At 35.8% G+C, this 142,217-nt stretch overlaps 16 protein-coding genes, 2 non-coding genes and 1 pseudogene across 26 annotated transcripts; 7 read left to right on the forward strand and 12 right to left on the reverse strand.

Annotated features, from left to right (window-relative positions):
• Positions 1-6,474: 6,474 nt before the first annotated feature.
• LOC148932374 (U6 spliceosomal RNA) lies at positions 6,475-6,575 on the forward strand. Its single transcript, XR_016136132.1, has one exon. It is a non-coding gene; the product is annotated as a U6 spliceosomal RNA (small nuclear RNA).
• Positions 6,576-12,085: 5,510 nt separating this feature from the next.
• LOC125186195 (uncharacterized) lies at positions 12,086-14,043 on the reverse strand. Its single transcript, XM_048082570.2, has 3 exons — positions 13,847-14,043; positions 12,557-13,416; positions 12,086-12,426 (listed from the first exon to the last, which is right to left on the reverse strand). Exons 2-3 carry the CDS (start codon positions 13,406-13,408, stop codon positions 12,406-12,408), a joined length of 873 nt encoding a protein of 290 aa, XP_047938527.1. The 5' UTR covers positions 13,409-13,416; positions 13,847-14,043; the 3' UTR covers positions 12,086-12,405.
• Positions 14,044-16,886: 2,843 nt separating this feature from the next.
• LOC148932375 (putative protein phosphatase 2C 28) lies at positions 16,887-19,245 on the reverse strand (annotated as a pseudogene). The gene is made up of 3 exons (XR_016135638.1): positions 18,818-19,245; positions 17,781-18,017; positions 16,887-17,515 (listed from the first exon to the last, which is right to left on the reverse strand). The product of XR_016135638.1 is annotated as a putative protein phosphatase 2C 28 (transcript).
• A 48-nt stretch (positions 19,246-19,293) lies between these two features.
• On the reverse strand, positions 19,294-19,638 carry LOC148932376 (pre-mRNA-splicing factor cwf23-like). Its single transcript, XM_089065080.1, has one exon. The coding sequence runs from the start codon at positions 19,636-19,638 to the stop codon at positions 19,294-19,296; it is 345 nt and encodes a 114-aa protein (XP_088921206.1).
• On the reverse strand, positions 19,507-22,830 carry LOC148932377 (uncharacterized). Of its 3 annotated transcripts, XR_016135639.1 has the most exons (4): positions 22,454-22,830; positions 21,381-22,240; positions 21,133-21,250; positions 19,507-19,646 (listed from the first exon to the last, which is right to left on the reverse strand). XR_016135639.1 is itself a non-coding variant. In XM_089065393.1 (3 exons), exons 2-3 carry the CDS (start codon positions 22,230-22,232, stop codon positions 21,230-21,232), a joined length of 873 nt encoding a protein of 290 aa, XP_088921519.1. In that variant the 5' UTR covers positions 22,233-22,240; positions 22,668-22,829; the 3' UTR covers positions 20,910-21,229. The 3 variants fall into 3 exon arrangements, 2 of the variants coding, with proteins under 2 accessions (XP_088921519.1, XP_088921518.1); XM_089065393.1 differs by lacking the exon at positions 19,507-19,646 and having other exon boundaries at positions 20,910-21,250; positions 22,668-22,829; XM_089065392.1 differs by lacking the exon at positions 19,507-19,646 and having other exon boundaries at positions 20,910-21,250; positions 22,454-22,829.
• Positions 22,831-23,183: 353 nt separating this feature from the next.
• On the reverse strand, positions 23,184-24,237 carry LOC125196559 (uncharacterized). Its single transcript, XM_048095158.2, has 2 exons — positions 23,946-24,237; positions 23,184-23,877 (listed from the first exon to the last, which is right to left on the reverse strand). The coding sequence occupies exons 1-2, from the start codon at positions 24,105-24,107 to the stop codon at positions 23,281-23,283; spliced, it is 759 nt and encodes a 252-aa protein (XP_047951115.2). The 5' UTR covers positions 24,108-24,237; the 3' UTR covers positions 23,184-23,280.
• A 5,720-nt stretch (positions 24,238-29,957) lies between these two features.
• LOC125221760 (putative protein phosphatase 2C 46) lies at positions 29,958-33,894 on the reverse strand. Of its 5 annotated transcripts, none has more exons than XM_048124020.2 (6): positions 33,483-33,894; positions 33,294-33,351; positions 32,621-33,072; positions 31,889-32,256; positions 30,852-31,088; positions 29,958-30,586 (listed from the first exon to the last, which is right to left on the reverse strand). In XM_048124020.2, the coding sequence occupies exons 3-6, from the start codon at positions 32,937-32,939 to the stop codon at positions 30,317-30,319; spliced, it is 1,194 nt and encodes a 397-aa protein (XP_047979977.1). In that variant the 5' UTR covers positions 32,940-33,072; positions 33,294-33,351; positions 33,483-33,894; the 3' UTR covers positions 29,958-30,316. The 5 variants fall into 5 exon arrangements, with proteins under 5 accessions (XP_047979977.1, XP_047979961.1, XP_047979952.1 ...); XM_048124004.2 differs by having other exon boundaries at positions 32,621-33,068; positions 33,290-33,351; XM_048123995.2 differs by having other exon boundaries at positions 33,290-33,351.
• A 7,298-nt stretch (positions 33,895-41,192) lies between these two features.
• On the forward strand, positions 41,193-43,256 carry LOC125201843 (monooxygenase 2-like). Its single transcript, XM_048100107.2, has 6 exons — positions 41,193-41,377; positions 41,451-41,597; positions 41,702-41,770; positions 41,904-42,072; positions 42,150-42,378; positions 42,471-43,256. Exons 1-6 carry the CDS (start codon positions 41,313-41,315, stop codon positions 42,995-42,997), a joined length of 1,206 nt encoding a protein of 401 aa, XP_047956064.2. The 5' UTR covers positions 41,193-41,312; the 3' UTR covers positions 42,998-43,256.
• Positions 43,257-45,170: 1,914 nt separating this feature from the next.
• Positions 45,171-45,860, reverse strand: LOC125214653 (uncharacterized). Its single transcript, XM_048115773.2, has one exon. The coding sequence runs from the start codon at positions 45,761-45,763 to the stop codon at positions 45,344-45,346; it is 420 nt and encodes a 139-aa protein (XP_047971730.1). The 5' UTR covers positions 45,764-45,860; the 3' UTR covers positions 45,171-45,343.
• A 4,351-nt stretch (positions 45,861-50,211) lies between these two features.
• On the reverse strand, positions 50,212-51,530 carry LOC125201468 (aquaporin PIP2-7). The gene is made up of 4 exons (XM_048099591.2): positions 51,106-51,530; positions 50,744-51,039; positions 50,531-50,671; positions 50,212-50,447 (listed from the first exon to the last, which is right to left on the reverse strand). The coding sequence occupies exons 1-4, from the start codon at positions 51,398-51,400 to the stop codon at positions 50,328-50,330; spliced, it is 852 nt and encodes a 283-aa protein (XP_047955548.1). The 5' UTR covers positions 51,401-51,530; the 3' UTR covers positions 50,212-50,327.
• Positions 51,531-62,246: 10,716 nt separating this feature from the next.
• LOC125200568 (chloroplast protein FOR GROWTH AND FERTILITY 2-like) lies at positions 62,247-64,681 on the forward strand. Its single transcript, XM_048098221.2, has 2 exons — positions 62,247-62,676; positions 63,677-64,681. The coding sequence occupies exons 1-2, from the start codon at positions 62,374-62,376 to the stop codon at positions 64,514-64,516; spliced, it is 1,143 nt and encodes a 380-aa protein (XP_047954178.1). The 5' UTR covers positions 62,247-62,373; the 3' UTR covers positions 64,517-64,681.
• A 133-nt stretch (positions 64,682-64,814) lies between these two features.
• On the reverse strand, positions 64,815-67,173 carry LOC125200569 (putative CDP-diacylglycerol--inositol 3-phosphatidyltransferase 2). The gene is made up of 10 exons (XM_048098222.2): positions 66,908-67,173; positions 66,730-66,814; positions 66,596-66,645; positions 66,374-66,413; positions 66,203-66,247; positions 66,054-66,119; positions 65,857-65,971; positions 65,722-65,778; positions 65,537-65,635; positions 64,815-65,185 (listed from the first exon to the last, which is right to left on the reverse strand). The coding sequence occupies exons 1-10, from the start codon at positions 66,966-66,968 to the stop codon at positions 65,132-65,134; spliced, it is 672 nt and encodes a 223-aa protein (XP_047954179.1). The 5' UTR covers positions 66,969-67,173; the 3' UTR covers positions 64,815-65,131.
• Positions 67,174-75,984: 8,811 nt separating this feature from the next.
• LOC125215906 (putative BOI-related E3 ubiquitin-protein ligase 3) lies at positions 75,985-77,275 on the reverse strand. The gene is made up of 2 exons (XM_048117492.2): positions 76,901-77,275; positions 75,985-76,823 (listed from the first exon to the last, which is right to left on the reverse strand). The coding sequence occupies exons 1-2, from the start codon at positions 77,171-77,173 to the stop codon at positions 76,338-76,340; spliced, it is 759 nt and encodes a 252-aa protein (XP_047973449.1). The 5' UTR covers positions 77,174-77,275; the 3' UTR covers positions 75,985-76,337.
• An 18,509-nt stretch (positions 77,276-95,784) lies between these two features.
• Positions 95,785-97,561, forward strand: LOC125200756 (heavy metal-associated isoprenylated plant protein 26-like). Its single transcript, XM_048098510.2, has 2 exons — positions 95,785-95,964; positions 97,052-97,561. Exons 1-2 carry the CDS (start codon positions 95,884-95,886, stop codon positions 97,433-97,435), a joined length of 465 nt encoding a protein of 154 aa, XP_047954467.2. The 5' UTR covers positions 95,785-95,883; the 3' UTR covers positions 97,436-97,561.
• Positions 97,014-99,748, reverse strand: LOC125200755 (squalene monooxygenase SE1-like). Its single transcript, XM_048098509.2, has 6 exons — positions 99,451-99,748; positions 99,243-99,354; positions 98,980-99,154; positions 98,225-98,894; positions 97,864-98,142; positions 97,014-97,769 (listed from the first exon to the last, which is right to left on the reverse strand). Exons 1-6 carry the CDS (start codon positions 99,688-99,690, stop codon positions 97,635-97,637), a joined length of 1,611 nt encoding a protein of 536 aa, XP_047954466.2. The 5' UTR covers positions 99,691-99,748; the 3' UTR covers positions 97,014-97,634.
• A 1,754-nt stretch (positions 99,749-101,502) lies between these two features.
• On the reverse strand, positions 101,503-105,223 carry LOC125200677 (rac-like GTP-binding protein ARAC3). 2 transcript variants are annotated; one of them, XM_048098404.2, is made up of 8 exons: positions 105,079-105,223; positions 104,690-104,894; positions 103,675-103,762; positions 103,479-103,588; positions 103,096-103,159; positions 102,424-102,488; positions 102,232-102,297; positions 101,503-102,143 (listed from the first exon to the last, which is right to left on the reverse strand). In XM_048098404.2, exons 2-8 carry the CDS (start codon positions 104,786-104,788, stop codon positions 102,039-102,041), a joined length of 597 nt encoding a protein of 198 aa, XP_047954361.1. In that variant the 5' UTR covers positions 104,789-104,894; positions 105,079-105,223; the 3' UTR covers positions 101,503-102,038. The 2 variants fall into 2 exon arrangements, with proteins under 2 accessions (XP_047954361.1, XP_047954362.1); XM_048098405.2 differs by lacking the exon at positions 105,079-105,223 and adding an exon at positions 104,992-105,016.
• A 1,291-nt stretch (positions 105,224-106,514) lies between these two features.
• LOC125194845 (beta-galactosidase 13-like) lies at positions 106,515-110,748 on the forward strand. The gene is made up of 19 exons (XM_089063806.1): positions 106,515-106,769; positions 106,851-106,946; positions 107,011-107,123; positions 107,208-107,274; positions 107,357-107,449; positions 107,560-107,703; positions 107,788-107,882; positions 107,993-108,098; positions 108,173-108,257; positions 108,344-108,462; positions 108,538-108,705; positions 108,781-108,959; positions 109,038-109,147; positions 109,236-109,345; positions 109,422-109,529; positions 109,606-109,710; positions 109,794-109,939; positions 110,017-110,359; positions 110,429-110,748. Exons 1-19 carry the CDS (start codon positions 106,596-106,598, stop codon positions 110,546-110,548), a joined length of 2,481 nt encoding a protein of 826 aa, XP_088919932.1. The 5' UTR covers positions 106,515-106,595; the 3' UTR covers positions 110,549-110,748.
• Positions 110,749-126,450: 15,702 nt separating this feature from the next.
• LOC125202961 (small nucleolar RNA R71) lies at positions 126,451-126,557 on the forward strand. The gene has a single exon (XR_007173285.2). It is a non-coding gene; the product is annotated as a small nucleolar RNA R71 (small nucleolar RNA).
• A 12,811-nt stretch (positions 126,558-139,368) lies between these two features.
• Positions 139,369-140,441, forward strand: LOC125201884 (myb-related protein 308-like). Its single transcript, XM_048100174.2, has 2 exons — positions 139,369-139,858; positions 139,934-140,441. Exons 1-2 carry the CDS (start codon positions 139,596-139,598, stop codon positions 140,316-140,318), a joined length of 648 nt encoding a protein of 215 aa, XP_047956131.2. The 5' UTR covers positions 139,369-139,595; the 3' UTR covers positions 140,319-140,441.
• Positions 140,442-142,217: the final 1,776 nt, after the last annotated feature.

Raw genomic sequence — 142,217 nt, forward strand, 5'->3', positions numbered from 1 at the left:
AGTTCTCCACACCATATTTGTGTTCAAGAAATTGAGAGAGAGAGGAAAACAATTTCGAAGTTCCTATCAAGTTTATAGAGAACTGCCACAGCCGGATAATTCTAACCAAGAAAGAAGACTGCGCGTCGTCGATAGAAGAAAAGCAATCAGGCACCGGTCCGACAACAACAACATTGATTTGAGAGGACTCCTTCGGTCGGATACTTCCTCTCCCCCTCGGTCGGACGATCCTTGAATACATAGTCTTCTCCAAGTCCAGGGCTCACTGCCATCTACTTATCGGTCTTCGCCATTGTCCAATCATCACGTTGCTGTTGTCGGACCGGTGCCTGATTGCTTTTCTTCTATCGACGATGCGCAGTCTTCTTTCTTGGTTGGAATCATCCAGCTGTGGCAGTTATCTCCCCTCGGCTGGATGATTCCTTATTCTTTCTCAAGGATCAGCGTTGGATTTTCCCATGGTAGTTCATCCAACATCATCATTTGGCGACGTTCTTCCCACCATCTCTTCACAACGGCTGTGGGCGACGCTATCTCTCTCCCCCTCGCCTAGCAGACGTTGGCCGCTCCGCCTTCGTCCTCAGAATTTCTCTCCTTGATTCGGAGATTGAATCGTTTAGCAAGTGGCTGATATCTCCCCCTCGGCCAACGCTTCATCCATAATAACGTGAGTTCGCAGCCTCTCCCGTCTGCCCCATCTTTGACAGTAGCTTCTCCTCTCTCGGTGCTGCTCAGAATGCATCACTACTTTATCGGCTCCCTTTGCATCTCCGAGATTCATTCCAGCCTCCAGGTATTGGTGTGTGGATTCGTCATCTGTAGGTTTCTCGCCCTCTCATAAGATCTTTGGCCTTCTTGGTTAACATAGATTTGAGAGGACTCCTTCGGTCGGATACGTCCTCTCCCCCTCGGCCGGACGTTCCTTGAATACATAGTTTTCTCCAGGACTAGGGCTGGCTGCCATCCCCCACTGATGTCCAATCATCATGTTGTTGTCGGGGTCGCCGTTGCTTGCGGTGTTCGCCGTCGACGGAGTTTCCAGCGCTGGAGTCGCGAGGACGTCCAGCCGCTGCTAGAGCTCGCCCAGGTCACCCCGTTGCAGCTGTCCGCTGGAGCTGCTCTCTGGATCAGTTCGGGCAGCCATTGCCCGACTTTCTTCGTCTTGGTAGTCCCGTTTCTTCCAAAACATGATAGGAACTTAGGAATTGTTTTCCTCTCTCTCTCTCTCTCTCTCTCTCTCTCTCTCTCTCTCTCTCTTTCTTGAACAAAAACCTACAGATGACGAATCCACGCGCCAATGCCTGGAGGCTGGAATGAATCTCGGAGATGCAAAGGGAGCCGATAAAGCAGCGATGCATTCTAAGCAGCACCGAGAGAGGAGAAGCTATTGTCGAATATGGGGCAGCCGGGAGAGGCTGTGAACTCACGTTATAATGGAGATATAAGCCACTTGCCAAACGATTCAATCTCCAAATCAAGGAAAGAAATTCTGTGGCGTGAGGCGGCGGCTGTGGGGGAAATGGTCGGCAGAGATTCGTGATCCGGCGCGGCGGAGGAGGCGTTGATGGCGTACGACAAGGCAACGATCGAAATACGCGGCCACAACGCCGTCATGAATTTCATGAGAGCGTCGCTGGAGCAGGCGTCGCCGAAGAGCACGGAATATTCCGACAATGTGGAAATAATCAGCGGCAGTAGCGGCTCACCAATTTCAGTGCTGGGATTGTACGGAAATGATGTGAAGAATGAATAACAGGTTTCGATGGAAGAATGCCTGCCGTTGGATGATGATTATGATTCATTCTCGGAGCATTTCGATTTCGATGATTTTCCATTGATATGCGACGATATTAGGGTATCTAAACTAGAAATCATCGATTTCGGATCCTTAGCTTGAGATTTTGGCTCCTTAATTTAAATAAAAATGTGAATGGGAAAAAAATATGGAGTATGGGATGTATTCAGATTAATGTGAAAAAAATTGTTGAAAAGGAAAACTAATTACATCCATTGATTAGGTATGATCTGATGGTTGAAATGGAAGCCACTTGGAATTAAATAAATTAATTAAAATTCAAAAAGGGTATGAATGGTATAGCAAAAAAATATCAGTTATTCACAGCCCATGATTCACATTCTTTTATTATTCTGGGAGATTTGTTTTCCTTAAATATTAGACAATCACCGTGAAAACTCTTCTTTGCATCGTTTTTGAAGAAGAGAATTACCGTATTATTGCTTCCAAAAATTCGAACAACTGTAGTTCTTCATCTCCTTCACTATTGTCAGTTTTATCATCTGGGGTTATCAACGATGGAAGAAGGTAATTTATTTTTTGAAGTATGAATTGTGAATAGTAATTATGTTCCTTGAATTGTCCGCATCTTTTCTAGATTTCATCAACCGAACGTTTGGAGACGACAAGAATTTGTTTGGCTTTGACTAAATTTCTTAGTTTATGTTTTTACTTTTGTGTTTTTGGTGTCACACATAAATTGATGTACGAATATGGTTTGTTAATGTATGAATCCAACACATTAATGTATGGAACTGACTGAATGATGGAATTAAACATAATGTATAGGTATAGCAACTGAATGTATATGCCCTTGTTAGTAATGTACGAAGGTAGTATTTTAATGTAATGCAATTTTTTTTTTCATAAATTAAATTGAATCCTTACCCTTTGGGTTTAGCAATCTATTGAGTTAGGTTGTAGTACCCACTGTTCGAAGAAAAATTCACTAAGGGCAGGGAGATAAATCCATTCCCCTAAGGTTTAGGCATCCATTTGGCTAGGGCATATTACCAACACTTTTCTGTAATTTATGTTTCTATTTTTCTGTTTTTGGTTTCATACAGATATGGATGTACGAAAACTGGGTGTTAATGTATGAATCCAACACATTAATGTAAGAAACTGATTGAATAATGTTATAAAACATGATGTAGAGATATTGCTTCTTCATATAACAGTGAAAGATGGTATGCAGTTGGATTTAATGTACATGCATGATGTACATTAAATCATCACCAATGGCAGGGAGTTTAAATCATTCTCCTAGGGTGATACGCTCGGATTTTGCACTGTTTTAAGGGCATTATTTGGTCCGTTTTTAATGTCAAAGTCACTCTACACGTCCATTATTTGCATATTTTGTCTATTTTGGTATTTTGACGTGTTTTGTGAGAAATGTGCATAATTGAGCCGAAAAAAGGAGCCAAAACGCCAGGTTTGGAAATCTGGAGTCAGACGGCGACCGCCGCGGATGTGTGTGGCGACCGCCGGCGCCCGGCGGGCAGATCAATGCAGCGGTCCGCCTCGAAAAAATGTGCTTGGAAGAGAAGTCTCGTCCGACAACCGCCGGAAGACGTGCGGCGGTCCGCCGCCGAGGGAACAGACTCTCTGGACTCCGACGCGGTGACCGCCGGCCAAGGTTCGGCGGCCCGCCGGAGTAAGGCGGCGAATTCGAGAAGCCCTAGATTTGCGCCCAAATTTACCATATTTTGGAGATCTTTTCCTTCTACAACAAGGAATGACTTTCCCTTATAAATAAGACCTCAAGCTTCATCAAAAGGAGAGAACTTCTACTTGCAAAATACTTCATAGAGATCAAGACCTAGAGTACTTCATTGGTGCAAGGAGTTGGAGAAGGATTTCAAGAACATCAAGAACGACAAGGATTCAACCTACGGGTTTCATTTGCTTTAGTTTTATGTTCAAATTGTCTTCCCTTCAGTCTATGTTTTTAGCTTATTCATTTATGTGTAACTAAACTCATAGGATTCTAGGGATGTGTTAGTAACGACTTTGGTTATACAAATTCCTTTTTCTATTTAATATTCGTTTTGTTTTTACTTTGTTTCTTCCCTAAGTAATTTTGATGTTGCATGATTGAGTGACACAATTGTGTATGATTTAATATAACTTGCTTCATAACTGTGACAGAGTTCTAGCGAGTTAGATCCACTTAGTAGACACCACAGTTAGCTTCCCTTAAAACGGCACTGTTAATTGAGAGTGAGGACTTTTCAAGGGTCTTAGGAGCTTTTTGGAGTTACGTGTTAGGATTGACAACCCTAATCTTGTAATCAACGTTTGTATCGCATGAGCATAAGCTAGGTGACTCGTTCTATCAAAGTAATAACTATGCTAGGGTATTATAGTTGGAATTTTGTATAACCATAACTGTGAAGACACATCCATGGGATTCCCTTATCTCTATCGTCTTTCTCCGTGTTTTATTCGCTTTTAGTTGGTCTATGCTTTCTATTGTTTTTAGTTTTCCAAAAGTTTTCAAAACCCACTTGTTTTTCCAGATAGTATTTGAGTATTAGTAGAGGATAGACACTTTTGTGTTCGTCTTCCCCGTGTTCGATATCCGGTACTAACATTTAGCTATACTATATATACTATGTATACTTGCGTCTTGCAGGTTTATTTAGTGCTAATAAAAAGTGCATCATAGGGGTTTAGCAATCCACGGGGCTAGAGTATAGTACCACCACATGAATTGAATTTAAACTTTTTTATGTGTGTTTTGGATTTCATCCAGTAAATAATGTACAAAAATTGGCTTTTAATGTAAATGCATAATAGGAGGGGTTCAAACTCCCTACCAATGGTGATGGTGTTGTTTGGTGAATGGATACTACAACCTAGCCCCATGGATTGCGAAAACCCAAAGGGAATGGATTCAACTCCCACCAAACATTAAATCCTTACGTAGGTGCATCATTTAGCATTACACATATACATTATTTACAGTATGAAATCCAAAATACACATAAAAAAATGAAATCATATAAAAATAGAACATATAAAAATAATAAATAATGTACAATATCAGACAGAAATAATGTACGAATTTGATTTAAAAATGTAACAAAATTTGAATCAATGATGAAACACAAACAAACAAAGAAAGTATTCTAGCTACACGATGTACAAATCTAGCTACATGATGTATCAGGACATAATACATAAATCCAGAATTGATTAACGCACTAGCCTCTTCACCATGCTGTCAATTTCAATCAGATATAAGATGCTACTGTAAGTGACATTGAATTTATCAAGATACAATTTTGAGTAAAAAAGGGTAATCAATAACAACTGATGAACTAATGCTGATGAAAAGCTTGACAATAATGTTAATACACAATAAAAATCGAGTTCCCTAGTGTAGACAAGACGACTTTTAACCGACGATTACCTTATTTCAGCCGAAGGAGCCCTCAATTTCGAGATGAGCGATGAGCTTTACAGATTATTCGTACCGAAGACACAAAAAATACCAAAGACGATCAGATATACAGAGACGATGGACTGATGTCGGTTCAACTGCATCTTTACTGCGAGAAACGACGGAGGAAGATGTTTCTCGTTGTGAATGTGGGGCGGCTAGGATTTTTGGTTGAGTGAAAAGTTGAGGGAGACGTAGTTGATGAGAGAGAGTGGAATGATGAAGTGATTATTGGTGCAGTTCTAAAACTGATGATATAATTCGAATTTTTACAATTATACCCTTATAATGTACTCCCTCCGTCCCATAAAAGTTGAGTCGTATTCCTTTTTAGTTCGTCCCAACAAAGTTGAGTCATTTCCTTTTTTACAAAAGACAAAACATCTATTCGCTCTTACTTTGTTCCATCATTTTCTTTACTCTCTCTTATTTTTCCTACTTTTTCCATCTCTCCTATTTATTTAATATAAATTCTTAATCTCCGTGCCCAAAAGTTTTATCTCAACTTTTATGGGACGGAGGGAGTACATTATACCCCTAATGATGTAACATGGTCCATCACATTCCATGACATCTCATCCGTCCAAAATCATAATCCAAGAGCTTTTACTTAGTGATCGAGGTCCGCTTATATTGAGGCCCAGCCTGGCCCAGGCCCATGTCTAAGGCGGGCTGGGCTGGGCCGGTATTTTTCTAATTTTGCTAAGCTCGGCCTGGCCCAGGCCCACTTGCCATGTGGGTCTGGGTTGGGCTGGGCTTTGTTTAAATTTTTTGTTTAAGTATTTTAAAAATATCCAGAATGTATTATATGCAAAAATATAACATATAACTTGTATTTTTATATCTCATTAACTAAATCTAAATTTAATAAGTGTTTAAGTTCATTTATTGACTTTGTGTCAACAATATTTTTCATGTTCTTTATTCTATTTAAAAGTAAGTCTATAACTAAATGAATAGCCAATATTGTTAGTTTTGTTTGTAGATGATGACATATGGGTTGATGTTGTATTTTTAAAGGTACAAGTATATGAACTAACTAACAATGTTAAAGAATTCTATAATTATCATCATATATTAAGGTTTGAATACGTAATATTCTTAAAGTTAAACTTCAGAGTCATCTTTATTACATCTTGGATAAAAAACATTAGATGTAATCAAGATTGAATGTTTCATTCATGATTTAGTTGGAAACTTATGTTGATATTAAACTATTATTGTTTGGGTCCATTCGGAGACATCCAAAATATTAGAATGATATAGACAAAATTAACATGTCTCGTGTACAAGATGACGTGCATAAATAGAGAAATATACTATTATTAGTGATTAATCACCTAATTACATTAAAAAAAAAAAAACTAATTATAGAAGGTGGGCCTCTGATGGGCCCGGGCCTGGGTTGGTCTTGGGCCTGGACTGGGCTTCGGATAGTCTTGGGCCTGGGCCGGGCATGGGTTTACAAAATGGCCCAATTGGAGCCCATCTCAACTGATGAGCCCAGCCCAGGCCCGCTTCGTTTTACTGGTGGGTCGGGCCTAGGCCGACAACTCTACTTATATTAGTCCTATGTTTTATACTAGGGGGTGATAAGGAGGGTAATGCACCCCTATGGAGTATAGTAATAAATGTTTATTAGTTAGTAGTATATTTTTTTTCCTTAGTTTATTATTTTCAATTTCATTAGATTTCCCCTGTAATTTACTTTTGTGTAATTGAATTGTAGTAGTAATAAATCTACGTACATAAATCGTAAAAAAAATAGAAATGGGTCACTCACCTTTTAAAAGACGGAGAAGGTTATCCATACTTTTATAGGTGAGCTAGGATCGTTACCAAGTCGATGTGGGACAAGATTAAGAATTTTAACACTCCCCCTCACGTGTGGGCTGGAATGACACATCGAACTTCCATCATGTGGGTAGGCAAGAGAAGAGATAAAGAGATAAAATTCATCATCGACTTGGGCCCGCTTTGATACCGGTTAGGCCAGGGTTGCCTAACGATTTAAAGGAGTGGAACTAACATAGGTTTTGAAGAGAGAAATAGAACAACCCTAGTTGAAGTTCAAGGGGGTGATTTCCCGCTGGTATCGTGAATGAGAATAATTTATTTGTTAATATGGAGTAGTATTTCTCAAATAATTTAACATAAAGTCGTCAAATTTATCTTAATTTTAACTTCATCTATCAAATAACAACCCGAAAATTAATTCTACTAACTTTAATCATTATTTATTCTTAATCCATCGTAAGATTCGTAACACCAAACGAGTCTCAAAAGATACTATACTTTTAGATATCAAACGTAACAAAGGGGTAGCTGATCGCAAGGAACCAGTAGTTTTTGTAAAGGAAATACACTGACGTTATTTCGACGCGTTTGTGAATTTTTTTAAATGAATGGGATAGTTGTTAGTAAAAGGTTTGTAAATAAATTAATATTAGGTACTTATATAGTGCCACGTAAATAATTTTTCGTGACATCATGTTCAAACTTGTTGCACCAAATCACTGAAAATTAGTGTCGGCACTTAAAAGCATAAGGCCTCATCTATTGACAACTGCCACAATCCAAATAGTGGCCACTTAAAACGTGATTACGATTGCATTCAATATTAAATAACATTAATTGCAAATTCATTAATGGATTATGGATGAAATCAAATTTATATAGGAGTGTTTTTCTGCGTGCTTACTAAGAATCAATTTGAACTGTTAGTCATTTATCACGACTTAGATCGAACTATTATTACAGTGTGTTTAGACTTTTAAATATATATTATATTTTTGGGTTTAGGGTTGATACTACACATTCTAAAACACTATAAAAATATTTATTTAAGAAACGATATAATGCAATCGATAAGTGACACATATTCACTTTTATATCAAACGTCTCTCTCTTAGAAAATCGATTATAGTATTAGTTTACTTCACTTATGTTGGTGTGGAAATTATCAAACAACTTAACTATACTATTTGAGAAATGAACAACCAATTTTTAGGTTTGACCATATTAACACTTTATTATTTGACGGAGAGAACAAGAAAATATAAATTCATATTCAATAATCACTTAGTTTTTTTCTTGGAAAAGCTACAATCTATTTGTTCACGAAAATTAATTAAAATCTAGTTCAGATTTGATTCATTAAGCATTAAATATCAAGAGTGACTAACTAAAAGAAAAATGAGACAAAACCCAAGATTAAAAAGATGGAATAATGTTGTAGTATAGTATCATGTATGTATACACAAGAAATAAAATCTAAAAGAATAAAAAAAATTTAAAAAAAAAAAAGAAAAAAGGGAGGAAGGATGAAGAAGATGAAAATCCTTCCAACCAGCTAAAACAAAGTTGGAGGGTTTTCAATTGTTCACTACTTTTGTCTCTCATAAATGAAAAATCAAAGTCGAATCATCAAGCGATCCCTGAGCTTCTCGGGAAACCAACGCTGAAAGACGACCAAAACGACGCCGTCGAGGCAGCTAAGCAGCCAGGTGACTTTATCATGGAATCTGATCCACCACCGGCGGTCCTCGCTCTGCCGCTTCTCCATCATCGGCTGCAGGTACGCCCACGCCGCGTGCTGCACCAGCGGATCCTTGATCGGGATCTCCCTCCAGCTGTCTCCGCAAGTCGGCGACGCTGAGGACGGCGGAGACTCCGGCATCAAGTCCTTCAAGCTCGTGTAATTGATACCTTCGAGCGCGATCATCTCGATGCCGTCGCGATTGAAGTGGTTTGGTAATGGTAAGATGCGATGGTTTAAGGCGAATTGATGGGGGTTATCTATGGATTCATACATTTTGAGAGCGAATTGATGTTGCTTCATGATTTGGTTTGGTTTGGATGGGAGACGAGATTATATGAGTTGAAGTTGAAGAGTATGTATGTATGTAGTATGAAGAGGGAGAGTGTTAAGAGCAGTTGATGAGTGAGTGAGGAATGAGCAGGAGATTACACGTGTTGCACGACTGGGTCCCATTCTCCCGCGGCTTTTGCGTGGATCTCTATCTCTTGTTTTTCTCTTTCAAAAGTGATAAACGATCCTAATATTTTTTTCAACCAAGAATTGTTCAAACATAAAACTCCCATTCATTATATAATATTTGATGAATCAAAACTATACGCCTCGCCAACCAAGTTGAAGAAGCTTTAAATGTCTCATTTGTATAATACTACTCCCTCCGATCTGCTATAAGTGAGACGCTCCAAATCTGACGTTGTTTTACAAAAATGATAGTAATAAATAGTTATAGTATAGATAAAATAAAGTAAATAATTCTCTCTCTTACTTTACTTTCTCTCCACTTTAACTATCTATTATCATTTTCGCAAAACAATGGCCAAGACACTTAGATTAAGCAATAAATATTCAATAAAGGGAGTGAAATTAAAACACATCATAGAATAAAGTAAATAAGTTATAAGAATAAAAGTAGAAGGGAAAGTAAAATAAATAATTAAAGAAAATATAGTAAAAAGATAGTACTAGTAATAAAGTAAGACAAATGAAGTGCACTAAATTTTTCCATTAAGAAAAATGATTTCATTATAATGGGATTACCCAAAAACAACTAAAACTATAGCTAAGCTGCACCTCCATTATATTAAGAGAGTTTGAGATGATTGTGATGATGTGTAAGCAAATATATCTAGAGTTGATCATCAAACTTGTGTTCTTAGGTATGTATATATATATATATATATATATATATGTCAACAAGGAGTCCTTTCCGTGAGCATTATTATAAGGAGTCTAGTAGGGGTGTTGCAAAATATCCGTAATCGATGTAAGTGAATCAAACCAAATCAAAGTATTAAATTCGATTCGTAATTTCATACATGGTTGGATATATTTCTTCAAATTAAACATTTTTGGTTTGCTTCGGATTGTTTTTTATCAAAAGAATCTGTTATTTCAAATTTATATTTAATTATTCAGATATTATTTTAAATTTCTAGATTTTTTAGGATTTTTGGTTCGGAATTTAATATAGAAGAATTGAATTTTCAGATATTTTGTATCGACTCAAAGTTATATCCTCTCAAATTTCAGACTTTCGGATAGTTTAGTTTTAACAAAAATCCATCTAAAATCTGAATATTTCATGATTCTGTGATGTTCATTTAAAGTTATAAATGGTGGTCGAGAAGCTCTGACGCATATTAGTCCATATCACTCTTAAATTAAATACTCCCTCCGTCCACGGAAATTCGTCCCGGTTTGACCGGGCACGGGTTTTAAAAAATGTAATGAAAAGTGAGTTGAAAAAGTCAGTGGATTGTGTGTCCTACTTTTATATATTAGTTTTATAATAAAATGTGAGTAGGAATGAGTTAGTCGAATATGAGGTCCACTACCAAAAATGGTAAAAGTGAAATGGGACAAATTTTGGGGGACGGACGGAAATGAAAAAGTGGGACAAATTTTGGTGGACGGAGGAAGTAATTAATTTGTAAAAATATTTAACAAATATTCAAATCCATTCCACTTATAAAACGTCAAAATTGTGCTAATAAAGTCCATTTTGTCCAAATTAAGTAATTAACAGCCTAAGTTTTCTTTAGGCAAAACCCATTCTATATGTATCACATTTTAAATCGAAGTATACATCATATCCAACACAATTAAATTGCTTTGATACAAAGATAGAGAACTAGGGCTGTCAATTTTTGACACGACATGATAACACAACACGAACCGGCACGAAATTAATGGGTTTGGGTCAGAGCTTATCGTGTTCGTGCCCTTATCGGGTCGACCCATTAAGGACACGAAAATTTCGTGTCGGGTTCGTGTTATCCGTTAATAATGCGTGTTCGTGTCGTGTTCGTGTTATCCGTTAACACATAATATTTTAATATTATTATTCTTATTAACACATAATATTTTAATATTATTATTCTTATTATTTTCATTTTTCAATACTTATTTTCGTGTCATTAATGGGTTCGTGTCGTGTTGACCCGAAACGGTTCGTGTCGTTAATGAGTTCGTGTCGTGTTCATGTCTGAGGGTAGCGGGTCGTGTTCGTGTTTGAGGTTTTCTTAACGGGTCGTGTTCGTGTTTGTTGTTATCGTGTTCGTGTCGTTATCTTGTCAACACGATAACGACCTGACACGCACAATTTGCCACCCATATAGAGAACATTAATAAAGTTGTGCATGAATTTTCAAAAAAAGCAGCCTGTGGCGCTAACCCATGCCGCTAGTCTATTGTGTCGTCGGAATCAAGACATTTTTTTGTTACAATGCCATGTGTTGCATTTGGAAGGATTATTTCTTCTACTCAATAAATGATTAGTCTCTATTACTAAAATTTCGATAGAGCCACACGTGGCCACCATCTGTTGCTCGACCACATCCCTGCCCTACCCCACCCAAATAGGCCATTCATAAAATAAGCCATATAAAATAGATAAATTTATCTGAATGGATATAATTCTCAGACTCTGTAAAGTGTAAGTGATCAAAATTTTTAAAATGAAATGAGTTTAACAGTTTGCTGTTTGTCCTAATACAAAAGCAAAGGACTTACAAGCGTGTAATACTTGTATTGAATAGTCCCTCTTATGTCATAAGATGGAAACAAACTGAACGCGTAGCCACGACCACAACAATCAATCAACATCGGATTCGGACAATACCATGATCATCACCAGCCAATACTATACAAGTTCAAAAAGATTTAGTTGTTGAATTGACTGGCCAACTGTCAGGTCATAAACATTTGTCTTGTAATAGATCTCCAAACACTTATCTTGTTTCTCTTTTTCAGTTGGGATGCTTTTGTGTCAAATAAACAAGCAATTTATCAACCACCATCAGAATAGAAACTTGGCATTTGCATTCTCACATCTTAGCATATCATTACATTACAACACTAGCATGTTCAGAACAAGAACAGATCCCTTCAATTCAAGCCTTTTGTTGCAGTAAAAGGAGAAAACCTAAAGCTCGATTTGTGTACTCAATTGTTAAATCTAAATATGGTTATCAATGTGGGTACAGAGAAGTGTATCAGTATAAGAAGGCATATAAACTAGTTACCTTCTGTCTGAAACAGACAGCAGTATAGGTTTGATGCAAACTCTCAATGCTCCATAATGTAATTCTTCTTCTTACACCTCCAAGATCCTTTTACGAGTCATTTTTGCTTCTGCGCAGCCTGCCATAAACATAAAAATGAAAAGATATTAGTAGATGACAGTTTCATATGAAAAAAGTTTCCAATATGAATGTAACAAACAAACAAACATACAAACATACAAACATATGAGAGGGGGTTCTAAAACAACCTTTTTCATTTTTTCCAGCACCGAATTTTCAAAATCTTGATACCCAGCACCAACAAGATTGCTCAATTTAGGGCCATCAGGCTCGTTTTTCTCAGCACTAAAAACAGCCGGTGACGAACCAGGTTGAAGAGGCACTACAAGGAGAGGATTTGAAAGATCACCCAACACATGCCCAGTTGCAGCAATGGCAGCATCCTCTGATTCCATCACTACAAGAGCTGAACCTTTCTTCTTGGTACTTTTAATGACTACATCTTCTACATAGCCAAATTCTCTGAATATCTCACGGAGTCTCTGAGCTGTGTAACCTTCACCAGTCTTCTCCCATGAAACTTTGAGAACCTTGGCCTTGTCCAGCCCATTACCTCCACCTCCACTTCCCCCATCTGCTGCTCCATCTTGCTTGGAAGGTGCTGCAGCAGCTGGTTTTTTGTTGGAATGCATAGCAATAATTCTAGCAATCTCCTGCTTCAGCTGCCGAGATATTCTCTCTTCCTCTTCTTGAGCTTTCATAGTGGGGTCAGCAGCAAAAGCAGACCGCTCTCTTTCCTCAAGATCTGACATCATCTTCCGGCGCTTGGAATCTTGCTGTCCTTGGCGCTGAACCTTCTCCCTTTTAATTCTAAGTAGATCATCAAACAACTTTCTAGCCTTTTCATCTTTGAGAACTTGATAAGAATTTTGAAGCTTAAGAAAGTTAGCATGTGCATTAGGATCGTCGGGCCTTTTGTCCGGATGCAGCTCCCTCGCCTTAGACCGATAAGCCTTGTTAATCTCCTGGTCCGATAGTTGGGCACCTTCCTCACCTGAAGGCAGTCCTAGAACAACATAATGGTCGATTTCAACATCCATTTTGCCCACTGCAAAACCAAACAGGAATCAACAGATTAGACTTTTCTTAGACAAATTAATAGACTCAGATTATAAACTGGATATTAGCCTTTTTCTCATAAAAAAGTGCCCTAATCAAATGGAAAAGTTTTGCATCAAAATCTAAAATTCAAAATAATTAAACGAAAAATTTCTCAATAACCAATCTCTAAGACACAAACAACCAATAAAAAGTGATAACTCACTGCCATTTTGCTGCATATTAAAACCCTAAGCCCCAATTGAATTAAAACCCTAAGCCCCAAATATTGAAATACAGAACTTCAATAATCGATCAATTATGGATCAATTGGAATACATAACCCCAATAATCGATGAAAACTGAAATTATCACTAGATTCATACAGTAGAGATGGCAGGAAAATTAACTCAATCATATCATAAAAAGGACTGAAATACCTTATGAGCGCCAAGGCTTGGTTGAAGTAAATACAGAGTGCGGCTGCTGTGTGGTTGTTGATGTCGTTAGACACAGCCAATAGACACGGAGGCGAGGGAGAAGCCGGCCAGCTGCAGTCGGGAACGGAAGAGGGGAAGAACAGAGATTTTGGCCAGCTGGTTATGTCGGAAATTCAATTTACGTTGGATTATTGTTTTATTTAAAATAGTACCTATATGAAGCTTCAAATCTATACGCTGGAATATTTACATTTTTTTACTAAAATCCACTTTTGTCCATTATATTTGGGCCTTTGGCAAAGAAAGTATATATTTTTTTTTACATTAAGTTTGTAATCTTTTATCTCAAACAATATATTGTAATCCAAAGTTAGTTTTTCTGTTAAAATTAATGGTCAAACATATTTTCCGTTAATTTTAATAAAAAAATTAAGTTTGGACCAAAACATATTCTTTAGGACCCAAAGATCACAAACTTAATGTAAAGAACCAAAAAGTTTTTTTATCCAAATGTAAGGAACCAAAAATACACTTTAGTAAATGCTTAAACCTATATATTCCTGGGAATAAAATACTTCACCCTGTCCTCTAAGAATTGAAATTCTTTTCTTTTTGGTCTGTTTGCTAAAAATAATAATTTTTCTTTTTAGGAAATTTCTTTCTCTCTAATGAGATGGAACATATTTTCCACTAACACTCTTTTTTTTTATATATTTTTTTTATTTTATCAATTTTACATTAAAATATGTGTCGTTTCAAATGTTTCTATTTTTTTTTTTTGAAGGATGAGTAATTTTTATGAAGATATTGTTTTTAGTTAGGAATAATATCAGCTCAAACATGAATTATGCCTATAAAAAAATTCAACCAAAATCTAATTTTCCAAACGTTAGGTTTTTTCATTCCATTCCAAAAAGCACAATACAGCCTCAATTTCAACTCCAACTCAATTGCACAAAATTAGGGGTGCTTAAACGGTTCTCCGGTTCTCGGTTAACCGGAATCAGAACCGGAATCGACCGATTAATTGAGGAACCGGAACCGGAAAATCCGGTTCCGGTTCCGGTACCGGTTCCAACTTTTTAAATAACACCAGTTCCGGTTCCGAACCGGAACCGACCGGTTCCTAACCGGGAACCAGATTATAATTCAATTTTATTTTTTTATAATTTAATATACTAAAAAGTCTAATTTATTGAATTAATTTTGAATTAAAGTAAAATAGTTTGAAACATTGAGTGATTTTTAGATTTAAATGTTTAATCTGTAATACTTTGAATCTATAATTATTTTCCTAATCCATTTTTTATGAACTAACTATAATGAGTAGAACATCATAAGTTTGTTTTTAGCTTTCAAAAGAACTTATACAAATACAATATCATTTCATATGATATATTTATTACAAATTTATGTAACAATTCATTTAACATACGATTTTAACATATTTGTGAATAATTTATTAAGTGTTCCGGTATAAACCAAATAGTCACAACAATATCAATTAGTATTGAAAATTCCAATGAATACTATGTTTAGCCAAAAAAGGGAAAATGAAATTCAATTTTAAAACTCATTTGTTTTTAAAAAATTGCTAAAGTTTAGAACTCCTATTTTTGTATTAGTAAAAAATTGCTAACATAAACTAGTCCGACCCAACCTACTACACTTGGCATCACTCTTATCCATATATGAATATTATTGTATTGTTGGTTTGTATTTTGTGTATTTATTTTAATTTTTAGGTATTATTTGTTATAATTATAGATGTTGGATTATTATTTTTTTAGTATTAAACTATTTAAAATTATAAATAAATTCGAATTAAAATTACACATCGGTTCCGGTTCGGAACCGGAATCGACCGGTTCTTAACCGGCCGGTTCCAAACCGGAACCGGTCGGTTCCAGTTCCGGTTCCAAACCGGAACCGGTCGGTTCCGGTTCCGGTTCCGGTTCTTAAATTTATGAAAATTTAAAACCGGTCAACCGGTCCGGTTAGAACCGGAACCGGCCGAATAAGCAGGCCTACACAAAATCATTTAAAAAGAAAATAAAAATTAATTTAACATAAAAATTACATAAATTTAAAATTTAAGAATAATAAAGTATAATAGTATGTAATAAATTTAATTAAAAACAATAAAAATAAAATAAAATAAATTGGGGCCAGACGTCGCGGCTGCTGAAACCGTCGAGTGGCCGGCTTTCAAGGCGAGAAGTGTGTGGGCGGGCAGGGTGCCACACGTCGAGAGGGACATGCAATGCAGCCCTGCCGGGCAGCCGCCCCTAAACGGGGTTGCATTGTGAATGCTCTAAAGACTAAAGTTGACATGGTTACTCTTATCTATTTTTTTAAGATCTAATCAATAATAATAATAAATATGGATGGAGGGAGTATTTACTTTATTTTAAAAAATTCATACTGTTTCAAAAGTTCATATTTTTAAAGGAAAGATAGAGTATCTACTTTCTTTATTTTTTTTTAAAAAGGTCACTGTTTTCGTAACCCGAATGTGTGCATAAGACCATCTTCAATGATACACAAAAACCTAAGTGGGATAAGTAATTAGCTCGATTGGTAAACCATAACCAATCATATTTTTGGGTTTTGAGTAAAAAAAAATACCTATTTTTAGATTTAAAGTTTCAAATTTTGTGGGTAAAATTGGCATAATATAGAAAATATTATTTTAAATTTAAATTTAAGTTTAGCATAAATGGTTGGAATAAAATCATATTTAATGTGATATTTAACCCCGCTGTATTTTTAATCAAATTATTTTGGAAAATATGTTCAAGCCTTGTAAGATAAATTTCTGTGACCAATATGAGTCCCACACACACATCCAATATTTGTAGATGATCCAATTTGATTGATTTCTCATACGTTAAATTATGTAGACTAAGCACTGTGTCTGTGTGTAGACTAAGCACTGTGCCTAATCATGGGTTGTAGCATATAATGAACAAAGTTGAACGGTGAGGTTCGTTCAACCAATAATCCATGGCAAAAATGTGTAGGCACGAGCACGACAGTATGATCGATCAACAATCATGAGTTCTTATCAACATAAACATAGTCATGCGATCTTGCATATATCATCATACAAAAAAAAGCTAAAAAAAGAAAACTTTTAGGTATGGGGAGTTTCAGAAATAATCTGTTGATAACAGTGATCTCGATGGGAAACATGGGGGATTTACAAAAGTGGAGCCAAGATCAAATAAAGGCAAAAAGCTGCCCAGAAAGCGTAAGTATGATAGGATTCCAGTGTACTACTAGTAGTCTTGGGGTTAAAAGTTACAGTGTACATTAAAGAATTCAAGGGGCTGCTCAAGAAGCTACCTGTGTATTCATTCATCAGGTGAAACAAATCAGAGACAGAGTTTTCCCTTGTCAAGTTGCCACGGGTTCTGCTGGGGTCGTGAAAGGCGCCAGTGAATTCGCAGGAATAGTGATGCCACTCCCCTTCACAGATATGTTGGGACTCCGCCCTGAACTAGCCCTACTCACAAGATGAGAGTCAACAAACACCACCACTACTGTTATGTCGTCGTGGAAATGACGACGAACTCCACGGTCGATTTTCTTCAAGTCTGAATACCTCATCTCCCTTTTCTTTGCTGCCTCTTGCAATGCTGCTTTCACTAATCTCTTAGCGCTCCCCTGCACAATTCAACCATTTTTGAGACAAGTGAATACAATGTGATACTTGTGATAAGAGTATAATATTAAGACAAATGTGCCATAGCAGATTCCTACAATACTACTCCTTATAACCAGAAATATATGCATATGAAAACAAATGCTGAGCAATACCTGCTGTAGCTACTCACAAAGTGTAACACAAGATCTCAAGAAAATTGGAAACAACAAAGCACAGTCCGAAATAGAAATCTTCTTAAGTATTTCGGTGCTAAATATATCTTACATTGCGTGGATGATTTTGGACTAGATCAACAGCTTCTTGGTTGGAAAGGTGTTCCCAGAGGCCATCAGATGCAAATATAATGAATTGGTCATCAGGCAACAACTCTTGCACAGCGATTGCAGGATCTGCACTCAAAATAGGTCTTTGGAAAGGTTCACGCAGTCGGAATTTCTGAAATAGCGGCTCTCTGTTGAATTCAGCCTTTTTTAAATACACGTCTCCAATTGATCTTGAGATCTATAAGCAACACAATTAATATCAATTTACATATTAGAGGTTTCAGGATCACAATTTTTACCCAGCGTGAACAGCATAAAAACCAAGCCAAACACCATTATAGACTTTCATATTGAGGGCTAAAGCATATGCACACAGAGTCATGATCCTAATGTCTTAGTATCTAGAGATCTGTTACTCACGACCACATCAAATGCTCAACCTAAGAAATTAACTGCTAAAATTCAAAAACAAACTCGTGAAGCTCACACCATCAAGAAAAAAACAAATATGTGCTATATATCAACAGTGGCAACTAGACTTCGAAGAAATGTAAAGCTTACATTTACTGTAAATCAATTTTAGAACGAAAAATATCTAACGTCTTGTCCGAAAGAAATGAAAGCAATTAATCTATTAGTTAGTGTTTTCCCCTTACATAATTCTTTTTCACAAGTATCATCATGCTTCGATTTTCTAAGAAAGCATTAGAACAATACAACTGTAAAGAAAGTGAAAAACAGTTCAAAAAATATACAACTGACAATATGGAACTTATCAGCAGAAGATGGAAAATTTTAAGTACTTAATTTTTATCTCAGATCTCTAGCGTTCAAAACTAAAACTCTACCGCGATCCTTGAAGTATCTATCATTCGAAGAAAAAAATCCTGTATAAGTCCTTGGATGTACAAGTTATATCCAGAGTATAAAATCACAATTAATGTTTTAGGCATGAAAGGAAACATGCTATCAGTCTTCACTATAATTAATAATAAAATCAAATCAATCCAATGGTCAATGGAGAAATGACAAATTTACCTGTATAAGACCCTTCACGCGCCACACGTTATGTTTTAAAACTACGATATGTGAATAGTGTGCAAAGACTGCAACTCCTGTCTCACTGACTCAAAACTTGCATTGTGCTCAGCTGAGAGTTGAATAGCAAGTACTTCCCCTGTAGCCCTGACAAGCCTCCCTAGAACAGCACGGGAATCGCCAAGATTCGCAATATAGAGAGTTCCACTGCAGATTATTCCTACAAGACAACAAGAGCCAACCGCTGCAATCTGTGGTCTCGTAGGCCATTGTCTGCTGACAACTGAGAGAAAACCATCCTCGGTTGCTTGAAATGCCTTACGAATAACTTCTGCTGACATCGATTGATGTTCCGCCGCAAACCCTTCACAATCAACCCAAGACTTTGACAACCATACGAAATTAATCATGATCATACTTTGCCACATATCATGTCGTCCACATTTAAATTAAACACAAACAATTGGAAGTTGGATTTATTCATAATATATGCTCCACATATCAGACCGCTCTCTTTCCTCAAGATCTGACATCATCTTCCGGCGCTTGGAATCTTGCTGTCCTTGGCGCTGAACCTTCTCCCTTTTAATTCTAAGTAGATCATCAAACAACTTTCTAGCTTTTTCATCTTTGAGAACTTGATAAGAATTTTGAAGCTTAAGAAAGTTAGCATGTGCATTAGGATCGTCGGGCCTTTTGTCCGGATGCAGCTCCCTCGCCTTAGACCGATAAGCCTTGTTAATCTCCTGGTCCGATAGTTGGGCACCTTCCTCACCTGAAGGCAGTCCTAGAACAACATAATGGTCGATTTCAACATCCATGTTGCCCACTGCAAAATCAAATACGAATCAACGGATTAGCCTTTTTTTAGACAAAGTAATAGACTCAGATTATAAACTGGATATTAGCCTTTTTCTCATAAAAAAGTCCCCAAATCAAATGGAAAAGTTTTGCATCAAATCTAAAATTCAAAACAATTAAACGAAAAATTTCTCAATAACGAATCTGTAATATCCTCTCAAATTTAACAAATATCTCAATAACGAATCTGTAATATCGACTCAAAGTTTTATCCTCTCAAATTTCAGACTTTCGGATAGTTTAGTTTTAACAAAAATCCATCTAAAATCTGAATATTTCATGATTCTGTGATGTTCATTTAAAGTTATAAATGGTGGTCGTGAAGCTCTGATGCATATTAGTCCATATCACTCTTAAATTAAATAATTAATTTGTAAAATATTTAACAAATATGCAAATCCATTCCACTTATAAAACGTCAAAATTGTGCTAATAAAGTCCATTTTGTCCAAATTAACAGCCTGCAAAACCCATTCTATATGTATCACATTTTAAATCGAGGTATACATCATATCCAACACAATTAAATTGCTTTGATACAAAGATAGAGAACCTTAATAAAGTTTTGTATGAATTTTCAAAAAAAGCAGCCTGTGGCGCTAACCCATGCCGCTAGTCTATTGTGTCGTCGGAATCAAGACATTTTTTTGTTACAATGCCATGTGTTGCATTTGGAAGGATTATTTCTTCTACTCAATAAATGATTAGTCTCTATTACTAAGATTTCGATAGAGCCACACGTGGCCACCATCTGTTGCTCGACCACATCCCTGCCCTACCCCACCCAAATAGGCCATTCATAAAATAAGCCATATAAAATAGATAAATTTATCTGAATGGATATAATTCTCAGACTCTGTAAAGTGTAAGTGATCAAAATTTTTAAAATGAAATGAGTTTAACAGTTTGCTGTTTGTCCTAATACAAAAGCAAAGGACTTACAAGCGTGTAATACTTGTATTGAATAGTCCCTCTTATGTCATAAGATGGAAACAAACTGAACGCGTAGCCACGACCACAACAATCAATCAACATCGGATTCGGACAATACCATGATCATCACCAGCCAATACTATACAAGTTCAAAAAGATTTAGTTGTTGAATTGACTGGCCAACTGTCAGGTCATAAACATTTGTCTTGTAATAGATCTCCAAACACTTATCTTGTTTCTCTTTTTCAGTTGGGATGCTTTTGTGTCAAATAAACAAGCAATTTATCAACCACCATCAGAATAGAAACTTGGCATTTGCATTCTCACATCTTAGCATATCATTACATTACAACACTAGCATGTTCAGAACAAGAACAGATCCCTTCAATTCAAGCCTTTTGTTGCAGTAAAAGGAGAAAACCTAAAGCTCGATTTGTGTACTCAATTGTTAAATCTAAATATGGTTATCAATGTGGGTACAGAGAAGTGTATCAGTATAAGAAGGCATATAAACTAGTTACCTTCTGTCTGAAACAGACAGCAGTATAGGTTTGATGCAAACTCTCAATGCTCCATAATGTAATTCTTCTTCTTACACCTCCAAGATCCTTTTACGAGTCATTTTTGCTTCTGCGCAGCCTGCCATAAACATAAAAATGAAAAGATATTAGTAGATGACAGTTTCATATGAAAAAAGTTTCCAATATGAATGTAACAAACAAACAAACATACAAACATACAAACATATGAGAGGGGGTTCTAAAACAACCTTTTTCATTTTTTCCAGCACCGAATTTTCAAAATCTTGATACCCAGCACCAACAAGATTGCTCAATTTAGGGCCATCAGGCTCGTTTTTCTCAGCACTAAAAACAGCCGGTGACGAACCAGGTTGAAGAGGCACTACAAGGAGAGGATTTGAAAGATCACCCAACACATGCCCAGTTGCAGCAATGGCAGCATCCTCTGATTCCATCACTACAAGAGCTGAACCTTTCTTCTTGGTACTTTTAATGACTACATCTTCTACATAGCCAAATTCTCTGAATATCTCACGGAGTCTCTGAGCTGTGTAACCTTCACCAGTCTTCTCCCATGAAACTTTGAGAACCTTGGCCTTGTCCAGCCCATTACCTCCACCTCCACTTCCCCCATCTGCTGCTCCATCTTGCTTGGAAGGTGCTGCAGCAGCTGGTTTTTTGTTGGAATGCATAGCAATAATTCTAGCAATCTCCTGCTTCAGCTGCCGAGATATTCTCTCTTCCTCTTCTTGAGCTTTCATAGTGGGGTCAGCAGCAAAAGCAGACCGCTCTCTTTCCTCAAGATCTGACATCATCTTCCGGCGCTTGGAATCTTGCTGTCCTTGGCGCTGAACCTTCTCCCTTTTAATTCTAAGTAGATCATCAAACAACTTTCTAGCCTTTTCATCTTTGAGAACTTGATAAGAATTTTGAAGCTTAAGAAAGTTAGCATGTGCATTAGGATCGTCGGGCCTTTTGTCCGGATGCAGCTCCCTCGCCTTAGACCGATAAGCCTTGTTAATCTCCTGGTCCGATAGTTGGGCACCTTCCTCACCTGAAGGCAGTCCTAGAACAACATAATGGTCGATTTCAACATCCATTTTGCCCACTGCAAAATCAAATACGAATCAACGGATTAGCCTTTTTTTAGACAAAGTAATAGACTCAGATTATAAACTGGATATTAGCCTTTTTCTCATAAAAAAGTCCCCAAATCAAATGGAAAAGTTTTGCATCAAATCTAAAATTCAAAACAATTAAATGAAAAATTTCTCAATAACGAATCTGTAAGGGCATAACGCAATTTTGCAGTGAAACAAACCTCCAACCATACTCAAAAACGCATACAAATCTGTCCTTTTTTTGCGTTTGTGAACAGTATTTCTCCATCTTTGCAGTAGCACTGTAGCTCGACGCAAAACTTACCAGAAATTGCAATTGAGTCCTTCCTTTTGATGATATTCGAAGAAGATCGAGAGCCAAGGGATGCAGAAACGGAAAATTGGAGAAGAAGAATTAGATGAAGAAACAATTACCTGATTATAGAGAGTTGTAGATGGTTGAAGAATTTGGAGATGAAATCGAAAATACAGAGAAGGGAGAAAATTCAGAGGGGAAGATTGAAGGGGAAGATTGAAGGGGAACGGCGATGGGAGGGAGAAGGGGAAATTGCAGAGAAGGGGAAGATAGAAGAAGAAGATGACGGCGATGGAATTGAGAGAAAATTAGGTTTAATGGCATGGGCTAATTAGATTTTAATTGGCATGGGCTAATTAAACATATGTATTTGTTTTTGAATTTGAGATGGGCTAATTAATTATCATATGGGCTAATTAATTATCATATGTTTAATGCAGTCTATTTATTTGTTTTAGGATATAGACGGTTTCATCAATATTTTGATATAGTATTTATTTTATTAGTATTAATTATTTTATTGAGTATGAATTGTAATATTATAATACAATAAATTAAATAATAGTACAATATTTAATAATAAAGTACTCCTATTTTACATAACACACCACAATTGATCCTACAAATGGAAATTACATTACAACGACATAAAATTAAAATAAAGACAAACGACAATTAAAACAACAAAATGAAAAACATAATCTAATAATCCGGTAATCCAGAACCAGAACCTCATATATTATCGAAGTACGAAGGATATGTTCCAGTTGCATAATTATTTGGTTCTTGTTGCTGAGCTCTTTTTTGTAAAATGCGTCTTCTCTCAGCTTGAAAATAAGCACGACTATCAGGATCGACTATAGAGCTCAAGTCCATATCCATGATTTTATTTTCTTCCTTGATAGTTTTGAGATCATGGCCATTCTTTTGTTGTTTCAAAAACATAGACATATTATCGTGAGCTTGTTTCATGCTTGCACTATATTGCTCATTTTGTTTTTCTAGAGCAACAATAAATGATTCTGAGTTACCAGACTGTTTTTTCTTCAGTTTAGCCTTCTTCACCCCGATAGGCCTTGATGAAGAAGAACCGCCAAGAATTTGTTCTTCGCCATTATCACTGCTCATAGGAAATGAAGACGACAAAGTTTGTGAGCCATGCAAACTTTCTGAATCAGAATTTTGCATCCCACGTGATGCTTGTTGTCTAGAGCTCCCTGCACAATCTTTGAATTTTTCAAAATCTTTAATCATATCCCAAACATGAGAAAATTTCCAACCCGATTTGTATTTTGAATCTGTCTTGAGCAGTTGCATGGCTTCATTCATCTACAAATAATTATATTCAATTAATCGCATGTACAAAGAGAAAATGAAACATCAAATTAGACACTCACAATGTCTGCATTTGAAGCACCTCTTCGATTTCTTGCTTCAGCTGCTCGAATACATCCATGGAATTTTTTTGTTGCTTTCTCGATGGCTTGAATACGAGCCTGCATAGATCTTTGCGTACGCTGGCCAAGTCGGAGCTCTTTCTTCAGTTTGATTGAATTCATCTTCCACGCGCTGCCAGAATCGTTGTGATGATTGAGATGTGCCTATGCTAGGATCTTGTGAAATTTGCATATAAACTTTACACAAAAGTATGTCTTCATCCTCTGTATAACTTTCTTTACGAACTGACATTTTGTGAGGAAAAGATAAAGATAAAAACTGAGATGAGATAATTGTGATGTTTTGGTTTCTTATATTTATAGATATGAAATTATTTTTCTACTTTTTGATGGATGGCTAGGGTTTAGATCTACTTTTGCGATGAGTGGCTATGATTGAAAGCACGCGGATCATGTTTTTTTTGTTTCTAGAATTTGAATGGATGGCTAGGATTTAGATCTACTTTTGCGATGAGTGGATGCGATTGAAAGCACGCGGATCGTGCTTCTTTTGTTTCTAGAATTTGAATGAATGGCTAGGATTTAGATCTACTTTTGCGATGAGTGGCTGCGATTGAAAGCACGCGGACTTCAATCAATAAAAAGTGATAACACACTGTCATTTTGCTGCATATTAAAACCCGAAGCCCCAATTGAATTAAAACCCTAAGCCCCAAATATTAATATACAGGCAGGACTTCAATCATCGATCAATTATGGATCAATTGGAATACATAACTCCAATAATCGATGAAAACTGAAATTATCGCTAGCATTCATACGATAGATATGACAGGAAAATTAATTCAATCATATCATAAAAAGGACTGAAATACCTAATGAGCGCCAAAACTTGGTGGAAGTAAATACAGAGTGCGGCTGCTTTGGTTGTTGCGATGTCGGGAGACACAGCCAATAGACACGGAGGTGAGGGAGAAGCCGGCCAGCTGCAGCAGTAAACGGAAGAGGGGAGAACTGAGATTTTGGCCGCCTGGTTATGTCGGAAATTCAATTTACTTTGGAGTATTGTTTCATTTAAATTATTTGGGCTTCAATTTACTTGTACGAAGCTTAGAGCATCCTTAACCTCATCCCGGATTTAGATCGCAAGTCCCCTTCAAGTCATTATTCTCCTAAATTTGGTGTCCCAGGCCAAAATTCCATTAACCCGCACGTCACAATTCGGGCCACAACTCAGGCCACAATTATTATTCACAACTACAACCTATTTAACTCGTAAAATAGAATACGTTGAACAATTAAAACCGAAAAAATTCATTGTTCAGTCGGAAAATAGAAAATTACAACATTGAAATTTAAAAATTCCAAAAAAAAAATTAAAACATAAGTCAATTGCGGTTCCAAATTTCTTCAATTAGATCCGCTTGGAGGCGTGTGTGTTGTTCTTCTTGGCGCATCGCCGCTGAACGGGCCATGACATTGTGCACGTCGGGAGGAACACCTTGCACGGGCGGGTCGGTGACAGTGTAGCTACTGCTGGTCCTAAGACACAAACAACCAATAAAAAGTGATAACACACTGTCATTTTGCTGCATATTAAAACCCGAAGCCCCAATTGAATTAAAACCCTAAGCCCCAAATATTGATATACAGGCAGGACTTCAATCATCGATCAATTATGGATCAATTGGAATACATAACTCCGATAAAGTGTAGCTACTGTTGGTCCTGGCGAGCGGATCGACGCTCCAGAAAGTGACGTTTTCTCCCTCGTCCTCAACGATCATGTTATGCATTATGATACATGCATACATGATGTCGGCGATTAGTGGAAGGTGCCAACCATGGGCCGCTCCCTTCACTATATCCTAACGTGATTGGAGGACTCCGAATGCGCGCTCCACATCTTTCCGAGCCGCCTCTTGCTTTTTGGCAAACAACTTCCTCCTATCCGTTGTCGGACATGTGATGGTCTTCACGAACACGGGCCATCGAGGGTAGATCCTGTCTGCCAGATAGTACCTCATAGTGTACCGACGGTGGTTGGCCGTGAACTCTACTGTAAGCGCTCGCCCAGCACATAAGTCGTTGAACAATGGAGACTCGTTCAACACATTGAGGTCGTTGTTCGACCCAGCGACTCCAAAGTAGGCATGTCAGATCCACAACCGTTGGTCGGCAACGGCCTCCAACACAATCGTTGGATGTGTGCCCTTGTGCCCGCTAGTGTATGCTCCTCTCTAGGCCATTGGACAATTCTTCCACTTCCAGTGCATAAAGTCGATGCTGCCCAGCATCCCCGGGAAGCCGTGGGTCTCCTCGTGCATGCGCACCAATCTGCGAACATCGTCGGTCGTTGGTTTTCTCAAGTATGTATCCTTGAATGCTTCGACCACTGCCGGTAAAATCTAGCTAGGCAATTGCGTCCAGTATGCTCGCTCACATGGAGGTACTCATCAAACATATCTGCAGTTGTTCGGTAAGCGAGTTGGCGTAGGGCGGATGTGCATTTCTGCAAAGTCGATATACTTTGCCGCCCGACAACATCGACGGTTTGCATAAAGTACGAGTCATGAGCTACAACTGCGTTGACAACGCGCAGGAACACATGCCTCCGCATCCGGAACGGGCGATGGAACATCTGATCACTCCATCGAGGATCTGCAGAGAAATAATCCATGAAAAGCCGCAAACCAGCTTGTTCACAGTCTCTGTGGATATACATCCGAGTACGTGGTACCCGGACGTGTTGCTCGTTCCACGCTTGAATAGCAGCTTGATAGCGTTCCACCTCGTTGTTGATTTCTTCTTGGATTGTGGACATCGCCGCCTCTAACATTAGAGCAATTTGAGCTTCGATTGTTCGTTAACCATCACGGCGAGGAGGCATTTTTCAAATTTGTTGGAATTTATGCCCGGTCAATGGACTTTGACCAATTATAATTTCAACGAGACATTTAATTTTGTAAAATTAAATGATATAGCGTCGATCTACGTTCGGAGTAGATGACCGTGGTATATTTATTTTCTCAAATCCGATTCCCGGTGAGTGAGAAATAATTGTTTAAAGTTGTGCAAAAATTGCAAACTTAATGAGCTATGAGAGGAGATTAGGGAATAATTAAGAGAGTTAATTATCCCACATTGAAAGTTTCAACCTTATTAAACTAGTATTTAATAAGAAGGATTATTACATGTAATAATTATAGTGGACTAAGATGGGCTGTAAGAGCCCACACGCGCCCACACGCGCGAGCCGCGAGCCCGCGCCCGTGCTCGTGCTCGTGCTCGTGCCCGTGCCCTTGTCCTTGGACTTGGACTTGGATCTTGGCAATTGGTCTTTGGGTGGTCTTTGGGTTGTTCTTTGGGCCTGGTTGTGGGCTTGGTGCTTGGGCCTAGTTGCGGGCTTGGCCCAAGTCTAGTGGGTCTAGTTCTTTTTAGACCACCACCGTCCGTTTCCACGTCAGCGAGCCAAGCGGGATGCCACCTCGTCAGTATGACGCGGTAAGCCAACGTGGCTGACACGTGATAGTCCACCTCGTGAACGAATCTAGAAGCTTCTAGACTCAGCCTCTCTAGCTCTGAGCGCGTAACGGCTTGTAACGCCCGAACGTTACAGCTCGTAACCGACGACCGTTACGGTCTAGCATTAATGACGGCCATTATGGCCGTTGACCCCATGCAGTGGACCGAGCCTATAAATAGGCTAGCCATTCCATGCATTCTACACATCATAAAACACTAGAAAGCATTTTGCATCACAAGCTCTCTCTCTCTCTGCATTGTTCTTCTGTCGAAGCTCTGCCCTCTCCTCCATCCAGTTCGCCGGAGCTCTGCTGATAGCGGTGCTGCTTCACCAGAGACGTAGCCGTTTTATCTTTGGGGACGAAACGCCAATCCGAAGAGCACTACCGGGGCGTATCTCGTCTTGCGGAAAGAGGACTCCTCGACTCGGCTCTTTCCTGTTCTACACTTTGTAGTTTCGATTTCCATTTGTAATTTTCGTTTCAGTTCTTTTCTGTATTCCTTCTTGTAATCCCTAAATCTCAAACAAAATTTTAGTGTGAGAGTGAGAGAAATGAAGTTGAAGTAAAATGAAAATGGATGGAAGAGTGGTATTTATACATAAAATTTCGAATTTTATAAAACAAAAAAAAATTATGAAGTTGAGTCCCGGTCCGGCCCGAACCTCAAATAACATCGGGTCGGGACTCTTTGCGTCGCGTCTCGTAACAATTAACCCTAGGTCGGGCCGGACCGGGAGCGGCCCAGGGACGCAACTGCGTCCTCGGGACCGTCCCGAGCCGTGCCGCTCCATGCTCCAACGTTGTTCTCGGGCCAGGACTCGAGATTTGCGGCCCGGCCCAGGCGCGTTAAGGATGCCCTTAAGTAGTTCAAATTTCTAAATCTATGGACTATTTAATTTTATGCTTAAACTAATATTCCTGGGTATCAATACTTCCTCTATCCTTCAAATATATAAATTCTTTTCTTTCATTCTATTCCTTATAAGTAAAAGTTTTCATTTTTAAAAACTTTTTTACTAACACTCTTTTCTTTTAATATTTTTCTATATTTTACCAATTTTTACATCAAAACATGTGTCGTTTCATATGTTTCTATTTTTTTACACGGAGGGAGTACATTTATGAAGATATTTTGTTAATTAGGAATGATAAATCTATTTTTCAAACTTTCAACCCCTACTCAATTTCACAAAAAGCACAATATAGCCTCAATTTCAAACCCAACTCAATTTCACAAAAATTATTTAAAAAGAAAATAGAAATTACATAAATTTAAAGATAAAAATTAAAAATAATAAAATACGACATATAATAAATTTAATTAAAAACAAAAAATAAAATAAAATATTGGGGCCAGACTACGCGGCTGTACAATGCAGCTCTGCTGAATCCGCAGAGTGGCCGGCTTTCCAGCCGAGAAGTGTGTGGGCGGGCGGCCGTACGTCGAGAGGGACATGCAATGCAGCCCTATCGGGCAGCCTCCACGAAGGGGCTGCATTGTGAATGCTCTAAAGTTGACATGGTTACTCTCTAATCCATTTTTTAAAGATCTAATCAATAATAATAATAATAATAATAATAATAATAATAATAATAATATAATAAATCTAATCCATTTTTTTTTAAGATCACTCAATAATAATAAAATAATATAATATAATAAATATGGATGGAGGAAGTATTTACTTTTTTTTTTTTTTTAAATAATTCATATTGTTTCAAAAGTTCATATTTTTAAAGGATAAATGAAGCATCTCCTTTCTTTATTTTTTAAAAAAGGTTACTAGTTTTCTTAACCCAAATCTAGTGCATAAGACTATATCCAATAATACAAAATAACCTAAAATGCGATAAGTAATTAGCTCCAATGGTAATCCATAACCAATCCTATTTTTGGTTTTTAAATAAAAATACCTATTTTTAGGTTTACACACATATCAGGATTAATTTGGTCAAAATCGGGATTAAAAATGTTGATCGTTAAAATTTGACGGAATAGTTAACTTTGGACCGATTGTGATTCGAGTTGAAATGTTTGGACCCAAAAATTCAAAAGATAATGTTTAGGACCAAAATCTTAAAATGGACATATGTTCAGGACCAGTTTTGGCCTTTACTTTAGAGAATATTATTTTAAGTTTAAATTTAGTATAAATGATTGAAATAAAATCATATTTGATATCACATTTAATCCTGATGTATTTTTAATCAAATTATTTGGGAAAATATGTTCAAGCCTTGTAAGATGAATTTGTGCGACCAATATGAGTCCACCCACATATTTCAATATTTGTAGATGATCAAATTTGATAGATTTTCCCATACGTCAATATATTAGTAGATAGACTAGCACTGTGTCTGTGTGTATCCAGCCAAAGCCTAATAAATAAAAATGGGTTGTAGTATATAATGAACAAAGTTGAACGGTGAGGTTCATCCAAGCAATAATCCATGGCAAAAATGCGTAGGCACGAGCACGACAGTATGATCGATCAACAATCATGAGTTCTTATCAGCATAAACATAGTCATGCGATCTTGCATATATCATCATACAAAAGAAAGCAAAAAATAAAAAGAAAACTTTTAGGTATGGGGAGTTTCAGATATAATCTGTTGATAAAGTGGTCTCGATGAGAAACATGGGGGATTTACAGAAGTGGAGCCAAGATCAAATAAAGGAAAAAAGCTGCCCAGAAAGCGTAAGTATGATAGGATTCCAGTGTACTAGTAGTCTTGGGGTTAAAAGTTACAGTGTACATTAAAGAATTCAAGGGGCTGCTCAAGAAGCTACCTGTGTATTCATTCATCAGGTGAAACAAATCAGAGACAGAGTTTTCCCTTGTCAAGTTGCCACGGGTTCTGCTGGGGTCGTGAAAGGCGCCAGTGAATTCGCAGGAATAGTGATGCCACTCCCCTTCACAGATATGTTGGGACTCCGCCCTGAACTAGCCCTACTCACAAGATGAGAGTCAACAAACACCACCACTACTGTTATGTCGTCGTGGAAATGACGACGAACTCCACGGTCGATTTTCTTCAAGTCTGAATACCTCATCTCCCTTTTCTTTGCTGCCTCTTGCAATGCTGCTTTCACTAATCTCTTAGCGCTCCCCTGCACAATTCAACCATTTTTGAGACAAGTGAATACAATGTGATACTTGTGATAAGAGTATAATATTAAGACAAATGTGCCATAGCAGATTCCTACAATACTACTCCTTATAACCAGAAATATATGCATATGAAAACAAATGCTGAGCAATACCTGCTGTAGCTACTCACAAAGTGTAACACAAGATCTCAAGAAAATTGGAAACAACAAAGCACAGTCCGAAATAGAAATCTTCTTAAGTATTTCGGTGCTAAATATATCTTACATTGCGTGGATGATTTTGGACTAGATCAACAGCTTCTTGGTTGGAAAGGTGTTCCCAGAGGCCATCAGATGCAAATATAATGAATTGGTCATCAGGCAACAACTCTTGCACAGCGATTGCAGGATCTGCACTCAAAATAGGTCTTTGGAAAGGTTCACGCAGTCGGAATTTCTGAAATAGCGGCTCTCTGTTGAATTCAGCCTTTTTTAAATACACGTCTCCAATTGATCTTGAGATCTATAAGCAACACAATTAATATCAATTTACATATTAGAGGTTTCAGGATCACAATTTTTACCCAGCGTGAACAGCATAAAAACCAAGCCAAACACCATTATAGACTTTCATATTGAGGGCTAAAGCATATGCACACAAAGTCATGATCCTAATGTCTTAGTATCTAGAGATCTGTTACTCACGACCACATCAAATGCTCAACCTAAGAAATTAACTGCTAAAATTCAAAAACAAACTCGTGAAGCTCACACCATCAAGAAAAAAACAAATATGTGCAATATATCAACAGTGGCAACTAGACTTCGAAGAAATGTAAAGCTTACATTTACTGTAAATCAATTTTAGAACGAAAAATATCTAACGTCTTGTGCGAAAGAAATGAAAGCAATTAATCTATTAGTTACTGTTTTCCCCTTACATAATTCATTTTCACAAGTATCATCATGGTTCGATTTTCTAAGAAAGCATTAGAACAATACAACTGTAAAGAAAGTGACAAACAGTTCAAAAAATATACAACTGACAATATGGAACTTATCAGCAGAAGATGGAAAATTTTAAGTACTTAATTTTTCTCTCAGATCTCTAGCGTTCAAAACTAAAACTCTACCGCGATCCTTGAAGTATCTATCATTCGAAGAAAAAAATCCTGTATAAGTCCTTGGATGTACAAGTTATATCCAGAGTATAAAATCACAATTAATGTTTTAGGCATGAAAGGAAACATGCTATCAGTCTTCACTATAATTAATAATAAAATCAAATCAATCCAATGGTCAATGGAGAAATGATAAATTTACCTGTATAAGACCCTTCACGCGCCACACGTTATGTTTTAAAACTACGATATGTGAATCATCAGGGTGCAAAGACTGCAACTCCTGTCTCACTGACTCAAAACTTGCGTTGTGCTCAGCTGAGAGTTGAATAGCAAGTACTTCCCCTGTAGCCCTGACAAGCCTCCCTAGAACAGCACGGGAATCGCCAAGATTCGCAATATAGAGAGTTCCACTGCAGATTATTCCTACAAGACAACAAGAGCCAACCGCTGCAATCTGTGGTCTCGTAGGCCATTGTCTGCTGACAACTGAGAGAAAACCATCCTCGGTTGCTTGAAATGCCTTACGAATAACTTCTGCTGACATCGATTGATGTTCCGCCGCAAACCCTTCACAATCAACCCAAGACTTTGACAACCATACGAAATTAATCATGATCATACTTTGCCACATATCATGTCGTCCACATTTAAATTAAACACAAACAATTGGAAGTCGGATTTATTCATAATATATGCTCCACACATGTATCAGAAAGGTGATCCACAATCTACACCCTAGATTAGAATAGATGGTACTACTATATTTTAACCACACTTCTTTCTAAACAAAGCAACACATAAAACTGTCTACAGTTAAAGCAACTACAAATTCTATAAACAGTTGAGATTTCAACCAGTCTTCCTTTCTAAAACAAAGCAACAAATTCAAAGTTTAAAGCAGATCATGATTCTGAAAACCATTGAGACTTACTCTTTAGATGTGGGAAGAGGTGATCATTGATGAACCGGGAGGTTTCAGGACCTCCATGTCCATCATAAACCCCCACGAAAGTGCCATAAGGTCCGGACTCAGTCGTGCTCAGACAACCAGACTCAAGCTGGCTTTGATCCTCTAGTAAATTATTTGCTTGAACTACAGCCATTGAGAACTCCCCATTGAAATGCTGCCCCGAGTCTTTATACCACAAAAGTCCATCCTGCCGGCCATTGGCATCCGAGCCTTTCTGAGCGAACCCGTCTGCCCTTGGCCGAAAACAGGCCTTCAAAAAGTTCATTAACCCCGATAACATCCCTCATCTCTTCCAAACCACCCCCCAAAACATCCACATTTACTGTGCACTCAAGGATAACTTTCTGAACAGGAAACTTCACCCAATCTGAATTGCCTTCTTCCTCTTCAAACGATGCACATTAAAAGTCTAGCTACAAGAGATAAGTAAATAACCATAAGAATTTGAATAACGATAATAATAGAAATCGAGTGGCAGACGCGCATATCATTATCAGCTAATTTCCAATTTGGGGAACACGATTACAAAGATAGACTTCCAATGTGAAACAGATCTCTCAGTAATTAATTTGAACATGACGAGAAAGGGACACGAGGGTTTGAAATTAAAAGGAGACGAAATTCACTTACTCACGGCAAAACTATTTGATCAATCAAGAGTTCGAATATGAAAAAGTCCGACTCCACGAGACCTAATCAAACGAAAAAAAAAAAAAAAAACTCATCATGTTGAAATCGAATACAAAAATTCAACAGTAGAAAATGATATTTGTTTGAATTAAAAGCTAATCTACAGTGAAATAGATAGTCGAAGAGAAGTTACCTTGGAGTTGATTGAGGAAGAAGGAAGATCTCAAAGTGAAGAGATTAGATCTGTGGATCCAGCGAATCAAAGGGGAATTTGAGAATATAAAAAGAAAAATAAGTAGGCTTATGAAGTGTGATTTTGAGTCTATAATCTAATCCTCGTCTGTGGCCTTTGACGCAGTGACAGGAACAAGAAGATGATGGGGCAATGGAAGAAGAGAAAACAAATGAAAAACGCGCTATAGATAGAGAGAGAAAAGAGAGAATTATGAATGAGAGAGAAGATTAGAGAGAGAGAGAGAGTGGTAATAGTATTAGTGTGATTGGGGCAACTGCAACTCTGGTATCTCTCGGCAGACAAACCCCATTAAGAACCAACAACGGAGAGCTTGAAGCCAGCAAAGCAGAGGACCAGTTTTGGGCTCCACGCTCTCCTCCTTTTAGAGAGAGAAACTATATTTATAGCAATGGACAAAAAGGTCAAAGCTAACAATGCTTTTCTTTATTAAATCTTTCTCATAATTTTATTTTTATATAAACGCACATTAACAATTGTCTTAAATGAGAATGGAGCTTAGAGATTAGCATTTGCATGGATTTTGATTATGTTTATTCATGAAAATACTCAATGTTAAATTGGGCTCCAAACAGCTCTACAACATTTACCCATATACTCGAATTAAGTAATTAACTCATTAATTTTAATTTAAAAAACGCTTATCTTACTCCAACACCGAGCGCTCCCACACTATACCCTTGCCTAGATTTGGGTAAGCACCTAAGGTAGGTTTCATGTACTGTTCTGTTTAAACTATTATTTAGATTAGAGTAGATTAGATTTACCTTTATTTTTTAAAGATACCATATTTAATTATTAATCTTGTACTCCATTTTTTTGGTTGTTGAAGTTGTTCCATGATTGAACTTTTAATTCGAATGATTTTACAATCATTTTTACGTTTAACAATAAACAAATTATCTTATTTCTTGAAAAGCAATTAATTGAGAACATGTGTTAGAAAACCATTTATGTAAAACTAAGAATGACAATGGACCGATTAAAAGTATTTTTCTTTCGAATAAACTAAGAATGATAGTGAACCGATTACAAGTATTTTTCTTTCGAATGACTCGCAATGCTGATGCGACGACGATGTGTCACATGGAGATTGGAGACCTCTGTGAGGCTCAGGAGGTGAATAAATGTCTTTATAGGTGATGCATACGTCGGAAAAAGGAATTATTCGACTGGCGGGTGATGGGGGAATAATTATTTCTGCGGAAATCCACAATGGGCGCTACAATATTTCCATGTCAATTCCTTATGAGCCGTGATTTATTCTTGCTCATAACTAACATGTTGGCAGTGAGGGGGAGTACGTACAACATAAACTCTTCAACACTGGTCATCTAGGCGTCCCAACACTTCAAAAATGCATGTTGGGAACCTAACAATTTATAATTGATGGAAGTTCAGATAAGGGCGATGAGTAATTGCACGTTTGCAAAATCATGAGATTTTGCAAGTTCGGGTGCATGCATAGGTAGTGAAAATTTGTCCATTTGCTTGGAAGAGTGCATATATCTGCAGTTGTAGCTCACATCCGACCATCGTCTTAGACATAGTTGGCGTCGACTATCAATTTTGCATGCTTTATTAGAGTCGTCGGGTCAAATAATAACATCAACATGCTGAACCACTCCAACATCTTATAAATAGTGTAAAGTACATAATGTCTAAGTATTGAATATAAACATGTGAATAGCTTAACTACTTAAGAGTAAATGTTTTTCACCCGATGAAATACCATTGGGTAACTTCCATTGGGTAAACCCTAAACTCTGAACCCTTAGAAGTTTAAAACTCCACTACTACTATTTGAATAGATTTTATTAAAGATTTGATGTACCTTTTTGACAGGCGATTCCCGGCACCAAAGATTTGAAGAATATAATTATGCTTTGAAACCTAAATATCAACCATAGGCAATGAATTGAATATACAGACTCTATCACCTTTGCCACAATTGACATTTCCTCTTCAATTAGTCATAAACCGCAGTTATGTAACTGTGTCGCTTTTGTCATAAACCGCAGTTCATTTAGATTCTATGACTAAATATTGTGTATAGTTATATGTTCTAGTAACACTTTATTTCATACGTATAACACGCAACTAAAAGCAGCCCATCATCATATATAATCAAATTTTATCATGTTCCACGTGGCAGAAAAGCAGATAAGTGGACAGAAATTTGGTAATCTTAATTTCTATTGCTAGATCAAGAAGAGTAAGAATTGTTAGCAATTGATTAAAGTTACTTGCATACGGAAAAAAGAAGGGATTAGTCACTAATTATGATCGCTTTATATCAATTTGTGTATGCAATTCACCTTTGTGCTTTTAAAGTGTTAGTTAAAACGTACTACCCCAATTAATAATTATAATCTGTTACAGCTCATTCTGAGCTATTCGAGTTTGCCAAATTTTTAACTCGGCCGACTCTTTTATTGCATGCAGAGTTCGGACAATCCAGCTCTATTAAATGCTTTGTTTGGTCTTCTCGACAAAATAAAATAAAATTTGCTTTGTTTGTCAAATTGCTATATCCAGAATCAATTATAATCGAATTTGGTTTCAATTTTACAAATAGTATTTTATTTTGTTGTTATCATTTTAGAGCCTTTATTAAATTGACATTTATTTATTTTTAGTGGTGTTCAAATACAAAATCACACACTAAATAAATGAATAGTTTCTAAATAAAATACTATTTGCAAATTATTTGGATGGATCAATTGTGCCTCAAAAAAAGATGTTGTGATCGTTCATTCAATTCAAATAAAAATAACTATTGTCAAATAAAATTCTGATGGTAAACCGTCAGCATCGAATTTATTCAGTCAGATTGTATACAGATGATACTGGGCTATATTACAAAGGTAGGGACAACACTTCAATAAATTCCTCAAATAATTGCCCCAAATGAGGAAATCGTTTGGCCATTTCACTATTTTTAGTTACTCCTTTATTTTCACCTCAATGTAAATTTTCAAATTTAAATTTTGGGAATATATGGTGTTTAACCTCAACCATATAGATGTCTATTATGTGATTTAAGGTGGATTATTTTTGTTGTGTCAATAATTATAATTTGTTAGTATATGAAACCACACGTAGTATGTGACAATATGGGATTTGTACAAATATTTAAGATAGATATAATTAATTTAAATTAGTCCATAAGTTGAAAATAACCTTGCTAGAATCTTAAGACCAAATAAATCTACATACCAATCCCAGGCCCCAGTAGTCGCCTGTCTACACCATTATCATTATTAAATTTTTTTTCCATACTATAAGTTCCGTCATTCAAAAATCTAATTAATGACGTGGTTTTGTCATTAGATTTATTTTTTCTAAGTAGATCTAATGATAGTAAAATAAACTCTAACACCATATAGTTCTAAAAATATCTTATGATTAAAATATGAACACCCGTCCCCCTGGAAAAATATATATTAAAAAGGCTTCTTAAAATAAACTTATTTAGTAAACATCATGTTGGTTTACGCACATGAGTAGATTAACATTTGTTGGGTATAGCCAGATAGGGATAGCTGTTTGAAAAATATGCACAATTTTAATATTTTCACTCAAATATCATAATTGAACAAATTTTACAATGATAACAGCAATTTAAAAAAAATACAAAAATCGAATGGTTACGTTAAGCGGGCAAGAGTGATCAAGTTTTAGTGAATTTAACACTAAAACATATTCCTAATCACATTTATCTATGAACATTATCCATCCCAAATATAACAGGAAATAAATGATTTGTGTAAATTGAGATAGAATAAATGAAATGGATAGAGAGGTGGGGCCGGCGATTGAGAATGAAAAAAAAAAAGAAGAGAAAAACATAGTGCACGAGGGTGTGGCTTATCATAACCACCGGAAGACTCACAATGAAAAAGGATAATCTTCTTCTTCCGCTCAAATCCCAGACAATCCTCCAATTTCTCTGCTGCATTCAATAGGTGGAGCCCCTTCTTATATAGGACTGCTCATATTATCATATACACGCTTTAAGGCATCACTAGTGGAGTGCTCAACGGGGCGTTGAATACTTTGTGCAGTACGCAGATCATCAAAGTATTTCATTGTCGTCAAGGACCGAATCGCCATCGTAGTTTGCTATGTGGCTTGATTTTCAATTTATCTTTTTAATAATTTGAATTGGTTTTTTTCAAATGACTTTGATTGCTGGGTGTAAAACAAACAACCTATTTGAAAACTAACAAAAATTTCTGATAAGTATAATAAATACAAAAGATAATTGAAGACTATAACTACTCAAAAAAGCTCCCGAAATTCGTACGTTTAATTTTTGATAATTGGCCAATAACTTCAAATACTCCTTCAGTTCCATAGATAATGGAGGCATTTCTTTTCGACATGAAGATTAAGAAAAATTGTGTTAGGTGATTTAAGTAAAAGGAGAATAAAGTGGAAAATGAAAAAGGTAGAGAGATGAAGAGAGAGTAAAGTAGGTGTGGAAAAATGTGTTGACTTTTACTAAAAAGAGAAATGACTATATTACTATGGAACGTATCAAAATGGCAAAATGACTCTATTACTATGGAACGGAGGGCCGGAGTACAAACTATTCTCTCCGTCCTAACTAAATTAAGACATTTTTTTAGACACGAAAATTAAGAAATTATATAAAAAATAAGTACAATAAAGATATATAAAATAGGAAATAAAATAAAGTAGAAGAGATAAGATAGAGTAAAGTAGGAGAGATAATTTAATGTTTGTTTATGTCAAAAAAGAAATGTTTCAATTTAATTATTTGAATATTATAAAATTTGAATACGACTCAATACTTGAGAAGGAGAAGAGAAGAGTACCTTTTTTCTCATTACAATATCAATGTTTTGTTGGGACCTTTTTTAAGTTAATTACTGTGAAGTTTCAAAGATGCATGTAATTGTCATGTGAATATGAATTATATAATCTCATTCGCGTGGGGTCGTTAACATTAATCAATTATCATCTTCATCTAAGATTTTTCTTGCTAAGACATAACATCACTTTCTCGGCCGTCAAATAAAAATTTTGTAGCTTAAATTTCAATATCATAGGATACACCTACGTAACAAAAATATACAGAACAATGATTGTGAATCAAGTCATATCATTTTTAGTTAGAACCTTCCCAAGAATGAAATTTTATGAGTTTCCATGCATAATGCCTCCTTTACAAAGTCAACAACGTCGACTAACTACTTTTGCCTTCTCTATTTTACTTTTACATTAGTTCACACGCAATTAATTAGTTAGAGTATAAATAGTTGCAGGTGTTATCTAAATATTTTATTCTACTCTTTATTTACATATCATTCCGTTTACAAGTACTTAGTATACTATAAAACTGACGTGTTCGGTCAAATGCTCCAACTTCTTGGCACTCAATTGATCGATGATAGGCACAATTTACCTAACTTCAAATCAATCGGAAAGTATTTATCTAAATTAATTATTTGAGTTCTATTTTCCATAATTACGTTACTATTGCACTAAACGTAGGAATTGATTGCTCTATAGAAAAAAAAATTCTGTGACATTCAAATCTAGATTTTGTAGTATGGAGATGCATTCAGTGTAGATCTTCATGATTGTATAATTAAGAATACTTTTTTTTTTTCTCTCACAATAATTAAAGTTATTATCTTATGATCATTAGTGAAATCGTGAGTCATGACGTATAGTATGACATTGACATGTATATGAGAAAAATTGTAAATAATTTGTGGAAATGTTTCATAGGGGAGTATTCCGCAATTAATTAATTCATGAGATGTGCTCAAAATGGAATGGTCAATTGATTTACATATATGTTTCGATTGCAGAAGTGTTGAAAAATATGCAACGGATCCATGTATATAAGCATAGTTTATTGATATTCCTTGCGGTCACAGTGGGAATATTGCAAATCAACGATGAATCTGAAATAAAAATGCGTGGGTCCTTTTCCAAGTGGAATAGGTCATTGCTTCTCTAAGCATATTAATAATTTTATTATTTGATTGAAGTTACATACTACTATACTCATATACTGCCTTTTACCCAATTTTATTAATATCTCGTTTGGAATTTTGGATTGTAACGTAACCATATAGTACATTTTAATTTGGCATCCTGATTAGCAAATAAGACAATTTTAAATGATATCCATTACTCCAGACTCCAGTGATTTGAATTGTCATATTTCCACTTCATTTTTATTATTAACTAGTATCACTCCCGTGCGTTGCACGATCCATTCTATTTTCCTCAACTTATTTTACACAATGAAATAATTTTATGAAATGATAAACATTATCATCATACGAAATCTAAAAGCATAAAAATATGCAATAAAAATTCATTATATAAATATATAAAACCAAATAAAAATATATTGCTTAGTAACTTCAGTAAAAATTCTCAATAAATAATATGATCAACGAATTAGAATTAATAAAAAAATTTATTCCTAATTAAGAATTAATCCGTCTCCATCTTCTCTTCTATTCCAGTATCCATCCTAAAGATTCTCCATCTTCTCTTCTATTCTAGTATCCATCCTAAAGATTTTTTATTCGCTCGTCTCTATCTCCAATAACCTAACCTTTTCCAGTCATAATCTCCAGCACTTCATCCCCCCTTGTTCGTGTCATCTTTTCCAATCAGATTGCCTCCATCTATATAAGAACTTTAAACAAACAATAATAATAGTATAGATACATATATTAAATTTGATGCTAAATTCGAAAATTGTTTGATGTGAACATGATCTTATGCCACAATAGCAATGTATAAATATACATCAAAAGCAAAAACAATATCGTTGAAATTTAGAAGAATACCTAAAATCAAGCAAAATTTTTGCAGAAAATAAAGCACCAAATGGGTGCATTGCTAACTATCAACTACTATCATATATTTATAGTCCAAACAAATGAATTGGAGCGATATTCAAAAACCTTTCAGTTTCCTCCATTTATGATAAGAAATTTAATTGAATTCAAGTGGACACTGGAAATGTAACGGCTCATGCAATTACGTCTAAATTCATTTTAATTAGTAGTGATAATAGTATATTATTTGGTCAAAATCAGAAGGATTTTCCAACGTAACTGCCTATAAATATGAATGACATTCATGTGTAACGCTCATGCATTATCACAATAAATAAATTATCGTCATTATTAGAAAACTAAATTCACATCAATATTTGCATTTTTATATCCTATATTTATAAATATTCAAATCTATACCTAGAATTCACAAAATTTCAAAAACGGCTCAAAACTCGCCTTTTATACATATCTAGATAGATAGATATTTTGGAGTGCATTATACAAAGATAAAAAAAAATATAGTGACTATTTAGCGGCTTGAGAAAATAAAAACAAGGAAGTTTATTTAGGCGAAATAATTAGCCCGCCCAATCTGGTTTTTAATTGGGCCGCTTATAAAAACAGTAGTAGCCCAACATATTATTAAATAACACTATTAACTTTGCTAGGCCCAAGCCAAATTATACAAGCATGCATTAAATTCCAATTTTAGTACAACTACGTTGAAAACCGAAGCTTACTCATGCAATGACTGCAACTTCGTGTATATCCAATTATCCATATATAAACACAATTGTATGTAATTTTGAATTGACTGGCGTCACAACTTTCACCAATCACCATCATCATCTATCCATTTGATTCAATTATTGATTTTCTTGTTTCAGTTATCAAATCATAGATTCAATAGAAGCGAAAGAACGACGTCGGCATGGAAGATGTAGTGATCGTTGGAGCTGGAATTGCTGGTCTTGCCACATCTTTAGGGCTACTCAGGTATCCTCAGTAAAAACCTTCTCAAATCTTTCAATCAAGGTCCAAGCATGTTATTGTGATTTGATAATCGTAGATTGGGAGTTTCAAGCGTAGTTTTAGAGTCAGCAGATAGCTTGAGAACTTCGGGATCAGCTTTAGGAATTTGGTCGAATGGTTGGAGGGCGCTAGATGCTATTGGCGTAGGCCATATACTTCGCGCAAAATACAACAAACTTAGTGGGTAACAAAGATATCCCCCTTTTTTATTTTAAATTTAGATCAATTAATTGATAGTATTTCTGAAGTGTTCTCCTTCGAATCAGTTAGTTTGCTCTTGTATTGCAGAATTGTGATTACATCAGTTAGTTCTGGTGTTCAGACTGCAGAGCTACCATTTAGAGATTCACATACACAGTAAGTGTTGTTTCATATAAAGGTAGCTTTATATCACCGGGGATGCTTGGACTTGTAATGTAAAAATTTTGTGTGCACAGTAAAAGATTGATTGGTTTAACTAACTAATGTATGACTGCATTTACATGTGAAGGGGGGGTGATCTTGAGTTTCGATGTGTGAATCGGAGAGTGCTACTGGAAACACTAGCAAATGAACTTCCAATAGGTACAATCAGGTACTCCTCGAAGGTGGTTCATATACAAAGTGAAGATCATGCCAAATCTATTCATCTATCCGATGGAACTGTCCTGGAAACTAAGGTAGTTGATGCACAAGCAAGAACGCTTGCTCGAGATCTTAAAAACTTCCATGTAATATAATTATTGGCTTTGAATAGGTCTTGATTGGATGTGATGGGGTGAACTCTGTGGTGTCCAAGTTCCTAGGCTTTAGTACGCCGGCTTACGCTGGTCGAACATCTGTTAGGGGCTTCGTGAATTTTCAGGATGGACATGGTTTGGAGGCCAAGTTCTTCCAGTTCTTTGGAAAGGGTGTTAGATTTGGTGTTATCCCTTGTGATGATTATGCGGTTTATTGGTTTATCACCTTTCGGCCTTCATCCCTAGGTACTCATATATATCTTTCTGTCCTAGTTTATAATTTTGTTCTATTTTGCACTGTGTGTGCTTATGTTCATTGTTCAACTCCAATGGTGTAGAGAAAGAGATGGTGGAGGATCCGGCCAAGGTGAAACAACTCGTGCTGAGCAAGCTTGGCAAAGTCTCTGATAAGATCATGCGAGTATTTGAAGAAACCGAGCTAGAAAACATGGTGTGTGCACCGTTAAGGTTCAGATATCCGTGGGAGATGCTATGGGGAAACATAAGCAAGGACAACATTTGTGTAATTGGCGATGCCTTGCATCCTCTGACACCCGACATAGCCCAGGGTGGCTGCTCTGCTCTGGAAGACAGTGTTATTTTAGTCAGGCTTTTGGCAAGGGCGTTGAAGAGGAATGATGAAGGCAACGAACACCATGCAATCACTGAAGCTCTGGAGAAGTTCGCGAGGGAGAGACGGTGGAGATGCTTCGATCTGATTAGTACTTCGTATATTGTAGGTTATATACAACAGAGTGATGGGGTTTTGCTGCAGTTTTTTAGGGATAAGTTTTTGGCTAGGTATATGGCTGGAGTTGTGTTTAAGAAAGCTAGTTTTGACTGTGGTGATCTTATTGTTTCTTGATTGTGATTCTAAGTGTTGAGGTGTAGAGGTGTAGAGTACTATACAAAATTGGTAATCATGCGATGATGTGGTCCTAGGTTATTGTTGGCTGTGACGGAGTGAACTCAGTGGTTTCCAAATTTCTAGGCTTTAGCAATCCTTAGTTTACTGCATGCTCAGCTGTTAGGGGCATCGTGCATTGTGTACTGAACTCAAGGCCATATTTTAATGAAGCTGGATATATTCTTTGGTCGTACAATGAGAATATATTTTTACTGAATTGTAAGACGATGATGTATCTGATGCCAAGGCGCCCATAGGTGATTACTCCAGTACTTCATCATATAGTCTGCACACATTTTTGTTGCTTGTTTGGAGACCTTTGTGAAAATATACTGAATTAATCATTCTCCTTATCACTCCATATTACAATGCATTATTGCCTCAATATTTTTCTTCTTTTAGGGTGCTTGTAGTTGCCTTCACTAGGATTTAGAACCAAAGATCCTTCCACGATGGTACTACAAAACCAATATCCTTAATGCATCCATGTTACAATGCTGGGAATTTTGTTGGAATGATTAAATGTTTGTTGCGATGTAATCACACCAATCGTTTGCAGAGCACTTCAGGAAGCCTAGGTAATGGATTGCATTAAGAGACCTAAGCCAGATCTTGAGCCAGATCTTGCAAGTTTAATCCTTTGGCTAGATATGAAGAGGCAGTTGAGACACTGATACCATGATAGTAGCTAGTGACCTCATTCTATGATTCTGTTCCATTCTAGAAGATCTTGTCTAGCTTGCACCGACTAAGTCCTACAATATTGGCCCATTCGTTATCTTCTGATTGATTGAAACAAAAGGTGGAGATGAGAGAGGACATAATTTGGGAAGAAGAATGAAGGGGAGAGCAAGAATGGTGAGAGAGAGGTGAGGTGGATTTTTATGTTTTCAATATTTTAAATATTTTGTTTTTGATTGCCATAGTATTAGTTTTAATTTTATGTTTAGAGGAAAAATGAAAAAAAGACCAAATTATATGGATTTATATTTTAAAAATAAAATTTGGGAGAAAAAAAAATAGTGTAGAGTCAAATAAAACAAAAAATAAAGGAAGTTTTATTTTTAATAATATCATTATTTTCATCAATTTTAAAAATATTAAATCAAAATAAGAAATAAATTAAATTAAATAAAAATAGTCTGAAAATGATGTTCAGTCGAAAGGCTGGGCATGTGGCACAGGCACGAGTCTCACTTGTTTCTGCACAAGATCTTGTGTAAAGTCCCAGACTACATATTTAAACTTTGACTTGTCTACAATCGGGTGGGGTGTCTAGTTATAGAGAGCATTACAAATCCCAATCCAACGCTGGAACATTTAATTTGAAGTTGACTCACCCATTTCAAAATTGATACCAAAAAAGTTGCACAATTGAAGATTTGCTGAAAATCTAGGTCAATTTGTTCATAGAATTCCATTACTAGATGAGTTATCTACTCTATCAAACATGCTTTAGAGATGTAATTGCATTGAGTGAAAGACCTCTTTAGCCGCCGCCGACACCAATAACGTAGCAGGGTTAGCTAGTACTAGTAGTTGGTAAATAGAGTATACTCAACTCATATCCCAACAATTCCCCTTCCTTCCATTGTACTGCATCCATTAAACTTCCCAGTTTCTCTCATTCTTTCATTCAAATCCCTTTACCACTTCACTTGCTGCCTATATATTCAAAAATGGATGAAAACGACTACTAAATGATCGCCCAGGAAAGGCTACACGGAAACACTGAGAGAACATAGTTTTCCTCATCTAAGTGGGTAATGAAACTTTCAGGAGTGAGCTCAGTGAACTAACTTGGCATACAACAACTTAGTTTATTTGCTACTCCTATATTAATCTAGGCATCCTCTATTTCTCCTTGGACATCGAGTAACAAGAAGTTAGGAACGAATCAAGTCTTCTTCGATAATATAGTGACAAGCACAAGCAGGCTAGGAAACATAGTATAGCTTCAAACAAAGCATTAAAATCATCTAATCTGGAAAACTGAAAACCGCAATCAACAACATATCAACTCCTAGCAAAAACTCATCCTACACTAATTCATCTCGAATCTCAAACAAAATATTCAACCCAATCTTTCACCAACCACAAACAACTTAATCAAATTAATTCTTCAATAAAGTTACACTAGCAGATAAAATGTTTATTAGTGAAGTTGATGTTCAAAATATGAGTTCCATAATCTAAACTAAATATGTGGCTTTTAGTCCAAACACTCACATTCCAACAAAGGTGTCACTAATTCATTTATTTTCTGAATACAAAAAAAGAAGACAAAGTGAAATAGGAAATCACTCATACACTTTTATTGATCATATTTCGCCTCGCCAGAAACCGTGCCACGGCTGGTGTTACAGCTAAGGTGATCGGAACCCTGACCGGAAACAGAGCTTTATTCAGCAGGATCGCTAGAGCAAGAGCGCCGCCGCTCGATGCCGCCAGCTCGGTCGTACGATTCTTCTCCTTCGCTGGTATTTCTGGAGAGCCTTTCGTCGTTATCTCAGCATTTTCGGGCAGCGGATCAGATCTACCGCCATCCTTGGACTTATCCTTGCCTAGATTAGATAAACCAATCCTCTCGAGTAAGGATTCGACATCGACGTTGCTGTTAATCGCGACGTAGAGGCCCGAAATTGAGGCTGCGGAGACTGAGCAATGCACCACTACTCCTACTTTACCGTATTTTTTGATAAGCTCTTTGAATCTGGCAGCCATTTTCCAGCTCAAATCTGGAGATGGAGGGTGATTAGGTGGGATAGATCGAGAAGATTGATTGAACGGTGAGGTTTTGGGAATTAGGGTTTTACGAAAGCTTTAATTCTTGCCAAAGGGGTAACTGGAAACGGGCCGTCTTTGAATTTTCTATTGGGCCTGCATTTTGGACCCATACAACAAGTCACTAAACTCTGTTGTTATATAGGAACAATTTCTCAACATAATTCCTCATTAAACAACATGGTGTACCAATATTTTTTATTTTTCTTTTAATGTATGACATAGTTATATATAATCTAATTTTTAAAAATACAATAACCTAAATTTTTCATAGGAGTATGATGAAAATGTTCATACTCCATAATTTATTTAGGAAAGTGATATTTATGTTCTTATGTTTAAAAGGGTATTTTTTTTTTCGAATATTCACTCTTAAAATCACAATAACGTGCATAGAATTTATCCTAGGGATTTCTGTCTTGGTTTTGGCAAGGATCAAGATTCAAAAGAATACTCTATCTGTCCTAAAATAAGAGTCATATTTTGCTATTTCGATCGGTCGTACAATAAAAGTCACATTTCACTTTTACCATAAATGATAAGTAAAAATCACATTTCACTAACTCACTTTACACGTATTCTATTATAAAACCAATATAAACTTCATTCACGTTCTATTATAATTAGAATAAAAAAATAGACTACATATTCCAATCAATTATTTTTTATATTTCTTAAAATTCATGTTCATATCAAATGTGAGGCCATCCGCAACGCTGTCTCTTATCCGTCTCTTAACCGTCTCATCTCTTCACTATTCATGGGCCCCACTGTACTTTTCAGCTCATCTCTTAATTAAGTGACAGCACCTGCATCCCTCCATCTCTTAACCATCTCTTAACTATTCATTCAATTTCATTTTTTATTTTTAATTACAACAAATTCAATTTTAATAAAAACAACCTCATTAAAATAAAATAAATATTACAATTTAAAAGCCTAAAAATTAAAAAAAAATACATAATTTAAAATCCTAAAAAATAAAAAAAATACATAATTAAAATACTCTAAATGAAACTAAAAAACTACTCCGCTGGCGAATCATCATCCCCCGAAGTCGGCGGTGCACCTATACCAAGTTGAGCTCTCATATACTCAATTCCGGCCATATGGGCTGCAACTTGGCCAGGATTCATTTTTGAAAGGTCCGCCATCGTGGCGACTAGGTACATGGACATTAGGGTGTGCGAGCCCATGCCCGTGCCGGAGCCCGAGCCCTCGCCCGCCTGGCTTGGTCCGCCGCGGCCCATCCCTCTCGCTCTCGCTCTCCCCCTGGCTCTAGCCGCCTTCGTCGCCTTGGTCCCTTGCGGCCGACGTCGTGCACCGGAAGAAGACCCCCCTGCATCATCGGTTGGCGTGCCCTCACGTGAGGTGTTGCCTTCGCCGCCATTACTAGACGAGTAGTGGCCACGCGCCGTGCGCTTCGTGCGTTTCGAGCCCGACTCGACACCGCCAGCCCACCTTTCAAGGTGGTGGACTTGCGACCAAACATAGACAAGCTTGAAATCTTTGCCGACATCATCTTTGAAGACCCGCAACGCCGCTCTCAGAATGTTGGCTCCACTGGCTCCGCTCTGATAATTCGCCTCTTCTCCCCTGTATATCGCGCAAAATTTTTTGACATCTCTGTCGCATCGGTCCCAATGACTGCGGAGCATCTTCACGTTGCGGGGAACGGTATTCGTCGGCCTTCGTGCGTTGTAAACTTCGGTGACTTTTAGCCAAAAACACTTGTGGGTTTGTTGATTCCCGACGACAGGATCGTACGAGACGCTGATCCAAGCGTCGTACAGAGCCAATGTCTCGGCTTGACTGTATGGATGACGACTGCCGTCTCCCACAGCCTCTGCCTCCGCTTCCTCCTCTTCCTCATCTTCCTCCTCGGCATTGACGCCTAGCCTAAGGTTGATCTCGCCGGCGCCCGTGCCGGAGCCGGAGCCTCCACCAATTGCCCAGTCGGGCAAACTGCGTTCAAGCGCCAAAAAATTCTCCGGAATTTGGGATAATCCCGGCGATTGCCCGTACCTCTGGGGGGGAGGGACGATAGTATGCATCCACATCAAAATGTGGTGTTTGGTACGCCGGCGGGGTGGTCAAGCCTTGGGTGCCCGGCGACGAACCGGGTGTACCCAAACAGTTGTACATGCTCACCCAATCGTCGAACGAGTTCAAGTCGAACCCGCCGGAGCGCCGCCTGCTGGACCCGCCGCCGCTGCTGGAGTTTCCATCACTGGACATTTTTTCAACAATTTGAGAGAATTGTTTGTGTGTAAAATGGAAGAGGAATGAAGAATGAGAGTAGTGTTTATGTGTAAAATGGTAAATGGAGTATGGAGTATATTTCTAGAAGAATAAAAAAAAAATATATTAAAAATTCGACCGTTTTGTTTCCAACGGTCATTTGACCGTTTGAATTTTTTTTTAATTAAATTCGAATTTTTCGAATTTATATATAAAAAAAATTATTACGTTATAATTACGACGCCCATTCGCGGGCCGGCGAGTGGGCGTCACGCAATGCTCCAGCGCGCGCCACATGGGCGCGCGTGTCGTCTCGCCAGCTCGAGGCCGGCCTCGCCGGGTCGCGTCGCGCGACGAGATGTCTCGTCTCGTCCTCGCAACACTGTCTCGATGCTGGCTCGTCTCGTTGAGACGAGATCGAGCCTGCATCGAGCCCGTGTTGCGGATGCTCTGAGCTTCTATCGTGGAATGGAAGGGATGGAGATTAAATAGGACGTAGGGCCGAATAAATTTTGGTGAAGTTTCCTGAATGATCCATCTTTATATCTAAATTATTAGTGCGTTAGCTAAAGTTCATTGATGAGGAGTATCAAAAATGACAAACATAATCATTTCATTTTCCATTATTATATTGTCAGATTTTGGAACTGTCTCCATGTAAAGTGGTCAAGGTTCTTTTAATCCTCTCTAGAAAATTGCAGAGAGACCTTTCCCGATTATGGTTACCTTTGGATAAAGCATATTTTCTTCCCAGATATAGGTTTACACGCGGCATTCTTATATTGGACAAGGCCAAACTCATGATCAGATAGGAATCGTAGGATTCCATATCCATTACTTTTTGCGCTAATTTTTGTTGGATTATTAATGTGTTTTGTTACTTAGTTTCTATATCTTCATATAATATATAACTGTGGGGAGTGATCAATTGTCAATTATCATTTAATTATTAACTATAATTAATTTAAGGCAATATGATTTTAGAAAACGTGTGGTCTATAATTTGACACGTGTAATTTTCACTTTATTAATAAAATAAAAAAGATAAAAAAAAACTCCAAATTAGGGTTTTAGATGAAAATGTCAATATAGTGTTTCGTAAATATCAACACAATGCTTTGAGAATGTTAACACAATGCTTTAAGAATGTTAACACATTTTATATAGTATGTTGACATTTCTGCTTGTACGAAAAAATGGAGTAAAAATTTTCGAAATTTTTTCAAATTTTGATGTCGGAACATATGCATGTAGGATATCGTTGGAATTCTTATGAAATTATCTTTAATTTGATATATGTTATATGAATTTAAAGTTTTGGGATTTCTTTTAAAAGTTAGTTATAACTAAATATGTAGTTAATTGACATTAATACCCCTATTGATTTTTTTTGGAATTAATCATATGGTCTTATTGACGTTTTTTGTTGATCGTATTGACATTTAGGGATTAATGATCTAAGCCCTTAGTTTGAATATCTAATGGCTATTATTTAGTTGTAGGAAACAATTAAGTTATGAGTTAGCAATATAACACTCCCCCACTAGTTAAATAGTAAAAGATATTGTATTAAGTATTAACACATCTCAAATACCAGTACTCCAACACTACCACCTTGTTTGGGATTAAGTAGTCTAATTATAGAGTGGGTATTAATGATATCAAAAATCTCAGTTCAAATCTAATACTACACTTTTGCAAGTTATTACTATAAAAATGAATTTATTACTGCACTATTTTACACCTTGCAAATGGTTTTTGGTGCCATCATTCTCAAGACAAATAATGGTTTTTGGTGCCATCATTCCACGAATCTCAGCATGATGAAGCTCTCATAGAACTCCCAACACATGGGGAATGGGGCCATCATTCTCAACACAAATAATGAAAGTTAGTGCTTTGAGTGGGCATTAATTACTTCTTCAAATTTAACTCATGATACCTTAATTTTGAAGCATTACTTAATAGTATGATTGGTAATTATGTACCAACTTAAGTTATAAAAACAGTTACTGAACAATATTGTTGGCTAATTAAATGTTGTTGTATTTTATTGTCGTACTCATTTCTTTAATGGTAATTGAGTACATAGAATTTAAAACTTAGGTAAAAAGAGATAGAGAAGCAAATAATTTACAATATGGAGAAACAGATAAAAATATTAATTATAACTGTACGAAGGGATTCACACAAAGCAAACATATAGATAATAAATAAATTAATAGCAACGACACATCAATAATCCAATTGTGCATATAGCGTCTCAGTTGCTCGCATTGCTCCTGAATGATCCCAGCGCCTTGATGGCCGCGGCCCTCAATATGTACTGGTGGTACGCCGCCGCGGCCAGAGCTCCCACGAACGGTCCCACCCAGAATATCCACTGCCATTCCAATTCACACACATACATTAATTACAAACTCATTCCACAATTATTCAAAAACATAACCTCAAATTAATCCTTACATGATCATCCCAAACTTTTCCGTTGTTGTAGATAACCGCAGCACCGAAGCTTCTCGCCGGATTGATTCCTGTTCCGGTGATGGGGATTGTCGCCAAATGAACCATGAACACCGCAAATCCGATGGGGAGCGGAGCCAAAACCTAAAATTAAAAAAAAAATTAAAAAAAATGAGAGAAAAAAAAAAGAATGTGAGAATGTGCAATAGAGCTTACAGGAACGTGAGAGTCACGGGCGCTCCTCTTGGGGTCAGTGGCGGAGAAGACGGTGTAGACGAGCACGAAGGTGCCAATGATCTCAGCGCCAAGTGCAGTTCCGGTGTTGTAGCCTGTGCTAACCGAGTTAGCTCCGCCGCCGAGCTTGTTGTAGTAGCTTTTCATGAAAGCTTTCACCAAACCAACGCCGCAGATGGCGCCCAAGCTCTGAGCTACGATATACGCCACAGCCCGAATCAGCGAGACCTTCCGGGCCAGGAACAGCCCGAATGTCACCGCAGGGTTGATGTGCCCACCTACATTTCATTTCAACGCTTAATTTTTAATTTGGGGATTTTTCTAGGGTTTTGAAAGAGATGAACCTGAGATTCCGGCGGTGCAGTAGACGAGGATGAAGATCATGCCGCCGAAAGCCCAGGCGATGCCGAGGATGCCGACGCCGTCGCAGTGGTCGGCGGCGTTGAGCTTCTTGTGGCCGATGACGGTGGCGACGGTTACGTAGAGGAAGAGGAGGGTGGCGATGAACTCGGCGATGAGGGCTCTGTAGAAGGACCAGAGCTTGAGCTCGCCTAAGTCGAGCAGCGGGGCTGGCGGTGGGTCCACGTAGTCCTTGCCGTGGTGGTGGACCTCCGGCTCTTCGCTCACATCTTTCGTCATGTCTGCTTCTTTTCTACTCTCTCTCTCTATCGGCTGAATTGCTGTTGGTGGAGTCTGGTTTTCAGCACAAGGTGGAGTTTATAAGCCTGGAGAAGACTAGTATTACTCCTTACTCAGCCATTAATTCTCACTATCCGTTGATAATTGTCGCACTTACTTTTAACTAATTTTGTTAATGATATATCACTCACATTTTTTACTTCACCCGTCAGCGAATAGGATTCACATTTTGAAAAATTATTAAGAAGAATGGGTATATGGATTCTACTCCGTCCCACAATAAAAGTTACTCCCTCTGTCCCAAAAAATGTTGAGTCACTTCTTTTTTATATATTTGTTTTGAAAAAATCGTACTGTACTTGTTTTATCATTTATAGTACTCTCTCTGTTCCACAATACGTATGACATTTAGTATGGCACGAGTTTTAAGAAATATAAACAATAGTGGGTTGAAAAAGTTAGTTAAATATAATGTCCACATTTTTATATTAATTTTATAATACAATGTGAGTGAAGTGAAGAGTGACTCTTATAATGGGACAACTCGAATAATTATGAACTGAGGTTTCCATTCACCAACGTAACAAAATTGAAAAACTGACTATTTGCAGATAGAATAAGCACTCCACTAACTTTTTAAATATACTTTCTACTATTATACACGGAGTGAAGTATTGGCGGACAGGTCTAACCTAGAACATTATCATTGCAATTGGCCGCATAATAATAATGTTCTGGGGTTAATTACAGGAATTTCAAGTGGGACCGACATGTATTTTTGTATTAATGTGGGAAACCTTACGATTTTATAATGTTTTATGTTGTTTGGGACAATTAAGTGATTTTTGGCCACAAGTCTCTATTGATATGAAACTATGGCACTTGTTCTAAGTTCATACTACTAGTTATAATCACGCCTCTCTGTCGAAATACTTTCAATCGATTAAATTATAATGATAGTATCTTTAAAAATATTAAGAAAGTCCAAATTAATATTCTCATAATTATACTACTACTAATAAAATACTCCTATGTAAAAGTTGAATTGTATAGGTTTTTTACGAGAGAGTTTGGATAGGTGGGGATAAAGTGGGTGGTTTGGTAATGAGTGTGAAACAATGATCTGTACATAGGGTTGTGCTTAGCTGTAGGCAGGTCCATACATCGCAGCCAATCCAAATTCCAACGGTTACATGTCTTTTTCCGATTCAGTACTTCATCGTTTCTTCTTTTTCCCCAACGGTTCCATGTTTCTTTTGTCTCTGTTCTTCATCTTTTACCTCGGATACTTCCACTACTCACGTGATTTTCGAATTCAAATGGCAATTTCTTTGTTTTCTTTTTACTAATCGTTAAATGCTTTCTGTAATCTACTAATTCGATTTCAAAATCGAATTATTTGGAAATTCTGATGATATTGTACTCAGTGGCGGATCCAGAAACCTATAAAGAAGGGGGCGGAATTACCACTGCGTCTTTATCCTTTAGTTTCACAAGAACATGCTCAAAATACACCAAAAATAATGTGTTATTATTTGATATATTACTTTTTTTTTATTTAAGCATGAGGCTTACTTAATTATTATTGTTTTATTTTGAAATATTTTTAGTATGAGGCTGGAGTGATTGGCGGGTAAAACAAATTATGAGACTACTTTTTTTTAGACATAGAAATATTAAGTTAAAATGAATATGACTATCGAATTTGACATAAATAACATGATTAGTTATTAGAAAAAAATTCAAAATTCTTCTTTAAAAAGAAACATAATAGAATAAATGGGAATTATGGATTAACACATTAATTTCAAATACTGTAAATATGGCTTGCAAATAATTGAATAGATATTTATAACGAAATGACTTTAGTTCCTAGTTTAATTTTGGATTAATCTTGTCGTACTCCCTCCGTCCTAAGCAGAGACGAAGCCAGAAATTTTACACCGGGGAGCCCAAAACACTATTATTAACTGGTAGATATTTTTCAGTCGGCATCAATATAGCCGAAAGCAGTTGCGACTTACAGTGCACGAGTAGGCAATAGATTAAGATGGCTATGAGAGGGAAAGAATTAGAGATAAAATAGTAGAAAACAGTGATATATATGTGTACTATCGTTAAAAGCAACATAAATATCAAAATAGCATATAATGTAATTAAAAAGCGGTTGTGACACCTTCAAAATTGCTATTAATAAACTACTAGTACTATATAATTCTCCCTCCGTACATATAAAATGGTCCCTCTTTGTGGAAGACACGAGTTTAATGAGAAATTGGTAAAGTCAGATAAAAGAGATAAAAAATCAACAAAGTAAGAGAGAGGAGAGAAAAAATCGATAAAGTAAGAGAGTAAAAGAGAAAAAAGTAAGGGATAGAAGAGAAAAAAGTGGATAACCCTTTTTGAAATGAAATTATTTTTTAGAAACAACCTAAATGACAAAATGAAACTATTTTTTGGGGACGCAGTGAGTATAATTTTTTTCACATATCTATAATTAATATATAAAGAATTCTATTGAATTAGTATTGTTTAGAATAAAATTTACATTTTTTTATAAAATAATTACTTGAGTATCATACAAATGTTATACTCCTATAGATATTCATTAAAATAATAAAAGAAATGAAAGTACAACAAACAGTGACTAACATTAAATTAATCAAGTTAGCTACCAATTATTTGATATAATTGTCTTTTGAACATAATCCAAATTTAGAAATGAAAATATAATTAGTACTAATATGTAAATGAGAAGTCTTTTGGCTGGCAAAGTATGTGAAAAGTGTGGGGTAGTTAAAATATTTGAATTGTACCAAAGGAAAGAACACGCAAAAAATACCGACTTGTGCCTTTTGTGGGATTCGAACACTGAACAACAGAGAGAGACCGCAAGCCAAACCAACTGCGCTAAGGTCCAATCATGCTAATGGTATCAATTTATTATATATATAGGTAAAATTTGAATAGCTGGGGGGCCCAGTGGCCCCCCAAGCCCCAATGTGGCTTCGTCCCTGGTCCTAAGGTATTAGACCAACTTTCCTTTTTGGGATGTCCCAACATATTAGACTCATTTCCTTTTTTAGCAAAAAGCATCTATCTTATTTTATTCTCCACCTACTTTTTTTTCTCTTCTCTCCCCTACTTTTTCCCTCTCTCATACTTTACTCTCTCCACTTTAACTATTTAAATATCAATTCCTTAAATCATGTGCCCAAAAGAAGTGAGTTTAATACTCCGGGACGGAGGGAGTATTAATTAAAAATATTGAGTTATTGATAAGGCTAGTTTCATGCATTGGTTATGGGGTTAAATTCTGTAATTTCCCGGGTCTAACACGGTTTTGTAAGCCAGGTGTGCAGAGAAAATGTCAGATCCAGGAAGGAAGGAGAAGATTGCCTGGAGAATGAGGCTGATAGAGAAAGTGAGCAGAAGAGAAGAGAGTTTACCTGACGGATGAGCATTCTAGATAAAGGGCAGAATGAGAAATACAAGGAAGGATCTAGAAGCTCAACTCCTTATAAATAAGAGCACGCGACATACATGAGAGATCATCATCATCCTTTTAGCTCTTAGCTCAGTTTTCTCACGCTCTACACACACACTTGGGGGATCAGTTTGGGGGTTTTTAGGGTTCATGTTAAAGAATTAGTTTGTGTAACACCGTCTCTACGCGAGGCGAAGATACAATTTAGTTTCTGTTTTAAGTTCCCGTTTCCGAATTTCCCGAGACTTCGTTGTTCGAAGCTCGGCCTTAGTTTGTTTAATTTATGTTGGATCTGCACTTGTTTAGCTATGGAAGTTCTTGTTATGGTTTCGCTTCATGTTATTTCTGCTTTCCTGTTACTTTGGATGCTTTTAGCGGTTGATCTGAGTTGTTGAGTTGAATTGTGTGGAGATCGTGGCTGATCGGTTGAATTTGGTTGAATCTGTGTGATCAGAGATGGGAATTGCTGTGGTTGTTGTGGATGGCTTGGATCCGGAGCGGATGAAGCGTCCAGTGTCTGGATCTATTCATTTTTGCATGGTTTCGATGTTTAATTTCTGTTCTCTCAGTTACCTCGTCTATCGATAGTAGATCTGCTTAATTTCAGTCACTCTCGTCAAAGGTCTCAGTATTTGAATGTCTATCGAGGGACATAGATAATTTAATTATTTCAGTAGTATTACTATGGGTAATGTTAATGTATTAAGTTGTTATTCTTTAGTAGTATTACATTTTATCTCATGGTCTTACCACAATCATACTCAGAAATGGTCCATGTATTTCTCTTTTTAAATACCCAATATATTGATACGAGAAGTAGCAACTGTAAAATTCGTGAAGGGGGACTTTGTTAATTACTCCCTCCGTTTCACAGTAATAGAGGCATTTCATTTTGCGCACTCGTTTTGTAAAAATAATTATAAATAATTAAAGTGGAGAAAAAAGTAAAGTAAGAGAGATAATATTATAGATAAGACTCTTTTTTACATTATTCTTTTTCTTACTTTACTTTTTCACCACTTTAACTATTTATAATTATTTTTTCAAAACGAATGTGCAAAATGGAATGTCTCTGTTATTATGGAACGCATGGAGTGCTGTATTTGCTTAAGCAAATGTAATGATATCATTAATATGACAAATGAATGTGTTGGTAGAATAGATAGGATCCGAATGCTATAATCATCATTACGTAAGAGAGTGTTTAATAAATGTGGATGTGTTACCTAACACAAGCTGATTGGGTTAATTTGTCCTTGTAATATAGAAAATGTAATTTTCACGTCTTATATTTACCGATATTGGAGAAATCGCCGTGGATAATTCTCAGGATCAAGCCTTTTTTTACAAGTGAAATCATTTTCCTTAACCTAAAGATTACTCAAGGGTGTAGTACTTGGTTTGCAAACAAAGACAAAGGACACGGAAATATGACGTAGGTGCTATTAATGAGGAATAACTATTCTTCTATAAGATAAAAATACCATCTGAGTTTTTTATGCATAGATCCAAATACATCCATCTTCAATATGAATCATATGGTATATAATCACATAATATTATGTATACATTTGGAATAGAAATAATTATTGATGTATATATGGTTAAAATAAATTTGCTTGATTTTCTAGTTCGTCAATGAATTATAGCTTGAGCATATTTCATGTTTATAAAATAATAGAAAAAGGTGGAAGAAACTTTGGAGACTACATATTAAAAAGTAAAAAAATGACATAAGCTTATCACATTACACTTCACGACCTTAGCATATATACTTTCAATATTCGATATTTTTTCAAGACAAAGCTTATCTGTGACCACATAATTATGTTAGAGATTAGGTGGAATCGTTGTCAATTATGCTGTCCTTTATTTGGAACTGTCCCTATCCATTTAACTCTTAATTTAGACACAATATATAGTAATCGAGTATAATACTCAACATATATTTATGAAAAAAAAGATTTGATCAATTATATCGAATATTACCATTCCAAACACACATTGTTACGGGGGCAAGGTCACGAATATAAAATTTGGAGCACTTTTTAGATACCCCAATCAATACATAATTTTCAAATTACGGCATACAATTGAAGATATTACAATTAAGTGACAATTTGGGGCACTTTTTTTCTTATCAGAATTTCAATTTTGTTATTTCACAAAGGAATGAGGTAGAGTATCAACGGAAACCTTTGAAGATGGATATACTCCTAAACACTGATTCAAATCCATATCAATAATTATTTGGCTTGCTTTGATAGCGAATGCGAGTTGTATAAATTTGCTTTATATTTTTTAAGAAGCATATATATAATACAACTACAAGGTGATCATATAATAAAAGTTCAAATGTAAAATATTAAAATTGTCTGGCTCATGTGACAAACAGCTGGCCTTCATGTTTTTTATAAGAAAATAGAGAGGCACAAAAAATGGGATTATAGGACCACTTTCTCGTCACTTTTATCTCTCTTGTGCTATATATATTACTAATAACTAATAATACTAATAATTGAGTTGAGCCAGGGCTGCTTGTCTTCATTCTTCACTTCCGCTTCAACATGCATCTCAACTCTATTCTTATTTATTACCACTACTCTATAATTGCTTTGTTTTTTTGTTTTTTTTTGTATAAATAAAGTTAACACACAAAAGCTACTTACATTTAATGAATTATATTATGCATATATTGAAGTGGCTGGAGTAATATATATGCATTTCACCATAATCCTTTCATCTTTGTTTATAAAAAGATTTTGTTTGAGAGTGTGGCCGATGTTTAAAAAAGTAAAGAGAAGCATAAATAAAATGGAAAATGTTTTAGAGACATAATGTCTCCAAGTCATAATGCCATAGCGAGGGTTAAATAGTAATATTATATTATATTTTATTTTTAATAAAATTTGTAATTTATAAAGGTTCTTTTTTGCCCCTACATCTAGAAAATGGAAAATTTGAATAAGGGGTATTAATTACGTATGATATAAATAAGATGACTTCATTATGGGAACTATATATATGGAAGATATGGATTAATATTCCAATGCATTCCTATATAAGTTCGAAGATTATTTGTATAAGGGAATAATTTTTATACATAGTTGATTTATTTATTTATTTAATTTGCTGAAAAAATAAATTAATGAATGTATAAGTAAAAGTTTATCAATTTTTAGCTATTTTCCATTAATATGAAAAAATAATAAAACAAATAATTTTAAAATATTAAAAAATCAAATGCTTTAATAATTTTACAAAAAATATAAATTTAATATTTGCCTTTTTGGACATATTAATTTTGGTCCGTCCACTGCAATTAGTACCCTTTTTATTTGCGGAAAATTGTTCACACTTTTGATTTATTGATATAAATTAAGTTTGTGATTTTGATTTTAGGAATTTCATAGATTTTATTGTAATTCTTTACAATCCCAAATTTAATTTCATTTAATTCTTCATTTTTGAAACGCTATAGTCATATCTTAATAAAAAAATATAATCATATGTTATTAACTCATTTATTATTTACTATTTTTAAAATTAAAAAAATTGAGTTATTATAACCATAATATTCAACTTCAAAGTCATACATATAAAATTAAAATAGTTACTTATTTTATAGCACAATTAAGAAAACAAGCCATATTATGTAAAACTAACAATATTATAATCACAAAATAAAAAATAAAATACAAAATACGGAGTATATCTTATATAAAAATTAAAATACAAACTAACTAATGGTATATAAAAAGTATAAAAAATAGAAAGAAAATCTACAAAGCACATTACAAATATAATTAAGATATAAAAATAATATAGTAATAAAATATACTAGCTTCCTAATACTACTACTTAAGAAAATATAAAAATCTGCCTAATATTTGTAAAAATAATGTCTAATCTAATGCATTAATGAAAACGGAATATTACAATTTAGCTAAAATCAATACGGATATATATAATTTGATTTGGCATGTATAATCCAATTAGGATATATTAGTCCATATTTGAATTAATCTTATGTCAAAGAGACATAGGGGTATTATGGCTTGGAGACATTATGTCTCTAAATCACTACTCAAATAAAATACCGGTAACCTTCCTGCTACGATTCTTAAAATGGTTGGTTATAAAACTATATCCGCACAAATTAATTATTTGAGTTATTATATTTGGGACAAAAAAGATTGAATCTCGTTACACCCTAGCTCGATGAGGTATCCGGGAGGACGTAAATAAAATACTCACTTCACTGGCCCGCTAAAAGGGAAGTTAGCTGCCATGAACCTACAAGAAGCCCTTCCTCAAAACCCATAATGGGCCTGAGAAATGTTACTCCCACACTACGTGCTGTGGGACTCGAACGTTGCTCATTAGGACATTTATAACTCTGGAACCAACTAAACTATGTCTGCAGACATATATGAGTTATTATCTCACAGTAAAGGTAAAAGAACTTGTTGAATTTGTGATTAACGAAAGGTAACTACATGCCTTAGTGTATCGATAAGAGATCCCGAGCTGAACTTTAACCTAAGCTAAATTGCACATGATTATGAGTATAACACATTTCAACTTACACTATACTATAGAGGCTAATTTCAAACTAAACCGACATCCCTTAGCCCTGATTACCTGATTATCAGATTATGTATAAAAGAGCCTATACCCTGTGATTAATAATTTTGAAAATCCTGCCACTATATCCCTCTACAAAAATAAAAATCGAAATCCCAGCTTAGATATAAATTTCTACCCAAACTATCTGCCTAGTATCTAAATCAGCCCAATAAAAATTATATTGGCCCACATCTCTTCACTCCAACGGAAATCAATCCATACTTTATTTGGGCCAAATTCACCAGTATTTATATAAACACTCATTATTTTATTTTTACTAGTAGTACTATAAAATATTGCTGTCTCTATTCGTCTATTACACCTTAGCATGTTTATTTTTTAAAAAAATATCTCATGTTTAGTATTTTGGGGTAAATATACTGTAATTTTTCAAAATGATGACTGTCTCTTACAACGATGATAATTCACAGCATATTGTGCTTAAGTTACTAATTATCCTATTACAAATTTAGTGCCTAACAACTTACAGAAGATTACTAATAAATTATAGATTTATCTAAGATTCTAAATGTACTAGATCTATTAATTACATGAACTTGTAACGAACATCTCGGCCTTCACCAAGATTGCAAGTCCCCACGCCTTCATGAACATACAATAATATAGTACTAATATTGAGTTTATCTGGATTTAATATTATCAAAACAAATGTTTTTATTTGTTCTATTCCGATTATGAATGAATTAAGAATGTTTATATATGTAGTTGAAGCATATACTAATTTGTAAGAAGGCGTGTGGTATGTGCAAGACTGCATGTGAGAGGCACAAGACAGTGATTGGAAATTGCATGGCCGCGTGTGGAAGCCACGATATTAATTAGATGGAATCTTAGAAATATGGTCGCATTCAATTGCTATAAGATAGGGACTACCAATTTACCAAATACTAGTACTATAAACTAATCAAACTTTATTCCGCCCCAAAATTTTGAAAATCTATTGAGAAATAATTAAATTTAGATTTGTTGTAATTATCGGAAAAAAAGTCGGCTATGTTTTTCATTTAAACGATATTGTTTTCTGTATACATAGACGATATTATTTAACCCAACAATGATGACGTTCATGTATACTCTTATAGTAGTATCAAATAGAATTTGCAAAGTAAATTTATCTTGAAACAATTGCAAACAATATTAAATTTCATGATCTTTTCAATTGATTTTTAAAATATGTGATAGACAAATTTGATTAAACTTTTTTGAATAATTTATCTAAAAAAAAAGAAAAGTCAAACTAATTAATCAAACGTATGCCAGTCAAGATATGATATCCTACCCATGAAATCTAGTTCATCAAACATGACTCCAAACCAAATCGCGAGCTGCAGTTCAACATCTCTTGATTAGTTGTATTGCTTTTATACTTTTTAAACTTTTCGTCAAAATATTTGACAAAGAACTTTCATGGTATAATATGCGATGATATACAATCATATCTATAATAAGACAATATAAAGATCCACCAACGCTATCATAAATTCATAATAATGTTGACATCATTTCACCATTCCTTATTTTGCTTTGACATTTCCCCATTGGCAGGACAGATACTTGAAGTTTGAACACTTCTCTTAATATCATTTGTAAATTGTAACGAAAGGATCTCGAATTAATACTGCAAGATGTATTTAAAAAAGGTTAGAAAATGAATTATAAATTCCACTTAGAAAATATCTCCAAACTAGTCTAAGTTGATAGCTTAAAAAAATTGAAAAATGATTCATAATTCCAAATTAGTTGGTAGCTACTAGTATAAAGGAAGATGTGAAAGCCACCAACTCTGTCCATGCGATATTGGGTGCAATTGTGGATGTAATTAGGCGACAACGTCACCTTCAACTTATTCAAACAATGTGGTTAGGAGTTACTCCTTAATCAATTATCATGTTTTCTTTCATTTTCCAAAGCTAATAAAGAATCTCAAGAAACACTTTTTTACTAAAAATTAATTACATCTTTCTCAATTGACTAAAATGTTACACGAGTGAGAAAAGAGCGGTAAAAGAAATGTTGGGCCATTCTAAATAAATTCTAATCAAAGTAGTCACAATACTTGGTCTCTCCCAAATTTGTGAAGTTTTTTGTATAAATAATTGTCTAAAGTAGTCACAAAACTTGGCCCCTCTCAAATTTGTGAAGTTGTTTGTATAAATAATTGTCTAATACAAGTAATAATATTCTGATACACGTAGAATGTAGTGGTACCACATAATACCCTTTCCCAATTATATAATCGATCATAAAAAATAATTAAAAAGTATTTCATGAAAAATCGGAAGGTTACTTTGAATTGATCTAGTCTACTTGAAAAAGGGTTAGATCGTGTGAATGATTTAATTAAATACTACTCTCAAGATTAAAACAAAGAGAGAAGGAAATTGGGTAGCAGGGACAGCGCAGTTGGTTTCGAAGGGACGGCGTTGTAAAAATGAACAAGGATCGATTTGACGTGTAGTTGCAATATCTCTTAAATACAAGTGTGAGACCTTGGAGGTGACAGTGGGAAGTGTGAGACATTGGAAGGTGGGCTTCTGGCAGGATAGTGGGTTAACGACCCAATAGTGAAAAGTGTGAGCCCTTGGAAGGTGAACTTCTAGGAGTTAAACACCTCTTATAATACTGTCGGGCCAGCACGTGGGCCCTATTAAAAAATAAGAAAGTAAATGTATATTGTGAGAATTTTAGATAAGAAAGAGAGTGGTAACTGCCAACCAACCTGGACAGTAGGTACACAAATCCTAGTCTATGACTTTGCGTTATCTTCAAATCTGATTTCCAATTAATTTTTTTTCAAATAAAGGGGTAATTTATTGTTGGTGGAATCAGCGACGAAATGGAGAGGTTGATCTACTCCAATTCCGTTCCTCTCAAACGCCGCCTCAATTCGCCGTTTCTTCCACAACTCGCTCAAGCGGATTCGCCCCAACGACTCCGACCATCATCATTGTCTCCTTCATCTTCGTTTCCGCGCCGATTGAAGTCAGTTTCCTGCAGTCTCAATGTCAACACCTCAGGTTTTCTTTCCCGCAAAGGTGCGGATAATTCGCCTGAGATTAATTTGGAGCCTCTCGTGGAGTCTGCGCCGGAGCCGGGTTTTCTCAAATGGCTTGCTCAGAAACTGTGTCGCCAGCAAAAGGTATTCATATTTTGTTTTCTTATGGTTTCTTAGATTGCTCAATTTTGGGTTTGTTTTCGTTGGTTCTGTGACTAATTATGTTTGCTTTCTGTTTTCCATCAAAATGAATATTCTTCCTTCGATTCTGATAGATATGAAGTTGAATGTGGTGTTGAATTTGTATTACGGGCTTCAGATGTGATCATGTGGTCAAAGATTGAATCTTTTGTGGCATTAGTAGTTTGTCAAGTGTTGAAAATTAAAGTATGCTTTTATCCATGACAAAAACACAAAGCTTGGAAAGAATTACAGAATGTTATGAACAAATAAATTATCTTTCATATATGTCAAAATAAGTGGGTAATTCTGGGATGCTATATTCCCATATGGTATATGCGTTAGAATGAGTAAGATCAAAGCTTTTTTGCTTATAATTATTCCTCCTGAATTGTTTTTCTTTCAAAGACCAAAACTCTGATTTAGCAAGTTGGAATAGCTAAGAACAAAATTGATAGTATTGCAGAATGACCCTCTCCAAAATCTGTATTTTGTAGTATGAAAATTGTAACAAATGACTTAGGCCCTTCTTGGTATGATGGAATGGAGTGAGGGTGGAATGGGATGAAGGTAGGAATGAAATGACAATTTCATTGCATTTCCTTTGCATTTTCATTCCATTCCCTGGTTCATTCCATCGTATCAAGCAAATGAATAGAATGGAAGCAGGAATCACATTCCATTCCATCATATCAAGACGGGCCTTAGTTTTCTATATCCATTTAATAAAAACTCATGATTAAAAGGGACTAGTTAATGTCAACTACTAGTTACTAAATAATAAATATATGCAGATGGTTGATTATGTAACAAATTGAGTAACTCTGCTTTCTAAGGTTGCTGTTTTTACAGAGCAAATAACAAATGCAATTCATAATGCACTCGTCAAAGTAATTGCTGCTCATATATAGAAACTAGGATAACTGAACTAGTTAACCCTAATGTTATTGGGTGGTTGTTACAGGTGGTTAATACTGGGAAGGTAATACTTCTATCAGCATTCATTTTATCATTTCTCCATCCAGCTACTGTATCTCCAGCCATTGCAAGTCTCCAAACTGCAGCCCATTCAGGAGCTCCAGCAGCAGTTGCAGTTGGTAACACTCTCATTCGCAGTGAGTTGCTAAGCAGTGCGTGGACAGGCTTTTTCGCTGGCTGTCTGCACACACTATCTGGACCAGATCACCTCGCTGCATTAGCTCCACTCTCAATTGGCCGCTCCAAAATGGAAAGTGCTGCTGTTGGAGCTCTATGGGGATGTGGGCATGATGCTGGCCAGGTACTGTTTGGCTTGCTGTTTTTAATTTTGAAGGACCGGCTTCATATTGAGGTCATCAGAACATGGGGAACAAGAGTTGTGGGGTTAACTCTTCTTGTCATTGGTGGAATGGGTATCCGGGAAGCTTCAGAAGTCCCTGTACCTTGCGTTGCCCTAGAAAATGGCGAATGTGATGTTAGTGAGTACGAAGCCCTTGTGAGCCAACCAGTTGGAAAGAAGAAGATCGGATTTGCTACATTTGCCACGGGAATTGTCCACGGGCTTCAGCCTGATGCACTGATGATGATCTTGCCTGCACTTGCTTTGCCTTCCCGACTAGCTGGTGCTGCGTTTTTGTTGATGTTTCTAGTTGGAACAGTCATTGCAATGGGAAGTTATACTGTCTTTATAGGCTCGTGTAGCGAGGCACTAAAGGAGAGAGTTCCCCGGATAACAGAGAAGCTCACTTGGGCGTCTTCCCTCATAGCAATTGCGATGGGGCTTTCTCTTCTAGTTAGCCAATATTTCGGATTTAGTCTCTATTGATTTTCATTCTGAGCCTGAACTATGGTATGTTTAGATGAGATGTAGCTGAGGATTTGAAGGTGATTGATTTAGTAAATTGAGAGCTAAAGCTCATTTTTAAATGTATGAGATGTGCTATGATAATGTTCATTTATATACTATACTTGATGTGTGTGCATTGTAATATTTCATTTGTAACTTTATGATCAAGAATCAAACAGTTCAGGAACTATGTAAAAGATAATTCGTCATTAAACGCATAGCAATCTTGGAAGCAACTGCGAAACAAAAAAAAATATATCATGAAATGGTGTACTAATTTAAAGATCAAGAATGATTCTCCGCTTGATTTTAATCAACGTGGCCAAACCATTTTTTTACATTTCTACAAAGGGAAGCAACATCGAGATATTCAGACAAGAGTATGTATATGTTAAACACGACCCCCCCCCCCCTGAATGTGAACAGTGAGACGTGTTATCCCGTTTGAATTCATTGACAAGCACATCATCTTCTGATTCAAAACGCATGTTGGAATCGTGAATGCCATGTCCCCATCCATAAATATGCTGCGTTAGTCACACCAAAACGAAATTTGAAGTTTGCAGGAAACAATGCAAGGCCTGTCATGCCATCCTAATGCTTCTTAGCAATGTCATAAAGTATACATGCATCTGCAGCTGTCTTCATCTGCAATCAGAAAAACGAATAAGCAGTTTGATTTGTGGATAGACAGATCAAGGAGAATGCAGAAATGATCATGAAAGTCGCATCTGCTACATTTTAAAGATAGTACCTGTGAGCCTTTTTGGGACTACTCTATTGATGCACCATGCGAAAAATGCAAACTTGAGAGAGTACAGAAATAAAAGATACTACTACAAATCAGATTAATGAATCCCCATATAATTTACTTATTTTTACCAAGAAGTTGCATACAGAAATCCGAACTTAAGAATGCACATAGCATAGCATTTTAAGCATACATTTGTAGAGATATCATTAGACAATATGAGGAATACCATTGTTTTTTTGTAATACCTGTATAATGTTAATTAGTTGTTTGATCGCCCATCCAACAAGACTCAAAGGAAGTAGAGTCTTGTACAGCCAGTTTCGCGTTGAAACGCTTAATAAAACCTGAGAGAGAATAACAAAAAAAGGATGCTATAAGTAAACGTCTCATTTAATGCTAATAAAAAACAATCAAGTAATACGAGCCTTACTTGAATAAGGTTCTCAGTCGGATTGTTTGCCAGAAGAAACAATATAATATAAAGCACCTGTCAGCCGAACCAACAAATAAAGTAACATATCAAAACTTGGAACACATCCCTGGAACAGACAGTAACTAGTACTACCTCACAAGAAACACAACAATAACCCATAAACTTCCGATTCCTGTAGTAAAGCTTGAAAAGCCAGTTGCTGCTATCCTTAACATCCTTATGACTACTCTTTCCCACCAAGAAGGTACTGCACAAAGTAGCAAGTGAATATGGAATCTATACACTGAGAAAGGAACAAACACATTGGAAGGTTTGTAACAAAGCAATACCTATACATTTGCAACCAATGACTGGCAATGTCTAGAGCAAGCAATGACAAGAAAGTCAACCCAGGCCTGGCAAACATCACGAGTGATGATTATTATATAGTGGCATATTTATACAAATTCGATTACAATAAAAACCTAATCTAGTTTACCTATAAACTTGGGAGAGAACGACCAACAGGCAAGCCGTGCTTATCCTGCAATGTAAAATGGATCAAACAGGATACATTTTTTTCAAAAAATGGGTAAAATGAAGCAAGGATACTAAAAAGGCACCACAAGCATCAAGATGAGATACTATAACTTATTGCCAAAAAGTGTACCTGTCTGTCACCATGTCAAGAACAGCACCAAATGTTGAAACTGGAAAACAAGGCTCAACATGTTATTCCAAATTCCACTGTAAAAAGCAGGTGAGGCTAATCTACACTATGAATGACCAATTGTGCAACAATGTGTGAACATTCAGGCATCCGATCCATTTAAGCAGAAAGCTATGCAATCGACAATTAGTTAACAGAGAAATGCAGATCATAAACCCTAACCTTGATTCAATTTGCGTGCAAACCATCCATCCAATGCATCACATACAAAGCTAGAAAAACAATACACAACATAAGATTCACAATAACGATTGACCAAAAAGGAAAAATGAACAAGATAGAGACGCGAATCCTACCTAACAAAATACAAAAGGGAGAAAAGATATTTGTCCTTAAAGCATATCGCAAAAGCATAGCAATTCATTAGAATCCTCACATAGCCTGTGGATGAGTGAAGAAAAAGAAGATACCGCGGTCAAATCATGGATTAAGTGGCAGCGATAGTGTTGAGAAGGTTGAAAAAGGAATGTTTACCGATTATGTTTGGGACGTAGAGGTAAACGGACAAGGTGCTAGGTCTCGACTTCTCCGCCATTGGCAAAGATCTGAAGAAATTTGTGTAGCAGATGGTTGAATCAACGGATTCGCTCTCCGTGATGAATAATTATTGAAAGAGCGTGGATTTTTTGAAGAAGCTTCAGAAGAATGGGGCGAATGTGCGAGAATACTGAAAAATCGCTGATTGCAACTTGCAAGAATCAATTTCAGAGATGAGTGCAAAGTGTTAATCAAACAAAAAAAATACTAGCTTTGAATAATAAAGACTACCTGTATAAAATAGGTAGATGGAATTCTCATATCATATGCATAGGTTATAAATTAATGAGAAATATATTTTAAATTTCATGGGAATAATACTTTAAATTAATGAGAAATATATTTTAAATTTCATGGGAATAATACTTTAAATTTTAGAGTGAACTGCCTAAATAGTATCTAATCTTTCACTTTCGCACATAAATGGTATCTGATCTTTATTTTATATCGTTTTTGGTATCTATTAATCACATTTTTAGTACCTAATGCAATTTTCACCCCAAAATACACTCTAAACAAATTCATTTTTCCATTTATGTCATAAAGGGTATTTTGGGCATTGACAAAACTAGTACCAAAAGTGATATTATAATATTTCGCTCATTCTCCTCACTCTTTATACTATTATTATTATTATTATTAATCAATATTAATATTATTATTGTAATATTATAAACTAATAATTAATTTATTTTTTAATATCATTCAAATATACTTAAATATAATTATAGTTATAGGAAAATGATCAAATGAAAACTCTAAATATTGTACAAACTTGATAAGGCTAATTTCATGCATCGGTATGTGCAAAGTAATGTTATAATTTGCTGGGTCTAACACGTTTACTAAGCCAGGTGTGTGAAGAAAATGGCTAGATCGAGGAAGTTATGGAGGAGATGGTCTAGCAGGAGAATGGAACGAAATGAGCAGGAATTACGAAGAAATTGGCGTGATAAAGGGAGTCTACAGCTGAGGGCAACAAAGTCATTATCAATTCCTCGCTGGACCCACTAAAACGCCTATAAATAGAGAGGAGCATGCAGCGCAAGGGAGTTTTTTTTACTCTTCTTAGCTCATACATTTACACACACACTTGGGAAAAATTTTGGGGATAATCGTGATAGGGGGGGGTACTTTCTAAAGATCTCGAGTTTGGTAACACCGTCCTAGTGAGGGCGAAGATACAATTGTTTTAATTTCAGCTGTTTTTGCTAGTTTCCACCGTCGAACTTCACTTTTGGGAGTCGACTTTGATGTTGATGATGTTTAACTGCTTATCGCTCATGGATCTGAGTTTAGCTGTTTAATTTCAAGTTATTTTGCTTAGATCTCTCTGCTGTTAGCGTAATTCTTAAATTGCTATGTCGATCTCTGCTTATTTCGTTATTGAGGTGTTTGATGTGGAATTTGGTGACAGATCTGTGGTTGATTGAGTGTTCGGAGCTTAAATTTGTAAATCTGACGTGATGGAGAATTTCTTCTGTTTGGAGTCCGTGTCGGACGCTTGGATCCGGAGTGGATTTAGCGTCTGAAGTTGGTTTTGGCGTGTGAAAGAAACAGTAGTTGATAGACTTGTTTTATTTCCTTTGTTTTCTATTTCACTTCGTCTAGGTATGCAGATCTGTTAAGTTCTTCGTTATTTATGCATAGATTTGATTTCAAGTTAGTAGCCCTGTTTTTGATTTGCTTATGTGTTTTCTCAAGAAGTTTTATGCGAATTTGGTTGTAGAAGACGATGTCACTGTCAGTTAGTACGAGAGTAGTTATTCTGCCACTTTCCAGTCGTACTCTGCTTTTTCTTAGATGTGGTCCCACCGTAGAATTATCTCCTAGGTCTAGCTGTTAGGTTAAGTTTCTTTCTAATATTCCCAAGTCAAGTTAATTTTAATTTTCCTCAACCCAAGAAAATGCGTGGCAGCAGCCAACACCAAAAATACTCCCAAATCCTTGATTACGAGTCTTACGCATCCTTCTCTTTGGGATCGATCCCTACTTCCCTATACTAGGTTTAGTAAAGTGGTTGAGGGTTTTTGAAGCGGGGAAGTACTTGTGTGTCCGACGACCGGGATTCCGCACAACCTACGAGTTCCTAGACCAAGTGATCTAGTGGACTTGCTGGATCTGGGGAACCTGCCTTATTTGAATATCGCAACACTGCACACACACTACACTTGTACTGTCACATCCCAAGTAGCTTCAAAACTCAAAACTATGATCTGGACCATTGAAAAATGTCAACAGATCACAAAAAAACATCAACAGGAAAATGTCAACAGAATTTCAACGGTAGTCAATGATTGATGTTGTGTTGATATTGTGTCGATACTGTATTGACATTAAAATCTTAAAATTTTACACTGTGTTGATATTGTATTGAAACAGTGTTGAAGCTATGTTGAGAAGTTTTGAGTTTGTACAATATATAAGTTTGCATTTTATCACTACTCTATAGTTATAATTGTATTAATTATTATCATAATATTATTGTTATAATACTAAAAGGTAGTACTAGTAATTAATAAATAATTATAGTATTATTATTTAAATTATGAATCATATAATATAATAATAATAATTATTATTATTATTTTATATTAAATTAATAACTAATCAATATAGTCTTAATAAAAAATTTCAATTGTGAATTGTATTTCATAATGATACAGAGAATTGAATATTTTTAGTTAGGTGTTTCAACCCTAAAATTAGTATAAAATAATTTAATAAAAAAAATTCAATTGATTTAATTACTTTATATAATTAATTCAATTAGGTGTTTTGTTCTTGATTTTTTTTTATGATGCAATTAGATGTGTGTATAAAACACTAAAAATAAAGATGAGAAAAGTAAAAAGAGGAAACATAAACTAAGGAGAAAAAATAAAAGAAAAAAGAAATGAACATAAAATAATAAAAAGAAAGAAGAAATGAAGAAAAATAAAGAAGAAGAAAATAAAGAAGAAAAAAAAATAAGAAGGGAAGAAAAAAATCACATATTTGGTGGAGTACTATTTTAATTGAATTTTCCAAAAATATCGTTCATAACAAAAGAATTACATATTTGGTACCTAGAGTTATTTTTATCACAGATACCAAAAACGATATAAAATAAAGATCAGGTACCATTTATTTGCGAAAGTGAAAGATCAGGTACTATTTATGTTGTTCACTATAAATTTTAATGGGAATAATTATAGAGGGCGGAACAATGAGAAACCAACTTTTCAGAGAAATAAAATGGAAATAAACATACAAATATTTTAAGTGCTTGGGCCACTATTTGTGAAAATCACTTCAGTTCATATATGATGGCAAATTAGGCCCAGTTAGCCCACTATATTCGTTTTTTTCTTTACTCTCTTGCTCTTTATTCACTAGTCACTACTCACTCTTGTTTTCAAGAAATTAGTTTATTTTTTTTAGGGAAAATGTTTGGAGGATTGTCATTATATTTGATCACATCCCCTCTTTTAATATTTGGGAATGATCAATTAAAAACATTGCCGTATGAGATTTTTGAGATGGTTTGAATTGTTCATCAAATCATCTAACGATTATAGCGTAAGCAAATGATTCAAAATTTTATTATCGTATATTTATATTGCAGCAGAAAAGACGATTCCGTCGCTTTGGCGGCCCCCACACTCCGGTTCGACATCATGTGAGGGATTTAAATCAGGGTATGCAGTAGCCCGTTAAGGGGGAGGCCTTAACCCACTGACTGTTAGAAGCCCGTCTCCCAAGGTCTCACACTTGTGCCTGAGAGATGGAAGCAACTACACGACAACAGTGGGGTACGAACCCAGGCTCATTGCAGCAAGATCTGCCCCTCCGTTGCCATTTGCGCTACGCCCCTGCGGGGATCGTATATCTATATGAATGATCGTAATGTATGAAATACACAACTCAAACTTGGCATTCTAGATAGGCAAAACTGATAATTCTGTTCACAAACTATAGGTAGTTTCTACTAGAAACCATCTTTTTTAGCTTAGCAGCCAAGTATTAGAAATTCAAAATTGTCAAACCCCAATCATCTAAATCAATTAAGGTATGCATATTTCTCCATCACTAGTCAACTACATGTAACGCGCCATTATTCCAGTCATCTCCACTTTAAACTACTGCCTGCCAATCAAGATTCTGACACCATAAAATTTCAAGACTTTGAGAGAGAGACTTCCCATTCCATTCCCATTATAGTAGCGAGGCTCTTTCTCATAGACAAATGTTTGTGGGCCCTGATATTAGGTGACAAAAGAGGATATGATTCACAAAGTTGGGCCAATTCGAAAGCCCATTTAAAAGCAACTCTGTCTATTTTTTGCCGTCCACACCGTCAAGTACTTTCGCTGCAGTAGGGTACAGTTAGAGGAGACCCCACTATAAAAAAACGTTCATCCAATTTCAAAGATTTAGAGAGTCAACTACGTGTCCTTCCCTTTAGAATCATCAATATTCACTAGCATAGAAAAATAGCACCACGACTTTATTATTTTATTTATGTATATGATATATTGTGTGTATCCATTTGGGCCTGCTGAATTAATTGTTATCAAAAGAATTAATGGTTGCTTTATTATTTTTTTTTATAAATTTGAAACTTGATAAAGGGTTTGCCTAAAAGAAGATTATCACGTTAGAATTGTGAAACGAATAATAAAGTTACAGAGTTCCCATTCATTGCAAAGATAATAGATATCTAATTGATTTTCCAACGTTCTTTTCTAATAGAATAATTATTAGATGAAATTGACATACTACTATGTTTAAGAGAAAGATTATTTTTTCTACCTCGGTCATTTAAGTGATTTACGGTGAATGAATATTTGAATTAATTGGTGACCGCAATAATAACTTATCAGAATAATACTCCTCCGAAGAATATACATTCTTTCCTTTTTAATCCGTCCCAATATGCACTTTTTAAATTTGTAAAGTCTTTTTCTCTCTAATAAGGTGAGACTCATTCTCCACTAACAATACTTTATTTACTTTTTTTCTCCACCTTTCTCTTACTTTACCAGTTTTACATTAAAACTCATGTCAAACCCAAAATGCATATTCTTTGGGACGGAAGGAGTAATAACTTTTTTTGAAAATAAATGTATTAATAAGGAGTATCCATATTTATTCCCACCTAATGTGGTTCAAAAATACGATATATTAATTGCAAGAAAATAATCTTACTAGTTAAGTGGTGTTTTATCGTGAACCTTTACTCTCCCTCTAAAGATCATATTTGAAGGAAGTTATCGAATTAATAATTTCAATTTCAGTAATCAAATCATATATAAATGCCTCCAATAATGTCTTCAGTGGATAAAACAAAACTCTCCACGTCTCACTTGTAGTCGCACATTTATTTTTCGGATATTTCATTCTAGTCGATATATTTTCTAAAATGAAAATTAAGTATCTCAATTTTATTTTCTCTTTTACTTGATTTTCTCTCTAGTTAAATTCATAAAAAAACAACAAAAAATCTCACGTCAAATAAGAAAATGATCTACATAGAATAGGATGGAAGGAATATTATACTATTCTAAAATGTTCTTGGACTGCATCATTACATTAGTGATGTTTACCGTTACTAAAAAAAAAGGGACACAAAAATTAAGATGCAGTTATTAGTGTTTGGAAAATTTTAAAAATAATCATAATTTAGGATGCAAAAGAAAGCGTCCCTAAGTTGAAGGCAAATTATCTATCTTTTGCTTGGAAGCTTCCATTTGTGTCTCCTAATTTTAACTGGAACACTAACAATAATGACACTTTATGAAGCGTTGGTGGTATAATTAGATACACAAATTAGCATCCTTGACCTTGATAGCTTAAAAAGTGTCGTGATCTAACTTTTTTGTTGCAGTGAGTTAAAGATCTCACAATTATTTTTAGTTTATCTATCATACTCTTAATAATCCTTATAATTTAGAGATTGGTGATAGTGATTGGAGTACATGTTATAATGGTAAAAGGTTGAAAAAGTAGAAAAGAAAAAGGCATAAACATATAGTCGCGGTGAAGTGGCGGTGGCATCTACAACAGCCGGCCATGCGTTCTTACATTCAAATATGGGTAGCAAATACCTAAATTTTATCCTTAGGGGGGCGGTTTGTAATGTAGTATTTCAATGACTAAAATTATATTCGAATTCTCACTTTTGATTTAAAAATAAATGATTTTGGGAGTCAACATCACAAACAATGCTGAAGCTCCTTTGTAGGACACAATCACCACGTCCAATTAATAATGTTTATTAATTGATTTATATACTTTAATATATATGCATTGAAATGAGAGTACCGACATCTCAAATATGGATTTTATTACAGCCTGGAAAATCAATCTGCAAGAAGGAACACAAAATCGATATCAAGCGTTTAACTCTTTATCCAATTATGTAGTTCCAAAATTGGGTACTTCTCTAGACTAGACCTTAGGTTAATTATGCATTTTTTTACTAGTCAAACTAAAAGACAGCAACTCGCAATAGTTCTTCTTTTATTTTATTATATATTTTTAGGAAAATATACCAATTATAGATAACCCAAACAAAGACTGGTTTGAGTTTATACATACATATATTATGCTGTTACGTTTCATACATTTAAACTTGATGCTTTGCAATATTAGATTTAAGGCAAACTTGATTCTATATAAAATCCTTCTCAAAGCTAAGGAGTTTGATTAGTGGAAAATATTATCTATAGTGGTACCTATTTTTTTTTGGTTTAATCTCTAACCCTATCTGTATAGTGGTAGCTATTGCCCGATAAATGATATCGTACACATAAGAAATGAGGAGATCATATTCTTCTTCTTTTCCTTTTTTCTTTCTTTAGTGGGAAACTACTATCTAGTATCTACAATATTTATCATGCATTCTATGACATCATATTATCTTTTTTAAAAAATTAAAAAGATAAGTTTTGTTGGGTCAAATTGAAAAACCTTTGAAAAAATCCCATTCTATAAGTATACGGAATATTAAGGCACAAGGGTAGTGATAGTGATAAAATTTAAACTTACATATTGTACAAACTCAAAATTTCTCGACACAGCTTCAACACAGTTTCAATACAATATCAACATAGTGTAAAATTTCAAGATTTTAATGTCAACACAGCATCAACACAGCATCAATCATTGACTACCGTTGAAATTCTGTTGACATTTTTCTGTTGATACTTTTTGTGATCTTTCAGTAGTCCAGATCATAGTTTTGATTTGAACAATATTTAGAGTTTTTATTTGATCACATCCCTAAGGCACGATCTATTAGTTACACAATTGTAATAATTCTTTTCAATTTTAACTAAATACGTGTATATTAGTTGGAAAATTCTCAAATTGAAAGAATATTGAATATAGGTTCTCAATATGAGAAACATTTTAATTTGGTTTACAAATCAGATAAACACACATTATGGGAATGCGTATTTAGTTGTACATGCATTCGGACAATGCTTAACCTAAATACACATTTGGGTTAGAACGCGCGTTCAAAAAAAATGCGTAAAAGTCACTAACATATACTCCATCCGTCCTCAAAGATTATTCATTTTGGATTAGATACGGAATGTAATGCAAAATTGATAAAATAAGATAAATGTAGAAAGAAAAAGTAATTAAAGTATTGTTTGTGGAAAATGAGCTCATCTCATCAGTAGAGAGGAAATAATTTTTAAAATTAGAAAATGCATATTTTTATAGGACAAACTAGAAAGGAAGTGCATATTCTTGTGAGACGGAGGGAGTATATAAGCTTTCCATATTTATGAAATTTAGTTAGGTTTAGTAATGTTGATTTCATGTGGTTGTATTCTAGGAAGATGTATTGTGGGTCAAAAGACTCTTTTGTGTTATATTCACAATAAGTTCACATATAATATCGTGACGCGAATCTGAGTGTTTGACATCGAGTACGACATTAAATTTATGGACCATGGATCGATTGAGGTCTGGGTTGAAGGATCAAGCTAAGAAAAGAATAGGAGAGCTAAAAATTGGGTTCAGACACACATAGGCCGCCACCCGATCGAGTAGCTCAAAAGATATCACACCACCCAATCGAGTAGAGCTCCTCGAGAATCTAGGAAAACCACATGACCGGGTGGTTTTTGCCAAGACCCCCTACCTGAGCGAGTAAGGGCCATGGAAGTCCAGGGCAAACCACCCAACAGGATTGTTTGTGGCAAGATTCTCTATCTAGTTGGGTAAAGGGTGCGGGAGGCAGAGACCTCATACCTCTACCCAACTAGGTGCTAAGTTGCACATTTTTCATCAAAACTATGAAACTTGAAAACAAAATAGTAGTCGAAATTGCATAGTTACAATTTTTCTTAATCATCCCATCCGAGTGCCAAACTCATATTGGTAATTTTCAGAATGGTAGTTAAAATAAAAAAAAAATGAGAAGAAAAGAAAAGATACTTATTTTGATAAAACAACGTTATTTAGACAATAAAAAAAATATTGATTTGTATGCATACAAGATATTTGGAAAAAATTGAAATTATGTAATAAAATATTTTATTTTAAAATTTATCATAAACTAAAAATTTGGCCAAATTATAATTTAATTGACTATTCCATTTTATTTAACTAAATAGCCTTTTTTTAAGTTGAAAGTAAATGGATTTAATGACACGTTTTTCAATTGTTCAATTGATTAGAGTTAGTAATCAAAGTAGATGGACTAAACGATACGTGCTCTTTATGAAACCTCAATACCGTTTGGCATTCAATAGAGCGATTTGAGATTTTTACTACTGGTATTTATTTCTTTTTATTAGAAAAAAGTTTTTGAAGCAAAGAAATAGTTATTTCTCACAAATAACAAAACATATACTCCTTTTCACCAATTCAAGTGATAGTATTAGTAAGTAACAAATTAAAAGATTTTGGCGTCATTGTAATATTTTTTAAATTTATGTATTTAATTGTACATCGGAATAAAGATTATACTACTAGTCTTTAAATACATACTTATGTCACACACATGGTACGCATTATCAAATCAAACATAAATTTCACCAAAAACACCTATAAAGGAAAGCTCTATTTGCCTCATACTACTCATACACAAAAAATAAAAAGAAAAAAAGAAGAAGTGAATAATACAGCAAAGAAACAGAGGATCAATAGTGTTCATTTTTCTGAAACTGATGCATCCTTTCTCTTTTCTGTATTAAGTACTTCTTTTATATGGTAGGAAACTAAATAATTAAAAAATAAAAGAATAAACGTGTATTCACACTCATGAAAAAAAATAGGCATGATGAAAAATGATCAAAATCTCAAGTATTAAAGAAAGGAGCTTTCGTCTTTGAATGAAATGAAAAAAAAAAGAGAAAAAGAAAAATCAAATTAATGCTTCAATGGCTGCTTTCTTTGGCATACTACAAACAGGGCATGAATCAAGAAAAACCTCACAGTCTTTGCAGGAGCAGAGATGTCGGCAGGGCAGCATCACCACGCACGAATTCCTCGTGTTGCAGATTCTGCACACCGTTTTCTTCTTCGTTTCGGTTTTCTCTTGTTCGTCGCAGCAAGACTCAGCATCTTCCGCTGCATTCTCCGACAAAAACGCGGACTCTCTGAGCCGTTGGATGGAGTCGTTGAGCGACGCGATCATGGCCTCGTTCTCCTTGGCCACTCTCTGCCACGTCAGATTCTCGATCTCCATCTTCTTCATGAAGTTGTGCAGCTCCGTCGTCCGATTCGCCGCCTTGGCGATTTCCTCATCCTTCTGCTTCAGCAGCAAATCACTCTTCCATTCGTATTTCGTCATCAATACTGATATATGCTGCTTCCTCTGTTCTTGCATTGCCATTCTCAATCTCTCGTTCTGTTCAATTTCAATAAACACATTCACATATGTTAATTAGTAATTAAAAAATAATTAATTAATGAATTTTCTGTTACCTGCAAATTGAGGAACTGCTCGAATTCCAACCTCTGCCTCTCTATGTGCGACGAAACGCTCTGCGAAAACGTCATGAATTGATGAAATTGAGCGTTGTTTTCAACTGAAATCCGCGACGAATTCTGAAACTGATCCAACTGAGTCAATTGGTGATGCTGTTGAGGGGCGAAACAGAGGTTATCGAATCCGCAACCATTTTCAACCATCAAATCCTGAGAATTTCCGAGCGGAAAGCCGAGATTCTCCGAAAAGAGCTGTGCTTGAATCGCCATGAACAGAGAAATGAAGAAGAGGTGTTAGGTTAAACACACATTATAAAAGAGAAGAGAGGGAGAGAGGAGGGGAGTGGGTATTTATATTGGGAGGTTGGAATCGAAAATGTTTTCAGTCTTTAAATAAAGTAGTAACTGAAAATCATCTAAAAACAATGAAAATAAATAAAGGTAACTGAAAAAAACTTAAAAAGGAAAAGGAAAAGGAAAGGAAATGGTGGGGTTATTATATCCCTACCTCTCTCTATTCTTGTGATGCATTAAAGAAGGATGGCTAAGCACAAGGGCGTACACATGCAATTTTTGTGACTAAACTATCGGATCAGAGCCACAGGAGCGTTGTTGAATACGAGCAATTCAATTCCTCCTTTTCTTCAAAATTACTAAATTATTCTTGTCCACTTAATTGTTATTTTTTTCTAAAATTCCTCTCTATAGCTCTATATATATTACTACTATATACACATACAAAAAGTCAGAACTAGCATGGCCCAAGGGGGACCTCATTATTTAGGTACTATCATTCAAATTTAACTAAATAACATTGTAAAAATGTTGTAATAATTTTGAAATTAAGAATGTGTTGGAGGTATTAATTATATTGGGATGAATTTTCCTTTTAAAAATGGGTCAAATGTGCGTGATAAGTTGGTTGTGGGGAAGAGGAAAGAAGGGGTAATGAGGGATTGTCAGCATATGGGTGATTTGCAAAGGCTGAAGAATAGGATTCCAACATCTCTCGTAATGCTCAACTTTTCTTACAATAATTACTTCATCCCATATTTGAATTTTTCCACAAACTTTAATTGTTTCTTGAAATGCGATTTTCGTGTTGTGTGAATTTATTTCCTCCTCACCCTCTAGAAGGTAACGCTGACATCTCAATTTCCGGCTTTAACAATCTTAATCAATGGGATATTACATTTTTTTCTCATAGTGCTTATCATTAAATACCACCAGATTTTATCTACCTGGTATTCTTTCTCATCTATCATCTATGTATAAACAAAATTCAATATTCAAACGATGCTATATTTTCTTTGGTAATATGCATTTTCTGCAATCGTATATTTTCATTAATTATATTCATTTGAAACTTATTTGATAAATGTTAACTGTAACCATCGTAACATTATAGAATCAAATCAAAATATGATAACTGTTGTCAGATCCTTTATGAACAAAGCTCAATTCAATTGCAAAGCCTGCATTCAATGTCGCACATTTGTATAATCATTCATAATTAATTATCTATATTCAAATAGTCTGATTTATAAAAATATTACTATTGCAGTTATACTTTTAATTTTAACTCATATTTGGATTGACAATACCAGTCTATATGAAAAAAAATGACATTTTTATTTTGGGAACAAAATAATGGTATAAAATTAATTCTTTTTATTGTTACTACAGGTTTTCCATAATGAATTGATGCATTCTTATTCTCTATGAAAATGTACTCTTATTATATGAAGACTGTGATCTTTTGGGTTCAAAAGATGAAAGAAAACTTATATGCAAAAAAAAGTATCAAAGATGAAATATAGTCCGAACTTTTGACTATGTGGAGTCTATCGGTTTAGTTTTTGTGTTATTTAGCCATTTCTGTTTGAGAAATTTGTATTGTTTGTCGCATGGACGTCACTTAATTTTGTCGTATGCTACAAGATTGATTGATACAGCCGCGTGTCTAGTGTTTACATTAGGTCTATTTATTCGTCAAGATTTTATTTTAGAAAGAAATCTGATTTTTGAATTTTCAAATTTGGTAGATTGATCGTTAAAATTATAAACTTTAGCCAAATATTGGTATTATCTATGATCTTTAAAATTGGTTTTAAATATCACAAACTTTATACTCCATTTGTTTGTTATTTTCCACAGCAGGTCAATCACCATATCCAACTAATTTACGTGCATTATTTATTCTACTTGGCACTACTAAATCAACGAGGTTTTTGTATTTTACTTGTCACGAGGTTAGAATATGGTTTAAAATATCAAAAATATTTCACGGTTACACACATAGAATAAATTTTTCACTTATGGTATTTTGTTTGGGTTGGATAAGAAAGTAGTCGTAACAAACAAAATGTAAATTTTATGATATTATAATTAATTTTTAAATTCGTGAAAAATATTAAAATTTAGATAAAATTTATTATTTTAGGGACCAATATCCTTTTAAATTTTGATAATTATCTCAGTTTTAGTTAAACAAAGAAAGTAATCCTAATCCTAAAAATAAAGAAAATCATTCAACTTTTCAGGATTCATATTCCTTATAGGCCATGTTTGGTTGTCAGGATTCTGTCTGGGAAAGTAATTTGATTCCTTAAGTTTTAAATTCATGTGTTTGTTTCAGTTTTTAATCAAACTGGGAAAGTAATCAGAATCCGAGGACAAGGAAAGTTAGTACAATTTTCCAGGATTCTGAATCCTAGCTTTTCTTAGTTATTCTTTTTCCCAGTTTTAGGATTCTTACATATATAAAGCAATATAGTATAGTTTTAATATTATTATTATTATTATTATTATTATTATTATTATTATTATTTTTTATTTATTTTTAGAATGTTTTAAAAATAATTTAAAAATATAAATCATACTACTTAATTTTAGAAAATAATAACATGATTAAAATTATCATAATTATAACTATTTTATAATAATTCATAATAATAATTAATAATTTATTAAATAATTAAAATTTAATTATATAATATAAATCGTATGATAAATAATAATTATTATTTTTATAAATTAATAATTAATCAATAAAGTTATAGTGTAATTTTCATTTATTAAATTTATTCACTTATAACATCCTTAAATATTATAATTATAATACTAATTATTATTATTATTGTAATAAATGAGTATAATATTTCAAACTATAATTATATGTATTATTTTATATTATGATAGATAATCCATATTTAAACTATCCATTGTAATAATAAATATAATAATATAATTATTATTATTTGTAATTAATAGTTTATTAAGAATTTTATATTATTTTTCTTTTTTATAAATAAAAAATAATAAGTATATTTTTAGTTTGGTGTTTAAATTAAATATAAATTTAAAATCTTGATATTTTCCAAACACAGGAAAGTAAAGTTACTAGGAATCATATTCCCGGAATTCATTTTCCCAGGAATCATTTTCCTTGCCAACTTTACTTTCCCGTCAATCAAACATGGCCATAGTTTCTTGTGAGTTCTTTTTCCAATTTTAAAATTCTTCATCTTTTGATATTTGTATTATTTTTATTACTCCCTCAGTCCCCGATTAAGAGTCACACTTTTCCATTTCGGTCCGTCCCCAATTAAGAATCACACTTCATTTTTACCATAAATAGTAAGTAGGTCCCACATTCCACTAACTCAATTCACTCACATTTTATTATAAAACCAATATAAAAAAAATGGGTCCCACAATCCACTAACTTTTTCAACCAACTTTTCTTTACATTTCTTAAAACCCGTGTCCGGTCAAAGTGTGACTCCTAATCGGGAGCAGAGGGAGTATATTATAGTACAACTATAATATTATTATAATTATTGTTATTATTATGAGTATAAGTTAATAAATTAAGAAAACCTACTTTAAACTTATGAATCAATATTTAATTATCATAACAATAATAAGTACTAAAAATAACTCAAATTTTAATAATTTTTATTATTATATTTTAAAGATATTTTAGTTATGGTTGTTAAAATTATGCATCATCCTTGACAATAATATAAATAATGATAAATAACTGTAATTAAAATAGTAAGAGGGAACATCTTTTTTGGTCCACGAACTTTGCCAAAGTATCATTTTAGGTCCGTAAACTTTGAAAATATCATTTCAGGTCCATCAATTATGGTTAATATCATTTGAAGTACTTTTTTACTATTTCCAAATTTTTCTAGACAAAAATACCCTTGATACCTTAAAGGGTATATATTTTTAATAAATTTATCCTATACTCAATATTTTTTTATAAATATCTTTGCCATATATTTTTGATGAATTTCCTAAATATAATTTGACCTTCAATATTATCACTTAATTTTGTGACATGCAAGAAAAGATCCTTAATTAAATTTTTTATTATTAGAGAAAAGTTCTTTATTCAATTTAAAATTCTTTAATATAAAAAATTAAAGAAGCAATTTTACTTGCATGTCACATAATTAAGTGCTAATATTGAAGGTCAAATTATATTTAGAAAATTCGTCAAAAATATATTGTAAAGATATTTATAAAAAAATATTGAGTATAGGATAAGTTTATTAAAAATATATACCCTTTAAGGTATCACGGGTATTTTTGTCTAGAAAAATTTGGAAATAGTAAAAAAGTACTTCAAATGATATTAACTCATAGTTGATGGACCTGAAATGATATTTTCAAAGTTCACGGACCTAAAATGATACTTTGGCAAAGTTCGTGGACTAAAAAAGATGTTCCCTCAAATAGTAATCATGTTTATTATCATATTATTTAGTATTGTTATATTTATATTATCAGTTAGTATAGAAAATCTTAATGTAATTATGAAAATTATGAATCATATAAATATGAATAATTGTTATCGTTATTATGTTCTTAATTAATTATTTATCAAGCAAATCTAAATGTAATTTTTTAAAATGTATGGATCTTATTTTATTTATTAGTTAAAAGTCTTATTTAAATTTTTATGTCAATCGGTTCATTTCATTATTATATTAAATTGTTAGTTGAATTTAACTAATTAATATAAGTTTGAAATTCTTATAACTTGGAACGATATTTTAAAGGGTTAATTATTGGTCCCTAAAATCACAATCTTTAACTTAAATTTGGTATTTTTCATAAATCACAATCATAAATTTAGTAATCCTAAACCCTACAAAACTAAGTTCAGAATTTTTGCAACCAATTTTATAGTTCGTGGAAAATACCAAATTTCCGCAAAACTTTATAATTTTAGGGATTAAAACCCCTATTTGAAAACACATAATACTAACAATATGTAATCTATCAAAAATCATATTTTGAGAAATCATTATCTCAACATTACTTTTGCTCATATAATAATTTTGTTATTGTATTGGCTTTGTTATTATTTTGTCGCCGTTCTTAATGTGCTATACTCGCCTACATTTTGGCTTAGAGCAGTTTTCATTCATTAAAAAAGCATTACTCTAGTTAATTATAACGGGCAAAACGAAAGTTCTTGGATATTGTTAAAAAGTTAGTCAAACAACACCAAGCTTCACGTAATAAATAGATTATCCTTAATCTCTAAAAGAAAGAAAAAAACAATTTATTTGGAATTTATAAATTAGGGGATATGACCAAGATTAATGTACACCCAATTCCCAGGTACGATTAATTATTATTATAGTACTCCATATTTATGTACTATAAGCATAAAATTAAATGGTGAAAGGCTGTCACTGATTTCACCTTATAATTACATGCTTTAATTTTAATAAATCACAATGTAGGTACACAATAAGAACGCATATATAAGTTTTAATGAAATATTGAAACAGTCTAGCATAGGGAAAACACCCATCATTTTTATTAGGAATGAATAATAACAAGGTTGTCGGTTCAAATTAGTAAAATTTGGTAGATAAGGGCATAATTAATTACCATCGATAAATAATTTAATTTGTCACATGGAGCGAATTTCATAGACGGAACATTAAATAGAATGATTGTTTCCTTCGATTCATATTTAGAATGGTTATTTATTTTGTATGTATCCGTGTCTGTGTGAGCTTATGACATCTATATTTTGAACCATAAGGACGTAATCAAATGTCAACTCTAAATATTATACAAATTTTAAATCATGATTTTGACCATTAGAAAATGTCAACGGATGAAAAAATAATAGTAAAAAAAATATCAACACAGTGTCAACGATTGATGTTGTGTTGAAATTGTATTGACATTTTCTGTTGATGATATTTTGTCATTTGTTGACATTTTCTAACGATTCAAATCATAATTTAGAGTTTGTATAAATATTTAAAGTTTGCATTCACTAACCTTGAACCATATATCTTCTAATTAAAGATTTACAGTGTCTATATAATTTCCAAGTATTCTTATAATATTGAGTTGCAAAAATTAGATTAATTTTTGCATTGTGCATAAATTTTATGCTGAATTAATATGATGAAATCAAATTCGCAACTGACACGGCGATCATCAAGAAAAGATTTTAAACAAGTGTTTTCAACATTGTCAAAACTTTTTCCAACTACTTGGAAGCTTCCCCACTAAATCAAAATTTGTCATATATTTTGGCCCACAATGCGGTTAAAACAACCATGATATGCTGAAAATGAATTGTGTACAAATTTTATTAATCAGTTACAACAAGTTTTGTTTGAATTCAGACAGAGTAATTCATACCAAATAAATAGAATGGAGATAAGTATTACTATTAAATATCGTTACTTTCCAAAACAGACATCTATTCTAATATCACAGAGAAATAAATAACGCAGGGGAAATTAGAGAGAAATGCCTAAGAATAGGTTTGGGCCGCAAAATGGAAAGACAAAAATAGAAGGTGTGGTACTGGTGAGAGAATTAATTTGTATAATTATATTTATTTTATTTAGTGAGTGTACTACTAGTCAATATAATTTTACAATAAAACTGTAATTTAACTTAGAAATCTGCAATAATAATATTTAATTTAGGAATTCAAATTCGATGAACCTATCCCAACGAATTTTCAGATACTAACAAAAAGCATGCATGAAGAACAATTTAATTGACAAAATACATAATATAGCATAACAATTACCAATCAATCATAATTGATAACTGATAAGAGAGTGGCAAACAAATGCTCAACAAATCCATTTAAGATTTTAAGCAATACCCAAATTTATAATACGTGTGTGCATAAAATATCACATCACATCTTTTCTATTCATACATATATATATTTCAAAATTTAAAATTAGTGGGGGAGTTGACCCCTCCTATCAGCTCCATCGTTCGTATTGCATTTTAATTAACGCAACAGTCCAAAAATATACATTTAAATTTTCTTCAATTTTATTATTTTGGGTCCTTAGCTTGGCACTATTAGTACCATTAGAAATGTCAAAATCAAGCACACATCAATTTCAGTTGGAAATTTTAAATTTGATGAGGTAGACAATCATAATAATAGCAAAACCCTAGCTAATATATGTGATCATTGGGGTTTTCAACATTATACGGCAAACCCAAATGTAATTTTCCAAAGACCCCACTTCTCCAAAATTGCCTAAATTATGACTATTAGCCAAACACGACGTTGTAACACCACTAGGAGAATATTTTTTTCACAAATTAGTGCGTGAGTTAGATAAGTCTCTTCCTTTTTTTCTCTTTTGAAGGCCATTACTTGCTGCATTATTAACTTAATACGTCATCATTAGGCTACTAATCCGGAGCAAAACGACAGATCTCAGTGTCGTATAGTATTCCATTCACTATGATAATGGTTTTTCCATTTCGACATATTGTGGTGCTTAAGCGTTAAGTTCTGACTATATGTATGTATGTTTTTCTTTTTTTGGTTTCGATTTGCATCATCATAGTACTATATTTTGCATTAATTGTTGCTCACACGGAATATATATGTTTTCTTTTAGTTTGATGATCTTAATACTTCTATTGCACAATGTATATTTCGTTTTTTTTTGGATTCTCAAATGGTATAATGCACTACTATTATTTATATAAAAAAGTTTCTTAATTCACTTATATGCTCGTGGTCCGTGGATGTGTTTCTTAATTGATATAGTAGCCTTGGCTATGGCTGATGAGTATATAGGTCAATTCTCTTTGATTATAATTGATACCACACATCTAAGTTTTTTTGTTATAATGTACGAAGTACATAATATACTAAGTACTCCCTAATTACAATCATAATTTTTTTTTTCTACATTTTGACGTACGTACCACAGTGTGAAGTACAACAATTAATAAAATGCAATACACAAACTAATTAATAGCATTAGATGAGCAGGGCATAAAACTTCTTATATGTATAGCATAGATCGGGGCAACATATATATATTCAACAATAGCAAACTTTATAGTATTGGGCGACAGATTTATTTATGTTTAATATTTAATTAACATTGTATCTAACTCATTTAAATAATGCACAATTTGGTAATTTTGGGTGTCCCCAAAATAACGCACACTCATTTAATTTCTCTGTCATTTGGACACAATTTCCTTATCCTTTAACCATATTTTCTTCACTTTTTTACAAGTTTACTAAAAATGACCTAATATTTCTTCACTTACACTCTATTTATAAAGTTGGACAATTCATCAATTCACAATTTGTTCTAACTATTTTTTCGTTATAACTCGTGACATAAACTAGTACACTATTTTTTAGGCGGAAAGGGTATAATGAATGTGATATAATAAAATACATACCCACTTAAAACACTATAAAAATAAGTGATTTTTGTAAAATAAGTATCGTTTTAAAATTCGAATACAATTTCAATATAAAGATTTTCAACTATAACAACCTAGAAATATCTCTTCATTATGAGAGTGTCTATATCTCAATTTTGCCATTGGAGCCAGCTAGATCGTGTAAAATTTTCATTTGCCTAATAAAACAAGCTAGGAAAGGCAAGTATACTTACTTAATTTGCTTTAGGAAAAAGGGTGGAAAAGTCATAGTGTAAACACCAAAAGCATTTTCCTCATTATTATAGATGGAAATCAAAACTAATGGGGTACACGATTTATTTGCCTGTCAATCCCTAGTGAGGATAAGGTAATTTGAAGTATGGATTGAACAGCATATTTTCCTAACAAACATATTAGTCATACTTCACACGATACATACAGGTGCCAAAAATCGAGAAAACTTGTCGATGGTGAATATGTGCAATGATGTACAAGTAGTGATAATAATTGTGAATAAAGATGTTGGGCATTTATACTATGTTGATGTATGAGTCATTTTCATTTCCTGCATGTTCCATCACTATCCCCTTTTCTTATATCCAGATACGTTGTAAAGTCTAAGTACTTGCGTCTTTTGATTTCAGTTCCATTATTGAGGTTTTAAGTGTCTATTGTTACAATCATCTATGTCACTTAACATTTTATTAGTTTCATCCTCATCATGCGTCCTCATCTAAGGACATCTTCACGTAAGACAAGGGCAGACGTAGAAATAAACATCGATAGAGGCTGTGATTTCTAAATTTTATTTCAAAATGTTTTTAGACAATTTACATCACTTGGGCTATTATACAATAATTTACCTTAGATTTGAATAAATTTCATAAAATAATATTAGAAAAATGTTTTTAAAAAAATCCAGCTTTAGGCCATCCGCAACACTGTCTCTTATCCGTCTCTTAACCGTCTCATCTCTTCACTATTCATGGGCCCCACTGTACTTTTCAGCTCATCTCTTAACTAAGAGACAACACCTGCATCCCTCCATCTCTTAACCATCTCTTAACTATTCATTCAATTTCATTTTTTATTTTTAATTCCAACAAATTCAATTTTAATAAAAACACACTTCATTAAAATAAAATAAATATTACAATTTAAAAGCCTAAAAAATAAAAAAAATACATAATTTAAAATCCTAAAAAATAAAAAAAATACATAATTTAAAATCCTAAAAAATAAAAAAAATACATAATTAAAATACTCTAAATGAAACTATAAAAACTACTCCGTCGGCGAATCAAATCATCCCCCGAAGTCGGCGGTGCACCTATACCAAGTTGAGCTCTCATATACTCAATTCCGGCCATATGGGCTGAAACTTGGCCAGGAGTCATTTTTGAAAGGTCCGCCATCGTGGAGACCAGGTACATGGACATTAGGGTGTGCGAGCCCGTGCCCGTGCCCGTGCCGGAGCCCTCGCCCTCGCCTGCCTGGCTTGATTCGCCGTGGCCCCTCCCTCTCCCCCTCGCTCTAGCCGCCTTCGCCGCCTTGGTCCCTTGCGGCCGACGTCGTGCACCGGAAGAAGACCCCCTTGCATCATCGGTTGGCGTGCCCTCACGTGAGGTGTTGCCTTCGCCGCCATCACTAGACGAGTAGTGGCCACGCGCCGTGCGCTTCGTGCGTTTCGAGCCCGACTCGACACCGCCAGCCCACCTTTCAAGGTGGTGGACTTGCGACCAAACATCGACAAGCTTGAAATCTTTGCCGACGTCATCTTTGAAGACCCGCAACGCCGCTCTCAGAATGTCGGCTCCACTGGCTCCGCTCTGATAATTTGCCTCTTCTCCCCTGTATATCGCGCAAAATTTTTTGACATCTCTGTCGCATCGGTCCCAATGACTGCGGAGCATCTTCACGTTGCGGGGAACGGTATTCTTCGGCCTTCGTGCGTTGTAAACTTCGGTGACTTTTAGCCAAAAACACTTGTGGGTTTGTTGATTCCCGACGACAGGATCGTACGAGACGCTGATCCAAGCGTCGTACAGAGCCAACGTCTCGGCTTGGCTGTATGGATGACGGGTGCCATCTCCCACAGCCTCTGCCTCCTCTTCCTCATCTTCCTCCTCGGCATTGACGCCGAGCCTGAGGTTGATCCTGCCGGAGCCGGAGCCGGAGCCGGAGCCAATTGGCCAGTCGGGCAAACTGCGTTCAGGAGCCAAAAAATTCTCCGGAATTTGGGATAATCCCGGCGATTGCCCGTACCTCTGGTGGGGAGGGACGATAGTATGCATCCACGTCAAAATGTGGTGTTTGGTACGCCGGGGGGGTGGTCGGGCCTTGGGTGCCCGACGACGAACCGGGAGTACCCAAACAGTTGTACATGCTCGCCCAATCGTCGAACGAGTTCAAGTCGAACCCGCCGGAGCGCCGCCTGCTGGAGCCACCGCCGGAGCCGCCGCTGCTGGAGTTTCCATCGCCGGACATTTTTTAACAATTTGAGAGTAGTGTTTGTGTGTAAAATGGAAGAGGAATGAGAGTAGTGTTTGTGTGTAAAATGGTGAATGGAGTATGAAGTATATTTATAGAAGAATAAAAGAAAAAAATAATTTAAAAATTCGACCGTTTTGTTCCCAACGGTCATTTGACCATTTGATTTTTTATTTTTTTTTATTAAATTTGAAATTTTCGAATTTATAAAAAAAAAAAATTATTACGTCATAATTACGACGCCCACTCGCGGCCGGCGAGTGGGCGTCACGCAATGCTCTAGCGCACGCCACGTGGGCGCACGCGTCGTCTCGCCAGCTCGAGGCCGGCCTCGCCGGGTCGCGTCGCGCGACGAGATGTCTCGTCTCGTCGAGACGAGACGAGCCTCGCAACGCTGTCTCGATGCTGGCTCGTCTCGTCAAGACGAGACCGAGCCCGCATCGAGTCAGCGTTGCGGATGCTCTTAGCCCCTTGTCACCTTCATTTGGGTCCACTCATGCATCAGACTCTCTATATTTTACATAATCTCTTAGCCGTTATCAATTTTCTTAATAGTAGATAATACGAACTTTAATACAAAATTGGTAGATAATATAAATAATATTGAAATATTATTAGGGAAGAATAACATTCATCTTTTTATAAAGAGATATTAATTGAAAATAAAAAATGATTACTATTTGTAGACAATTTAAAAGGGAAAAAACATTACTATTGATTGTGGACGGAGGTGGTATATATATATTAGTGTTATTAGGTATAGAATAATAGATTGAATAGGCGCACCTAGGCCTGAAAATTTAATCTGCGGGTTTCGGGTATTCCCGGTCCAGTTCCAATACCCGACGGGTTTTGGGTACTCAAAACCCGAAATTATGGATTCGGGTACGAGTTTGGGTAGTTAATGTTAGGATTTTTCGGGTTTAGGCTACCCGACTAATACCCGATTAATTATGTATTTGTAGTACTGTTAGCTACCGTCAAAGAGATGAGTCTGCACAAAGTCACAGATGAATGACAAAATGAGTAGCACTTAAGATGAATTGAATGCCATGAATCTTTGCTTTTGGGTTATAAAGTTCTTAGTTTACTATTAGATTATGTTTGGTTGCTTTGACATTTTATTGTTCTATTATCTCAACTTTAATACTTCTTTACATTCATGTTCGGTTCATGTTGCATTGTTTATGTTCTTACTTGTTATCTTTTGAAAATATATAGTTAATTAGTTATGCTTTCTTCATTTTATATACATGTTCATTTAATGTCTTAAGAAATTATTTTAATCTCTTTTATGTTTCAATTTATACAAAAAAAAAAATTTATTTTGAAATTAAGTAGTGTCTATTTGTCTAATGTCTATTTTATATAATATAGAATTATAGTCAATAAATAGTATAAGTATTGTGTTATTTTTAATAATTTCTATTCTCATCACAATTTAATTTATATAAAAGAATAAATTTTAAATATAATAATTCCAGGGTTATGGGTACCCGATTAGTTGGGTTCGGGTACCCGCATCGGGTATTAGGGTACCCGAATTCACATACGGGTCGGGTATTGGGTATGATATTTTTGAGATTTCGGGTTCGGGTACCCGAATTTTCACCCCTAGGCGCACCATACATGTGTTAATTGACAGTCCACATGGCCGAACAAGACGCAAACACCACTCTCACAAAATTAAACTTTAATTCAAAACTATAGACTAATTCAGGGCTGGAAAACCAGAAATAACAAACTTGAAGACAAATTATACTCCCAACTATTACATGTATTAAACTATATTACTATCATTTATATAGCTATGAATTGCCATTTCACCGCTAGTACATAGCTAGCCGTTATTGTTTCTTTTTATTTTCAGTATTAATTCATAATATCTGTATTAATATAATGCATTTATATAGAGACCGTATGAATAATTGTTGTGAAAGTGAAAGAGTGAATTATTAAAGGTGGAGAGGAGAAGACGGATCGAATGTATTTTTATGGTGGAAACTACTCCACTATTGAATTGCATTTCCCAAGTCATTTCCTGTGAGATGTGTCATTTTTTCCACGTTAAGTCACACTCCACATCTCATATACATCTGACACACTTCTTCATTTAAGGAAACGAAGAATCAACTCATCTTTATCTCAAAGACTAACTCTCAACGAAAATAATGATTTTACAATATCGCAAGAAACGTCTTCAAATGCGTAACCTCAAGCATCCGCAACGCGGACGGATTGTTCCGTCCCGGGGAACGAGACAGGGGCTGGATGCGTTGAAAACATCCGCTGTAGACAGTCTATGTATTGTCTATAATACAATCCACGAAAATCCATCTATAACGCCTATTAACATTGTTTTGCTTTATAGCATTGTTATTTTATGTCATGCGTGTCACGTGATAACACGGAGTTGGAAAGATATTATGACTTTAAGATTAGTTATTTTTGAAGTACATCAATTTTTATTTATTAAAAATTTATTTTAATAAAATGAAACTATATTTGAAAATGACCATACTTAGCATCAAATATGCGAATTTGTGAAAGATTAGAGTATTTTGTTAGTACATAAACATTAGAGGAGTGGATTTTGTATTTGCTAGAGGAAGCATTTTATAGACATGTTTCAACTCGAATAATTCTTGGGAGATCAATGTGAGACGATTGGTTTTACACGTATGAGAAACTTTTTATGTTTTTTCTATATAAATTTATTAAATTTTAATACAAAATCAATGTTTGATTTAGTGCTAAATGTGCTTTGTTAAAACCGATAGGTTGTGGGTCCAAAACAACCCCAACATTTTTTTCTAAAATATTATGTTTTTTTAGTATTTTATTTTATTGCATTTGTTTTACTTTTCTTTTTGTAATAGAATGTTTATATTTTTGTTATCATAAGAATTTATTTTAAATAATGTGTACATTCATTTACCATGTAAATTTAATTTGAATGTGAATGTAAAGTTTTGATTAAAAATAATTTGCATGTGAAGAATTATACTCTCTCTGTCCCATAGAAATAAACCATTTATGATTGACACATGTTTTATTGCTTGATTGATAAAGTAAGAAATAAAGAGAAAAATTACTTAGTTGAAATTGTATAGTGGATGGTGGGATCCATAAATAATAAAGTAAAATAGATGGAGAAAAAAATTGTCATAAATGTATATGGACTATTTATATGAGACGGAAGAAAAATGAATAATACTATGATCCATTTCTATAGGATGGAGGGAGTATACAAAAATAAGACCTATGTATAGTTAAGTGAATGAATAACGAGTTATTGTGAATATTGTTCTTGAGTAAGAAATAACGTAAAATGTGGTATGAGGTCTATAAATGGTTTAGTGAATGAATAGTTTTATTCATATTTTATACTACATATTATTATTATATAGAAGCCCCTATTAATAATCTAAATTATCTATAAAATTACTTTAAGATAAATTTTGAAAATTTAACCCCTAGGTTCATCTTTGCGTCCGCCACTGGTTTTAGTTCTGAAGTTCTGTATGATCTTACCTTCATTAGTTCATTTCAAACTAGAAAACGCTTAAAACATTCGTTCTCAAAGAAGTATTGATCATGTATTGCCACACATGCTTGAATGTCGTTGCAGTGTATTGAGCGTCTGACGGTTACACACACAAATATGTTTGAGCACGCTATCTGTTGCCCAATTATAAAGACCATATCATGTTTCTTTAATTTTGTTTAAAATCCAAAAATTAGATTTTTTTATATCTAAATACTCTTATTTCACATTCAATTCTTCATAATTTCTTCTATAACTTTTTATTCTAATTTCTCCTATAAGGATTATGGATGATCTTATTTGTGGTTTTGAGTAATGTTGCTTAATTTTAAGGGTGAAAAAGATATATAATCAAAATAATAAAATGTATAATATGTTTACCCACACTTATAAAAAGAATTAATTTATAGCCATTTTAGAGGGCTAATGAAAATAATTAAATTTAGTCAATACATACCTAGTTATCTAGAAGTCCTTATACTAAATTTTTTATTCAAGTAGATCCATCTACAAATTTTTTTTGTTCTTTTTATCCTTATACCAATACATTTTGTTTAATTAAGTCATTTTACAATTTTTGTTTTTGTTTTTTCACATCTTTATACTAATGCATTTTGATTTAAGAGGTTTTATATTTATATTTTTAATTTGGTTGGATCTTTATTCACGGAGTTCACAATTTAATTAAATTTATTGTGCTACATTTATTTATTTTCTCTTTTTCACTTATTTATTTTGAAATTAATAGTTGCAATATTAACTCAATAGTAATTTAAAAATGACAAATTTATAAATTGATAATGGAAAATATCAATAAATTTTTCATTTTTTCAATGATTCTCGAGTTGATATTGCAACCGAAAGAAAATTAATAAATATAATTAACAAAAGAAAAATTAATTAAAATTTAAAGTCCGTTGAATAATCCAACCAAATAAAAAATATAAGTATAAAAATCTCTTAAATCAACATGCATTAGTATAAAGATCTAATGAAATTAAACAATTATAAGAAAACCTAATAGTACTTAAAAATGTATTGGTACAAAGATTTAATGAACCTAAGACATTATACTTATAGAAGGATCAAACGAAATAAAATGTATTAGTACAAGGTCTACCCTTTCACTTTTTTAAAATGTTTTTTTTTTCAAAATTACTACTATTTCCTTATGTTCTTTCGATTGATACATATTTTGACCTTTTTTAATTTTTAATTTTATTTTACTTATAGTGATAACTAAATCCTACTATAAAAAAGTTACTATTTTTTTAGGTACCACGTGCATCCATCTCACATTAAAAAGCCCCTAATCTTCAATCAATTAGCCGACCATATCTTTAATTTTGCATTTATCGGCATGCAAAGTGAAAAAGATGCAGTTAAACACAATATTGAACAGTTAAACACATTTGATGTGGTTAGCCATCAAATAAATCATGTAAAATTACTATACACAATGAAAACAACGACTTCTAATTTCCGACACATGACATGATTGCGGAAACCTCAAGAAAATTAACACATTATAAGTTTTACATTTAGAAGAAAAAACATTATATTACATATTTACAATATACTACTCCCTCGTCCCATTAAAGATGATCCACTTTCCTTTTTGGTTCATCCCAACCAAGATGACTCATTACTTAAAATGGAAATTCCTTTATCTTTACTTTATCCCTACTCTCTTACTTTATTCTCTCCATTTAACATACAAAATAAAATTGCATAAAATTCTGTGCCGTCCAAGAAAGAGGTCATCTTTTTTGGGACGTAGGGAGTATTAATTTTTGAAATTGTCCTTCAGCATGTTTAGGAATTGATTTTTATGTTTGGAGAATTTGGTGGCTAGTATTTACATACGCATGCAGAGTGGATCGCTAGATTACAAATAGTTGGGAATTGAAAGAGGAAAACAGAGAGTGAGAAAAACACACAAGGTGAGGCATGGAGTTGCATGTGGTTTGCAGGTTATGATGTTGAGTTTATTGTTGCAATGCATGTGACGTGATCAACTCCATTAATATTTCTGGCTCACGTACTATTTTCATATCACTATTTTAATGTTTCTTAATTTCCACTCACCATCCTCTTCTGTTTTCATTTTCATTTTTATTCGCAACGCGTCATCATTTCATGGCTTCTGATGCCACCTATGATCAAACTATATATTCCGGATTAAACATTCCAAAAATTAAGTAATTCATACACTAAAATTAAATTACTTTATATGGTGACAGATTATCAAATCTTATACTATCTTCACCCATTATTAATATTTGAAAAATGAAATACTAACTACACCTAGGAACATTAGACTGACACCATAGTATAACACTAATATCAGCCTTTAGATCTTTAAGATGGACGTCTAGGATTGAATTGATAAAATAGAGTTTGAATTGCAGTCTTATGTGTTGGATATATTGCAGACGTGAGTATTTTAGTCAATTCCAAAAAATTTAAATAAAAAACAGATTTGGTAATATGTATACTGCAATATTTATATAGTAACACTGTAATCTAGTAAGGTAAAAAACTATTACGAATGATGCAGGCACGTAACACTGCAATTTGGTAACAGAATGAAAATTGAGAATGTCAATTTTGCCCTCTAGCGTTTTTTTTATGTTCCAATTTTATTAAAATAGATTGTCATATGGTAGCTTGAGAATCACACGATCTTCAGATATAACGGCCTAAAATGGTGGTATGACAATAAAAATGATCGTTATATTAATACACCACCCTATTCCTAATAGCTAAAATTAATTTAATTGATAAATTATCTTATACTCTTCACCCAATATCAATATTATCTAAAATTAATAAAATATAAGAAAGATTAAGAGAGAACGTGATTTGCGTATGATTCGTAGAAAATGAAAATCCACTTTATTTGAATGTAAAATTTGTCAAAATTAAAAAGATAAATTGCCATGATTACATGTATTTTTATATTGTGTACTATCTCCATCCGAAAAAATAGTTTTATTATGGACCATACAAATTTTAAATGTTTACAAGCATTCTACATTACAAGTGAAAAAAATAATACTAAATTAGTTATAATTAATGGTCGATAAGCTCAACTTCAATGTCATTTATCTACTCGTTGTGGGTAGAAAGTTACCTATCTAAAAATTATAAATTAGTTATTGGGTCGATAAGCTCAGCTTAAATGTCATTTATCTACTCGTTGTGGGTAGAAAATTACCTATCTAATTATTTGACTGAAGGAAAAGGAAAAGGAAAAGAAAAGGCAAGCCTTGTTTAATTCATTCCAACCAATTGCAAGTTTGGATATTAATCTCAATTTTCCACAAACTTGCACCACACCACATTGGGTTTACATATTCATAAATTATCCCATCCTTTGACTTTTCTAAAGTTTCATCTTTATCTCTGTTAAAAAAAAAATTTAAGTTTTATCTTTATCTTTATTTTCTCTTATCATTTTCTTTTATTTTAGCTAGTATTCTTGAACTGGGACTGCTTATCTGCTTCTATATGTGGAATATTTTTTATTGACTGGGAATAAAAGTATTTCATTTTAATGCATAGAAATAATATTGTAGTATAAACTAAAACGTGAAAGTATAGAAAACGAAATGGTCCTTACTCCTTAATAAAAACTGGATTTTTTATACAGAAGATAGGTCCAAATCATTCGGCCCAATATTAATTTGGGCTATAATTGGGTCGAAGATGGTGTTTATTATTTAATAAATGCTACGCAAATGGTGTCCAATATATGTATATAGTCTGCATGTGGTCGTGGACAAAATAGTTACTTTAAACCGCAAATATAGAGAGGTGAAATGGAGTATAAATTATTATCTCATTCATGATTTATATTGTAGTCATATGAGATTGCAGAGAAAATATACCAGTATTTAATATTATACGTAAAAGTTAAAACTCAATGAACAAATATCCAAGATTTAATTTGAGCCCAATATACTTATGCAAAGTAGACATTGGTTTAATTTGAAAGCCCATTTGAATTGAGGCTTAACCTCCCAAATTCAGTCACAAAACAGACAAAGGAGGGTCCACTATTCTCACATTCACATGTTTTGTAACAAAAGAAATCAGATATTTATGTTTCTCCAATCATTCTTCTTCATACTTGACATCCCAACTCTACCTGTGTGTGTGTGAGAGAGTCAGCTGCTAAGTTAGCAGAGGTTATTTAGTGAAGAAGCTCATTAGGAAAATGGGTGTTGTGGATCATGTTTCAAACATGTTAAATTGCTCCAGCGGCCATTCCAAGCATAAGAAACACAAAAAGCTTCAGGTTTTTGCATTTCCTTTTATTATTTTTCAATTATGTCTCTGTTTTTTTTTCCTTAGTTATACAAGTATATACCACTATATCTACCTGTCATATTCTTCCCAACTTAAATTAATTATATGATTATCTGACTTCAGATCTGCCTTAAAACTATAATTTGCCGATCCTCAGTTCACACAAGTATATTAAATATGTTATGTGCGTTCTGGGGCGGACCCATGTATAATGAACCCATGTATAATGAGGGTAGGGCTACCCTTAATAAAATCGTATTTTATCTTTTTTTATATAAATTTTTATAATTTATTCAAATTTAAGGCAAATTATTAAGTAAAAGCCCTTATAAATAATCTAAAACACCCACAAATATACCTTCAAACAAAATTTAGAAATCATAGCCCTTATCGTTATTTATTTGTGCGTCCACCCATGTGTGCGTTGTATAAAATTGAAAAAATAAACAGAGATAATAGCCATTAAATCATAAAATTTGGTCAAATTCTAGTATGTCCCATGAACTTTGAAATGAAATATTGAACACAAAGTTTCACTTGTTTTTTCAGTTGTCCCATCCATAAAAAAATCGACATTTTTCGTGATGTTAAAACTGACAATATTTCAATCAAATAAGATGAGGATTGAGAAAATAAAAGAATATAAAAGAAAAATAAATAAAAGATGTTGTTTCGAATATCGTTAAAAGATGACATTTAATGCATGGATGAGACAATTGAAAAAATTAAAACTTTGTGGTTTAATATTCCAATTTCAAAGTTTGTGGGACATACCAAAATTTGACCTAACTTTATGATTTAAATAACTGTTAACCCAAGTAAAAATTACTGAGTGTATCATCCTCTTCATGAGTTGTACGTATAAATCTATTTTTCTAAAGTCTAGTTGACAAATTGAAGACATGATGGAGTTCCACAATGTGGAAATGAAATACTGGTTTTGAATCTAAAGTTATCTGTTACATACCTACTTTGATACGATAGAGGTGATACGATAGAGGTGATAACTTATCTAGGGAATAAATACCAAACGTAGTATGAAAAATGAAATATTATGAGTTGGGTATTGTAATTAGACAGTAGAGATAAAGATCAAGATAGACTGCGAAGGATGTGAGAGAAAGGTGAGGAGGTCTGTGGAAGGAATGAAAGGCGTGACATCAATAGATATATCTCCGAAGCAGAACAAGCTCAAGGTGACCGGCTATGTGGACCCCGAAAAGGTCGTTGCGCGTGTGGCTCACCGCACCGGGAAGAAGGCCGAGCTGTGGCCGTACGTCCCCTACGACGAGGTGGACCATCCCTACGCCCACGGCGTCTACGACAATAAGGCCCCTGCTGGCTACGTTCGATACGGGAGCGACGCTCAGACGTCGCACCTCGCACGAGCCAGCTCCATCGAAGTCCGTTACACCACCGCCTTCAGCGACGAAAATCCTACCGCATGTGCCATCATGTGATGGATCCTTTGTGGAATCACAATCTTGTGCTAGTACCTTTTTTTCTATTGTGCTTAATTTGTAAGATAAGTGTTGAATTGAAACACATTGCACAAGCATATTAACTAGTATATTGATTAATCTTAACTATACAACTTTGATTGATGGAGAAAGAATGACAAAAAGAATATCACATGTGTAACAAAAAAGATGGCTAAGCCTAAGCCATCATGTCAAACATGGCGCTCTTCATAACAACAGAAGCACCCCTGTTGTATGCAGGAATTGTGATGGGGAAGAACATCTGCCTCACTCCTTCTGATCTCACTATTGGAAATATGATTCCATAAGCAGTCTACAACAACAACAACAAAAAAACACATTTTTAAGTACATTTTAAAAATTGAGGCAAACTTGTTACCAAGGCTTGAGTCTAGGATCAAACTCACCATGAGCAATCTGGCTCCGAGCCACACCCGGCTAGGCGAAGGAAGCGGGAACACAAGGCGGCCGACGCCATAAACAGCTACGGCAAAGAAATGCGCAACCAAACTCATCGGCCTCGGGTTGAGGCCGGACAAGAGCGCGATGGGCCCTTCCGAGCACATCCCTCCCAGGCTCAGGTAGTCAAAGCAGGCTTCCCTCATCTCCCGGCTCGCGTCATCCGCGGTCGGGCAGAACACCTGATATAGAGCTCCTGCCAACGTGTTAATCGTCGAGGCCACCGGCTGCAACCAAACAAAACATTCAAAACACAAGCAAATAAAATTCAAATATCCAATTCAAAGATGGATCAAATTCAATGCTGACCTTCCTAAGCGTGTAGAAGGCCTCAAGATGCTCGGTGAGGGCGGCCGCGTCGCTGAAGTCCTTCATCGGCCTCAGCAGATCGCGGAGCACCACTACATCGGCCAATGCCACGGTCATCCCCCCACCGGTCAACGGGTGCCTCATGTTGAATGCGTCTCCGAGCAGGATGGCACCCGGGGTGGGCAGGGGAGAGGCCGGCATGGACCGGTTAGGCATAGACCTTATCTCCCCCTTCTCGACTTGCTCCACGAACGCATCGTGGAGCTCCTGCGGGAGCTGAGGCGCCACCGTGGCTTTCAAGTACTTGGCCATGTCACCGTTGGTGATCGAGGGCAGCTTGGCGCCCGGGATGTCGACAAGGCACCGGACCTCGGTGCTGCTCACGGGGTAGAACAGGACAGGTGAGGGATTAGCCAGGATAACATGGCCGTGGTTGGGCTGTGGAAGCTTCCCATTTTCAAGATTCAACACCATGCCTACAAAGTGGGACATCACATTCACCTGTGGAATGCAGAGATTCTTTCTCAAATTGGAGAAGCATCCATCACACACTATTGTGAGAGGGGCAAATGCCTTCACATCTTCACCATTCTTGTTCTTGTACTTCACTCCTTTCACTGTCCCTTTTCCTTCAATCAATGATGTCACAGTCCCTTGCTCCATCCTCACACTGCAAGAGAAAAACAGGAATGATCAGAATCCACACGATAACGACACAAACACGATGAGAAAGGGAGAAGGGCCTAGTTTCCTACTTGGGAAGAGAGGCGGCCTTTTCGCGTAGCCTCTGGATGAAGCGGCCATGGTGGAAGCTTCGGCCGGAGACATCCGAGGTGTATTCTTGGAGTGGATAGGTTAGTTTAGCATACTTCCCTTCCTTGTAAAGTGCATAGCCATACACTTGCTGAGAGTCAATCCCACCAACACATTCTTCACAAAACAAACACAACTTTGTCTTAAAACTCAATAGTATAATACATTTTTCATTGCATAAAAGGCAAAGGTTTGACATACATACCTTCCATTCCCAATTCTACTAGCTTGAGGTAGCCTCCTGGTTGAAGAAGCTCACCAACTATTCTATCTGGCTGGCTCAAATCCCTCTCGATCACCAGCACCGTGCGCCCATCCTATCGAATCCAAACCAAATTTTAGGACATTATACATCAAATCAAATTCAAGAACCATACATAAAAAACTCAAGATCTTTATCTATTTAAACATACCTTTGCCAAAGTGTAAGCTAGTGCTGAACCAGCTACACCGGCACCAACAATGACAACATCCGGGGGGCCATCAGCTTCACGCACAACCTTGTCCGAACATGCCTCAACGCCGGCATCTCTAGGCGCAGCCTTTTTAATATTTTTGTCTCCATTTTTTGTGAACCTTTGTAATAAGATGTAACCAAGAACCAAAGCGATGAAGCAACCTAACACATATTGTTCCATCATATCCAATTTCATTGATCAAAATGAGGTTCTATCTATCTATTCCTTTTCTTTCTTTCACAATGAATGTTTGAGTTGTTTCTCTATGATTATTAGGCCATGTTTATATATAGACAGCTCATTCGTCAAAGAAAGACAAAATTTAGTGTAGTAAAATAAGTGAGCTCTCCAAATTGGACTAATATGGTGGTTGTTGTGGAAACACGCTGTTAGAAATCAAGAAAGTGAGTCAAGGGTCAATATTGTTAGATTATTACAATAAAATCACATGTTTTACACTAAACAAGGTATTTCGGTTAAATCAGGGGGTGGCAGGAAATTCTGGTACACGTCAGTTTGCAATTAGCTAATAAAAACTGGCATTTAACTAATCCCACCAAGGTGTAAGTAACAAATTCGAGAATATAATAGTTTAGGGAAAGATGAACAAATAAAAAAATGGATCTTTGATATAATGAAACAAATTTTGGAATCATTCAGCAGGCCTTCTAAAATATAAAAACTTCTGTTAATTAAAATAGTACTAGTATAATTCTAATGCAATTTCTGCTAATTGGAAGAGTGGACTAGACTAGTTTCAATTCAGTGAGCGCACATGGAATTCAATGTGGCATTGACTTCTTATTATTTAAAACGACGATTTGGGTTAGTATTGGCCTATGAGTAACTTTGATTACAGCACACCAAAACTGAATCCAAACTGAGTTAAAACTTTCTGAATTTATTGTACTAGTAATTTATTTGGCCGATCAACTTGGGATTCTGACAAAATCTGCACTATAATCCTAATGAATCTATAGAAGATTTGATTCGTTTCAATTAAGAGTGACTGAAACTTGAAGGCCATCTGCTTATACAGATCATTTGCAAACAGCAGAGCCACACCTACTTGATTGAGGTGCAAACCCAACTGTTTTCATATTTTTGTCCTTTTTGCTTTTGGTAAGCTGGCATATATCTGTTTTGATTACAGTCTTAAGTGATCTAATTGAACCAACTTCTTTGTTTTAGGGAAATTGCTTAAAATTTTGTTTGAGCCTCTTAGAATATGAAAATTTTTAGTCCCGATTCACTTTTACCATAAATGATAATAGGGTCCCACCTTCCACTAACCCATCCACTCACATATCATTTAAAACTAATATATATAGTTGAACCCTATTCCACTCACTTTTTTCCACCAACTTTTCTTATCATTTCTCAAAACCCGTGCCGCCCATAAATGAGACTCCTAATGGCGGACGGAAGGAGTATATCAGTTAAGTAATGTTAATTCTTTGGTTTGGTGAAACTACACAAGTAAAATTCATTATATCTTGGGTTGAATATTTATTTTTAATGCCGTAGACTGTAGTAGTATGTAGGAAAAATAAACACATGGTATACGACTTCACGTGTCAACCATTTCCCTTTATTAGTGTTATGTAATAGTAAAACCTGTGCTTATACGATTTAAATATTCATAATATTCCACACATAAAAACATAGGTAAATTATTATCACTAAAGGTTAACTTGATTTGTATCTCTGATCCTGAATTTTTCTAAAAATGTTATACTCCAACATTTGTTTCATATTAATAAAAACCCCAGATTTCTAATTTTTTTTAACTAAAACTGCTTCCAATCAAATATTGTTCGCAAGAAATTTTATGAACTCGTAAAGTTTCTTTAAATAACCTAAGTCGACGATTATACTAAAGAAATAAAATTGCACAAAAAGTCAGCTTCGTAACAAGTTGTTCTCACATAAAGTCTTAACCAATCAATAAGAAACATAACTTGACCGAAACCATGAAAACAGACAAATAAATAGTACTACATATGATGCCTATAAACATCAACTCCTTGCGACAAGAGATTCGATCAATTGTTTTACATTCCACAATATTAACAATGACGGGGAAGAAAAATCCACAACCTATTATACATCAAAGTCAAAACACAACTCTCAACGCTGTGAAGTTCAACACCAGCATAGCATTGTTTTCCATCACACTTCACCTAATACATAGCATACTATTTAAGAAAAAAAGTCAAAAAAACCACATAACAAAAACTAAAAACATACTATCCGCCTTAGGAGAAATTTTAAGTTATGCACAAATACTTCAATCTAAGGCCTAATGGAGCAATATTTCATACTACCACACATCTCAATCACAAACGTACATCAGTGAAAACTATAGCTAAGAATGTGAAATCGACTAAGTTGATGCTTCAACATATCTCCCTAATACAGTCAGTCAAGAATATAAAGCTGAGGTCATTGCATCTTCAAGGGGGAGTAGGATTAGGAGTAGAGTAGTACACTTCTAAAACAAGAGAAACAGCCAAGTACTTGATGCGAATCCTCTTCGCCAATTATAATATGCTGCATGCTTTTTGACCCTTTCTCTTTTTTTTCTTCTTTTGCTTGGGTGGCTGCAGAACAACCTTTATCGCTGCATCAAAGACAGCCTTCACATTCTGCAATATTTGGAACAAAAATATGATGTGATATTTGCAGATGTATCCACTAAAAATTTGTAGTTCTGGTCGAAGTTCAAAATATAACCTGTTGTGTCTTAGCACTGCATTCAATGTAAGCAGCAGCTCCAATCGATTTCTTCAAGTCATCTCCCTTTGAATGGAGAAAGGAAAATCAATCTTTCTTTCACAAGTAAATAGACAAGATAGCATGAAATTTCAGTTTGACGGAACCCAATGAGGTGAATAGCCAGATACAAATTGCAAAGTGCAAACACACCTGTGCTGTTGTGATGGGCACTGCTCCGGGGTGGTCCACGAAAAACTGCTTATCCTCTCGAAGATCTGCAAGGCATTAAGCTTCAAATTGGACCGCTATAAAAGGTACAGAATTATCGAAGTAGGAAGAGCAGGAGAAAGGGAAGACCACATGCGTTCTTCTCTCTGTATAGTTTCTTACTGGTTTACAAATTTCAAAACATTTTATAAAGAGTACATTATAAAAAGCCAAATCAGTAACTTATTTATACGAGGCCATTCTTCAATAAGGAATAAACTCATGACACTTCTAGAGGTTCCATCACTTCATTCTTGCATGGACAAAGAACAGAGGCAGAGTAGTGTGTATACAAAATTGAGTTGCAATGTTAAATGTTTGAATCATAATTCCAATAGATCCTACCAAAAACAATCTGAAAATGTCAAAGAATAGTAGTATGTGGTAACTTCAATGACATAATGACGCATGGGCATGGCATATGTGCCGTGTGAGAATATGCTGGGGGAGAAAACATAATTCAAGACTGAAATTAGATAGGAGCATTTTAGTAATCCGTGTTGTCAGGATAGTCAGCCAGCAAGTAGATATATATTGTAAACAATGTTCCAGGCCAAAAAATGGGTGGGAAATTAGTCCCGGGCACAGTGGAAGAATATAGAATCAGATCCTCACCGAGCTTTGTCCCCACAAGGATTATTGGAACTCCAGGAGCATAATGCCTTAATTCAGGTATCCACTGAAAATTGAAATATAAACAATCAACGTCATGCAATTCAAAGTTTTTTCTACTTTGTCCAGAAGGGGGGGAATGTGGCATAACAAAGTTTATATAACCAGACTGCCCCTCCAGCTTATTCAGACAAAAGGATGGCACAAGGAATCCATTAAACAGGTTTACAAAGTGCCCAAATTTTTTATCCTTTAACGAAATGAAGAAAAATGAAAATCTTGCATTTCTCAGTTACTTTCCTCCTCTTTTAACAAACTGTTGTTCGAGAAACCAAAATCTATGAAGAGGTCAGGATTCCTATACACTGAGGTATATGAAGACTCACCTTCTTGGAGACATTCTCGTAACTGGCCTTGCTAATAAGAGAGAAGGCGAGTATAAAGACATCAGCCCCACGGTAGCTCAACGGTCTCAATCTATTGTAATCCTCTTGACCTATAAAATAGAGGGTAGGGTGATTGACTGTTCCATGGTTTTTTGTACGATGAGTTAGAAGATAGGCATGGCAATATCCAATTTACCTGCAGTATCCCACAATCCCAGATTAACAGTGCTACCATCCACTACGACATTGGCACTGAAATTATCGAAAACAGTAGGGACATAATCCTGTTTAGGCCAATGCAAAAAATGATCCGGTTAGAAACCTAGTAACCCAGAAGGAAAACTTTTGACTGCTGAAAACTATAATAGCATGTGGCTAGAGTGTAACCAGTTTGAACATGATATGTCGTAGAGCACAAAAGGAAAAGTAAACCAGACAAAGTGGAGCAGAGCCTACAGTTCAACTCAGAGATTACACAGGTCCAACGAGGAAGGAGAAAAGTTTCACAAAATTTTACTTGTCTATGAACTTTTGGTTCATGCAATATCAGTAAGCACGATCTATACCAATGAAAAGTGAGTTACAACATAATGGTACTCATAAAATCTACATTTGAATTGAAAGGGGACAAAATGAAAAGTGAATCAGGAAAAACTAAAAGAAGAAAAGGAATCTAGATAGACATTCTCTTTTTTCAAATTTGTATCCATGTCATAAAAGATAAAGGAAAAACTAAAAGAAGAAAAGGAATCTAGATAGACATTCTCTTTTTTCAAATTTGTATCCATGTCATAAAAGATAAAGCTAAACCACATGAATTCAAATTCACTGTTAAAAGTTAGAAACAAAATAGGTAATTTGAAAAAAGGTGGCTATGTGGGTGACAAAAAGTCCAGTCAAAAACATATCCAATCATCCTCTTTTTCAGACATGATAATTCAAAACCATATCCACCTCAGGCACTTACTAATAAACCTCACAGTCCAACAGTTCATGACATTAATTCTTTTTATCAATATCAGAATGCCCTAACAAGCGAGGGAAAAAAACTCTTTACCCAACCATGCCAAAACTACAATGACTACAAAAGCTTAAACAATAGTACAATACCAACATCAACATTACCTTCTCTTACCCAAACTAAAACAATCCACCCCCAACAACTGACAAAAATGAAAATTAAAGCACAACTAAAAAAAAAAAAAAGTTACCGTTGGAAAAGTGTTGCTAGTGTAAGAAATGAGCAGACATGTTTTACCCACAGCCCCGTCGCCCACGGTCACGCACTTAATAAATCTAGACGCGCTCATCTCACCGCCGGCAAGTCCCCTTCCAACCGGCGAACAATTATCTCAACTCGAATTACTTCAATCCCCCAATTTTGCAGCACCGATTAGCAACCAATCAACTGCTTAGCTGCAAAATGAATCAGGAGGGGAACCGTTAGAAATCTCCAATAACACCGAATCAAAACCCTAAAATCTCAAAATTAAACCCTAACTATTACAATTACCAACTACACAACCAAATTCAACAGCCACATCATTGTCAGTCAAAGTCAGAAACACGAAGCAGATTAGAGAGAAAGAGAGCGCATTACCACAGCAGGTGAGAGAGAGAGGGGTGGAGATTTGAGACTGTGAATGAAAGCAAAGATGGAGTTTTTAAATGAGCGGGACAGCTACGAGACAGCTATAGAGTAGCATATTACTCGAGGTGCTACTCGGGTCATTCTATCACTTACCAACACACAAAACCTTCATTTTCTTTTTCGGGAAATTAGCCTGCTTTTTAAGTGTTCAATAATTTTACTAAAATTGAATGCCTATTGAATTTCACATGTTTTTTCATGTGAATGAAAGTATATGGGGCAACATTTTATTTAATTTTTACAAACTTTGGTCTGTTTCAGCCAATATAGTCACTCTAAACTATTACTACTCCTTATCTATTATCGGTGCATATTTTCGGTGCATATTTTGAGTTATTTATTATCTAAAATTCCGCTTTAATTCGATGCATATTTTAAGAATTATAAAGAAATTGATGGAATATTTTATTAGAACGTGGATCTCATTTTATAAATTATTTTTATAATAAAAATAATTCTTATAATTTATTAAGTATAAGATCTTATTTAGAACGAAAAAAAATGTGATTTTAAATCTCGAACACCTAAAATGGGAAATAAGATATTCCCTCCGTTTCCTCATAGTTGAAGCGAAACTTTTCAACACAGAGTTTAAGAAAAAGGTTGTTTAGTGTGTTAAGTAGATAGATAAAAACGTTTTGATAAAAAAAATTTCTTTTTTGTATATTTTAATTAATATAAAATTTATAATTTATTTAATATCTTAAAAAATATAGTATAAATTATTTTATAATTTAAATTTATAATAAAAATTATTAGACATTCATATAATTTGTAATTGAAGTATAACATAATAAAATGCACAAATAAAAGAAATACTGTAAAATAATTGAAAATAAACAAACCAAACTACAAATTAAAAGTGAAAAATAAGAAAGATAACTAATACTCCCTCCGTCCCACATTACTTGAGGCGTTTCTTTTTTGCAATCGTTTTGGAAAAATGATAATGAATGGAGTAGTTAAAGTGGAAAGAGAGTAAAGTAAGAGAGGGGATAATTTCGTTTGGCTTGACCATTTTATAGCTTAACATTATCCTATTAAGGGTGACCCAAATGATAGCATTATAAGAAAAACTTGTGTTAATGGTATGTTCCTTTATTAATTTTGCCTTGAGGAATTGAATAAATTTACCTTCTCATTTTGCCTCTAATAAAACCATAATTAGCATTGTCCCATGCAAGAACGCTACATACAGACATCCACAACCATATTTTTCGTAACCAAATAAAACAAGGCACACATAAAATTGAATAACAAGTAGAGAATAATTGAAGAAGAAGAAATCCGAGAAAAGTTGCTAGTTTAAATATATGCCACTCATTTTGGCTCTATTAAAACATGGCACTCTTGTTTTGTGCTTCTTGATCCGCTGGCGCCTCTGCCACTGTGGAAGAGGTTTCAAATTAATTAGCTCAGATAAAAAAAAATAAAAAAAAATAGGATTGATATAGCTAGGTGACATAATGATAGATCCACCTAAATTTCTATTTTTCTCCCTCTTGGCATTGTTCATTGCCAATGCTAGTGCCCATTCCGGCCGCGCCGCCGTCACCTACGATGGCCGGTCCATGATCATCAATGGCAGCAGGGAATTGCTCTTCTCCGGTTCCATTCATTATCCACGTAGCACTCCTGAGGTATTTATATTTTCACATACATATCATATTAACATTAATTTAAGAGAATAATATTTGATGATGTTTATGTATTGTGTGTAGATGTGGCCTGACCTGATCAAGAAGGCTAAAGAAGGGGGTCTGAACCTCATCCAAACATATGTTTTTTGGAATATCCATGAACCTATTCAAGGACAGGTAATATATTTTAATTAATATTATAAAATGAATTCCATGACCTTAATTTGTGTTGTTAGTTTAGTTAAACTTTGAAGGCAATTATGATTTGGTGAAATTCATCAAGATGATTGGAGACAATGGATTGTGGGTGACCCTTAGGCTGGGACCATACATTGAGTCAGAATGGAATCTGGGGTATATATATATATATCACATTCTTTATTTTTTTTCCTATTATCCAACATCTAATTTCAATATAATATTGATTTGATTAAATAGGGGATTTCCATACTGGCTAAAAGAGGTCCAAAACATCACCTTCCGCTCTTACAACGAACCTTTCATGGTAATAAGTTCAATAAATCTTGCAATCTAAAGATAAATATAAATTAGTTAGTTAATAATTGAAAAAAATTACATGCATGCAGTACCACATGAAAAAGTACACAGAGATGATCATCAACATGATGAAGAAGGAGAAACTCTTTGCAGATCAAGGAGGGCCTATTATTATGGCACAGGTACCTACAATACAAGACATATATATATATATATATATATATATATATATATATATATATATATAAAATTATTTCGAGAAATTAAAATAACTTTGATGGCGTATTCGCAGATTGAAAACGAATACAACAATGTTCAACTATCATACAGAGAAGATGGTGAAAAATATATAAAATGGGCAGGGGATATGGCCGTTGGCCTCTACAACGGTGTTCCATGGATCATGTGCAAGCAGAAGAATGCTCCCGACACAGTAGTAAGTTTTTTATTGGAAATGTTTTTTTTTTGTGTACGGATGTAGTATTACTTTTACGATAACAAATTCTTGATTATTTTTCAGATTAGTACATGTAATGGAAGGCATTGTGCAGACACATTTACTGGTCCAAATGGCCCTAACAAGCCATCTTTATGGACTGAGAATTGGACTGCTCAGTAAGTTTTGATTATAAGGGAAAACTTCAATTAACAAAGTTTTGATTATAAGGGCAAACTTCAATTTACTAAAAGAATTGAGGGAGATTTTGGTTTATGTGAAAATGCAGGTATAGAGTATTTGGTGATCCTCCGTCGCAACGGTCAGCAGAAGATCTAGCATATGCTGTGGCAAAATTCTTTGCCAAAAATGGCACCCTCAACAACTATTACATGGTACATACTACATACTATAGTAGTACATTTTTATGTGAAATCGATTTCCTTGTTCATTTGAAATCTATTTCCAGTACCATGGTGGAACCAATTTTGGTCGAACAAGTTCATCGTTCGTGACAACACGTTACTATGATGAAGCCCCCCTTGATGAATATGGTAAGATAATTAACTAAGTAACTACATTAGATCAACAAACTATACTTTAGCATTGGAGTTAATAAAAATTTGAGTTTTGTTTTCAGGTTTGAAGAGGGAACCTAAATTTGGTCACCTACGAGACTTGCATAGGGCTTTGAAATTGAGCAAGAAACCTTTGTTGTGGGGCCATCCAAAGCTTCAACGTGTGTCTCAAAATGTAGAGGTACATAATCCATTCTCGAATTGAATTCCCATTAAAATGAAAGCATATTAACTTGGAACTAATATTGTTGTACAGATCACAACTTATGAGAAAAATGGGGGTAAAATATGTGCTGCATTCTTGACAAACAACAATAGTAGGGTAGCTGAGACAGTCGAATTCCGAGGTGAAGAATACTACCTCCCACCTAAGTCCGTCAGCATTCTGCCCGATTGCAAGACAGTCGTCTTCAACTCTCAGGCGGTATGCAAAAAAACTTGTGTTTGTTCGTCCACGTGGATGCACAAATAGAGTTTACTAATTTTCAATGTATGTTAGGTTGTTGCACAACATAGCTCTAGAAACTTCGTGGTGTCGAACACAGCCAAGTTGAGAGGGTGGGAGATGTGGCGAGAGAGCGTCCCAACACATGACAAATTGGAAGTGAAAAGCGTCTCACCAACAGAATTGTATTCTTTTACAAAAGATACCTCAGACTATGCATGGTACAGCACAAGGTATGTACAAATACAATCAATGTATATAGGGTGTACAACAATGTGATGACATAATATGATTGTTTGACCATTTGTCAGCATTTACATAGACGGAAAGGACTTGCCGATGCGCCACGATGATCTTTCAGTGCTTGAGGTTGCAAGCCTTGGCCATGCGTTGCTTGCCTTTGTCAATGGCCAATATGTTGGTAAGTCAATGTCATGTTTTCTCACTCATTTATAATACTAACTCTTATTTTGTTTACTCTGATTAGAATATTAAGACTATGTGTATAGGTTTTGGGCACGGTAGTCATGTTGAAAAGAGCCATGTATTAAAGTCTCCGGTGACATTTAAGGCTGGAATCAACAACATATCTTTGCTAGCCATGACAGTTGGACTCCCGGTAAGGTTAAAATATACATTAATTTCCCTTTTTCTTTATGTATGGATTTGATTTAAAGTGCAAACTATTATTACAGAATAGTGGAGCTTATATGGAAAAGAGATATGCTGGACCTAAAGCTATCCTCATTCAGGGCTTGATGTCTGGAACTCTTGACATATCTAGAAATGAATGGGCCCAACAGGTCACCATCACTCTTATTTTACCGTTCCTATTTAATTTAGCTGTTAAAATATTTATTTGGATAATTAATTACTTAGGTTGGAGTGAATGGGGAGAAGATGGAATTATTCAATGAGAAAGGATCAAAGAAAGTGAAATGGGCTCCCTTAGATGGAAATCTAGGCCCTCTCACTTGGTACAAGGTGGAGCAATAATTAATACTCTTAATAAAAAGGAATATATAAAACTCATATCTTACTAAATTGGTTTTATTATTCATTTGAAGGCATATTTTGATGCTCCGGAAGGAAAAGAGCCGGTGGCATTAAGAATGACAAGCATGCAAAAGGGAGTGATTTGGGTGAATGGCATAAACCTTGGCCGTTATTGGGTATCTTATCTCTCAGCAACAAAAAAGCCTACTCAAGAAGAGTAAGTGTTTATATTTAAGTAAATATACTAATAATAACAAAAATAACATGTCACATCTAATGTTGGTTGATATGTAGATATCACGTACCGAGAGCATACTTAAAGGAGAAGGACAATCTATTGGTCGTGATGGAAGAAACCGGAGGTGATCCCCAGAAGATTGAGGTGTTGACGGTCAACAGAAACACGATTTGTAGCGTGATAACCGAGTACCACCCACCGACTGTCAAGTCATGGGAAAGGAGAGACAACAAGATTCGCGAGATCTTCGACCCCGTGAGGGCTGCACATCTCACTTGTCCCGATAACAAGGTCATCGGAAAAGTTGAGTTCGTGAGCTTCGGAGAAAACGAGGGCGCTTGTGGGGCCTTCACTCCGGGCCAATGCGACTCCGCTAAGGCCCACAAAGTTGTTGAAGAGGTAAGTAACTAAGTAAATCAAACATGTGTTGTGCTAATTTAATTTGTTTTACTTTTGTATATGAAACAGCTATGTTTGGGGAAGAGAGGTTGCATAATTCCATTTGAGAGAGAATCGCTCATTGATCATGGCAAAGATTCATGCCCTAATGTGGCGAAAACGTTGGCCGTGCAAGTGGCTTGTACCTAAATAATTAACCTAACTTTCATCTTTGTATTAGTTTTGTACATACCAAGCTATTTTCTAGAGCCCATTCGTCATGATTCAATCTGCTATATGCAATCATCACCCAATTTATTGAACATATACTGTTTCAATATTATGATATTATCATACCTCGTGTATTATAGTGCCCTCTTTATGCAAAGGAATACAAATCTTTTTATATTGACCACATATAATTAATTACAGTTGGAACAGTAGAATAAATACATGCAATGGAAATAAAATTAACTGATCAAGGGTATGGTCAAGGGTCTGTCCCATTATATTTTTGAAAGAAAAAGTAGGGGATATATAAAAGTTAATACATTAGCCTTTTTCTATTTATGCATCCCTAAGTTCACCTTTTGTTTTCTTCATAAACTTTTGGTGATAATATTTTGGCAAAACATGTCCAGAGGTCTTTGTATTAATATTCTCTTCGTTCCAGTTCTATTGAAGATGACTCACTTTTCTTTTTGGTTCTCGACTAAGTTGTCCATTAATTAAAATGGAAAAATCTTTATCTCTACTTTATTTCCTCTCTCTTACTTTACTCTATCTACTTAACACACAAAATAAAAGCGAATAAAATCCTGTGCCGCCCATGAAAGGGGTCATCTTCCTTAGGACATAGAGAGTACATTTTATTTCATTGGATTATTCTACAATTTTTAGGTTCATTACGTCCTCGTACGAATATATTCGTTTTATTAGGTTCTTATACTAATGCTTTTTGATTTAAAAGGATTTTATACTTTATTTTCAATTTAATTGGATTTTTTTAATAGATGAATTTAAAAGCTTTCAAGTGTTTATTAAATTTTCTTTTCTTATATTTATTTATAGTTAATTCAATCAAAATATCGACTTAAAAATTATGAGAAAAGTAAAAAAGTTATTGCTCATTATAAACTTATAAATTTATCATTTCCAATGGTTATTGAGTCTATTGTAGTAATTGGATTAATTTTAAATAGATAAGAGAAAAAATAAAAAAAAAATAAAATTATTACCAAAATATTATAAATTATAAAGCTCTTTAAATAAAGATTAATTTTGTGTCATTAGTGCTACTATAGAGTTGATCAATGCTACTTTTGACATTCTCATCGATGGTCATCATTAGTGCTGCTATAGACTTTTTGGTTTCCTATTGTCAAATAACACACATGCACAACCTTTTATCCTCATGAACTCAAGTGGTAGAACTTGACGCATAGGAATTAAAATTATTTACTTCCTCCGTCCCAAGATAGTTGTGACGTTTCTTTTTGGCGCATAATTTAAGAAACTGATGGGTTAAAAGATAAATTGAAGAGAATAAAGTAAAAGAGAGAATAAAGTATGAAAGAAAATAAAATATTCGTAAAAAAAAAGGAAATAGCTCAACTATCTTGAGAGAACCAATAAATAATATGACTCAACTACATTGAAAAGAAGGGCAAAGGGAGTATATTATTTTGGAAACTAAAGAGAGTACGTCCCTATTATTTTCATATTTTATCCGCATGAATACAATTTCCTATTCATATTTAAATTATAGTAATAGGATATGCCTCTTTTTAAATTATCGACTCTATAGATGAAACATGAATAACTATAGAAAAACGTATATCAGATATAAAGAAGATACAATTCCACTGGAGCAAAATGAAAAATATAAAAGGGAAAATGGTAGTTAAAGTACTCCATACAAGTGAAAAGCACCGTCAACGTAACCTCTAGAAAATTAATAATTTTCAAATTATACAAATTTCTTTTTCTACGATCCCAAGATAATGAAACGACCGTATTATCACATAAAAGGGAATGAAGAAATATTTATATGAAGATGGACATACTATTACATAGATGTGATCAAGTACCAAACGTGCTATTTGCTAACTAAATTAATATATTATATTAAAAATGTTAACATATTGAAGTGAATATGTTAACACAAATTTGTGCTGACGTTTTATAAATGTCAAGATAAATTTATGTTGACATACTCATGTTATTGTTGTGAAATTCCTAACCCAAAACCTGCATTATTTGCATATTATCATATTATATTGTCATTGCATATCATATTGTCATTTATATTACAGAGATACTAAATGTGTCATAAATAATATATTTATTTTTATTTTTATGATCGACTCGGTATAATCGAAAATAGAAATAGTCCTAAGTCACGAGATTTTCTAAAATAAATTCATATATACAGTATAAATTATATTATATATATATATATACAATAATTTATTTTATATGTATGTGATGGTGTACTATATAGCACTAGTATGTACTCCCACGTTATTATATGTACAAATATAATATTTATGCATGTATTTGGATAAATCAAAAGTTACATGCAATGCATTGAAAGAATTGATATATGTGCGTGACGTATCAAGTAAGCATTTATATATGTACAGTATTATTTTGCAGCTCAAGTTATTTAAAATGGGAAAGTGACTCAACAAAGTTTTAGCCGACATATATATAGATTGAGATACGGAGTACATTTTAGCATTGGAAAAATTGGGGAGAAAAGGAAAAAAGACAGAGCTTGAGATGTGTATGTTGAAGAATAAAATTTTACATCGAATCACTGAAATAAAATCACTCTTTCGGACTCGTAGAAGCAAGTTATTTGATATTGATGGTGGAATATGATATGGATATGTGAGTGGTGCTTTTGATATATGTTTTATATGGTATTAGAATTATTTGCATCATTGGATTAAAGAGTATATGTGACAGTCTTGCCTTGGGTTCTACGGGTCATATTCAATGATAAAGGACCTACGGGTCAAATAAAATATGCAAAGAGGGGCCTTCGTGGAAAGGTCAAATCAAAGAGGGGCCTTCGTGGAAAGGTCAAATAATTACAAGGGACCTTCGGGTCGTATACAATAGAAATCCCGGGCAGATACCATGCTTGATCTGTCACAGAATAATAAAAAGAACGGAGAGGCATATGCATATGGATAAAAAATTATTTATGATATTTATTACTTCCGGTGATATATTTTGGTGAAAGAATGTGTTTGATTTTTGTATGTGGAATTAAAGGTAAGGTTTATATACACTGAGTTGTGGCTCATATAAATCACTAATAATTTTCAGGAATAAAATAGCAGTGAAATTTTTCGTTGACATGGGTCGTAGGAACTCTACATGTTATCAGGGTCGGCGGCTGACGCATTATGGCAACTTCTCTTCCTTATCATTTTTGCATGTAGATAAATGTATAGTATATACAGTGGTGAGATGGTCCCACTACGGTTCAGAATGTTCGAAATATTAACCTTATAAATGCTGATTTTTTAAATTATATAATATGTGTGTTTGAAGTACTTGAACTAGACTGTGTGCACAGTAAGGAATATCAAGCTTCCTGAGTCCAGCGAATCCACTAGATCACAGGGTCTAGGAACTCACGGATCGTTGAAAGATCTCGGTCGTCGGACACACAGAATACCTCTTCAAAACCCTCAACCACGTATACTAAAATTAGCACAGGGAAGTAGGGACCGATCCCACAGAGATGAATGCGCAAATAAACATGTTCAAAGACTCGGGAACTATTTTTATTGGCTGCTGCCATGCATTTTTAGGGTTGAGCTTTGCTTCCTAGACTTGGTAATAGAAATATGTTATCCTAACAGCTAGATCTAGGCAGAAACAGGAAACATGCATGTAAACTGGAACAAGCGAGACAATTACTAGATCTAAGAAAATTATTCCCTAAATTACCCAAACCTAAGAAAACAACTGAATGTGGGGACCATTTTCTGAAAAGGTAGAGTACGATTGAAAAGCTGCAAAATAACTAACTAAAGGACCAACTAACAGCGACATCATCTTCTTCAACATTTACCAGGAAATAACCAGTTAAGAAACAGAGCAAAAACGTAAATCGACACGAAGCAGACGGAATTAAAAGCAGTAAAAATGAAGAACAGTTAAAACTAAGGCAGATCTACGGCTACTAGACGAGGTAAAACGAGAATGCAGAATTTAAACAACTAAATGAAACTTCAAACAAACAGATCCAGTCACGGGACGCTTAATCCACTTCGGATCCAAGCCATCCACAACAACCAAACATCATTTCCACCTCAGATTCTCACTGATCTACGTAGATTTCTCCGATCAACAACAGATTTCTCACAAACCAGCTTCAAACTCAGATCAACCAACAAAGATCAACAAATCGATCCCAAAACAACACAACAAGATAAACAAAACATAAACAGAAATATCCATTGCAAAATACGAAATATCCAACGATAGGAACAACACAAAAGCCGAGCCTCGAACAGCGAAGACTCGGCGAGTACCAAAAGTAGACAGAAAATAAAGATAATTGTTTCTTCGCCTCCGTAGAGACGGTGTTGCACCCAAACTTCCTATGAAACGAGAACCCCCAGAAAATTTCCCCCAAATGAGTGTGTAGAAAAGTAGAAAACTAAGCTAGGAGCTGGAAAAGGTGATGATCGTCTTTCTCATGTTGGTTGCGTGCTCCTTTTATAGTGGATAGAGCTTCTAGACTGTTCTTGTGATTCCTATTTGCCCTTCAATCGATGCTCCTCAGTCTAGTGGCTCTTCATCCTTCTGCTTAATTTTCCTTGCCAGCTTCCTTCACCAGGTGATCTCTATCTTCTTCCTGGGGCTGATATTTTCTCTACACACCTGGCTCAAAAAGGTTTGTTAGACCCAGGAAATCACAGAATTTATCCCTATAACCAATGCATGAAATTAGCCTTATCAGTGTTTCAGTTACTTGACGTGTGGATTGCTTATTTTAAAGTTTGAATTTATTTACTATAAGTAGTTACGTCAGGTAGGGTTGGGTGTGACAGTTTAGGTAGTGACATATGTTCATGGCAATACAAATGCAAATGAAACTTATAACCAAAATTTATCATATGATATTCATAAATGTCATGTCCCAGCGGGATTCTATCCCCGCTCTGATACCACCTAAACTGTCACACCCAATCCTATCTGACGTAACTACTTATAATAAATAAATTCAAACTTTAAAATAAGCAATCCACATGTCAAGTAACTGAAACACACATATTATATAATTTCAAAAATCAGCATTTATAAGGTTAATATTTCAAAACATTCTGAACTGTAGTGGGACCCTGATAAGGCTAATTTCATGCATTGGTTATGTGGTAAAATTCTGTGATTTCCTGGGTCTAACAAGATTTTGTAAGCCAGGTGTGTAGAGAAATCGCCAGCCCCAGGGAGAAGACGAAGATTGCCTTGAAGAAGAAACTGGCGGGAAAAATGAGCGGAAGAAAGAAGAGTTACTAGACTGAGGAGCATCAAATTGAAGGACAAAATAAGGAACACAAGAATAGTTTAGAAGCTCCATCCACTATAAATAAGAGCATGCGATCAACATGAAGATATCTCGTTCCATCACTTTTTCGGCTCTTAGCTTAGTTTTTCCACTTCTCTACACACACTATCACAGGGAATTGTCACGGGGGTTCACGTTTCTAGTTTGGTTGTGGCGTAACACCGTCTCTACGGAGGCGAAGAAACAATTGTTATTTGCTTTCCAGTTTACACTTCGTACTTCCCGAGTCTTCGTTGTTCGAAGCTCGGTTCTGTTTTGTTATTCTCGTTGAATACTTCGTATTTTGCTATGGATGTTGCTACTTTTGTTTCGTTTACCTTATTGCAGTATTGTTGGTTTGATTTGTTGGATATTGTTGGTTGATTTGAGTTTGGAGTTTGAATTGTATGGAGTTTTGAAGTTGATCGGTTAAATCTGGTTGAATCTGTGAAGATCAGAGATGGAAATGATGTTTGATTGTTGTGGATGGCTTGGATCCGGAGTGGATTAAGCGTCCCGTGGCTGGATCTATTTACTTTTGCATGATTGAGATGTTTAAATTCTGCATTCTCGTTTACCTCGTCTAGTAGTTGTAGATCTGCTTTAATTTTGCCCGTTTATTGTGTCTATCGGTTTAATTTTGGTTTGCCCTGTTTTGATCTTTGTTTTGCACTGTTTTTCACTGATTGTTTCATGATAAAAGATGAAGAAGATAATGTCACTGGTAGTCCTTTAGTTAGTTAATTTGCAGCCTTTCCAGTCGTACTATGCAATTTTAGGAAATGGTCCCCACGTTTCGCTTTTCGTCTGTCTAGGATAGCTTAGGAAGTTGTTTACCCAGTCAAGTAGTCATTTCAGATACTTTTAGTCATTATGCATGTCCATGCCTAGATCTATCTAGCTGTTAGAGTAAACTATTTCATTTACCCAGTCTAGGAATTAAAGCTCAACCCCAAAAATTGCGTGGCAGCAGCCAAAAAAATAGTTTCCAGTTCTTTGAACATGTTTTCTTACACATCCATCTCTGTGGATTCGATACCTGCTTCCCTGTACTAATCTTTTTAGCTATAGCGGGTTGAGGGTTTTGAAGGGCGAAGGAAGTGATTGTGTGCCCAACGACAGGTTACCCAAGGATTCTCTGAGTTCCTAGACCCGGTGTCTAGTGGATTCTCTGGATCGGGGGATTTTATTTCAAACACATCTCGCTTACTCTTTGACCATTCTTCAGACCCTCTTACCACTGTATATACTATACATTTATCTACATGCAAAAATGATGAGGAAGAGAAGTTGCCAAAATGCGTCAGCTGCCGACCCTGATAACATGTGGAGTTCCTACGACCCATGTCAACGAATAATTTCACTGCTATTTTATTCGTGAAAAATATTAGTGGTTTATATGAGCCACAACTCAGTGTATATAAACTGTTATGACAAATAGGGCAATTGTGAATCGAGAAACAAAAGAACGTAAATAGACACAGAATTTACGTGGTTCACCAACATTGTGTTGGCTACATCCACGAGCAAGAATAGAGAACAAATTGTATTATGACTGCAGTTTTCAGATACAGATTGGATCTGTCAGATCACAGAATTATGTGCTCTACTCCCATATATATAGGCACACATTAGACAGACTAGGCCTAGGAAACATAATCCTATCCCAATTAGGAAACCAAATCCTATACAAATTCAAAGCATACTAACAAATCTCCACCCTGACTTGAATTCTCCCTTGCAGACGCATCATCATAACACCAGACGAACAAACTTCTCCATTCTTGCCTCAGATTTATCATAAACCGAATTCACCTTTATGTTTCATCATAAACACTCAAGTCATTCTCGAGTAGTCATCAATCATCGACACAAAATACTTGTTTCCTCCAATAGACTCAACACGTGAGGGACCCCAACAATCCATATGAATGTAGTCAAGTGTCCCCTTCGTTTGATGAACACCCTTCTTTGGAAACTTGCTGCGATGAAGCTTCCCCAACACACAGTGTTTGCAGAAATAAGTTTCTACACCTTATGGCCCGAAAGAAAATCACAATTCGACATGATTCTCATGCCACGTTCTCCCATATGACCGAGCCTCATATGCCACAACTTGGTCATATCCTTGGTTGCAACCTCGGATGATGCAATATCAGTAGAATTTGCCACGATGGAACCTCTTAGAACATACAAGGTACCCCGTTTCAAAGCTGTCAGAACCACCTTCGAACCTTTCAAAATACGCATTACTCCACCTTCACCTTTGAAACTGAACCCCTTACTATCAAAGGTACTCAGGGATATCAGATTCTTTGTCATCTGTGGAACATGCCTAACATCGTTCAAGGTGCAGAAGACCTCATCATGAGACCTAGTCCTAATTGAGCCAATGCCAACCACCTTGTAGACAACACTGTTGGCCATGGTAACATTGCCTCCATCTATCTGCTCATAAGTGTTGAAATACTCCCTGTGAGGACAGAGATGATATGACGCTCCAGAATCCAAAATCCACACATCATTACAGTGTGGTTGTTCATCCGCAACCAAGGCCAATTCTTCATGTCATCAGCTTCTGCCACAGTCGCAGAACCGTTAGCATCTTCCTTCTTGCCCAATTTCTTCTTTATCCTTGGACAATCAGCCTTCCAATGCCCTGGTTCTTTACAATATCTGCAGATGTCACCTGGCTTAGGGCCTTTAGGACCTTTTGAACCTTTTGAGTTCTGCTTCTTCTATCCAAATTCCTTCTGTCCTTTACCCGTAACAGATAATCCCAATGGCAGATCTTTTGTGGCTGAACTCGTTGCCTGTTGACGATCCTCTCTGATGTGGAGAGCAGATCGAACATCCTCCAATGAAAGAGTTTCCTTACCAGTCATAAAAGACCTCTCTTGATAAAATGAGTTGTGATTGCTTTGGTTTTTGGTTTGCCACTCTTAGCATTAGGGTTTGACTGTTTGGGGCTTCTTTTGTCTGTGTCACTCTTTATTCCCAAACCTAGCTTTTTTTAGCACCCATTATCTTATGATCTTGATCAATATTCGTGTCAATCTAAATGAAGCTTGACTCCATTTTATAGAAGATCTAACCTTAATAAAATGCATAATTAATACTCTCTCAGTCGCACTTTAGGAGGTCTAATTGTGTTTGGCACACAGGTAGTGGAATGAGGGTCTCAATTTTTTATATATTAGTTTTATAATAAAATGTGAGTGAAATGAGGTTAGTGGAACGTGGAGAGATTTCGGAAAAATTGATTAAATTCGCTCAAAAACTTGACTCAACTTATTTTAACACAAGTAGTACCCGCAAGTGTACGGGGTTAGTGCAACAATCTGAGAACAAGTGAACAAGACGTGAAAAGATAATACAGAGAAAATTGTAGAACTCAAGGACCTGATACACAATTCCAAGCTCTTATCCAATCTATTTGCATTACCTTTTGGTGTCTGAAGAGCAAGATTGGAGAGTGATGTGTAAAATGGAACTTCTCTGATCCAGAGAATCCACTAGACACTGGGTCTAGGAACTCAGAGAATCCTCGATTTACCTGTCGTTGGGCACACAATCACTTCCTTCTCCTTTCAAAACCCTCAACCCGCTATGCTAAAAAGATTATTATAGGGGGGGGGGGAGGGGGGGCAGGGATCGAATCCACAGAGGCAGATGCGTAAGTAAACATGCTAAAAGATCTGGAAACTATTTTTGGCTGCTGCCACGCAATTTTCTCGGGGTTGAGATTTAATTCCTAGACTCTGGAAATGAAATGTCCTATTCTAACAGCTAGATCTAGGCAGAGATAACAGAACATGCATAATGGTGACCAAATGAGCTTGAAATTACTACTCCCTCCGTCCCACTAAAAATGACCCACTTTCCTTTTTGGTTTGTCCGAATCAAGATGACCCATTACTAAAATTGGAAACACCTTTATCTCTACTTTATTCCCTCTCTCCTACTTTCCTCTCTCCAGTTTACACACAAAATAAAAATGCATAAAATCCCGTGTTGCCCAAGGAAGAGGTCATCTTCCTTGGGACGGAGGGAGTACTAGACTGGGTAAACGACTTCCTAAACTAACCTAGACACATGAAAGAACAGCATGTGGGGACCATTTCCCTAAACGACATAGTACGACGGAAAAAGCTGCAGATTAACCAACTAAAGGACTAACTTACAGCGATATCATCTTCTCTAACTTTTATCATGAAATAACAGATGAAAAACAGAGCAAAGCAAGGATCGAAACAGGGTAAACGAAATTAAACCGATTAACACAAAGAACTACTGAAACTAAAACAGATCTATGATTACTAGACGAGGTAAACAAGTAAACAAAATTTAAATGTCACAACCATGCAAACATGAACAGATCCACACGCTGGATGCTTCATCCACTCCGGATCCAAGCCATCCACAACAATCCAACTTCCATCTCCGATCTTTGCAGATTCAACCAGATTCAACCGATCAACTACAAATCTCCATGCAATTCAAACTCCACCTCAGATCTATCAACAATATCCACCAAAAACAAACAGATAATGCAACAATAACATAACCGAAACCAAAGTGGCAAATTCCATAGCAAAATACGCAATATCCAATGAGAAAGTAGCAAAACACGACCGAACTTCGAACAACGAAGACTTAGGAAATCCAAAACACAAACAAAAGCAAATAAAGGATTGTATCTTCGCCTCCCTTGGAAACAGTGTTACACGACGACGGAATTGGAACGTGAACCCTTAAGATGATTCCCCTAAAAGTGTGTGTGAAAAGAAATGGAAAAGCTAAGCTAAGAGCTGATGCAAAAGGAGAACTACTTTATGTTGAATGCGTGCTCTTATTTATAAGGGGAGGAGCTTCTAGACTCTTCCTGGTGTTTCCCATTTTGCCCTCCTTGCGGCTGCTCCTTCGTCTAGTAAACTCTTCCCTTTTTCTGCGCACTTTTCCCGCCAACTTCTTCCTCCAGGTAATTGATAAGGCTAATTTCATGCATCGGTTATGTGATAAAAAAAATCACCATTTACTGGGTCTAACACAATTTTTAAGCCAGGTGTGTGAAGGAATTCGCCAGGTCCAGGAAGAACAGAAGGCAGTGGACCAGCGAAGGGAAAAAGGCAAAAAGTGAGCAGGATCAAGGAAGAAAAAAAGGCTAGACGAAGGGGAATCCGAGGCTGAGGGCAAAGAAGACTATTCACACAAAAAAAGAGCCCCTGCTGGACCCACTTCCACTCCTATATAAGGAGGAGCATGCAACACACGAGATATAGACGATTTAGCTCTCAGCTCACACACACACACTCACACACTTGGGAAAATTGGGATTCTGGGGTAGCGTAGTGGTTCATCTTCGGGAAATTCTGTTTCAACACCGTCCTCAAGGAGGGAGGAGATACAATTGTTTACTTTTCAGCTTTCGCGTTTTGATTCTGTCAAAATTCACCATTTCGAAGTCGATTGCTCGTTTGCTACTTACCGTCTATCTGTGAATTTTATTTTACGTCATGATGGTGTTGATTCTGCGTTGATTTATGTTGATTTTATGTTTTGAGGAGTTTTGTTTCGGAGGTTGATTGTCATTCTCTGTATTGGATGTTTTGTGTACCTGATCTGGGAAATCTGAGTTCATCTGAGGTTTTTGTTGTTGATCTGTGGAGAATCAGCGAATCTGTAGTTATGGAGATAATTTTGATCAGAGTTTGTCTCGGATTCTTGGATTCGGAGTGGATTTAGCATCCGGAGTGTGGATCTAAACAGGGGAACTGAGTTGTGCATGGATTTTGAATTTCTGCTTTCGTTTTTGCTTTACTCCATCCAGGAGATAGAGATCTGAGGTTTTTTGTTGGTTTCTCGGCGTTTTTCTGACGTCCGATTTGTTGGTCGCCGTTGAGTTGCCAGCGTTGTTCTGTTTTCATCATGTTTCAGTTAAATTCCGATGATGCTTTGCGTTTTGTAGGTAGTTAGGCTTAGAGTTGGTTATTTTGCAGCTTTTTGGTCGTACATTTCTATTTTTGGAAAAATGGTCCCCACTGCATGCATCGAGTCTGTCTAGCTAGATTAGGTAGCAATATTACTAGATCTAGGAAGTTTGTTGAGATAGGATGATATGATGTCAATTTGTGTTACGTGGTTGTTTTCCTTTTCTTAGATCTAGGTATAGTTAAATTTCTTTTCCTTTGTCTAGTATAAGTTCCTCAACCCCAAGTAGCGTGGCAGCAGCCATACCACCCAAAAGCCCTTTTAAATGCATGATTTCGCATCTGTCCTCGTGGGATCGATCCCTACTTCCCTATACTAATTCTAGTATACGCGGGTTGAGGGTTTTGAAGTGATATTCTGTGTGTCCGACGACCGAGATCTTTCAGCGTTCCGTGAGTTCCTAGACCTTGTGATCTAGTGGATTCTCTGGACCTAGAAAGCTTGATATTCCTTATTGTGCACGCAGTTTAAAGATATCAAAGTATCAAATGGCGCCGTTGCCGGGGATGGATGGCGTTTGTTTCAAATTGGCGTTTGCTTATAAAACTTTATTAGACCCAGGAAATCACAGAATTTATCCAATAACCAATGCATGAAATTAGCCTTATCTAACTGCTCACACTTAAAACATACTTGTTCTCAAGTATAATGACAAGAAAAAGAAATAAGGCGAATTTCAATGCATGGTTATTCCATGACCGACTCCTAAAGACTCCTAGACCTAGAAACCCTACTGACATAAAAAGAAAAGGAAAGAAAAACAAACACTTACGAATTTAAAACACATAGGCATGAACTAGTTCAAACTTTTAAGCAGTCGTCCCCACAAGTTAAAGGTCAAATCAAATAGTCTACACACTCCAAATCCTCCCCTTCCCTTCATTCACCTAGTCGGTTTGTCAGCTCGTCCAGATAGCCTACAACTTACTAACTGTTGGGTTCGTCGATCACTCATTCCTCACCAGGGATGTTAGGATCGATCACTCTTAGTTATTTCTTGCCACTGATGCTTCGGGTTATGAGAATTCTCCTTCTAGCCTCCTTTCCTATTTTTCCTTTCTTTTTCCGTGGACTTCGTCCAGCTTATACCTCCTCATTTTCCTGAACTTCGTCCAGCTTATAACTCCAGATGTTTGATACTTTTTTTTTTATTTTTTATTTTTTTATTTCTCCTCTCTAAATTCTTCTCCCTAAGCATCAGGTGGCAGCCCCTTTTAAACATGTTAGCACTCAATGTTAAGGCTTATAACTCACTTATGTAGTGGGGCTTCACAGCTTGGTTAGCTAAGGCACCTTCTATCGTTCTTGCTTCTTCCAAACTGATTTCATCTTTAAAAGAAAGATGGCTCAAAGTTGTAGTGCATCCTATTCTCAATTACTCTTACTAAAGGAATCTTACCTTATTATTATCACCAGTTCATGATAAACACATAAATCCTAAAAAAAACTAACTCCTAGACCTGCTGACTCTTACACATGCTGAGCACAAACTGCACTAACTCTCCTACCCCCTCCCACTTCACTCCAGCTTGTCTCCAAGCTATCCTAGTGAAGAGGGGAAATGAGGGAGTTGGTGCACACAATCAAAATGAAACACAGAAAACAACATACTCAAAAAAATATAAACAAAGTTCTCACACTTAGACCGGGCAACGGGCTAAGTGGGAGAAGACAAAAATTCAAAACAGGAAAATAACATGCTGATGATACATATAAACTTCTCACACTTAAACCAAGAATTGGGCTAAGTGAGAGAAAATGATAACATCCAACAACATGCTTTTTTGAACAAAAACTTCTCACACTTAGACCAAGGATTGGGCTAAGTAGGAGAACACACATAACTACAGCTAAACCTGCTCAGCACAGATAAAACACAAACATACAAAAGAAAAACAAAATAAAACGACTAAAAAAATTAAAATTTACTTGGTCAATGGGGGAATTTCAATTCTGAGCTGGCTCCCCAGACCTGGGTGGTATGTTGGGGCGGTTCACTTTCAACTTCTTCTTTGCCGGTGATGCCGGCGCTTCCTCCTCAGATATCACAGGGTTTTTTGACAGGGGCTTCCTTGCAAGGGCTGGAGATGCATGGGGGTCTACCAACGGTTTGAACAGGGGTGGGAGCTGTTGTTGGGATGAGCTTCCCTGACCGGGCTGCCTGATCACCTTACTGGGTCCAGAGGGAATCTTCTGCTGGGTCTGGGGAAACTTCTACCCCAACCATTCTGCCATCTTCTTCATAATCCTGACCGCATCGGCCATCCTATCATTTTGGGCAGATGACCGTTCGGCTAGGACATCCAGGTTCCCCTTAATTTCCTGCAGCTCTTTTTTGACTCCCCTGATCTCCTCTCTCATCACAACCATCTCTTTTCGTAGCTCTTCCACGTCCACAGTTGATACGCTCTGATTTTGCACTGTTTTAAGGCCATTATTTGGTCCGTTTTTAATGTCAATGTCACTCTACACGTCCATTATTTGCATATTTTGTCTATTTTGGTATTTTGACGTGTTTTGTGATAAATGTGCATAATTGAGCCGAAAAAGGTAGCAAAAAGGTCAAGTTTGGAAATCTGGAGTCAGACGGCGACCCGCGACCGCCGCGAATGAGTGCGGCGACCGCCGCGGATGAGTGCGGCGACCGCCGGGCAGATCAATGCAGCGGTCCGCCTTAGAAAAATGCGCTTGGAAGAGAAGTCTCGTCCGGCGACCGCCGGAAGTCGTGCGGCGGTCCGCCGCCGAGGGAACAGACTCTCTGGACTCCAACGCGGCGATTGCCGGCCAAGGTGCGGTGGCCCGCCGGAGAAAGACGGCGAATCCGAGAAGCCTTAGATTTGCGCCCAGATTTACCATATTTTGGAGATCTTTTCCTTCTACAACAATGATCGGTTATTCCCTATAAATAAGACCTCAAGCTTCATCAAAAGGAGAGAACTTCTACTTGCAAAATACTTCATAGAGATCAAGACCTAGAGTACTTCAATTGTGCAAGGAGTTGGAGAAGGATTTCAAGAACATCAAGAACGACAAGGATTCAACCTACAGGTTTTATTTGCTTTAGTTTTATGTTCAAATTGTCTTCCCTTTTGTTTTTAGTCGTTAGCTCGACTTGAAGTGGCCCACTAATTGGGCGGATCAGCGACCCGAGTGTTGAAAATAGGCATAGGGAGCAACTTGGCCCCTAGCTTCTTCCATCACTTGTATTACCCTTTATTTATTTTGATAACATAAATCTCAGGGTCCTCCTCGATTTCCTTCTTCCTCTTTTGCCATTTTTTCTGCGGTACAGAAGGGGAGGGATTAGTATCGTCCTTTTTGGGAGAACGTCTTACCTCTTTTATAGTGTAGATGGCAGATGTAGTATACTCCCCTATTTCAAAGGGGTCTTGGGGTTTGGTCAAATCTGTGACCATAACTGCCCTACACCGTTGTTCCATCTTTACCCGCTTTGCTTCCTCAAATTTGAGCATCTTGCTTTCGATCTTATAGGTGGATTGGCTATGGTTGTCGCTAATAGTGATCTCGTCACGACCTACATCAATCAAAGCTTTGCAAGTGGCAAGAAAATCTCTCCCTAAGATTAGAGGGACGTTCTTGTGTACTTTCATGTCAAGCACAATAAAATCGGCGGGGAAAATAAAATCATCTATTTTCACTAAGACATCCTCAATCATACCAAAATTTTTTATGGTCGAGTTATCGGCCAACCTGAGTGTTACGTCTGAAGTTTTGAGTGGCCCAATGTTGAGCTTTTCGTAGTACTTCAGCGGCATGAGATTGATGGAAGATCCTAGATCGCATAGTGCCTTATCAACCTTTCCCTCTCCAATCCGGCATCGGATAACGAATTGGCCCGGATCTCTCTGCTTCACTCCTTCTCCTTTTGGATGATCTCGCTGCAATGATGTGGTAGCTTAAGGTCGGCTTTTGTTGGCTTTCCCTGCTCGAGGTTGTTTATTCTAGCTTCGATCACTCCGATCTTGGTGTCATTAACCTTCCTGTCTTGCGCGATTACCTCCAAGATCCTTGTGATCCCTTGTTCATAATTTTCCTCCTTCTTGAGTATCTCAACTATTCCTCCCTTGCTAACATTAAATCATGCGGGGGGTTGCAAGTAATTATTGTTAGAATAAGAGAGATTAGGATGAGGTCAGTTTCCATTATAATTATTGAAATTATTGCCTCCTTGCATGTAGTTGATTTCCTCACTGTCGGGGTAGGAGTTTCGGGTTTAGAGACTGCTATAATGGAGGTTGGTGGAATCGGGTCCTCCTTCCTTAATGAATCCATTTGGTCCACCCTAACTCGAAGCTCGGCCAATTCCTTTGCAAAAGAGCTTTCCTCGGCTTCTTCAACTGCAACTATCCTTTTTAGGTTATGCCTTTCTTTCGACCACCCCCTGCTGTTGGTGGCGAATTCCTCTATCACCGCCATGGCTTCCTCACCTGACTTCCTTAAGAACCCTCCATTTGCACCTGAATCAAGCATATCACAAATTTTCTCGTTAAACCCATTATAGAGAATTCCTACCTGATGGTCCACGGTGAAACCATGGTTAGGGCACTTTCGAAGAAGGGCTTTGAAACGAGCAAATGCCTCATAGAGGGGTTCGTCATGGCCTTGTATGAATTGGAAGATCTCGCTTTTGAGCTTCAAAATTGTGCCCGGTGGATAGTACTTGTCGAGGAAGGCAGGTACAATGTCCTTCCATGTGGAGACCTTTTCTCTGGGCATACATTCAAACCACTCTTTAACAGAATTAGTTAATGAAAAGGGAAAGAGTCTTACCCTTATGGCATCGTCATCGATACCATTCAACTTGAGAGTGTTTGAGATCTCCACAAATTTGGAGGGATGGCGATTGGCATCCTCTATAGCCCTACCTGCAAAAGGAGTTTGCTCGACCCTTTGAATAAGGGGCATGCGTAACTCGAAATTGTTAGCGTCTATACGAGGTCCTTCGGGAAAGGTTATCATATTCCCATGATTGAACATGTTCATCGCGGGTTGTATTTCCTGATTCTTCTTCTCTAAAGCCTCGCGGGCTGCCCTTTCCGCATCTCTCTCATCTATCAGTAGCTTCACCATTTCCTGCAATTTCTCGATGTCTGTTCTGTCACCCATTGTTCCTGATCCTGATCCTTTTTCACTTCTTATTTTCCTACGAGTTCTTTCAAGTTCCAAATCGAGCGGTTCTAGGCTGTCCTTCCTAGAGCGCGTTCTCATACAAAACCTGCAAGAACCAAAAACAAAAACGAATTAGAAACTAAAATTAAAAACAGAAAGCAATTAAAATCCAAAGTAGCAAAATTGTCCGTTTGAAGATATCACTCCAAAGTGAATTGTCTTCCCCGGCAACGGCGCCAAAAACTTGATGCACTTTTTATTAGCACTAAATAAACCTGCAAGTATACAGAGTATATATAGTATAGCTAAATGTTAGTACCGGATATCGAACACGGGGAAGACGAACACAAAGTGTCTATCCTCTACTAAGACTCAAATACTATCTAGAAAAACAAGTGGGTTTTGAAAACTTTTGGAAAACTAAAAACAATAGAAAGCATAGACCAACTAAAAGCGAATAAAACACGAACAAAGACGATAGAGATAAGGGAATCCCAGGGATGTGTGTTCACAGTTATGGTTATACAAAATTCCAGCTACGATACCCTAGCACAGTAATTACTTTGATAGAACGAGTCACCTAGCTTATGCTCATGCGATACAAACGTTGATTACAAGATTAGGGTTTTCAATCCTAACACGTAACTCCAAAAAGCTCCTAAGACCCTTGAAAAGTCCTCACTCTCAATTAACAGTGCTGTTTTAAGGGAAGCTAACTGTAGCGTCTACTAAGTGGATCTAACTCGCTAGAACTCTGTCACAGTTATGAAGCAAGTTATATTAAATCATACACAATTGTGTCACTCAATCATGCAGCATCAAAATTACTTAGGGAAGAAACAAAGTAAAAACAAAACGGATATTAAATAGAAAAAGGAATTTGTATAACCAAAGTCGTTACTAACACATCCTTAGAATCCTATGAGTTTAGTTACACATAAATGAATAAGCTAAAAACATAGATTGAAGGGAAGACAATTTGAACATAAAACTAAAGCAAATAAAACCCATAGGTTGAATCCTTGTCGTTCTTGATGTTCTTGAAATCCTTCTCCAACTCCTTGCACCAATGAAGTACTCTAGGTCTTGATCTCTATGATGTATTTTGCAAGTAGACGTTCTCTCTTTTTTTATGAAGCTTGGGGTCTTATTTATAGGGGAAAGCCATTCCTTGTTGTAGAAGGAAAAGATCTCCAAAATATGGTAAATCTGGGCGCAAATCTAGGGCTTCTCGAATTCGCCGCCTTTCTCCGGTGGGCCGCCGCACCTTGGCCGGCGGTCGCCGCGTTGGAGTCCAGAGAGTCTGTTCCCTCGGCGGTGGACCGCCGCACGTCTTCCGGCGGTCGCCGGACGAGACTTCTCTTCCAAGCACATTTTTCCGAGGGGGACCGCTGCATTGATCTGCCCGCCGGGCGCCGGCGGTCGCCGCTCGCTGTCTGGCTCCAGATTTCCAAACTTGGCATTTTGGCTCCCTTTTTCGGCTCAATTATGCACATTTCTCACAAAACACGTCAAAATACCAAAATAGACAAAATATGCAAATAATGGACGTGTAGAGTGACTTTGACATTAAAAACGAACCAAATAATGGCCTTAAAACAGTGCAAAATCCGAGCGTATCAAGCACCCACCTAATCAACCTTGGTTTAGACTCTCTCTTGGCCAGGAGATACTTAATGGATGCGTGATCAGTGTAGACTCTCACTTTCGACCTTAGTAAGTACGGTCAAAATTTCTCAAATGAGTATACCACGGCCAACATCTCCTTCTCTGTGGTATCATAGTTCTTCTGAGCCTGGTTGAGGGTCTTCGAGGCATAGAAATGACATAACTTTTCCCGTTGATCTTCTGACCCAGGACCGCTCCTACCTCAAAAGGGTGATTCCAATCTGGTGCTCTAATTATTGGTGCAGAGATGAGTTTATCCTTCAGCATTTGAAATGCCTTCTTGGAATCTTCATTAAAAATGAACTCCACGTCATTGTGCAAGAGATGAGTGAGCGGTTGTGCAATTCTCGCGAAATCTCTGATGAATCTTCAATAGAATCCTGCATGCCCCAAGAATCCTCTAACCTCCTTCTGATTCGTGGGGTAGGGTAGCTTCGAGATCACATCCACTTTGGCTTTATCCACTTGAATACCTCTCTCAGAGACCACATGACCTAGGACTATTCCTTCTGGCACCATGAAATGGCATTTCTCAAAATTTAGGACTAGATTCTTGTTAGGTTTGGTATACTGAAAAGCATGTTTCGAGCAAGTTTCGCGCGAATAGAATCTTGCTTGTATACGTAAAACTCTACAATCCACTTTTAACCCGATTCAGTATTATTCGAGCAGTCTCGCACGAATAGAATCACTATTATTATTACATTGTGTTTGCTTGTGCATTTATAAGATGGTTTACAAACATTTAAATGCATAGAAGTAAACAAAGTCTAAGTCTTTTGCTTAGTAGACCGGTTGTGGGCGTCGTCCACTTTAAGGTAACACGGTCAGATCTATGCAATGCTTCGAAAGAAAAAAGAAGAATTTCACAACCTAGATAGGCTTTGGCTACCTATCGTGAAAGGTTGCAATGTCAGTCCGCATATTTCTAAGCCTTACTGAAATAAGATGACATTGGTGGGGTATAGCACTGAACGGATCTAACAGCAAGACGTGTCTTTATGCTATCTACTGAAATACTAGGTCTTGATAAAATACTATTTCTTAATCTACATATGTTAGCATTGAGCATACGGTATTGATTATGCACTACTTTGACTTATCAAATGGTGCGGGTTTTTCGCAACCCAATAATCCTGATATATTGGGTAGTGGTGATTAATATCTAGCGGTGCTAGGATTGCTATTATGTTGAAACGTGCCCGAGGTGAGTCTCGTTTGATAATGTCCTCAAGAGGAGCTCGAACAAGGTTTTATTATTCGGAAAACTGGCCAGTTGGAGTTTTATTACTCTATGAATAATAAATAAATGTTTCTTGCTAAGTCCACTCTTGGAATTAATAAGATATTAATTAATTAGGTCCATAGCAGACATTAATTAATTAATGGACATTTATATCTTAAGCGCGAGAAATAAATAATAAAAGTGGAAACCCGGATTACTTGTAATTTCGGATTTGGATGGGGAGAGTTCAATATTACTTCTGTAGTGGCTGCTCGTAATATTCCAATATAAGCTTGTATTAAATTGTGGGTTCAATTTAATTAGTAAAAAAAAAAAAAAGCTAATTGGGTGAGCCCATATCCAAAACCTTCCATAGATCCCTGTCTAGGCCCAAAAGGAACTTAATATAAATAGGAGAATAAAGGAGACAGAAATCATTATTATTATTACTCATATTTTTCGTCCCCCTCTACCTAGAGGAGTTCAAATTTCTCTCCTAATTGGAGAAGAATTTCTTCTGTCTTCTTTATTCGAGTCCTAGTATTTTGATGAGATCAGCCCACCCTGATATCGAGATACAATTCGGGAACCAGAGAGAAGATCCGTGGTCTAGTATTGAAGATCATCGTGGAGAAGGCGCGAGCAATCGACGATTCTTTGAAGAATCAAATCGGTAACTCTAAACCGTAGTATTCATGTTTAGGATTTACTTTCTATGAGCATGAATTTTTTGCGTTCTAGCATGCAATTATCTATTTAACATGTGAATTGATTAATCGCATAATCGGTCAAATAGATATGCGTCTGATTTATTTGTTTTGTACAAGTCTTCCGCTGTGCAAGGGGCACCAAACCCCAACAATTCTTCTCCTGACATCTTCTCAGCACCAGATCTAAATTGGCCAAGCACGAATCAAAAGAATTTCCATACACCGTGAAATCATCCATAAAAATTTCAATACACACTTTCAGCAAATCTGAGAAGATGCTCATCATACAACGCTGGAATATGCCCGGTGCATTGCATAAACCAAAAGACATTCTTCTGTATGCATAGGTGCCGACGGACAGTTAAAGGTTGTCTTCTCCTGGTCTTCAGGATCCACATATATCTGGGAAGTATCCACTATATCCGTCTAGGAAGCAAAAGTATTGCTTTCCAGCCAATCTTTCCAACATCTGGTCAATAAAGGGTAAAGGAAAATGGTCCTTCCTGGTGGCTTCATTAAGCTTCCGGTAGTCAATGCACATCCTCCATCCAGTCACCAATCGAGTAGGTACCAACTCATTCTTATCGTTCTCTATCACTTGTATTCCTGACTTCTTTGGCACCATGTGGACTGGGCTGACCCATTCACTATCTGGAATGGAGTAAATAATACCCAAGGACAGCAACTTCAGGACTTCCATCAGAACTTCCTCCCTCAAGTTTGGGTTCAGCTTACGCTGCGGGTCTCTATGAGCCTTTTCCCCTTCTTCCAGTTTGATGTGATGTATACAAAGGTCAGGGCTGATTCCCACTAGGTATGAGAGGGTCCATCCTATGGTCTTCTTATTTCTCCGGATTACTTCCAGTAGATCATTCTCCTGCTCTGCTGTCAAGTGGCTGTTGATTATCACTGGAAATGTTTCATCTTACCCAAGGAGGCATACTTTAGGCTCTCGGGCAATTTCTTCAACTCCTTCTTTGGTGTGATGGCTTCCTTGGGCAGGGGATTTTTCTCCAGGCTCCTGGTTGCCATTTCACCCAAGTCAGTTCCCTCGTCTGGGCTCCTCACTTGAACAGACCCTGTCGACTCGAATGACAGTGGTTGGTGGCAGAATGCCATGATAGCTTCATTGATCTGCTCGTCTGTCAAGTTCTGAGTTAATAGGGTTTCACACCACCCTGCCATCCCCTCGTCAACAGACTGACTCAACTCCGAATTGTTGAACTGTTCCTACATTAATTCGGTCTCAAGGTATTCCTGGACCAGGGGGTTAATAACATCAACAACATGCAAATTTTCCACATCCAATGGTTTTTTCATGGCTTCATCAATGCTAAAGGTGTATTTCTCCCCATGGTAGTCTAGGCATATAGTCCCGTCAAACACATCAATAATAGTCTTAGCGGTGCGTAGGAATGGTCTTCCCAAAAGCACTCCGCTAGAATCAGCAGATTCGTTATCACTCATTTTTATTACATAGAAATCAGTCGGGTACAGGAAATCATGCACTTTTACTATCACATTCTCCAGCACACCTTCGGGTGAAATGCATGTTCTATCGGCTAACTGAATTACTACTTTCGTATCCACCAGACTTACCCCTATCATCTTCTTATATATCGAAAGTGGTAAAACATTTATCGAGGCTCCTAGATCACACATTGCATGCTCAATTTTAATGTCACCCAAAGAAATGGGCAAAGTGAACATACCTGGGTTTGTGCATTTTGATGGCATTCGCCTCTTCTGTATCACAACCGACACATTTTCTCCATTTACGATCTTCCCGTCGGGTTTGGTTTTTCCAGCTATGAACTCCTTGATGAATTTGCTGAAAGTAGGCAGCTTCAGAGCCTGTAGGAACGGTAAGTTGATTTCCAGTTTGCCGAAGAGCTCCATGAAGTCTTCAGTGTCATCCTTCTTCTTCTTAGCCTCCCCTCGGTGAGGAAATAGCTTCATGCGCTTCAACATTCCTGCTGGACCCCCGACTGAAGATTCTCCGATTTCTTTCCTTATTTCCTCAATCTCCACTTCAGGCTCTGGGTCTAAGAAAAATGGATCAGCCATACGAGGTAGTGGCTTCTCCAAATCACTTTTTTGAAGGCCATCTTCTACCCTAGTGCTCCTTATCTCAGTATCCCCTTGATCAGTGGTCAGTTTCTCATCTTCCTTGCTTGTCATAGGAGGTACACTCTCATAATCTTTCATTACTAGACCCTCATAGCCCCGTCCTGACCTCAGAGTAATCTGACTGATATTTGCCCGGTCAAGTGGTTTCACTGAAGCTGGTATCCTTCCCTCGTGTCCCCTCATCTCATTCAACGAAGTGGCCAATTGCGACATTTGCTTGGCCAACATATCCATGGCAGACTTCTCCTCTTGTTGTGCATCTTGAATTTTGTGTACCACATCATTGTTTGCCTGCATATTGTTCTGCATATGTTGTTGAGAGTTGACTAGGTCGTGTACCATATCATCCAGATTACTCAGAGGCTTATAGTTCGGCTGACTGGAACTTGTCCCTTGATTATGGCCCGGTCCACTCCCCTGATTCGGGCAATAGTTCCCTTGACCTCCTTGATTGTTGCTGAACTGACTCCCTGATCCTTGATTTCTCTGGTGTGTATGCTGGAAATTCTGATTGTTTCCCGTGGCGTTCCTCTGGTGTGGTGGCACATAAGAACTCCCTTGTTTACTCTGGTTCCTATTGTTCCAATTGGGTTGATCCCCTTGATTGCGATAACTCCAGTTGTTTGGCCCTTCCCGATTCTTTCCTGACCAGTTCGAATTATGATGTGGTCCTTCTTGTCTACAGTTAGGCCAATTCTGTTGGGCTTCTGCTGGACCTGGGTATTGTAGTTGGAGCTGTTGGTTCCCATCGGCCCACCTGAAACAGGGGTTGTCTCTCCATGGTGCCATGTATTGGCCTCCCCTTTTAGGGCAAATGGGACTGCACACAGGTGGTAGTCCTCCTCAGTGGCATCGTTGGGCCGCTTTTGGATGCTGCACAACTTACTAAGCTCGTTTAGGAACTCGTAAGGACATTCATTCCTCCATCCAGAAAATGTAGGTAAACACCCAGCACATTTGTCCTAATATCAATAGACCTCTGTCGCTAATTCGAGACTATGGCATGGGCGGGTTCACCATCCAGATGCGCGGTGAGTGAACCGATCTCCGGATCAGGGTCCACTAGGTGTGCCATATCTATGTCTGCCTCCTCCTCTGCTTCGGAGTGCTCTGTTTTTGTAGACGACTTCGTGTCCTCTCCCCCTGACGAATTCCACTATTTTTCACTTTCTATTTCGAACGGAAATGGATCTACTGTTGTAAACCCTGATCTGATGGTGACTGTGGATGTCGATTCCTTGACCTGCCACCTGACTTAAGCGTCCCTCGACCCAGACGGGTTACTCCAGTTTCCTAATCGTGAGCCCTTGCTCATAAACTGTCAAGAGAAACAAATAAAGGAAATTAAAACTATACACACCAAATCTTTAAACACGTAAACAAACTACGCCATCCATCCCCGGCAACGGCGCCATATGAAGAGAGAGATTGGAGAGTGCTGTGTAAAATGGAACTTCCCCGATCCAGATAATCCACTAGACACTGGGTCTAGGAACTCAGAGAATCCTCGGTTTACCTGTCGTTGGGCACACAATCACTTCCTTCTCCTTTCAAAACCCTCAACCCGCTATGCTAAAAAGATTAGTACAGGGAAGCGGGGATCGAATCCACAGAGACAGATGCGTAAGTAAACATGCTAAAAGACCTGGAAACTATTTTTGGCTGCTGCCACGCAATTTTCTCGGGGTTGAGATTTAATTCCTAGACTCTGGAAATGAAATGTCCTATCCTAACAGCTAGATCTAGGCAGAGATAACAGAACATGCATAATGGTGACCAAATGAGCTTGAAATTACTACTAGACTGGGTAAACGACTTCCTAAACTAACCTAGACACAGGAAAGAACATCATGTGGGGACCATTTCCCTAAACAGCATAGTACGACGGAAAAAGCTGCAGATTAACCCACTAAAGGACTAACTGACAGCGACATCATCTTCTCTAACTTTTATCACGAAATAACAAATAAAAAAGAGACCAAAGCAAGGATCGAAACAGGGTAAACGAAATTAAACCTATTAACACAAAGAACTACTAAAACTAAAGCAGATCTATGATTACTAGACGAGGTAAACAAGTAAACAAAATTTAAATGTCACAACCATGCAAACATGAATAGATCCACACACTGGATGCTTCATCCACTCCGGATCCAAGCCATCCACAACAATCCAACACAATTTCCATCTCCGATCTTCGCAGATTCAACCAGATTCAACCGATCAACTACAAATCTCCATGCAGTTCAAACTCCACCTCAGATCAATCAACAATATCCACCAAAAACAAACAGATAATGCAACAATAATATAACCGAAACCAAAGTGGCAAATTTCATAGCAAAATACGCAATATCCACTGAGAAAGTAGCAAAACACGACCGAGCTTTGAACAACGAAGACTCGGGAAATCCGAAACACAAACAAAAGCAAATAAAGGATTGTATCTTCGCCTCCCTTGGAGACGGTGTTACACGACGACGGAATTGAAACGTGAACCCTTAAGATGATTCCCCTAAAAGTGTGTGTGAAGAGAAATGGAAAAGCTAAGCTAAGAGCTGATGATGCAAAAGGAGAACTATTTCATGTTGAATGCGTGCTCTTATTTATAAAGAGCGGAGCTTCTAGACTCTTCCTGGTGTTTCCCATTTTTCCCTCCTTGCGGATGCTCCTTCGTTAGTAAACTCTTCCATTTTTCTGCTCACTTTTCCCGCCAGCTTCTTCCTCCAGGTAATCCTCTCTTTCTTCCTGGGGCTGGCATTTTCTCTACACACCTGACTTATAAAACATTGTTAGACCCAGGAAATCACAGAATTTATCCCATAACCAATGCATGAAATTAGCCTTATCAGTGTCCCTAGAGTTATTAAGTCAAACACAATTATAGATTAAACCCCCTCCGAAGGTGAGAAACCAGTAGATTAGGTACTAGGATTGAAGTCCTCTTTTTAATCCTAAACCCTTAACTCCCAAAAGCACGATGAGATCAAAGACCTCACTCAAAACCTCAACTCTCCCAAGTTATATTGTATTTAGTTGTGAACTATTCTTATTTTCAGATTAATTATTTCATCTCCCGATTAATCTAATTAATCATACACAAATAAATGGTGATCAAACAATTGAAAGGAATAAACCCAAGAATAATAAAAAACTACAAGAGCAAGGTATGAACAAAATTGATTGAATAAAAACTATAAAATCAATGCATCATCACTAAGAATTCTACAAAAAGTATTTAGCTACTCATATTCATGGAGAAAACCAAGTCAAACACAAAGGAATTCAACAAATACATGAATGAAAGATTCTAATTACTCCTATGAGATAGATCTATGGAGTGAAACTTTAATCTTCCGAGGTAGAGTCTTCAATCTTCAAATCTCTCTCTCAAAGGTGTTCTTGGGGGTGTGTATGAGTGTAGGAGGCGGTATGTAGTGAATAGATGTGTAGACTGTACAACCCTAGCCTTTTTCTTCTTCAAAAATCGTGAAGCTTTTCGATCCTTTACTAGAAGTCCAACGTTGTATCACTTGTACCCGGTCGCGTGAATTTTCTGGACAATGCAGTGGTTCTTGGCCATAACTTCTTCTACCTGACTCCGATTGAGGCGTACGAGGTACCCACACGAAGTTCTTTCAAAGACAAAGAGATCGTTATGCATTGGCAGCTGATTGGACTTCAAAATTGCCAGCAGAATTGCCTCAAACTAAGGTTGTAGCACATCTACATATTTTGTATCTTTTTCTAATTTTTTTCAATCATATTTCAACAAACATGTCAAAATAATAAATTATAGAAGTAAAGCCATAATCATGTCAAACAAAGATAAAATATAATCGAAATCGTGCTAGACTACTCTCTAAAACCATGCAAAATCCAAGTATGTCATTAACCTTTCAGAATGTGTAAAGAGTTTTTATATCGAAGTTGGAGAGTTGTATATTGTAATTCAAGTGGTGTTTGTTACATATTTATGTGAATGATTATCCTAATTATAGGTTTTTTTATGGCACCGTACAGTAACTAGCATGCTAGCACCTCAATAATGAAACGCCCGGTCAGATGAACTGTCTGGAAACCCGAATGAAATGCTAGACGGGCATTTACCCTTTTTTCGTTTGCCCGAGTCGAGCGAGTTCTCTGGACTCCTCTGCCAAAACATAAAAAATGTCCGATCGGGCATTGAGCGCTTCCTGCTTCGCCCGGGTCGGGCGATCCTTCTTCTCCTCTGTCTGAGAGGCTTTGAACACTTTCTTTGAGACGTATCCCGCAGATGAATATGCTCAATGCTTCTTGCATTTTCTTTGTCATGGCCCTCGTTACTGATCGATGCATGTCCTTAATAGGGTTGAGCACATGATGTGTGATGGAGATAGTTCACATCATATAAGTATTTCTTTAGTCCCATTACGGCTAAGCCATAAGCTTAAATTCTATCCCATAGACCTATTACAAACCCTACCCCACGACAAAAAAAAAATCACATTTTTTCATATCTATCTAAAATTGATGTAAATTATTATTTTAAAATCTTTATGATCTGAATTTATTACTAAAAATTCCAAGTAAAATTTTAATAGCTTCCACCTAGATTGTTTTGTGCTACTAGTATTACGTCAACTGGTGTGTATAATACGTTTGGGCCATAAAATTGGGACGAACAATAATATAATTACAAAATGGGCTTATGATTAAATCTTAGGCCACAGAACTCAGAAAATGGGTTCAAAATAAATACGTGACATTCGACTTTGTGATGTTTCTCTCCTAAATACCAATTTCAACGCATTAAACTTACTACTCTTCAATGAAATACTGTGTAGACGAAACATATTTTCGGTTTCGACTCTATATATATCTAGTATATTTTCAAAATTTAAGGTTGTGTTTGATATTTCATTATGTTATTGAATCTTGTATAACCAAAGTCAGACGACGACAAAGAATCTCGGCATCGAGATTCAATTTTTTAATTTTATTTGATCAATTTCAACTTTAGCACCTTCTCAGTTCACACCATCACAATTTTTGTTGATTTGGCTGTCCTCACCATCCATAATCTTTTTGGTATGTCAGGTCATCCACAACAAAGCTTGTCGCCATTTCCAGCTCGTCTTGCCGAGGCGATCGAGACAATAGCGAGCTGGCGTTGTGGATGAAAAATCCTGTCCACATGGCACATTCCTATAGGGCTTTGAAGTCCACTCGCCCCTGCAAGTGGGCTTCTTTTGTCCAATTAAAATAAAAATAGATTTTTAATTACATAAAATTAATTTTTATGTTAAGAAAATTAAAATAAAATAACACTATAATTTAATGATGATCTATTTGAATATTAATTTGAAACTTTAAAATTAATGTTATATGTAAATATTTTATATTTTTATGTATTTTAATTAAATTGAAAATTAATTAAATTAAATTTTATAATAAATAAATTAAAATAGAAACTGAAAGTAAATTAAATAGTGAAACTATGAATAGTGAAGGAAAAAGATAGATAAAAAATGAAGGATTGTAAGTGTTGTCTCGTAACTAAAAGATTTATTACATAGTATATGGTCCATGAATTAATAGTGAAGGATTGAGATTGAATAAAAAATGATTGGCTTCATAGATTAACATAGTTATATATACAGGGACATGATGGGCATATTTGAGAAAAGGGAAATTGTAAAAATAAAAAATGAGTTATGGAAGGTAAACCAAAACCCACGTACAACTGAAACAAAACTCATTTCATTTTCCCCCAACCTCCAACTCTTCTAGAAGCTCTTGACAGAAACACACATAATGATCTCAACAAGTTGGAGCACCAAATTCAAATGTATATAAAGTACAACCACCACCACAATTTTTATTACTCCATATGCTTACAAAATAAACCCCACCTTAGTTTCACATATATGTACCTAACTTCGGACCTGTTTATCTTATCCACATCACGTTGTTCTATACATGAAATATTTTCCAAAAGTTCGAAACTTACATTTATGCAACTCCATTTTTAGTTGAAGATGGGCATAATGATATAAAATTTTTAAATTTCGTGATCATATAAAAATACTAACAAAAAAAAATACTCCCTCCCTCTGTCCCACGATTAAGAGTCACACTTTTTCATTTCGGTCCATCCCTAATTAAGAATCACACTTCATTTTTACTATAAATAGTAGGTAGGTCTCACATTCTACTAACTCAATTCACTCACATTTTATTATAAAATTAAGATAAAAAATGGGTCCTACATTCCACTAACTTTTTCAATCAACTTTTCTTTATACTCGTGTCCGGTCAAAGTGTGACTCTTAACCGGTGATGAAGGGAGTAAATAACAGGGGGGTGGTTGTTGAAATCCGGGCGTGAATCTAATTCTAGGAAAGGGACTGAACTTGATTTTGAATTGATTTATTTTCTTAGTCTTTCTAACAATACATCACTACTCTAATTTAATTAAATGCACTTACTTTGAACCTACCTGAATGTCACCTTTAGTTAATAGAAGTATGTAAATTAACTACGTGACACACCTAAGCTAAATGATAACGTTGTCGTACTATAATAGAAATAGATGATGCTTCATATCACCATGAGATGCCACCACACACTCTCTCTCACCTCTCCCACCAACCCACATCTAGAAGCTCTCTCTCTATCTCTCTTTATATATAAGGCCACATCAAGGAGTCCTAAGGGCCGGCCTTGATGCTCAAGCACACCAAGCAAGGTTGGGCATTGACACAATCACTATAATCAATTGTACCCCATAAAAAGAATGGTTTTACAAAATTAAAGGAGGATCATATTCATAGTACAAGTTTGGTGGGCATGGGAAGGTCTCCTTGCTGTGAGAAGGCTCACACAAACAAAGGCGCATGGACTAAAGAAGAAGACGATCGGCTCGTGGCCTACATCCGCGCCCACGGCGAGGGCTGCTGGCGCTCCCTCCCCAAGGCTGCCGGCCTCCTCCGCTGCGGCAAGAGCTGCCGCCTCCGCTGGATCAACTACCTCCGCCCCGATCTCAAGAGGGGCAACTTCTCCCAACAAGAAGACGAACTCATCATCAAACTTCACAGCCTTCTCGGCAACAAGTAGTAACTACTCCTACTTTTTTTAAATAATTCACCACTTTTATTAGTAATCATGAATTAGTTAATTTGGTGCAGGTGGTCTCTTATAGCGGGGAGGTTGCCAGGGCGGACAGACAACGAGATCAAGAACTACTGGAACACGCACATCAGAAGAAAGCTCGTGAGCCGAGGAATTGATCCGACGACGCATCGCCCCATGAATGAGGCTTCAGCATCTCAACAAAGCAAAGAAGAGAGTAGTGAAAAGTGCCCAGATTTGAATCTTGATCTGAGAATCAGCCCTCCACATCAGCAGCAGAAGCAAGAAGCCTTCAAAATGGGCACGAGTAGTAGTACCTTGTGCTTCGCTTGTAGTCTCGGCATCCAAAATAGCAAAGCTTGCAGCTGCACAAATGCTACTAATTCTCGATATGATTTTTTATCTGGAGTTTTGGATTGTAGAAGATTGGAGATGAAATGAACCGTCTTAGGAATATTTCATTTCGTTTAATTAACACTTATTAATCTAGGTACATCCCACTATTTTTCCTACTGTAAATGTATTGATCACGACCAATTTAAGGCACATTTTGCAGAGATATTATTATGGGATGTGGATTTTCAAATCTACTTTCTGCAGAAAGTAGGTGTGGATCATGAATATGTTAGTACTACTACTAAATACGATCCAGTTTGGTTCACATAATAAAGTAGTAACATGATTCGGTGGTCCGAAATCTCATTCAATTTTGGTCTTGACAAAATTGAATTTGGTAGCTTAAATTTTATAGATATGATCTACTAGAATATTTGCATCTTGAATTTTAGTCTCATAAGCTAGTTTTTTTCTGAAATTGGGGTTTGGTCTCTAATAGATAAAGTAAAATGTTTTTATCTTTATTGATATGGAGTTAGTTGTGTAGATTGATGATATTAGGAGATAAGATTCAATATTTATGAATAGTGGTAGGTTCTTTTTGTGGTGGATTTGGCATCTTTGATATGGATGGTGTGAAGAATCATGTGACTTGGAGAATTTCAAGAGCTAAAAGAAAGACCATTTTCTGTTCATTACTTTTTCTTTTTCTAAATTTAGATTCCTTTTTGTTGTTTGTCCTCTTTAGCAAAAGATATTAATGCGGGAACGGATAAGCTGTGAGAGGATGAGAAGCAAAGAAGAGGAAGAAGAGGTGCTCACCCTATCTCTTCAAGTTTATATATATTCTTGTTTCATAATTTTACTTATAATTATGTTTATTTGGATATACAATCTACACACTCTTTTTGACTCCAAAAAATAATCTACTTTTACCTTAGATCTCTCCTTCATAATTAGTTAACCTTTTATTTTTAAAATTTTTTACATCACATATTATATTGTTAATCATGTGAAATTTGCTATCAACTAACATTGCTTCTACTAACAGTGTTTCAACTTTCAACTATGAAGTACTTCCCCTCGTCCCACTCAAGATGACCATATTCTTGAGTGACACAAGATTTTAGAAAGTGTTGTTAGGTGAAATAAAGTAGAGAAAAAAAAGATAATTGAATATTTTAATAAAAAGAGAAGAGAGAGGAAGTTATTTCCAAAATTGGAAAGTAATCATCTTGATTAGGACAAAAAAGGAAATATAATAATGTTACAAGTATAATGATAAATGAGAAAGAATAAATATAACTAGGGAGCATTTTTGGAAGAAAATTTCACAATCATCATCCAAGCCAATCTATAAAGAAAATATATTGAGAAATACATATGATTCTTTCAAAATAGCATAAATTTTTTATAGTAGTAATAAAGTACTACATGACATTCATAATGCCTACCTGCCTAGCATTGCATACCGTATAATTTTAGCTTTATAAATTCACAATACACTCTAGATTTACTCACTATATTTATAAAAAAAATATCACCGTATTTTTTAATTTATTGTCCTATATAATTTTGTTTTGACGGTCTTAGACCCTTATATCCTAATCCTGGTTTTCAGAAACCACTTTGAGAGGTTAGCATCATATTCAATTATAAACAATAAAAATGGATTATTTAAGTTGAATGGAACAGATTCTTTTTCTGTTGCTAGTTTCAATAAAAGTGTAATCTTAATATTTGTTGGGTGCAATGGTCTCTCATTCTCTTTCAGTTGGAGTAGGTGAGAGTGTTGAGAATTTATTTAAATTACATTTCAATTTTTAACACGTGAAAGATAGACAGGTTGAACGTTTAAAGGAACAAATGTATTTTTATTGTTGTATATGAATTACAAAGAGAGAAAGAAAAAAATTAATCACGTCCTCCCAAAATCCCTGCCTTTTTCACGTGAAAAACAAACTTTGTCAAAACAACATAATCTATTGCTATAACTAGGAGATG

The sequence above is a fragment of the Salvia hispanica genome, chromosome 2 (assembly GCF_029641045.1).
Source record: "Salvia hispanica isolate PSC_SH4W2 chromosome 2, Shi_PSC_v1, whole genome shotgun sequence".
In the NCBI taxonomy this organism is placed as follows: Eukaryota; Viridiplantae; Streptophyta; class Magnoliopsida; order Lamiales; family Lamiaceae; genus Salvia; species Salvia hispanica.

Excerpts from the sequence above, each read along its gene's own strand:
- LOC125200569 (XM_048098222.2), bottom strand. The coding sequence starts at position 66,968 with ATGGCGGAGAAGTCGAGACCTAGCACCTTGTCCGTTTACCTCTACGTC. Across the intron at positions 66,248-66,373 it reads CTTGACATGGTGACAGACAG|GATAAGCACGGCTTGCCTGT; the intron begins GTACACTTTTTG and ends TTTACATTGCAG. Across the intron at positions 66,120-66,202 it reads GTTCTCTCCCAAGTTTATAG|GCCTGGGTTGACTTTCTTGT; the intron begins GTAAACTAGATT and ends GATGTTTGCCAG.
- LOC125200677 (XM_048098404.2), bottom strand. The coding sequence starts at position 104,788 with ATGAGCGCGTCTAGATTTATTAAGTGCGTGACCGTGGGCGACGGGGCT. Across the intron at positions 103,763-104,689 it reads CTAGCAACACTTTTCCAACG|GATTATGTCCCTACTGTTTT; the intron begins GTAACTTTTTTT and ends TGGCCTAAACAG. Across the intron at positions 103,160-103,478 it reads ACGAGAATGTCTCCAAGAAG|TGGATACCTGAATTAAGGCA; the intron begins GTGAGTCTTCAT and ends TTCAATTTTCAG.
- LOC125200756 (XM_048098510.2), top strand. The coding sequence starts at position 95,884 with ATGGGTGTTGTGGATCATGTTTCAAACATGTTAAATTGCTCCAGCGGC. Across the intron at positions 95,965-97,051 it reads AGAAACACAAAAAGCTTCAG|ACAGTAGAGATAAAGATCAA; the intron begins GTTTTTGCATTT and ends TATTGTAATTAG.
- LOC125201843 (XM_048100107.2), top strand. The coding sequence starts at position 41,313 with ATGGAAGATGTAGTGATCGTTGGAGCTGGAATTGCTGGTCTTGCCACA. Across the intron at positions 41,771-41,903 it reads TTTAGAGATTCACATACACA|GGGGGGTGATCTTGAGTTTC; the intron begins GTAAGTGTTGTT and ends TTACATGTGAAG. Across the intron at positions 42,073-42,149 it reads GAACTGTCCTGGAAACTAAG|GTCTTGATTGGATGTGATGG; the intron begins GTAGTTGATGCA and ends GGCTTTGAATAG.
- LOC125221760 (XM_048124029.2), bottom strand. The coding sequence starts at position 32,939 with ATGTTATCGGGGTTAATGAACTTTTTGAAGGCCTGTTTTCGGCCAAGG. Across the intron at positions 32,257-32,620 it reads CCTCTTCCCACATCTAAAGA|GGTTTGCGGCGGAACATCAA; the intron begins GTAAGTCTCAAT and ends TTGATTGTGAAG. Across the intron at positions 31,089-31,888 it reads GCGTGAAGGGTCTTATACAG|ATCTCAAGATCAATTGGAGA; the intron begins GTAAATTTATCA and ends TGTTGCTTATAG.
- LOC125214653 (XM_048115773.2), bottom strand. The coding sequence starts at position 45,763 with ATGGCTGCCAGATTCAAAGAGCTTATCAAAAAATACGGTAAAGTAGGA.
- LOC125201884 (XM_048100174.2), top strand. The coding sequence starts at position 139,596 with ATGGGAAGGTCTCCTTGCTGTGAGAAGGCTCACACAAACAAAGGCGCA. Across the intron at positions 139,859-139,933 it reads CACAGCCTTCTCGGCAACAA|GTGGTCTCTTATAGCGGGGA; the intron begins GTAGTAACTACT and ends AATTTGGTGCAG.
- LOC148932377 (XM_089065392.1), bottom strand. Across the intron at positions 21,251-21,380 it reads TGCTGGAAAAAATGAAAAAG|GCTGCGCAGAAGCAAAAATG; the intron begins GTTGTTTTAGAA and ends TGTTTATGGCAG.
- LOC125201468 (XM_048099591.2), bottom strand. The coding sequence starts at position 51,400 with ATGACGAAAGATGTGAGCGAAGAGCCGGAGGTCCACCACCACGGCAAG. Across the intron at positions 51,040-51,105 it reads CTGCACCGCCGGAATCTCAG|GTGGGCACATCAACCCTGCG; the intron begins GTTCATCTCTTT and ends AATGAAATGTAG. Across the intron at positions 50,672-50,743 it reads CCCGTGACTCTCACGTTCCT|GTTTTGGCTCCGCTCCCCAT; the intron begins GTAAGCTCTATT and ends TTTTAATTTTAG.
- LOC148932376 (XM_089065080.1), bottom strand. The coding sequence starts at position 19,638 with ATGGATGTTGAAATCGACCATTATGTTGTTCTAGGACTGCCTTCAGGT.
- LOC125200568 (XM_048098221.2), top strand. The coding sequence starts at position 62,374 with ATGGAGAGGTTGATCTACTCCAATTCCGTTCCTCTCAAACGCCGCCTC. Across the intron at positions 62,677-63,676 it reads AACTGTGTCGCCAGCAAAAG|GTGGTTAATACTGGGAAGGT; the intron begins GTATTCATATTT and ends TGGTTGTTACAG.
- LOC125196559 (XM_048095158.2), bottom strand. The coding sequence starts at position 24,107 with ATGAATTCAATCAAACTGAAGAAAGAGCTCCGACTTGGCCAGCGTACG. Across the intron at positions 23,878-23,945 it reads GTGCTTCAAATGCAGACATT|ATGAATGAAGCCATGCAACT; the intron begins GTGAGTGTCTAA and ends AATTATTTGTAG.
- LOC125200755 (XM_048098509.2), bottom strand. The coding sequence starts at position 99,690 with ATGAAATTGGATATGATGGAACAATATGTGTTAGGTTGCTTCATCGCT. Across the intron at positions 99,155-99,242 it reads AGTAGAATTGGGAATGGAAG|AATGTGTTGGTGGGATTGAC; the intron begins GTATGTATGTCA and ends TGTTTTGTGAAG. Across the intron at positions 98,143-98,224 it reads CCTTCTACACGCTTAGGAAG|CCGGTGGCCTCGACGATTAA; the intron begins GTCAGCATTGAA and ends GTTTGGTTGCAG.
- LOC125186195 (XM_048082570.2), bottom strand. The coding sequence starts at position 13,408 with ATGGATGTTGAAATCGACCATTATGTTGTTCTAGGACTGCCTTCAGGT. Across the intron at positions 12,427-12,556 it reads TGCTGGAAAAAATGAAAAAG|GCTGCGCAGAAGCAAAAATG; the intron begins GTTGTTTTAGAA and ends TGTTTATGGCAG.
- LOC125215906 (XM_048117492.2), bottom strand. The coding sequence starts at position 77,173 with ATGGCGATTCAAGCACAGCTCTTTTCGGAGAATCTCGGCTTTCCGCTC. Across the intron at positions 76,824-76,900 it reads AGCAGTTCCTCAATTTGCAG|AACGAGAGATTGAGAATGGC; the intron begins GTAACAGAAAAT and ends GAAATTGAACAG.
- LOC125194845 (XM_089063806.1), top strand. The coding sequence starts at position 106,596 with ATGATAGATCCACCTAAATTTCTATTTTTCTCCCTCTTGGCATTGTTC. Across the intron at positions 108,258-108,343 it reads AGCCCCCCTTGATGAATATG|GTTTGAAGAGGGAACCTAAA; the intron begins GTAAGATAATTA and ends TTTTGTTTTCAG. Across the intron at positions 109,530-109,605 it reads GAAATGAATGGGCCCAACAG|GTTGGAGTGAATGGGGAGAA; the intron begins GTCACCATCACT and ends TTAATTACTTAG.